Source organism: Schistocerca cancellata, chromosome 1 (genome assembly GCF_023864275.1).
Source record: "Schistocerca cancellata isolate TAMUIC-IGC-003103 chromosome 1, iqSchCanc2.1, whole genome shotgun sequence".
Taxonomy (NCBI): domain Eukaryota; kingdom Metazoa; phylum Arthropoda; class Insecta; order Orthoptera; family Acrididae; genus Schistocerca; species Schistocerca cancellata.
The window spans coordinates 696,154,629-696,281,493 of NC_064626.1; the positions used below are offsets into that span (position 1 = coordinate 696,154,629).

The following is a 126,865-nucleotide window of genomic DNA, read 5'->3' on the forward strand; positions in this document are numbered from 1 at the left end:
CCATTTACCTTGAAAGATGTGACGAGGATAACCGAATTGATATAAACGATAAAATTCTCGTAGGCACGTGGAATGAAAGAGGACTGAGAAATATCGAGTAAGATATCTCGATAGGGTGCTGAGAAAAAGAAAAATTGCAGAGTCGTAACTGGTGTATGTTGTTTTCGCCAAATATCGGTACGTGGTTTGCGGAGCCTAGAGGTGGCCCTAGACTGTCTACGCTGGTTTGAAAGCGAAAGCTGCACGCACGTCTCGCGCGTAACCCGCTTCTTGCGGCACGCGAGGGGAGACCAGTGCAGCGTGTCGCGGTCCTGAGCAGCGTGACGTAAGCAGGCCGCCGGCCAGAGTCGCGGGCTCAGCTGGGAGAGGGCAGTGCCCCGCGCCAGCGGCCGACCGCCGGGCGGCATCCCTTTGTGCCCTTCGGGCCGCGGGCCGCACAAAGGCCCGCCTGATTCCGCCGCGTGCGCACCTCCTTGTTCTCGCCAATGGCCCAACCGACGTTAGCGCAAACTCCAACTGTTGCGAAATGGCGGCGCAAATCAAAAAGCGCATTCCAGGTGATGTTTCCCGCGGCGCGTGGGACGAGTTGCAAGTGAATTAGCTCCTCTGTTAACCTCAATTTACGGCCTATCTTTTGAGCGGAATATTCTTTCACGCCATTAAAAAAAAGGAGCACGGTTTTTACGCAACAGGTAGCATGCCTAACTCGCAGAAGTACCATCCTACACCAGTTATATCCATTTCTGGCAGAATTCTGTAATACACACTGAGATGACAAGTCTTGGGATACGTTTTAACATGGGTTGTAAGGTACAGTGCAGCAAATCGACGCGACATTTACGCAACAATTCGTTGCAAGTCCACTGCAGAAATATTGAGCCATGCCGCTTCTTTAGCTATCCACAATCGAAAGTGTTGCCGGTGCAGGATTTTGTGCACGAACTAACCTCTCGATTGTGCCCCACAGATGTTCGATGCGATTTATGTCGGGCCATCTCGGTAGCCATATCACTTGCTCGAATTGTCCAGAATGTTCCTCAAACCAACCGCAAACTACTAGGCCCGGTGACACGGCGTGTTGTCATCCATGGAAATTCCATTCTTGTTTCGGAACAAGTAGCCGACCATAACCATGTTTGGCTGCCAATGATCGGTTCGGTTGGACCAGAGGACCCAGTCCATTCCATGTCAACAGAGCCCACACCACTTCGGAGCCACCACCATCACCACCAGTTTGCACAGTGTATTGTTGACAACTTGGGCCGAGGCAGGGGCGTAGCTACCGCCGTATAAACCGTATCGGTGATACGGGGTCCTCGGGCTACAGGAGGCCCGACATATGTTAGTAAAAATTCGTAAATAGTTTTCTACAAGAAACTTCCTGGCAGATTAAAACTGTGTGCCGGTCCGAGACTCGAACTCGGGACCTTTGCCTTTCGCGGGCAAGTGCTGTACCAACTGGGTTACCCAAGCACGACTCACGCCCCGTCCTCACAGATTTACTTCTGCCAGTATCTCGTCTCCTACCTTCCAAACTTTACAGAAGCTCTCCTGCGAACCTTGCAGAACTAGCACTCCTGAAAGAAAGGATATTGCGGAGACAAGGCTTAGCCACAACCTGGGGGATGTATCCAGAATGACATTTTCACTCTGCCGCGGAGTGTGCGCTGATATGAAACTTCCTGGCAGATTAAAACTGTGTGCCGGACCGAGACTCGAACTCGGGACCTTTGCCTTTCGCGGGCAATGGCTCTAAGCCATGTCTCCGCAATATCCTTTCTTTCAGGAGTGCTAGTTCTGCAAGGTTCGCAGGAGAGCTTCTGCAAAGTTTGGAAGGTAGGAGACAAGATATTGGCAGAAGTAAAGCTGTGAGGACGGGGCGTGAGTCGTGCTTGGGTGGCTCAATTGATAGAGCACTTGCCCGCGAAAGGCAAAGGTCCCGAGTTCGAGTCTCGGTCCGGCACACAGTTTTAATCTGCCAGGAAGTTTCATATCAGCGCACACTCCGCTGCAGAGTGAAAATCTCATTCTAGTTTTCTACAATCTCACTCAAGGTGAGCGCTTAAGTCTTAGACCGTACCATAAACGTTTAATTAAACGGGTGGCCAAATGTTGGCAACACAGAACTTCTCGAACAACAATAATTACAATTTTCAGTTGAACGAGAACAATCTGAGTTTATTTCAATCTGTGCACGCAGTTCATGACGTTCAAACAGCGTAAATCAAGTGATTATTTGTTCGTTAATAAGTTTAATTGTGAAAGAAATAAGTGAAAGAAAGAGAGATTATCCCAATGGAACTATGAAAAGAAGAACTAAACGGAGGAAGTTATAAGGAAACTGCCCAAAATTTCTTCATTTTTTCAGCAATCAGTTTCTGTGAATGATTTACTTTGCAATGGTAAGTACTAAAAACGTATCTATCACCACGGAAAAAAAATAATTCTTGTTTTTAATTTAGGTCACGTTACGTAGCGTTCCACGGCGTGTAACGTAGGGCTCATAGGTATCATTACATGCCGTCGAGGAAATGTACAACGTACATCATTTTATTAGAATTATGGTAACAAATCATAGGATTAGATTAAGGGTGCGCATGCGATGCATGTCGCTTGAGAACAGCGGCGTGCGAAAAGTTGCATCTAGTTCTATCGTCTAGTCGAACAAATTGCACTAGTAAATACATGCGAGCAGCGCGTTCGCTATATTTGTACATACGCAGTACGCACCTTTATAAGAAAAATACATTCCATGATTTTAGATACACATTTTCCCACATTAGGCGGATATACATAGATGTTTAATTTTACACGCTTCGTGCAGAAAGTACTAATTTAATAAATTTTTTATAGTACACAGTTAACAAGATGGTATACATTAAATTTGTGAACAACAGTGGGGTTATATCAGGAAGGGACCTCTTCCAGCCAACACATGTGGTGCGGAAAGGGCGGTGAAAAATAAAATCAGTCACTGTAGATTTTATTAAGAACACACTTAATAAAATCAAATTTTAATCAGTATAATACGACTTTACTGTTTAACCTCGTTGGCTCGAAAAGGCTCAAGACGAACTCATGGTTAGCGCGAAAAACATTTGGTCCAGGCAGGAATACATTAGTTCTAATAGTAAAATTTATCGGTTAACATGAATTTCGGTTAAGGCGAATTACGAACTCTTTTTCAGTCCCAAGCGCAATTAAATTCCATTTTAACATACTTCCAATGTTACAGCAATTTTATTCCGAAACGAATGCCAGAAATATAACTACAGAGCTAACTACCCGTTGTTCACTCTTTTCTAAAGTATTGTATGTCGGGAGCTGCGATTATCAGTGTGTACGGCACATTTAATCAAGGATTATAAAAGCTCGTTTAGAGATATTTGCGCTTTATGACGCGTAATGAAAACAAAATAAGAGCTGATATCTGCAGTAGCAAAAAAAAAAAAAAAAAAAAGTTCCTTGGGAGAACTGGTCCGATGGAAAATTCGTTATAAGTAAGGACGATAATCGAATTTTTCGAGTAAGATCGATGAGTTTATGGATTATAGTTTAGACGAAAACGTCTGAACCAGCTATATACACTCCTGGAAATGGAAAAAAGAACACATTGACACCGGTGTGTCAGACCCACCATACTTGCTCCGGACACTGCGAGAGGGCTGTACAAGCAATGATCACACGCACGGCACAGCGGACACACCAGGAACCGCGGTGTTGGCCGTCGAATGGCGCTAGCTGCGCAGCATTTGTGCACCGCCACCGTCAGTGTCAGCCAGTTTGCCGTGGCATACGGAGCTCCATCGCAGTCTTTAACACTGTTAGCATGCCGCGACAGCGTGGACGTGAACCGTATGTGCAGTTGACGGACTTTGAGCGCGGGCGTATAGTGGGCATGCGGGAGGCCGGGTGGACGTACCGCCGAATTGCTCAACACGTGAGGCGTGAGGTCTCCACAGTACATCGATGTTGTCGCCAGTGGTCGGCGGAAGGTGCACGTGCCCGTCGACCTGGGACCGGACCGCAGCGACGCACGGATGCACTCCAAGACCGTAGGATCCTACGCAGTGCCGTAGGGGACCGCACCGCCACTTCCCAGCAAATTAGGGACACTGTTGCTCCTGGGGTATCGGCGAGGACCATTCGCAACCGTCTCCATGAAGCTGGGCTACGGTCCCGCACACCGTTAGGCCGTCTTCCGCTCACGCCCCAACATCGTGCAGCCCGCCTCCAGTGGTGTCGCGACAGGCGTGAATGGAGGGACGAATGGAGACGTGTCGTCTTCAGCGATGAGAGTCGCTTCTGCCTTGGTGCCAATGATGGTCGTATGCGTGTTTGGCGCCGTGCAGGTGAGCGCCACAATCAGGACTGCATACGACCGAGGCACACAGGGCCAACACCCGGCATCATGGTGTGGGGAGCGATCTCCTACACTGGCCGTACACCACTGGTGATAGTCGAGGGGACACTGAATAGTGCACGGTACATCCAAACCGTCATCGAACCCATCGTTCTACCATTCCTAGACCGGCAAGGGAACTTGCTGTTCCAACAGGACAATGCACGTCCGCATGTATCCCGTGCCACCCAACATGCTCTAGAAGGTGTAAGTCAACTACCCTGGCCAGCAAGATCTCCGGATCTGTCCCCCATTGAGCATGTTTGGGACTGGATGAAGCGTCGTCTCACGCGGTCTGCACGTCCAGCACGAACGCTGGTCCAACTGAGGCGCCAGGTGGAAATGGCATGGCAAGCCGTTCCACAGGACTACATCCAGCATCTCTACGATTGTCTCCATGGGAGAATAGCAGCCTGCATTGCTGCGAAAGGTGGATATACACTGTACTAGTGCCGACATTGTGCATGCTCTGTTGCCTGTGTCTATGTGCCTGTGGTTCTGTCAATGTGATCATGTGATGTATCTGACCCCAGGAATGTGTCAATAAAGTTTCCCCTTCCTGGGACAATGAATTCACGGTGTTCTTATTTCAATTTCCAGGAGTGTATTTGCAGAATGGTATGTTCGATGCGTTGAGTTTGCTCGTTACATATTCCCCAAGCATTTTTTCGTCCTGGAGCTACTACAAATGTTAGCTTCTAATCTTGATGGCCTTGGAAAATATCATACGTCAATATGCTTGCATAGTATTTTTTGCAGCGTTCGTTTGCCACGAATGCAGAGTACCAAAAAATATCTCGTCAAAGAAAAGAAAGACATATTTTATATCGAAAAAGAACAGGAACACTATAGTGTAGTACATAAGTAACACTTTACAAAAGTGTAACATGAGCGATCAGAAATATCTCTCGTTATACACTAGGCTCACAGAGGATTTCAAATATAGAGAGGTCAATCAATGCACATTGCAGTTTTGCAGCTCTTGCAAATTGGTATTCGTTTGCAATGTTTTTGCAAACAAATCGCTAAGACTCTTTCGAAACACACAGGCCAATCACTGCTACGTTCACCGGTGCCTGCGCAGGGGCGAATTCTATTTTACATTACGTTTTAAAGTAAGTGTACTATTTTTAGTCTCCGGTGCAGACTTGGTCCACTCGGTCCTAAAAAAATGTTCCCTCGGAGGTGCCGAAACGCCGTTCCGGTGTGTTCCGGCCCAAATCAAGCCCTGTACTCCACAATTTTATTCACATTTTGACGATTCCCCTATGTACTGAAGGAATCAAGCCCGTGATGCTTACAATTTTTCGTGCTGCTTCGAATCATCAGCCAATCTATGCAGTGATCATTTGTGTTGCGCTACAGTATCAGTTACGCCGTGTGTTTTATTGCTGTTATTATCGCTTTGTTGAGCGCTAAAAGTTGAATTTCTAATATTACTAGATGTGCAAGGAAAGTTTTCCTGGTACATTATCTATTACTTTTTCAACGCCTCAAGGGCACGTAACAGGATCGTAAAAGTTTAATAAGTACCGTATTTTAAATGTCAGTCTTCTCTTACTCATGAAATATCTGTATCTGAACCGGCTTTACTGTAATATCATATTCTTTGGTAGAAAAATGTACCACATACGAATTGCAAAGACTCCGCAAAGAAAATGTTTTCACGCAGTATCACTTGTATTCGTCGAATCTCCACCATAGCAGCCGTGCAGCACGATAGGAAAATGATGTGTGTGTGTGTGTGTGTGTGTGTGTGTCTGCGTTTTGCTTGCACTGAATGAGATGGCGCAAATTTGGTGTATTTATTTCACTCCTTCCACCGCACCGTTGTTCATCCATCTTCTGCACCTTGCACCCCCCACACTGCAGCGATCTTAAGACTGAACAGCATATAAAATATGACAGGAGGCCTGTGAAACACTTTGGGTTCATCGGATCTGATTTAAAGATTAATTTAAAAATCAAACATTTTTTTACTAACGTTTTTAACCCTATAGTTTTGAATAAGTTCCAAAAATTCTCAATATTAATTTTACTTCATTTTATTTTTGGATTCATCTGTAAAAATTTCAAGGCCTTGGATATGTTTTTCTAATATTTTAAACAAACCGTATTGTCACTTCTGTTGGTTGTTTGCAGGTGGTCAAAGCAAATCACACTCCTCCGCATGGGTTAACGGTGTTTCAGTTAGAAGCACTTTTACACAATGTGTGTCTGACAATGAAAACTCACGGTAGCAGATTAATGCGGGTCTATCTTTCAGTAATTGGTTACAAGGTAATACAATCGATACTTTACTGTAAAGTGAAATGAGTAGTAAAATTACTTCCTGGCGAGATGTATTGCATCGTGTTATTAATGTCATAATTACTTTAGCTTCATGCAATTTACCTTTATGAGGCCATAATTCTGAACCTAGAAATTTCAGGTCAATTTTACGTTTACTATCGGATTATGATCCTATTTTAAAAGAACTTCTTTTAAAGCGATATGCTGAAATAAATTACTTAAGTCCGACGATTCAAAATGAGGTTGTTAATTTACTTGCTACCGCAGTTAGAGAAAATATTATTTTAGAAATTAAAAACGCTCCACTTAAGGCCATTATTTTTGATACAACCTGATACCTGTCAAAAAGTGACCAACTTTCTGTAGTTTTTCGATAATTCTTGATATCAGAAAATGATTATCGTGTGTCTAAAGAAATAAAAATGTGTGAGTCCTTTTTGGGATTTATATCTGTAGCTGATTGTAGTGCAGAAAGGCTTAAAACTGAAATTTTTAATACTTTAAATGAATAAGGATTTGATTTGTCCCAATGTAGAGGGCAGTGTTACGATGGAGCAAATGTTATGTTGGGTGTGTATGGAAGATTACAAGCCCTTATAAAAGAACATGCGCCAATACCGATTATATTCAGCGTGAAGAACACTCAGCAAATTAAATTTTAAGTGATGCCGCAAAAGGTGTTCCTGAAGTGCCAATTTTTTCAAAAAATGTGGAAATATATATACCTTTATAGTCAACACTAAAAAACGCTACTCAATGCGAGTAATGATAAATATTTAAAATATAAAATTACCCTTTAGAAGATATGTCCTACTAGATAGTCTTCAGGACACGACGCTTTATCGGCTGTAAAGAAAAATTATTCATTTATAATGAAAAAATTGTAACAGTTAAATTTAATTTCCACCAAAAAGACAATCGTGACGAATGTAAAACAATAATTAATATTTTAGAGAACTATGAGTTTATAGTGATTGTCACCTTTCTTAATTCATTATTTGAAATTATTAATTCTGTTTCTAAGGCTCTTCAGCGTGTAAACAATGATATACAGAAAGCTAGTATTTTACTAAGTAATGTTTTGAACAGATTGAGCGAAATAATAAATCAAAGTTCATTCCATGGTTTGCTAAACGAGTTCAGAGACCTAGCAAAAGAGTGGGGGGTTACAACTGTTTTCAAAAATAAGCGACGGAAGATGACGAAGTGATATTTTGTTGAGTTGTGAGAAGATGAGAGATTTCAGACCCGGAATCGTACTTCAAAGCCAATGTGTGCTATTGCCGTTTAGGTATATTAATTTCTCAAACTAAGCAAAGTTTTCATAGCCTGTGTTATCTGAGTAATACATTAGAAGTGTTGCAACCGGAGAAGCTCTTTTCATTTTCAAATGAAATAATAAAAAGGAAGTGGGAAAACTGACTGCTAAATACAGTAAAGACATGTCATTTGATCTGTCTGAACAATTAATTTCTTTGAAAATGTGCTTAAAACCTGAAATTCAGAAAACCCATTCCATTAAAGAACTCACTGAATTATTACTGATTAAATTCAATAGCCTTGCCTCCAATTTTCCGGAGGTAATAACAGCATGTTTCCTATTTTCGACCCTTCCTGTAACAACTGCAACAGCTGAAAGAAAATTCTCGAAATTAAAACTGATTAAAAACTATCTTAGGATTCTACGAACCAAGAACGGATTTCAGACTTGTCAGTGCTGTCTATAGAGGCAGAACAATCCGAAAACCTAAAACCGTCTTCAGCTATGTGTGGTGTGCGTACTGCGAGACCTTCGGTACACACACCATCAGATTATTTGACTTGTCGCTCTAACAAAGTAGGCGAGTGTCAGCAAAGTAGGCGTGGTCTTATCGCGGCGTGTTTATCTTCTGCCGTTAGGTCAGACGACAGAACGCCACTTGCATGCTTAGAGTAGCTGATTGTCGGTGACCAACTTTAAACAGAACTTGATTAATTTTCATACACATTTATTAAAGTAATAACAAGCATAAAAATTACTTACCTTGGTTCTGGATGCTATTTACAATTGACAATCTGAAATTCCTTTGGTATTGGTACGTTAATCTTATTCTCACATATATCTCTGATACTTGACAAAAGTGTCTATACATTTATGTTCATGGCTATGTACAGGAATATGGTAATCTTATTGGGCGCAGACTGAAACTTGACTATAGACTGGTACAGGCAAATGTAGAACTCGTACAGACTGTTGCAGACAAATGGAGATTGACCAATCGGAGATCTGTATACTCATTATAGTACCTCGCACATTCATGTATCACTGCGTGAGTGTGATCCGCGAGGAGAAAAGGTTCTATGTTAGCAGCAATTTCATTGGCTGCGTTACACATTAATATGCGGATCGGAGGAAGCAGAATTTGGTCTGTCTCTAAGACAGCGCCATCTCGTAGTGCGGAGACGGACGAGCGCTGCGCCTGCGCTGTTGTGCTTGGCGGGGCGCACTCTATTGGGAAAGTTGTGTACGCGCTGACTACGCGGAACTATGTACACAACACTATGGATGAGTTAATAAGTAAGTTCGCCGAAAATAATTCGAGAAAAGTTTATATTTGAAATGTTTGGTTAGCTTGGTTCCTAGGAGACTTAATTGTAAGTAATTACTTACGTATGTAAACTATACTTAATCAAAAAATATTTATTTTATTCAAAATGAGACTTTTTGTTTTTTTGTGAAAACTCTTTACCCTCCATTTGAGCTTCGCTGCAGTCGGGTAAAAGGGCCCCGCGACAAATTTCAATACAGGGCCTCTTTAAGGCAAGCTACGGCACTGGCCTAGGGCTTTGTCGGGTCTGCGCCACACTCAAACCCTACTAGCTGCTCTTACCACCTGAAATCGGGAGTCATCTGATCAGACCACCCGATATAATCACGAGCCAAGAAGAGGTGCTGCAGGCGATGTAGCGCTGTTAGCCAAGGCTCTCGCGTCGGTCGTCTGCTGCCACAGCCATTTAACGCCACATGTCGCCGCACTGTCCTAACGGATACGTTCATCGTACGTCCCGCATTGATTTCTGCGGTTTCACTCACGCAGTGTTGCTTGTCAGTAGTGACCGCTCTACGCAGACGCCGCTGCTCTCGTTACTGAAGGCTGTCGGCCCCTGTTTGTCAGTGGTGAGAGGTAATGCCTGAAATTTGGTACTCTCGGCACACACTTGGCGCTGTGGATCTCGGAATATTGAACTCCCTGACTATTTCCGAAATGGAGTGGCCCATGCCGTCTAGGTCCAACAACCGTTCCGCGTTCAAAGTTTGTTAATTTCCGTCGTGCGACCATCATCACGTCGGAAACCTCTTCACATGAATGAACGAAGTACAAATGACAGCTCTGTCAATGCACTGCCGTATCATACCGTGTGTATGCGATACTACCGTCATCTGTATATGTGCCTATCGCTACCTCAAGACTTTTGTCACCTCAGTGTATTCCAGTTCGAATGCAATGACCTAACTGATGCGAAGTTATCTTCCGTATGACAAACAGTGCGGATCACGGAAACGCCTACCACACGAATTACAATTCGACTCTATATTGCACAGAAACTGCAACGGGTAGAGGTAACCAAGTGGAGTTTTTGCAATTCCCAGGATCTTTCGCCTCAGTGCCAACCGACGCCTGAACAATATAATATGTACTTTTCATACATGTTTCTCCTTACCCAAAAATAGAAATCATTTAAACGTGTAAAAATTTCGCAACCAGGATGAATAAATGTACCTGTTTTCTGCAGTCTCGACGTCCCCAAATTTATTAACTAAGTTGTTCCATTACATCGAACAATATATACTTTAGCTTATCCGGTGCTGTGCCAGTGTTTGTCTTTGGGCACTATGCTTGGAAAATAACTTCATTTCCCGAATTCGGTAATGGGAGTCGAAATCGGTGAATTGTTTCTAAATCAGTAAGTTTTGTATCCTCAACTTTTTGTATTTTTTGTTTTCAAAAATAGGTAATGTGAATTTATTTTTCACGCGCAACGGCAGAGAAATATGCAGAGTTTCCACCTTACTAGAGTGTTCTAAGGTACCACTGGATGGCCGGCCGCGGTGGCCGTGCGGTTCTAGGCACTTCAGTCCGGAACCGCCTGACTGCTAAGGTCGCAGGTTCGAATCCTGCCTCGGGCATGGATGTGTGTGATGTTCTTAGGTTAGTTAGGTTTAAGTAGTTCTAAGTTCTAGGGGACTGATTACCTCAGATGTTGAGTCCCATAGTGCTCACAGCCATTTGAGCCAGTACCACTGGATGAATTTGTGGTATTCAATGTTTACGTATGTACAATGCTGATTGTGACAGACGAAGATGTTTTGGAGATTCGTTCAAAGTTCAAAAGATCGCATCGATGTAGAGGACGACGGCGGTGAATGTTATAACGAAATTAACATTATATTTCGTATCCCCACTATGTCGGAAACGTACGCACAGCTATTTAGATGCGTATTTGAACAGTAAAACAAATAAAACAAAGGATGACATCGAAAAAATTGTCGCAAAGATGATGAAAACGACAATTCAAAATACAATAACACATTTTATTTTCAAAAACCAGTAATCTACTGAATACACACTTTCATAAGTAGTTATCTACAAGAGTAAATCTTAGCATGAAATCGTTTTTCTGTACTGTAATGAAATGTGGCCAGGTCGAATGTAAAAGTTCTTTTCAGTCACATTCGTTACGTGTTAATTCTGTTCCTTGTAAGCTGGTGGAAGATATCGTTCTACGTCCCCAGCTGGACTGGAAGCTCCTTGACAGGACAAAGGCAGCGCTTTATGTTGGATAGAGTATCATTCACAAAAACACAAGTAATATCTGTAGTATCTTTCCACCCGAACTCAAAACCACACGGTCGTGCAGGTTCGATTTTTATTTTATTCTGCCGGACTGAATATCTAGCCCTGCTCCCAGCTAACCTGCAACGATTCTGCACGTCCTGCGCTGCGTATTTCTCTTCACTAATGCTGCCACTCGGTGCTAACTAATCGCGGCTTATGTTGAAAGCGAGGCTTTCCAATCTCTTTTAAGACTGCTTTCCAAATACAAACCGAGCAAGAGACCGATACAAGAACTGGAAGTGGAACGGTAGTAAGGATCGAACTCTTTGATATAGGCTGAGCAATCTCTTGCGCTACTATCCACGCTAGAAACACAACAGACACTAATACACTGCTCTACAAAATTAAAGAGTAACTTTTTTTCAAAACTCCGTGAATATCTATTATTGCAACGTGTAAGTATGAATTTTGACTCTAAGGAGCCTTCAACGTTCCTCTGTAATGATGCAAAAGAGTGGCACCTTGCGACTTCATCCTCAGGTTCGCGCTGAAGGAAGGGGCTTGGGAGGCACTGAGGGTGTTGTCGAACTAGGTGGTCTTAAAGGGGCACTTTGCAATTTTATTCATGCATGTGTCAATGCCACATCCTCCCGTTATCACGCCACAGAAGAGCGCGAAAAATGAGGGATGGCAAATCAGAAAAACACTTTTCTGCTTCGTATCACGTTCAAATTTCGTCGAATTATTTTGAACAGTCGCCAGTGGTTCCACCCTGTACGGCGCCATAGTGTAAATATCTCTGGAGTGAGCATTGCGTTCTGCGCATCTTGTCAACATTAAACCAGGGCTGTCACGTGTTTTCGGGACTTCACTGTGCGTGTGTGCTTTCCTCAGAGTTTGAAGTTTGTTATATCAAGAGTTTTCGTTGTGTTTTCACCGTTTGTTGATAGTGTAATAGCGATGGTGAATTACTGTTGTTGCTACGGATGCAAAGAAAAATATGTGAAAGGAGGGATAGTAACTTTTCATGGGTACTACATTTAAAAACTTCTAGACGAATTATAAATAAGGCTTGATTCTGGAGACCTATTTTTCTACGATTTTATTACTATATAATAGATATTACGGCTCGTACAAAAGCTTACAAACAATCGCGCCCTCTCGTAAATTTGCTAGTGGAACAGGAAAGGGAGTGGTTAGTTGTTCCAGCAAATACTATCTTACATGCATTTATCAGTGATTTGTCGATTATGTATATAGATTTGAAAGATGGGAGACAGATAAATTCAATAGAGTGGGAGTCTGTAATTGTCTTTGTTTAATGTGCGTGTCCAAACCTTTTTGTTTACTGTAAAGTTACAGTAGGAGACCATGTTAAGTGTGTCAAGGACATGGAGAATGATTATGTGTGATTTATATTTTAGTTTCCCGAAGGATGAACAACGGGTAAAGATGTGGCTCCAGAAAATAAGGAGGAGTAATTTTGTCCCCTCAAAATAATCCAAAGTATGTTCAAAACACTATGAAGAGGAATGTTTGGAAAGAGAAAAATTTGGACGTGTGTGGCTGACGCTTCAAACAGCAATGTGTCGACTCACGCTCAGAAGTTCATGTGAGCTGTAAGGTGGCTTACTGATGTCACATTGGCTCAGAATTTCACCACAATTCTGTCAAACGCCCCCTTGGACATGTCAGACGATGAGAAAGTCACCACACTCCCTTTTACCCACATTTCACCCCGTCTTTTGACTCCTCTGCGATGGTCGTCAGAACCGCGACACGTAGCGTTGCAATTACGAGGTTTTCGCGTGGGTGGTCCAGGAAAACATTTCAGACACATCGCCGCTCAGAATCGAAACGGAAGGGCCTCAAGGGGTGGCATAAAGATCGTCGATGAAACCTCTCTTCTCCTGGAGCGTTCATTCCAACACATTTCTGTGTCGAAAACTACATTTCGCAATGCGATGAGCAACAGGATGACGTGCTTGACAAATCTGGCCACTGCTGCCACCACTTCAGCGTTTCAACCCCACTCTAAGGACATCGAGGGGCTGCAACACCACTACACGTGCTCTCGCCCCTCTAAATGTGATCTCGCCCCTTTTGGAGTGTGGTGTGACAGAAATTTATGCTGTGCCATACAAAGAGATTTCAATTTACCAGATATAGACTGGGACACTCAGATGTTTAGGACGGGTGGTAGGGAAAGAGCATAGAGTGACATTATACTGAGTGCACTATCCGAAAATTACCTCGAGCAATTAAACAGAGAACCGACTCGTGGAGATAACATCTTGGACCTACTGATAACAGACCCAACTTTTCGACTCTGTAAGCGCAGAACAGGGAATCAGTGATCATAAGGCCGTTGCAGCATCCCTGAATATGGAAGTAAATAGGAATATTAAAAAAAGGGAGGAAGATTTTTCTGTTTAGCAAGAGTAATAGAAGGCAGATTTCAGACTACCTAACAGATCAAAACGAAAATTTCTGTTCCGACACTGACAATGTTGAGTGTTTATGGAAAAAGTTCAAGGCAATCGTAAAATGCGTTGTAGACAGATAAGTGCCGAGTAAAACTGTGAGGGACAGGAAAAACCCACCGTGGCTCAACAACAAAGTAAGGAAACTACTGCGAAAGCAAAGAGAGCTTCACTCCAAGTTTAAACGCAGTCAAAACCTCTCAGACAAACAGAAGCTAAAGGATGTAAAAGTTAGCGTAAGGAGGGCTATGCGTGAAGCGTTCAGTGAATTCGAAAGTAAAATTCTATGTACCGACTGGACAGAAAATCCTAGGAAGTTTTGGTCTTACGTTAAATCAGCAAGTGGCTCGAAACAGCATATCCAGACACTCCGGGATGATGATGGCATTGAAACAGAGACGCGTAAAGCTGAAATACTAAACACCTTTCTCCAAAGCTGTTTCACAGAGGAAGACCGCACTGCAGTTCCTTCTCTAAATCCTCGCACAAACGAAAAAATGGCTGACATCGAAATAAGTGTCGAAGGAATAGAAAACCAACTGGAATCACTCAACAGAGGAAAGTCCACTGGACCTGACGGGATACCAATTCGATTCTACACAGAGTACGGGAAAGAACTTGCCCCCTTCTAACAGCCGTGTACCGCAACTCTCTAGAGGAACGGAAAGTCTTCAAGAAGGGTCGTCAAGCAGAAGCGCAAAACTATAGGCCTATATCTCTGACATCGATCTGTTGTAGAATTTTAGAACATGTTTTCTGTTCGCGTATCATGTCATTTCTGGAAACCCAGAATATACTTTGTAGGAATCAACATGGATTCCGGAAACAGCGATCGTGTGAGACCCAACTCGCTTTATTTGTTCATGAGACCCAGAAAATATTAGATACAGGCTCCCAGATAGATGCCATTTTCCTTGACTTCCGGAAGGCGTTCGATACAGTTCCGCACTGTCGCCTGATAAACAAAGTAAGAGCCTACGGAGTATCAGACCTGCTGTGTGGCTGGATTGAAGAGTTTTTAGCAAACAGAGCACAGCATGTTGTTCTCAATGGAGAGACGTCTACAGGCGTTAAAGTAACCTCTGGCGTACCACAGGGGAGTGTTATGGGACCATTGCTTTTCACAATATATATAAATGACCTAGTAGATAGTGTCGGAAGTTCCATGCGGCTTTTCGCGGATGATGCTGTAGTATACAGAGAAGTTGCAGCATTAGAAAATTGCAGCTAAATGCAGGAAGATCTGCAGCGGATAGGCACTTGGTGCAGGGAGTGGCAACTGACCGTTAAAATAGACAAATGAAATGTATTGCGAATACATAGAAAGAAGGATCCTTTATTGTATGATTTTATGATAGCGAAACAATCACTGGTAGCAGTTACTTCTGTAAAATATCTGGGAGTATGCGTACGGAACGATTTGAAGTGGAATGATCATATAAAATTAATTGTTGATAAGGCGGGTGCCAGGTTGAAATTCATTGGGAGAGTCCTTAGAAAATGTAATCCATCAACAAAGGAGGTGGCTTACAAAACGCTCGTTCGGCCCACACTTGAGTATTGCTCATCAGTGTGGGATTCGTACCAGGTCGGGTTGACAGAGGAGATAGAGAAGATCCAAAGAAGAGCGGCGCGTTTCGTCACAGGGTTATTTGGTAAGCGTGATAGCGTTACGGAGATGTTTAGCAAACTCAAGTGGCAGACTCTTCAAGAGAGGCGTTCTGCATCGTGGTGTAGCTTGCTGTCCAGGTTTCGAGAGGGTGCGTTTCTGGATGAGGTATCGAATATATTGCTTCCCCCTACTTATACCTCCCGAGGAGATCACGAATGTAAAATTAGAAAGATTCGAGCGCACACGGAGGCTTTCCGGTAGTCGTTCTTCCCGCGAACCATACGCGAGTGGAACAGGAAAGGGAGGTAATGACAGTGGCACGTAAAGTGCCCTCCGCCACACACCGTTGGATGGCTTGCGGAGTATAAATGTAGATGTAGATGTAGATTGCAACCATTAGGGAAGAGTGTTTTTATGTTTTTGTCATCACTCCTTTTTCTGGTCCTTCTGTGACGTGATGACGGGAGGACTCTACATGCGTGAATAAAATGGCAAAGTGTGCTTCCAGTGCTAAAGTTTGGCAACATTTTCGTCGCCACCCACGCACCATTCTTCAGCACGTTACTAATGTAACTGACAGAAACTTCGAAAGCAATTCAGCCGCGAAGATGCAGTAGCGCCTGAGGGGTGGACAACCCTTTCGATACTCTTAGGTGGAGTTTGCCTACCTTCAGGGTCTAGATCAGCCTCGAGGCTGAATTGGTGTGTAAGTTTCAGACAGGTACGTTTGTAACACGCTGAAGGAAGGTGCGTGGGAGGTACTGAGTGTGTTGTCGAACTAGGTGGTCTTAAAGGGGCACTTTGCAATTTTATTCATGCATATGTCAATGCCACATCCTCCCATTATCACGCCACAGGAGAGCGCGTAAAATGAGGGATGGCAAAGCATAAAAACACTTTTCTGCTTCCTATCACGTTTAGATTTCGTCGAATTGTTTTGAACAGTTGCTAGTGGTTCCACCCTGTACGGCGCCATAGAGTAAATATCTCTGGAGTGAGCATTGCGTTCTGCGCATGTTGTCAACTTTAAACCAGGGCTGTCACGTGTTTTCGGGACTTCGCTGTGCTTGTGTGCTTTCCTCAGAGTTTGAAGTTTGTAATATCAAGGGTTTTTGTTGTGTTTTCACCGTTTGTTGATAGTGTAATAGCGATGGTGAATTACTGTTGTTGCTACGGATGCAAAGAAAAATATGTGAAAGGAGGGATAGTAACTTTTCATGGGTACTACGTTTAAAAATTTCGAGACGTATTTTAATTAAGTCTTGATTCTGGAGATCTATTTTTCTACGATTTTATGACTATATAATAGATATTACGGCTCGTACAAAAGCTTACAAACAATCGCTTCCTCTCGTAAATTTGCTAGTGGAACAGGAAAGGGAATGGTTAGTTGTTTCAGCAAATACTATCCTCCATGCATTTATCAGTGGCTTGTCGATTATGCATATAGATTTGAAAGATGGGAGACAGATAAATTCAATAGAGTGGGAGTCTGTAATTGTCTTTGTATAATGTGTGTGTCCAAACCTTTTTGTTTACTGTAAAGTTACAGTAGGAGACCATGTTAAGTGTGTCAAGGACATGGAGAATGATTATGTGTGACTTATATTTTAGTTTCCCGAAGGATGAATAACGAGTAAAGATGTGGCTCCAGAAAATAGGGAGGAGTAATTTTTTCCCCACAAAATAATCCAAAGTATGTTCAAAATACTATGAAGAGGAATGTTATAAATAGAACAATTTGGTCATGTGTGGCTGAAGGTAGATGCCATACCAACTATTTTTAATTTTCCACAGCACCTACTTCCAATTTCTGCATTCAGCTTAAATACATTTTCTGCACAAATGAAATAAAAAACACAGTAGTGTAGCTAATCAAAGTACACAATTATCTCCTTTGGTGTATTTTGCCTTCAATTTATTTTCTTTACCATTTGATTAAGAAGCGTAAAATATTAGTAAACATGTCCCCAAACTCTTTCATTTGTGTCACTTTCCACTTCCCTTAATGGTGTTATATGGGTTGACTGTTACATGACCAACTATATTTGCTTTACAGTACATTTATTCTCCGATCGCCTTTTTTCCCCCTTCGTACTCAGTGTACTATTTATTTAATAAACTGGGAGCAAGTACGTAAAATGCGTTAAATAAACACTTCAAAGTGTCACCAGTAAGAAAAATTGTGCTTTAGGTCGCAAAAACGAGAAAATAAATACGCAAAAATAGCAGAATACAGGACGAATTAGCAGGGATATAATCAATAATGTGAGGCAAATTCGGTATTTTTCGGACACTTGCAAAAGCACTAGCGTACTGTCAAGTCGTTTTGCAGGACTATCACTGCAAAAATGTACGCCAGGCCCTGTAATACTATAAAGTGCCGTATCATACCGAAAACTACCAAAGATCGAGTGCATCTGAACTGTGACACCTACCGCAAAGAAGCAGAATGCAGTATCACTTGCACTTAAAAGTTACGTAGCTGGTTTATACCCGGTATCAAATGGATACTGTTAAAATGCCCGGCAACATATATAAATAATCCACGACACGTACGCAAAGAGTCCGTCTGTACTAGGGATGTAGTGACATTCGAAATATACAGGGTGCTATACGGACAAACACACGACGTCCCGAAAACACGTGACCAGGCCGGCAATATATGTTGACAACACAAAACCTGTTCTGCGCATGTGAATGCTCACTCCAGAGATATTTACTCAATGTACGGCGCAGCAAAAATTGCTGCCACTATACACTCCAAAGGGATGAGATCACATTCAGCGGGATTGTAGACTCGCAAAGCCCGTAGAGCAGAACTGAGATGGCAAAGCGGTGGAAGCAGTGGCCAGGTTTGTCAAGGACGTCCTATTGTTGTTCACCGCACTGCGAACTGTTATTTTCAACTGCGAAATGTGTGAGAATCAACGCCCCAAGGGAAAGGGTGGTTTCACTGTTCACTGGCGCCATTTGTGCCACCCCCCCCCCCCCCCCCTCCGTGGGGCCTTTTCGTGGCGATTCTGAGCGGCGGTGTGTTTTGAAATGTTTTCCTCTGCCACCCATGAGAACACCGCGTGATTTCAACGGTAGGTGACGCGGCTCTGACCGACATCACAGAGGCGTCAAAGAAAGCTGTGAAACATGGGTAAGATGGCTGTGGCGACGTTCTGAGTGTGTGACTTGTCCACGGTGAAATTTTGTGTCAATCTGACATTATTAACCCATCTTATAGCTCATATGAACTTCTGAGCTGTGGCCTTCTTTTCGCGAGAGTCAACAGCTTGCTGTTTGAAGCGCCGCCGAACTGAAGGGTGTTGTCGCACTGCGCCTCGCTTTTGCACCCTTAAAGAGGAAGGTTACATGCTTCTTTGAGCCAAATTTCAAACAGATTCGTCGCAATGAGAGACAAAGCTTAGAAAAATTGGTCCTTTAATTTTGTTGCACAGTGTTGTTCGCATTCATGATCGAGCGTCTGCCAGCTCAGGTTTCTCATAACCTCCTTCACGCTTTCCGATGGGTCAAACAAACATGCGACCGTTAAGTCCTGCACTTGTCTGTATACAGACATTTAATGTCTCGGCTTTATTCTGTTTGATATAGATACGACACATTCAAGCAATAGTCGAGGATGGATCACGCTAATATTTTGTAAGCAATCTCCTTTGTAGACTGGTTACATTTTTCCAGTCTTCACCAACGAATTGAAACCTGCCACATTATTTACACATGACTGTACTTATGTGATCATCCCATTTCATATCACCAGAAATTGTAACACGCAGGCTGACTGACGCCAATTTTATCTCACTGACTTTATGGGCATACGATACCATGTTTCTTCGTTTTGTATAGTTCACTGTTTTACACTTCGGAACATTTAAAATAGCTGCTGATCTCTGCACCACTTTGAAATCTTATCAACATATGACTGCCGCGCTGGGTAGCCACGCGGTCTAGGGCGTCTTGCCACGGTTCGGGCGGCTCCCCCTATCAGAGGTTCGAGTCCTCCCTCGGGCGTGTGTGTGTGTGTGTGTGTGTGTGTGTGTGTGTGTGTGTGTGTGTGTTATCCTTAGCCCCCCCTCCCCCCCCCCACCTTTAGTTTAACTTAGATTAAGTAGTGTGTAAGCCTAGGGACCGATTACCTCAGCAGTTTGGTCGCATAGCCACTTACCACAAATTAAAAAGAAAAAGTGACTGAATGATATTTTCTTCATAAAAGGTTCTTTACTAAATACTCGTACGGACTGCAGCGTTTAATTTCGTCCTACGTATGCCGCCACCTCGTGCTGCCAGGCACGCAAATAGAACTTGTATGCCCTTAGCGACCCGCTGCACATGAGGTAAATTATACCACGTATTGCGTCACCTATTAGGAAATATACTTTTAACAGCGGACCTGGATAGGGTCTCAACACTTCTACGCTAGTAAACAGTCTTTAAAAGGCTAGAAAGCCTCGCTTTCAACTGCGAAGCAAGGTTATAATAATCACCACACCAATGCTAAAGACGAATGCAGCAGTGTAACTAGTGTCACGGAGGTCCCAAGATCGACCAGTAGAATTGACCAGTAGACCGTCAATTTCTAACCTACCAGGATACAGCGTGGAACTTTCGTCCGTCTGCATACCGGGTGGTCAAAAAGTCGGTATAAATTTGAAAACTTAATAAACCACGCAATAATGTAGATAGAGAGGTAAAAATTGACTCACATGCTTGGAATGACATGAGGTTTTATTAGAACAAAAGAAAACCAAGTTCACAAAATGTCCGACAGATCTCTTGCGCGCGTCGTTTGGTGATGATCGTGTGCTCAGCCGCCACTTTCGTCATGCTTGGCCTCCCAGGTCCTCAGACCCGTGCGATTACTGACTTTGGGGTTACCTGAAGTCGCAAGTGCATCGTGATCGACCGACATCTCTAGGGATGCTGAAAGACAACATCCGACGCCAATGCCTCACCATAACTCCGGACATGCTTTACAGTGCTGTTCACAACATTATTCCTCGATTACAGCTATTGTTGAGGAATGATGGTGGACATATTGAGCATTTCCTGTGAAGAACATCATCTTTGCTTTGTCTTACTTTGTTATGCTAATTATTGCTCTTCTGATCAGATGAAGCGCTTTTTTGAACTTTTGTATTTTTTTGGTTCTAATAAAACCCCGTGTCCTTCCAAGCATGTGTGTCAATTTGTATCTCTCTATCTACATTATTCCGTGATTTATTCAGTTTTCAAATTTATACTGACTTTTTAATCACCCGGTACATTATCTGATCAAAAGTATCCGGATACCTGCTAATGGACTTTAATATGGGGTCCACATCAAATGAATTCGCAATTGCGAAAAGTACTACTATGAGCTGTAAAATGGAATGACGACAATGAAAATTTGTGCTGGACCGGGACTCGAACCAGGATTTTTCGCTTATCGCAAGCGGTCGCCTTACCATTTGGCTATCCGTGCACGCACGCATGCATGTCCATAGGAACTTTGCAACGTAATCAGAATAACACAAGCACCGCAATACCGTATTAATGCGGACTGTGTCCACCTTTCCCGTCATGACCGCTTCAACTCTCCTGAGGACAATTTCAATGAGGTGTCTGATGTCTGTGGGGGAGAGAGCCGAAACCAGAGAAGGTAGTGATGAGTGATGTTGGGCGCTGGGGTCTAGAGTGAAGTCGACGTTCCAACTCGTCCCAAAGGTGTTAGATTGTGATACTCCGGGACTCTAGGCTGACAATTCCATTTCAGGAATGCTATTATCCACAAACAATTGCCTCACAGACGCTGCTTTATGACAGGGTGCATTGTTATACCGCACTGTTCTTCTACTGTAAGCAGTACACAATACTGTAAAATGTCTTCATATACTTCCGCATTTAGGGTTCTCTTGAGCGCAAAAAGAAGACCACACCTTAGTCACGAAAAACATCCATATACTGTAACACCACTCACCTTTGTACTTCAATGTACGCTGAAGAGCCAAAGAAACTGGTACACCTGCCCATCATCGTGTAGGCCCCCGCGAGTACGCAGAAGTGCCACAACGCGACGTGGCATGGACTCGACTGATGTCTGAAGTAGTGCTGGAGGGAATTGACACCATTGATCCTGAAGGGTTGTCTAAAATCCGTATGAGTACCAGGGGGTGGAGATCTCTTCTGAACAGCACGTTGCAAGGCATCCCAGATATGCTCTATAATGTTCATGTCTGGGGAGTTTTGTGGCCAGCGGAAATGTTTAAACTCAGAAGAGTTTTCCTGGAGCCACTCTATAGCCATTCTGGACGTGTGGGGTGTCGCACTGTCCTGCTGGAATTGCTCAGATCCGTCGGACATGAATGGATGCAGGTGGTCAGACAGGATTCTTACGTACTTGTCACCTGTCTGTGTCACATCCCTGCAGTATCAGGGGTCCCTTATTACTCCAACTGCACACGCCCCGAACCATTACAGAGCCTCTACAAGCTTGAACAGTCCCCTGATAACACGCAGGGTCCGTGGGTTCATGAGGTAGTATCCATATCCGTACACGTCCATCTGCTCGATACAATTTGAAACGATACACGTCCGAACAGGCGACATGTTCCCAGTCATCAACAGTCCAATGTCGGTACTGGCGGGCTCAGGCGAGGCGTAAAGCTATGTGTCGTGCAGTCATCAAGTGTACACGAGTGCGCCCTCGGATCCGAAAGCCCATATCGTTTCGTTGAATAGTTCGCACGCTAACACTTGTTGATGGCCCAGCATTGAAATCTGCAGCAATTTGCAGAAGGATTGCATTTCTGTCACGTTGAACAATTCTCTTCAGTCGACTTTGGTCCCGTTCTTGCAGAATCTTTTTCCGGCCGCAGCGATGTCGGAGATTTGCAGTTTTGCCGGATTCCTGATATTCACGGTACAATCGTGGAAACGGTCGGACGGGAAAATCCCCATTTCATCATTACCTCAGACATGCTGTGTCCCATCGCTCCTGCGCCTACTGTAACACCACGTTCAAACTTACTTAAATCTTGATAACCTGCTATTGTAGCAGCAGTAACCGACCTAACAACTGCGCCAGACACCTGTTGTCTTATAAAGGCATTGCCGACCGCAGCGCCGTATTTTGCCTTTTTACAAATCTCTGTATTTTAATACGCATGCCTATACTAGTTTCTTTCAGTGTAGGTTTTACATACGATTGCAGGTAAACTTCTCCAGGCATTTGTCAAACGCAAACCCTTCCACCGGATTACACAGTGTATACTGTGATCCATCATTCGATATCAGTCGTTTCCAATCGTCCACTGTGTAGGTGTCCCCTTTGTACCGCATCAAGCGTCACTCAGCACTGATTACAAAAATGTGTGATTTTTGAGGAGCTCCTCGATCATTGTACCCCAACACTCTACCCGAAGTCATTGTGCCAGGTGGATTGCTAATAGCACTTTTCAGTCAGGGGTGTTTCCTACCACCGATGTTTACAATACCCCCAAAATGCTTGACAGGCCCTTTCTGTCACTACATGGGGTCTGCCTGCTTGGTCTTGGTTTAGGCGGGTCACTCCTTCACCTTTACTCTTCATAACTTCACATTCAAATCACCGTCTACTTTAGCAACTTTAGAAGAGTCGAAATGCCCCTGCTGGATTCGTTACTCAGCTGACATCTAATGACTAGTCCATATGGAAACTCACTGAGTTTCCTGACCGAAACTTTCTGCTGTTACTGGCCACACAGTACTCTCCACCTCCTTTTATGCTCATGCTCTCTCTCTCTCTCTCTCTCTCTCTCTCTCTCTCTCTCTCCCTCCCCCTCCAGTGTATTCGATTGTCTGCTTCGTACGCCACGTTGCAATTGGCAACGACTTTCGGTTTGTACGTAGTTGTTACTTATGTCACTGACTATAAGTGCCTGACGCAGAGAACTAGCGGATCAGCACAAGATTGTAATGTTTCATTACACGAAGCCCACACAACTATAATAATAATTCCTTCCTTCATAAAAGCTACGAATTTTACAACCACTCTTGCTTTGTTTCTACAGATGGTAACTGAAAATTTAGTTATCCATAATTACACCGCCTGCCAAAGAAAGTGAAGCAGTCAGAAGACATAGTGGGATGTCAATGTAACTTCGTGCACATTCACTCAATCGGAGGATATGCATAGACTGGAGCTGTAATTGCCTCTGATATATAGAACAGTCGCCAGAGTGCATTAGCATTGTTCCTGTTTAATATTGTTACCAGGCCTGATAGGGAATATAAGAGGCGTGAGTGGCATCAGATGTGAAGGACATGGAGATGCCGCGTACTCATGCGAGACACAATAATCAGCACCTGATCTCAGTTTGGCCGGCTGGTCGAATCATGCACTATCCAGATTTTTAGGCCATTCGGATATGACAGTGGGCCGATATTTGACAGCATGGGAACGTGAGGGGAGGCATACTTGTCTTCAAGGTTTCGGCCACCCGCTTCTGACCACCACAAGGTAAGAAACTGACAAGCATTTACAACAGTATATCCGAAATCCACATATGTCACCTTGTACAAGTACCTCTGTTATTAAAATACTCCACATATAGTGTTCATAAGTGCAGGTAATCTTCCTGAAAATTCAATATTTAACTACCTGTTAGACTCAGAAGTAGGTGTTCTTGCAGATTTTAATATCAGTTTATGTCGAAGGAGTAGGCCTATTTACTTAGTCCATCCTTAATTTTTACCTTCAGTAGTATCATCTCAGAGAAAATAATGTCAGCTTCATTCAATTGGCATCCGCATTGCTTATAACACTCGATTTTTCGAACAACACATACCTATAGGTTTGGTTACTATGGTACCTGATTTACCTCATGCATTTCACTGGGGAGTTTTGCACGAGACTGGGATGTACCCCAACAATGGCATCGTTTTTTGCGCTAATTCTGAAACAGTTAGCTTTGTCTTCTGTAGAAATTTGGAACATCCAATGTACATCTACGTCTAAATCCGCATGATTACTCTTTAGTTCCAAGTTTAGCGCCAGGCAGGGGGTTCCTCGAACCACCTTTAAGCTATTTCTCTACCGCTCCGCTCTACAACAGCGCGCTGGAGAAACGAACACTTAATATTTTTCCGTGTGAGCTATGATTTCTCTTATTTTATTATGATGATCGTTTCTCTCTATGCAGGTCGACACCGACAAAATATTTTCATACTCTGATTGAAATTTCATGAGAAGATCCTGCCGCACCGAAAAATACATTTGTTTTAGTGACTGTCACCTCAATTCGTATATCATATGCGTGACACTCTCTCCCATATTTCGCAATAGTAAAGAAACGTGCTGCCCTTCTTTGAACTTTACGATGTCCTCTCAATCCTATTCGCTGCGGATCCCACACCGCACAGCAATACTCCAGAAGAGGGCGGACAAGCGTGCGTAGTGTAAGCACTAAGCAGTCTGTTCAGTGAACCTGTTAGATTTTTTAAAGTGTTCTGCCAATAAATTATAGTCTTTTGTCTGTTTTCCCCCACAACATTATCTACGTGTTTGTTTCAATTTAAGTTATTCGTAATTGTAATCCCTAAGTATTTAGCTGAATTCACAGCCTTCAGATTTGTGTATTTTATCCTGCAACCGAAATTTAGCGTATTTTTTTCAGTATTCATGTGTCTGACTTCATACTTTTCATTATTTAGAGTCAATTTCCACTTTTCGCACCATATAGATGTCATGTCTGAATCATTTTCAATTCGTTTTGATGATCTGATGACATTACATGGCGGCAAACGACAACATTATCTGCAAGCGATCCAAGAGTACTGGTCAGAGTGTCTCCCAAATCGTCTATGTAGATCTCCTAAACCGTTTATGTAGATCTGGAACAACGGAGGGCCTATAACTCTTCCTTGGTGAACGCCAGGTATTACTTCGGTTTTACTCGATGACTTCCGTCAGTTATTACGAACTGTGACCTTCCTGACAGGAAATCACGAATCCAGTCACACAACTGAGACGATACTCCATAGGACGCAATTTAATTAGAAGTGACTTGTAAGGAACGGTGTCGAAAGACTTCTGGAAATCTAAATATATGGAATCAATTTGACACCCCATGTCGATACATTCATTTCACAAGTACGATGTTTTGTAAATCCGTGTTCGTTATTTGTCAATAAATCATTTTCTTCGAGGTGATTCATAATGTTTGAGCACAGTATATGTCCCAAAATTCTACTGCAAGTCGATGTTAGTGATATGGGTCTGTAATTCAGCGGATTACTCCTGTTTCCTTTCTTGGGTATTGGCGCGACTTATGCTCATATGGGCACAGAAGCAGAAAGTGTTTCATTCTATTTTCTGGCGAGACTTCGTGGCCGCTATGTGATAGTTCGGCAAGAAATGAAGTACGAGAGTCCTCAGCTACCCTTCGATATCGAGTTTAGGTAGGAATCATCCCTGAACACGTACACTGCTATCAGTCTATATACTGTTTTAATTTTTTTCCTTGCACTTCCCACTGGACTCTTCATAAACACAAAACATAACTAATCAAAGTTAAATAGGTTGAGAGTCACAACAAAATCAAAACAGATTTCTATGAAAACAAATTCAGTTTTTTGAACTTCGCCAAGACCGTCTCTTCCATCAAACATTTCCTCTAGACAGCGAATAACTTTGCACTCTAATACGAACCGTTGGCCTACCAATCACGTCCACGTTTGCCAACAAAATTCGGAAGAAGTGACCAGAATTCGAAGCCTGTGCGCAGGAATGCACTCCAGAACACTTGTGTCCTCTTTGTATTAGGAGGACAACTTTGTCGATCGCTGTGAACCACTTACTTTCAGCATCAGAAAAAAGTAACGTGACCAACAGCACTTCCGCCCTGGAGGATCTAGAACTTGTCCTGCATACCCACTACGTCTGCCGACCGACTCCCAGATTACCACAATCAATCCAAATCAGATAAGCGCTTTTCTGAAAAGACATCCCTTCAGTCTCGAAAACGATACGTTATAGTCGGCACGCTGCCGAAGACGGACTATACTGAAATCCTGCTCAGATGCGTTGTATCAGTATCAGATTATATTAACAAAGAAAGATAGCGTGATTCTCATACGTTGCTGAATTGTGAGAGGGTGTAACCAAATTGTGAAAAATTTTGACGTAGATATTCGAAAAAGAAGGCTAACAGATGGTGATGACCTACAAAGAAATTTTCAAGGGCTAGTTTTTAGGTTGAAATCTGCAAGTTTTGTTTAATTCTATAGTTATCGCTCCCATAGAAACAGTTAACACGGGTATAAATAGTGTGTACAAAGACGTATATACATATTCACAATGCTACATATGTGAATCCAACTGAAACAAACTCCAATATATGGCACATAAAATACTCTTTACAATGACTTTTACAGTTTTTTGCGAAGCACTGATGTGGATGTAGATGCAGATGATTGAACAAGATGAAAGTTGTTCGATAGCAGTACCAAACAGTGTGTCATTTCGAAATTTAATACAGCCGTCAGTGTAACTGTCAAATAAAGGGGGACACTCTTCTTCGTTTATCATACACTCCTGGAAATGGAAAAAAGAACACATTGACACCGGTGTGTCAGACCCACCATACTTGCTCCGGACACTGCGAGAGGGCTGTACAAGCAATGATCACACGCACGGCACAGCGGACACACCAGGAACCGCGGTGTTGGCCGTCGAATGGCGCTAGCTGCGCAGCATTTGTGCACCGCCGCCGTCAGTGTCAGCCAGTTTGCCGTGGCATACGGAGCTCCATCGCAGTCTTTAACACTGGTAGCATGCCGCGACAGCGTGGACGTGAACCGTATGTGCAGTTGACGGACTTTGAGCGAGGGCGTATAGTGGGCATGCGGGAGGCCGGGTGGACGTACCGCCGAATTGCTCAACACGTGGGGCGTGAGGTCTCCACAGTACATCGATGTTGTCGCCAGTGGTCGGCGGAAGGTGCACGTGCCCGTCGACCTGGGACCGGACCGCAGCGACGCACGGATGCACGCCAAGACCGTAGGATCCTACGCAGTGCCGTAGGGGAGCGCACCGCCACTTCCCAGCAAATTAGGGACACTGTTGCTCCTGGGGTATCGGCGAGGACCATTCGCAACCGTCTCATGAAGCTGGGCTACGGTCCCGCACACCGTTAGGCCGTCTTCCGCTCACGCCCCAACATCGTGCAGCCCGCCTCCAGTGGTGTCGCGACACGCGTGATTGGAGGGACGAATGGAGACGTGTCGTCTTCAGCGATGAGAGTCGCTTCTGCCTTGGTGCCAATGATGGTCGTATGCGTGTTTGGTGCCGTGCAGGTGAGCGCCACAATCAGGACTGCATACGACCGAGGCACACAGGGCCAACACCCGGCATCATGGTGTGGGGAGCGATCTGCTACACTGGCCGTACACCACTGGTGATCGTCGAGGGGACACTGAATAGTGCACGGTACATCCAAACCGTCATCGAACCCATCGTTCTACCATTCCTAGACCGGCAAGGGAACTTGTTGTTCCAACAGGACAATGCACGTCCGCATGTATCCCGTGCCACCCAACGTGCTCTAGAAGGTGTAAGTCAACTACCCTGGCCAGCAAGATCTCCGGATCTGTCCCCCATTGAGCATGTTTGGGACTGGATGAAGCGTCGTCTCACGCGGTCTGCACGTCCAGCACGAACGCTGGTCCAACTGAGGCGCCAGGTGGAAATGGCATGGCAAGCCGTTCCACAGGACTACATCCAGCATCTCTACGATCGTCTCCATGGGAGAATAGCTGCCTGCATTGCTGCGAAAGGTGGATATACACTGTACTAGTGCCGACATTGTGCATGCTCTGTTGCCTGTGTCTATGTGCCTGTGGTTCTGTCAGTGTGATCACGTGATGTATCTGACCCCAGGAATGTGTCAATAAAGTTTCCCCTTCCTGGGACAATGAATTCACGGTGTTCTTATTTCAATTTCCAGGAGTGTATTTGGGTAGGTAGTTTTTTATGTTTTCCTGTCGAGCCATTCTGACGATTTCTCAAGTAATCCATTTGTTAGTGGCGCTTATTTATATCAACAGTGGGCGCCATTATTTACTTCGCGTTTTGAAACAAGGAAATTCTAAGTATACTCATATGCGTATTCACTTTGGCTTATAGAACTCTAGCATTATTATAAAGGGATTATTCATTTTCTGTTAATCTGCTCCTGCAGCCTTTTATTACAAAGACAGCTGAACGCATTGAGAGGGAAAATCAGCGCGAAACGCTGACAGTCCTCCTCTTTTCCTCTTTTTCCCTAAGTCGTCAGTATTCCTACTGATCTGATGTCGTTCTCCAGCTTTTCCTACCTTGTGCTGATCTTTTAATCCTTACATTCCTCCCACATGCAGTAACCTTTACAATCAGTTTTACAGTCTAGTCTTTGTCTGGTGCTACTGTTTCTTCCCTCTACTTTTCATTTCAACACCATTTTAACTATTCATGGATGCCGTATCAGATGTCTCAGTAACTTGTCCTTTCTTCTGGTAAAGATCTTCGTTAGACTTCTTTTTCCATTTGTTCTTTGTAGTACCTCCCCATTTCCTACTATGTCTGTCCACTTAATTTGTAACAGTTTCAATTGCGCCATATTAAATATGTTTCCAGTTTCCTCTAATCTGGATTTCCGATGGTCCTTGTTCCACATCCATGCAATGTTGAGCTCCAGGCGCACACTTTCAGGAACTTCTTCCTCTTTTCCGTATGACTACCTGATATCAGCAGAACTCTTTCATTGAGGAAATCTTTCTTCCCCTCTGGTGATATGCGTCTGATTAATTTCGTGCTTCCATTACCCCTGTAACCTTCCTTCCGATTGGAAAATTCATTCACTTGTTCTACCACTGTATTGTTTCCAATTTTGCTGTTATGCAAGTCATTATTCGGTATTCATCATTATGCAGTATTCATAACCTGTGTCTAGCCTCTGCTAAATATTTGGTCCAATTCTACAAACCTATGGATCCTGAAAAGGATCCTCTAATATCTCGTATGTTCATTGACCGAGAGGTTTTTCATTGTTGTTTTGTTAGCACCACCCGTAGGCTTCGCGTGAGGTAATTAAATGATGTACTCACATAAGAACATGTTGAGGCATAGATAATTTCAGATCTATTCTGACAATAACAGAAACCCAGTGTTTGAACTAAATGGTGGTTTACCTCAAGAACACGTTCTGATTACCTTCCTTTTCAGTCTGTACATGTAGGAATCACCGGAAACGTCTTCAAAAAAATTCATTTTCGCTAACGACATTCCTTTGGTGACGCACAGTTCCAACGTTTCTGATGCTGAATCCACTTTATCCACTGATATGAAAGCCTTGGTATATCAATTGAAGTCCGTAAATGAGTCCGCGATCATAATGAGGCACTTTATTTGTGAAGGTCCGTCTTGATCACAAAAATGTTACATTCCAGTATTACCTGCTTCGGCTAATGTCATCTTCAAATCGTTACAAATAAAAAACATTGGTACAATGAACTAAATTCAACTATCTGAAGCAAAATATGTAACAGGCCTGGTGATACATAAGAAAAATAAAAAAAATATGATTAACGGCCCTCATTACAAATACATCTAAGTGCTTAGTAAGTACTGAGGATGGTCTGGATACGTCTGGTATTTATACAAATAACTGAAGCCAGCAGAGGGCACTATAGCTATGGTACATGAGTAACCAGTATCGTAAATTTAATGGTTAACACGCGGTACGTCTTGTTATTAATTAAAATTACTTCACATAGCAAACTGAGAGTCTGAGAATAAAACATGAACTGACATATAATGTGTGGAATTAGAAAAACATGCGGTAGGAAGTGTTGCATAAGGCACCGAAGCGACTATTACTGAATCTTCTCGAAGAAATGGAAATTTATGTACACAGAAAACACCAGCCGGAATTACTGCTGAACGAACACAACGAGTTTAAGCTGAACGCTATTTTGATGTATCCGGAAATCTGATAATTTGAGCAGCGTCGAGCGCCGCAGCAGCCTGGCGTAAGGTCATGTGTGCGCCGGTCACAGCGTCGAGGAGGCAGGGCCTTCTTCCGCAGGCTCTGCCACAGGAAAACAAGAACTTCATACACAGCAGCCACGCGGTAGCGCCATGCAGACCCCACTCCGAATGTCCTATCGACTATCGAGGTTTTAATTAGTAGTCACTGTTTTGTTAATTGCCTTACACTTACGTTTATGTTTCAACTGCTTTGTTATGATGGAACGTTTCGATTTATATAAGTGATATTGTTTTTATACTTTTATTCTGGATTTTATACAGTTGCGTGTTATTTACTTTGCCAGATTAGGAACTTCCCCTTATTACTCTTTACATCTGTAATGTGGAATTCCATACATTTTATGTCACTTCATGTTTTATTGTCAGACGCTCATTTTGCCATGTGAAGAAATTTTAATTAATGACCACACATACTGCATTTTAACTATTAAATATACGATACTAGTCACTCATGTACCATAGCTATAGTGCCCTGTGCTAGCCTCAATTATTTGTATGAATACCAAACGCAATCACCAGCATTTGCTGTGTACAGATGACTGTACAAGTATAGATTTTGACGTTGGTACCTACATCAGAATATATTATAGTATGTATGGCTGGTATCCGTGGCTGTTAACCATGTAAATATTTTTTTTTGTTATGTATCACTAGGCCTGTTATACAGATTTTACCACCTAACAGAATGTAGTCAGCTACACCATGGTTTTTTATTTGTAACAGATCTGAAGATGGCAGTAGCTGACACCCCTAGTAGTGAATTGTAAAATTTGTGTGATCGAGACAGATCTTTACAAATAAAAGCCTCGGAAGTATACCACAAGAAACTATTTCTCCATCTAAGTCCACAGAAAACAATTATGCTTGTGTTTCGCTTAAACAACAGAAAGGCAGATTACAAAACAGAAGTCAGATTAATAGGCTGAGACCTGCAGCACTGCAGTACATCAATATGCCTCGGAATAAGACTAGACAGAAATCAATTTTCCAGTTGCATCTCTCAAATGTAGCTGCTATACAAAAAACGAGAAATAATGTCCTTCAAAAACTTGCTAGCACCTCATGGGAGGCTACTGCTCATGTTTAAGTACCCACACCCTTATCCATATCATACTCTGTTGCTACGTACTGCTGTACAACCTTGATCAATAGCGTTTACACTAAAAAGATAGACGCGGTACTCGTCAGACTGTGCGAATAATTACTGGATAGGGAGTACAAACAGACTATGGCTTCCTGTTCTCATAAATACCCGACCTCCAGCTCTAAGAAGATCAGAAGCTCTCCTCAAAGTCTGGGAAACATTAAGAAGAATCCTCAGGTAGCCATTCATCGAGATATATCATATGCAGAACAGTAACGCTTGAAATCAAAGAAACCGTCGTTGCGCACAGCAAAAAATCTTCTTGAGTCCACTTTATCAACCATACATGGAAAATCCGGTGGGAGCAGTCATCAGTAGTCAACAAACTTCTACGTGAAAACCTTTCCGCGCGGGTGCAAGAATTAGACACCCCTGGACGTCAGTGGGAGCTCATGAATCGGATTCGAGCCAGACGAGACAGATGGGGTTATCTACTGCACAACTGAGGATGGGTTCGTTCTGCAAACTGTGACTGTGGTGTCTCCTTGCAGTCCATCCAGCATTCGTTGTTGACTGTCCTTTTCGAGCGCACAAAGAAACAATAATGGATATGTACCACGCATCTGATAAAGTGATCGGATGGATCATTCAGCTAGATCTGGAGACGTGAAAGTGTACGAGCTTGTGATTGTGCACGCTTGTCCAGTAATTGTGTGTATCTGTTTCTATTTTCATCATACGATAAATAAAGAAATAAGTATCCCGTCTGTTTCTTTCAAAATGCCACTCATACGGTTCATGGCACCTGCAAAACTTCGCATTGGTGTCTGTTCGTTTCCACTTTTATTCCTTTTCTGAAATTTTCTCATACTTTCTTCATTATGTCTTTGACGTACAAGTTGCACAGTTGCGTCACTTGAACCTTACACTTTTGTTAGGTCTGCATCTATTCTTCTGCCGCTTTTTCCGAAGTTCGAGGCTTTGTTGTGAAAAACTTAGAAAAACTTTACGACTCAAAGTATTAGGCGTCGCTGGCCACTACTTTCTCCCATCTTGCGGGCAGCGGAAGAACTGGGAGCCTTTTGAGGAGTTCCATGAATCGATCCAAAATTGCACCTATTCATATAACCGGAAGTGTTGATTAGCCTGGCCGTGAGTTGGACTTCCCATTTCGACGTTTGCAATTGTATTCTGATGGGTTTTGTGGGACGGGTTCGAGCATTGTCACATTGCAAAGTCACATTTTGATGTCTATCGCTGACTGCGGCCGTTTGTCTCTCAATACTTGGCTCAAACGCATGAATTGCTTTCGATAACGATCTCTTGTGATTGTTTCCGACTGTATCAGTAGATTCGAAAAACCTCTCTCTTCCGTCGGCATGCCGGTCTCAGACGTCAAAATCACCGTTCTTGAAGCGTTGAAACCATTCTCTGCAGTTTGTTTCACTAATAGTTGCGTCACAATAGGTCATGCCCAGCGTTTTACGAGCCTGGGTTGCAGAGTTTTTCATGTTAAAGCAGAAAATCAAAACTTCCCGCAAAAGTTGACATATTCAATCAAGAATAACTTTTTGATACTATTACAAATCGACCAATATTTTGATGGCGTTATGTTTACAAATAGCTTAGTTTATTGTATGACACTTACGACCTAGCACCTGCACCACCACTTGCCGATACTGCCATCTATTGCGAAACGGTTGAAGCAAAGTCGTAGACCTAAAATTATGGCACTAGGGTTTTGTAGATGTTGTATGTTAATTGAGTGTCTCTATTTTTAGCTTCAAAAGGATGCTGTTTATCTTGACTTACAACGACGAAAGGTTTCTCCACGCTTACAAACTCTCCTTCACTCCGCCTTCCATTACTGCACGAAACGTAAGAATTGTTTCTTTGGTACCCCATCCTTTCCTGTAAAACACCTCATCTGCTGCGAGTATATCTTCATACTTCTGTGTGTTATCCTAGTCACCAGTTTGCAGGGGTGACTTCTGAGATCAGTCACCCAATAGCTTCCACATACATCCGCTGTGACTTCTTTGACGAATTGACGATAATGTATATACACTATCCGATTAAAAGTACCAAGCATTCCCATGTAACGCGAAATTGGCCACTAGATTCCACGAGAGACGAACCAGTATAAAAGGAGGCGGGGAGTACTGCGTTGTCGGTAGAGAAGCAGCAACAATAGAATGGATCGGTCAGCAGGACTCAGCGACTTCGAACGTGCCGCGCGGAGTGGCAGTGCGGTTTGGGCGCCATGTCACGGATTACGCGGTCCCTCCCCCGGAGGTTCGATTCCTCCCTCGGGCATAGTTGTGCGTGTTGTTCTTAGCATAAATTACTTTAAGCAGTGTGTAAGTCTACGGACAGATCAGCTTAGCAGTTTGGTCCCTTAGGAATTCACACACATTTGAACATTTGAACTTCGAATGTGGACCAGTCATCGGATATCACCTGAGCACCAAATCCGTCAGGCACGTTTTGATCCTTCTAAAGCTGCCCAAATTTACTGTTGGTGATGTGACTGTGGTGTGGAAACGCGAAGAAACAACCATACCTAAGCCAATACCAGGTAGACCTCGTGCACTGACGGAGAGGAACCAGCGAGCATAGCGGAGGGTGGATGTAAAAATAATCGTATAAAATTAGGGAAAGGAATCACTCGTGAGTTCCAGACTGCTAGCAGCAATCCAGCTAGCACAATGACTGTAGGTAGGGAGTTAAAAAGTTAGGGTTGCAGTGCTCCAGCAGCTCCTGGTGACCCACGCTTTTCTGCAGTCAGAGCTAGGCGAATGGTGTAAAGAGAGACGCCACTGGACCGTCAATGACTGGAAACGAGTGTTCTGGAGTGATGAATCACGCTGTACACCGTGGGAATCCGATGCGATGGTTTGGGTTTGGCTAATGTCTGGAGACCATTACCTGCCATCATGTGTAGTGCCGAGACTGAAGTACGGTGGTGGCTGCCTTAAGTTGGGGGTGGGGGTGGGGGTTGTGGTCCTCGTATTGTGTTTCAGATAACTGTAAATGTGAAACGATATAAGCATATTTTACAGCATTATGTACTGCGGATAGTAGTGGAACAGTTTGGAGACGATTATTGTTTGTATCAGCATGGCAGTATACCTTGTAATGAATTAGCATCTGTCAGACAGTGGTTTGTGGACAATAAAATCCCTAAAATGGACTGGCCTGTCTTGAGTTCCTGCCTAAATCCAGTGGAACACTTTTGGCATGAGTTACAACGTCAACTTCAGATCGCAACATCCAACATCGCTACAGTCTCTGGTTGAGGCTCTTGAGGAAGAACGGGCTGCCATTCCTCCATAGACATTCAGACAAACGGTTCAAATGGCTCTAAGCACTATGGGACTTAACATCCGAGGTCATCAGTCCCCTAGACTTAGAGCTACTTAAACCTAACTAACCTAAGGACATCACACACATCCATGCCCGAGACAGGATTCGAACCTGCTACCGTAGCAGCCACGTGGTTCCAGACTGAAGCGCCTAGAACCACTCGACCAGACATTCAGACACCTTATTGAAAGTGCACCAACAGAGTTCATGTCGTCATTAAGGAGAAGGGTCAACATACCCCACGTTAATGTCCACTGATAGGTGCCCAGATACTTCTGGTAAGAGTGTACTAGGCATCCTCCCCTCTTATTACATTATAACTGCTATGCTTGCGAAACCTTGGTTATGTATTTATTTAGTATATTCCACTCTTCTCCTATGGAACTGTTCTCGTTTACTTTGGCTATTCGTTACTGTGTCAGACAATTTTTACTTCACCTCAACCTGTGCTAAATTTTCGGTATTACATTTCAAAGCAGACTTTTTTTTTTACCATCCGCTTGAATTTCAACATCATGATCATAACTACTAGGTTATAATCTGTATCTACTTCCGCACCTGGGTATGCTTTGTCGTCCAGAAGTTGTTTTCTGAATCTCTAACTACAATGTATTCCAGCTGATGACTTCCTGTATTTCGTGGTCTTATCCAAATATACATTTTTCCATCGTGATTCTGGAAGAGGGTCTTCGCTATAACCAATTAAAACCTTTGGCAGAACGCTGGAAGCCTCTTCTTCTCATTTCTTTCCTCTATTCCATATTCTCCAGTTCTCCTACAACACACAATATGCTAGATCTATGGAATTTTATATCTCCTGAAATGTTCTACCAGTTCCTCAATTTACTCACACGTTCCCTCTGTCTCGTCGTCATCAGATTGTGATATGAGCATGTAAACTTGTACAACTTTTTGGTGCTGAGTTACTGTTTCTCATAGTATCTGTGTTCATAACTATGCTTACACCTGTTATACCAATCATTAATGATGTCGTTATTACCCTACAATCATTTTCTAACAAATCTCTGTTCTCTTTTCATTACTCTTCACTAATCTCTATCAAGTCTAACATCAACCAGTTCATTCCTCATTTCAAATTCTCTGTTTTACCTACGACATGCAGACTTCTGGCATTCTGCGCTCAGATTTAAACAACATTATACTGCGCTTTTCTGACAACACCGTCCTGAGAAGTCGCCAGACGGAGATCCGAAGAGAAGACTAGTTTACTTCCGAAAGTGTTTTACAAAAGAAATGATAACCAAGAGAATCTTGCAGCAGATTGCATTTTTGTGGATACTTTGAATGTTTTTAATGCAGTAGTTTCCATTGCCTTCTGAGTCCTCCATTGTCATGGATTATTGCTGATGCGTCCGCCACAAGACTGCCATCCGATGTGAATCGAGTTTCTGAACGCTACAGCAACTTCACATTGCTCAAATTAATGACAATGGTGTCGGAATCAATGTTCCTGTGCTTCCTTCCAGTTTGTCTACTCTGGGTTCTTCTTCATAGTGTTCATCGTCGGGACCTCGAACAAAAATGCGAATGTAGCCACATGAGTTCAAGCTCAGGAGAAACTTTCATATGACAATAGGGACACTGACACACAAGTCGCTGACGTGGCGTCAGATCGAAAGACTTGCACAGTGCTGAGAGCCACATCAGGCTTGTTTATGATCTCCTCGGGTTTCCGCTTGTACGTGCTGTCAAACGTGTACAGTATTCCGCCAGAATGTTTTCCCGGAAGCGCCAGTGCTGCGAGAATACTGCCGCCTGCTACTGTCTATCTACAACAGGGATCCGACCTTAACTAACCGATTACAGAAGTGAGTGCTGCTGTATAATTTTCAGCGACAAACCATTTTGGTAAGCTATTGGAACAACTGGAACAGAACTGAAAATAAATGAAAGGCCGGCAATATTAGCAAGCAAGATGCAGCTACAGTTTTTCAAATCACAAACAATTATTAATGATCTACCTTGATCAGTCGGGTACTCAAATCAAACTTCGCAGAGGAAAGATGACAAAGGAAGTTGAGTAATTTCTTCTAAGTTAGTCGACTGAACTGTCGTTTAGCTCTCCCAGTCAGCAATGCTATGTTATCCGTTCATTTCAGGGGCAGATATTTAGTATTATTACAGCCAACATGGAGTACACGACGTAGGTGGAAAACGTGAGCTTTTATGAAGGCTGCACTCACGTTTAATTGCCAGCGTCACTTAAACATTGCACGATTCTCATCACGAATCTTTCTTGCCGTTGACTCCCTGTCGTAAGATACCGCCGCGAGATCACCATGTCTCTTATTTCAATGTGATGCAGTCATACGAACAGTCCATTTCCCTCTCGCAGGATTGCTTAACGCCGGTACTGAAAGTGTACTCAATTTCAGCCTTTGACTAGTCTTCTTCCTTTTTGCTAGATACTTAACTAACCTAATGTCAAACTCATTGCCATAAACAATAAAACTTTGCCCATGAACAGTAATTACAAGATTTACGAAATACTACCAGTTGTTTAAGGATGACATTATCTCTTGTTGATGAAAAAGGAGATTAGCTACAAGAGTAAACTAGGTTGTTTCGACAGAACGGCTTTCCGAAGTATGCAGCTGCCAAATTTCAGTTCATTACAAAACTTTCGATCGAGGGAGCATATAAGAGATAACATATCATCAGTGAATTCCTCTACAGCCTCCATATTTATAGTTTCACAATCATGTTCGTCATAGACTCAACGGACATGGGAGGTGTATGTATACTTCTGGCCATGAAAACTGAAGCACAGTGAAGGCGACATGCAACAAACACAAGACAGGCATGAAGTATACTACATGTTTGGCTGTGCAAATGATTAGCATTTCAGTGCAAACCCAAAGCGAGGGTAGGAGTACCGCCATATAAGTCCTGTACATAAGGAAAGGTTACGCAGCGGATTGTTTGTGAGAATATCATGTTATGCCTCTTAAGAACACGAAAAGCTTACCATATCCTGTTGTAATTTGACAACAGCAGGATCGTAGCTCTTCTAGGCACTAGTTTATCGGTCCGATTCTTCGTGTGAATAGAAGTATGCACACGAACAGTGCGATGGCGTCTCGAGCACGGTTTTCTGTCAGCACGGTGGCTCTTATTTCTGATACTCTTGATACGGTTTGTTTTCATAAAGTTTTTATGGCTGCCACAACAGAAATATACTTTCCGTACGAAAAAGCTATCGGGAAAGCAAGGAGAGTATTTGTGTTTGCTCGACAAGATAGTTACAGTACTTACAACCTACGTGGAAGATAAAATGAGAACCTGAAGTTCAAATAAGATACAGGAAACAATTGTGATTAAAGCTCAAAGTCATTATCGACCTCAGTCAAAAAAAAAAAATGGTTCAAATGGCTCTGAGCACTATGGGACTTAACATTTGAGGTCATCAGTCCCCTAGAACTTGGAACTACTTAAACGCAACTAACCTAAGAACATCACACACATCCATGCCCGAGGCAGGATTCGAACCTGCGACCGTAGCAGCAGCGCGGTTCCGGACTGAAGCGCCTAGAACTGCGACCTCAGTCAAGACAAATACGTAGTAAGTAATGTAATAATATACAGCAAAGGCCCACCCTGGATGAATTGTGCCATTTACAGAATATTTCAAAAATAGAGATTGATGTTCCCTCACTGAAAAAGAGAATACAGCGAAACTGACAGAGGAAACTCAATGGCAACTAGTGCATATCCTTGAAGATATCGACGAAGTCTACGACAATTTCCACTTCAGATCCTGGCGAAAGATATATCAGAAAATCTTAGGAAATGCTGTTAGGTCAACGGATCCTTTCTCCCATATAATCTCTCGTGGATGATTCTTTGTTGAAATTGAATACCGGAGACGGAAAGTCGAAATATTAATTTTCTCACCAAAAAATGTATTCACGGGTTAAAATCAATTTTCTCACTGAAAAATGTATTCACGGGTTAAAATCAATGTCTGGCTCACCAATGAGATATACCCAAATAAGCATTGTCGATATTGAAAAACAACGGAGACTATTCAGAACGATTAAGGCAGCTCCAAAAAGATGGAAAACCCGCACAGATAACAGTTCCACGTGATGGTGGAGCAGAGTAGACCACTCCACTTTACAAAAAGAGCAAAAGATCAGTGACAGAGTCGCTCGGACATATCTTTGGGAGAAAGGCGGTATAGTTCTTAAGGAACCCTGTTGGGTAAATTTAGAAAACCTGTGCCCGAACAAGTCCTTGCAACCATTACACTACCCCTGTCGTATATCTCGATTAGGGATCGTGAAAATGAGATAAGAGCCTTAGAGATAGTCATTTTTTCCTAGGCCAATACGCGAAATTAATTAACTCCTCCCGCACAGGCCATGAAGGCCCAGAGGTACCGACTGGCCACCGTGTCATCCTCAGCCCACAGGCGTCACTGGATGCGGATATGGAGGGGCATGTGGTCAGCACACCGCTCTCGCGGCCGTATGTCAGTTTCCGAGACCGGAGCCGCCACATCTGAATCAAGTAGCTCTTCAGTTTGCCTCACAAGGGCTGAGTGAACCCCGCTTGGCATCAGCGCTCGGGAGACCGGATGGTTACCCATCCAAGTGCTAGCCCAGCCCGACAGCGCTTAACTTCGGTGATCTGACGGGAACCAGTGTTACCACTGCGGCAAGGCCGTTGGCGAAATTAACATACTGCCAGACAAAAAAATTCAAGCACCCGGAGAAGGAGGACGATACGAATTGAAGCTTTACCGATTGACAGTATATGTGATGTCATTTCAGTGATTAAAAATTGGAGGCAAATTTACAAAGAACTTGGAAGTATGAGCGCACTTAGTAGTATGACGCTGCACCCCCTCCAGTCTGGGTGCACGCACCGATTCCGTTGGAAAAGACGTCATAAAGTCGTTGTATCCTCTCCTGAGGCAGCTGGCCCATAACTGTTGTAACTGGTCCTTGATATCTTGGATATCGGCACTCAGAGAGGGTTCACATCCGACCTGGTCCCACACAGTGACAGATCTGGGGATCTTGCTGGCAACAGGAATACCTCAACACCACGCACGCAGTTCATAGAGACAGGTGCAATTTCTGGACGAGCATTGTCCAGTTGAAAAATAGCATCACGATATCGCCGCATGAGAGATTTTCCGCGATCTCCATAAATCACTCAAGGCAAATGTTGGGATGGTTCCTTTGAAAGGGCACGACCGATTTCCTTGCCCATCTTTCAAGCATTCTGAGATTGTGCTCTGTCTCTAATGACTCAATATCGACGGAACGTTAAACCCTAATCCTCCTTCCTTCAGTCACTACCAGCGGTGATTTGAAGTTATACCCGATGGCTCCCCACACCATAATGCCAGGAGAAATTCCGCAGTGCATTTCCGAAACGAGGAAGTGACTTCCTTGTCTGCTGTCGGTTCGGGCGCCCTGGTTGCTGGTCCTATACTCCCATGGGTTTGTTTGGCGTGCCTGTGACCCGTATTGACTGACTGGCCCAACTGCCACACATCCATGTTTTATTAATTATTTGTTGGCATCTGAAGATGGAGCTTTAGGTTCCGAAATCGATCGTGTATTGAATAAGAAATTAGTAGCGACTGAAGCGGATTTTTATTCTATTGAACAGATAGTGGTCTGGACATCTGACATATGCTCAAGCTCGAGTGATTTCCCTAGGACGACCGGTGTTTCCAACACCCATTGGAGACAACTTGTAAAGACTCTGCAGGAAACAGCACACTGCAGAAGTGCTAAAAGCGGGAGCGGGAAGTGGCCAATGAAAATGCCTACATTCTGCTCCTGATTCGGACTGAGTAGAATGTTTAAACGTAAAGTAATTTCATGCACCGCTGTGGAGCTTGCTAAGGAGAGGATTTACCCGCAACCTTCGTGGAGTGCAGAAGTCGCGTGTCACTTGGGTGTTGGTGGAGTCTTACTTTCACATTTCAGAAGTTGGGAGTAGGTTGTTTTTCGTCGTCAATCGAGTTACTTATTGCATTACGGCAGACAGAGAGAATCAGAAGTGCGCGGAATTTTGTTTAGACAGTTTCGCGTTTTTCTCGGCGAATGTTGCGGATTGTTGAGCGTGAACTTGTTTGGTAAAGAGAGAGACCTCAGAGCGGGTCTTGGAGCCATTAACTATACGACGATGGTGTTAGCTAAAAGTGGGCCACTTGGTGAGGTTTTCAATTAAATCTGCGGCATAGTACGTCGCTTAATCTGTCTCACACACCGTACGTTGTTAAAGGGTGCGTGACTTCCTACCGTGATCGGGAGTGGTACTTCGGACCACGTAGCGCACGAAAGGAACGTTTTAGAATCAGGACAGAGTCAAAATAATGCCTTGCACTAATTCTCCCGGCAAACATAAAATCCCTCTTCTGCTAATCTCTTTATCCTACAAATATGTTCAACCTGTCCTCCCAAACTACTGGACCGATTTCAACCAAACTTGGTACATATATTACTTGGCATCCGGGAAGAAGTACTGTCGGGTAGGGACCACCTAACTCTCAGACCAGCGCAGGTGGAAGTGACAAAGAAGCGTAATGCACTGTCTTGACTGTAGTAATCCAGTGTTCGACAGTTAGAGCACCTAGTGACTTCCAACAAACTTTCGGGTTATTTGCTGCCTGGAAAGAAGCGCTGGCGGATTAAGAGCCACCTACATCCCTCAGGGTTGGGAATGAAAAGGAAGTGACACTGAAACGTGTCTCAGGAACCCCAGGAGAAATTTCATCCAAATTTGTTAGGTCTGTGACTCATTACTTGAATAAAAATACTGTGGGATTTAGACTACCTGCTACCACAAAGGGTACGGTGTGAATGAGAAAGGGTGACGTACAATTGTTCGTAAACGGCCACTTCGTGTTTATTTCTTGTATTTAGTTGGCTTGGAATACTTTTAGAAGTACGAAGTGCAATTTGTCTCTGATTTGTGTTGTTCAGGGTGTGAAGCCGGTCTCGATAATGAGTACTGCAGCAATCCAATAATTTGTCAACGTATTTCAGGACCTTAGACTAACACAGTCAGCACTGAATGACTTAAGTCGAAACAAGGCCACGGGAGTAAACAATCCGTCAGAGCTGCTGATATTATTGGGAGAGCCAGCCATGACAAAAATTCTTCCATCTGGTGAGCAGGACGTATGAGACAGGCGAAATACCCGCAAACATCAAGAAGAATGTAATAATTCCAATTCCACAGAAAGTAGGTGCTTACAGGTGTGAAAATTACCGAACTATCATTTTAATAATTCACTGATGCAAAATACTAACACGAATCCATAACAGAGGAATGGAAAAACTGGCAGTAGTCGGCCTCGGGGAAGATCAGATTGTATTGGAGCAATGTAGTAAAAAGCGAGGCAACTTCTTATAGAAGATAGGTTAAGGAAAAATAAACCTACGTTGATAACATTTGTAGACTTACTGAAAGCTTTTGACAATGTTGACTGGAAAACTCTCTTTCAAATTCTAAAGGTGGCGAGGGTGAAATACAGGGAGCAAAAGACTACACTACTGGCCATTAAAATTTCTACACCACGAAGATGACGTGCTAAAGACGCGAAATTTAACCGACAGGAAGAAGATGCTGTGATATGCAAATGATTAGCTTTTCAGAGCATTCACACAAGGATGGCGCCGGTGGCGACGCCTACAACGTGCTGACATGAGGAAAGTTTCCAACCGATTTCTCATACACAAACAGCAGTTGACCGGCGTTGCCTGGTGAAACGTTGTTGTGATGCCTCGTGTAAGGAAGAGAAATGCGTACCATCATGTTTCCGACTTTGGTAAAGGTCGGATTGTAGCCTATCGCCTTTGCGGTTTATCGTATCGCGACATTGCTACTCGCGTTAGTCGAGATCCAATGACTGTTAGCAGAATATGGAATCAGTGGGTTCAGGAGGGTAATACGGAACGCCGTGCAGGATCCCAACGGCCTCGTATCACTAGCAGTCGAGATGACAGGCATCTTATCCGCATGGCTGCAACGGATCGTGCAGCCACGTCTCGATCCCTGAGTCAACAGATGGGGACGTTTGCAAGACAAAAACCATCTGGACGAACAGTTCGCGACGTTTTCATCAGCATGGACTATCAGCTCGGAGACCATGGCTGCGGTTACCCTTGACGCTGCATCACAGATAGCAGCGCCTGCGATGGTGTACGCAACGAGGAACCTGGGTGCACGTATGGCAAAACGTCATTTTTCCGGATGAATCCAGGTTCTGTTTACAGCATTATGATGGTCGCATCCGTGTTTGGCGACATCGCGGTGAACGCACGTTGGAAGCGTGTATTAGTCATCGCCATACTGGCGTATCACCCGGCGTGATGGTATGGGGTGCCATTGATTACACGTCTCGGTCACCGCATGTTCGCATTTGCGGCACTTTGAACAGTAGACGTTACATTTCAGATATGTTACGACTCGTGGCTGTACCCTTCATTCGATCCTTCCGAAAGCCTACATTTCAGCAGGATAATGCACGACCGCATGTTGCAGGTCCTGTACGGGTCTTTCTGGATACAGAAAATGTTCCACTGCTGCCCTGGCCAGCACATTCTCTCACCAACTGAAAACGTCTGGTCGATGGTGGCCGAGCAAAGGGCTCATCACAATACGGCAGTCACTACTCTTGATGAACTGTGGTATCGTGTTGAAGCTGCATGGGCAGCTGTACCTGTACACGCCATCCAAGCTCTGACTCAATGCCCAGGCGTATCAAGGGCGTTATTAGGTCAGAGGTGGTTGTTCTGGGGTACTGATTTCTCAGGATGTATGCACCCAAATTGGGTGAAAATGTAATGACATGTCAGTTCTAGTATAAAATATTTGTCCAATGAATACCCTTTTATCATCTGCATTTCTTCTTGGTGTAGCAATTTTAATGGCCAGTAGTGTATAATTTGAAGTAGGAATTGAAACCCAGGGAGAAGAAATTAAAACTTTGATGATATCTTGGGTTGTCGGGTGTTCTGCCAGATATCAGCGTCGTACTTGCACGATATTTCGGTCACGTAGCTCGTGATCTTCATCAGGTGCGACCTGAGACTGCTCCTCGAGTGGACGTGGTCCAGTATTTATGCCTATGGCCTTCCCCCTCCAGCAACGGCTGCAGGCGCTTCCTCTGTGGTCCGCGCCCATTCCCTGCGACCTGCTGGAGCGTTGCTACTCCGTTTTCCGTCCGCTGCGGTTCTAGGTATTCCCTCTGCGGTCCGCGCCCACCAAACCCGCTCCTGGGGGTGTCATCTACGGCCTGGGGTACCAAGCGTTGCCCCTGCGGTCCTCGCCCGCTCACCACGACCTGTTGGAGCGTTGCCGATCCGTTTTTCGTCCGCTGCGGCTCTGGATGTTCCCTCTGCGGTCCGCGCCCACCAGTCCCACTTCTGGGCGTTCCCTCTTCGGTCTGGTGCACCTGGCAGTCCGTCAGGGGCTCGTTTTCCATCTCCATGTCTCTGGTTCTTCTGTTTGTGTAGTGTTGCAGCTGCCCCCGTTGCTCCTTTAACAATTCCAGAGCCGGATCTCAGGCTCTGCTTAGCTGGTACCCTGTGTCACGGTTCATAAGATCGTCAGCCATTTTAATTTCTATCGATTCTCTTATAACACTGTCCCAAAATCTGGGTGTTTGTGCTAGAATCTTGGTATCCTCATACTTCATGGCATGATCTAGTTCTATACAGTGTTTAGCAATGGCTGACTTAGTCACCTGTCTTAATCTAGTGTGCCTCTGATGTTCTTTGCACCTTATCTCCACAGTTCTTGCCGTCTGGCCAATGTAGGACATGCCACATTGACAAGGTATATTGTAAATCCCTGGTTTTCGTAACCCCAGGTCGTCTTTGACACTCCCCAGCAGTCCCCCCATCAAGATGGGGGGACTGCCGATCAACCAGTTTCGGCAATTCATTTTGCCATCTTCAGTCCCCATACGCTTTTTTTCAAATCAACGAACTTACCGTATAGCGCCATAAAACTGGATATCGTGAATTCCAGTCATTGTGCCGCTGATTCATACGAAAGCGTGAAATGCAAGGGAGGAGAACGAGGTGAAGAGGACAGTGAGCAGCGCCAAGTCTGAGTGCCTGATTGTCTTCCCGGTTTCAGATGACGCGCTTAGTTGTGGCCGTGTTGTGCGCCACAGCCGCAGCCGCGCTGGTCGCCGCCGCCCAGCCCCCGGCGCCGCAGCCGCCCCGCTACAAGGACTTCTACCACTCGTACACGTTGCGCCAGCAGCTCGAGAGCCAGGAGACTTTCAGCGGCCGTGGTGCAGGCGGTCAGCGCGGTCTGCCCACGGGGCCCGGCGCGCCCTCCGCCCCCGGCACCGCCCCCGGCGCCGCTTCTGCCGCCGCAGCCGCCGCCATGTCCGCCCCCGGCACCGCGCCTGCCGCCGTCGCGTCCGTGCCCGCAGTCACAGAAGCGCCGGCGCCCACGGCCACACGTGCGCCGTCGCTGAAACCGGCGGGTGGGGCGCTGTCCCCTATGCAGATAGCGGATGCCCAGCAGCGGGCCTCCAGCTACAGGGAACTCCCCGTCTACTACCACGCCTATCCATACTACGGTTACGGAGGTGAGTTGCGTTTCAGATGTCCCTGTGTTTCTCCTGCACTATGCCATTCTGTACAAATAGATCCAGAACAATGGCCGGCCGCAGTGACCGAGCGGTTCTAGGCGCTACAGTCTGGAACGGCGCGACCGCTATGGTCGCAAGTTCGAATCCTGCCTCGGGCATGGATCTGTGTGATGTCCTTAGGTTAGTTAGGTTTAAGTAGTTCTAAGTTCTAGAGGACTGATGACCTCAGAAGTTGAGTCCCATAGTGCTCAGAGCCCTTTTAGCCAGAAAAATGTAGACACTATTTGATGGTTAACATTGCGAGGTGCCGGGGTGGAGAAGAGTTTGTACCTCTTTAATTCAGACGAATTGTGCATGAGAACGAGACATGCACTCGACCCCCTCCTTATCTACCAGCTAATTAATTATGTGCACAACAGTAACGGAAGGAAATGATGGTGGACCCTGCTAGTTGGCAAAATAAGGAGTGCACACTCACAATAATTTAATAAAAATCGTAATCTACTCAAAAAAAGATAACTATCATAGTAAACAACAGGAAATGGGATTCTGCCTATATCTACGAAATGATATACGGATGGAATATTACAATGAAATTTATTATATATCATAACATAAATGCACGTGATTGTCGACACACACACAGTAGGTTAAAGGATAGGGTATACTGAAATATTACGAGAATAAGTGTTGGCTCGAGAACAAGGGGCTCCTACTCTCTGTGATGAAATAAATTGATGATAATGATAATGACTGGAGGTCCTAATGAATCAAATATTAATCTTCCGACTATATAGCAGTATCGCAATTAGTAGTGAGAGCTCAAATGGGATCACATGGAGAAACAAGCAAGGTGGACCTGTAGCAAAGCGAACGCGCGTGCTGCTGAGGGATTCAGTATAAAGTTGATAAGGTCCTACAATGCCGGAGCCGCAAAATACTGCACCAGTACTGAAATCTGCAGCACGTCGTCGGTAGGCAGTGTTCTGACGATGTAGGCGCCGACTTCTGCCGTGCAGCAACTCTGTGTCAACCCCTGGCCTCGAAGTCTGTCCGACAATTCTAAGTTCTTCCGAAAAAGTGCGACCAAGTCGCAAGACTTTCCGACTCCGACGAAGATCAGATCACGAATCTTCTCTGTGATGCGATGTAAGAGCAAAGCCAGCATTACTCAACTCGCTGCTCTCCTCGGAAACCGCGAATCAGCATTCAGTGCTGATTCCAAAATTCCCCCACACTGTCTCGGAACATCATTTGCTCCAATTTAGAGCAGCGCTTTATGACGTCAACTAGCATCATTTGAAGTTGACCAATCAAGCCTCTGCTATTCAGCTGAGGGCTTTGAGCTTGACATTTGACCGGCTTCAAAAACAACCTGCCTAGACCACCGGCCATCCGGCGCCAGACAGTCGCACCCAGCAGGGCGCAGTCCACAAGTATTCTGAGAATCAAGAGGACAATGCAGTCAGTCGGTGTCAGGAATCTTCGTTCCGGACGCGCCGGAACGGTAAACACATAAACTACGGCGACACTCAGACGTCTTGCAGGTCGTTTCGCCCTGCATACAATAGGCGAAACACGACCGACGTCAGTCGTTCCGTCAGGTGCTTAAGCCTATTGTACGAACCCCTCAGAATTCAGGGAATTGCAGCCCCCAACCAGAAACACAGTGTGCTGCATCCTCCGAAGCTCGTCTCATACAGGCCACCCAAGGAAGTAAAACGACATGTTTAGGAATCAAGTCAAAAGTATTTTTTTGAGCTCTCAGTACAAATACTCTGGAACCTCTCAACATCTTTGAACAAAATGACAGATACCTTGCAGTTTTGAGCGGTAGTGTAGTCCTTTGTTGTCTCAAAAGTTCTCGGCGCACGTTTTCCAGCAGAAGACAGTACAGCAATGACTGAAGTAAGTTTGTCGTTTGATTAACACAAGGTCATATTGAAGTGGTACTGGAAGTACGAAGACATGATGGAGGAACAATGGCAGTGGCGTAATGTGTACAGAACTCAGCCATCAACACATACAACAATTTATCGTATTCGCGAAAAGTTTTAAGCTGATAGTGCTGTTCAGGATGTGCGTAAGGATAGATCTGGTCGACCAAAAACATCAAGTCCAACTTCTAGCGCTGCCGTGTTGCAACATCTTACTAACAAGGGAACCTCGCCATCGCACCCCCCTCAGATTTAGTTATAAGTTGGCACAGTGGATAGGCCTTGAAAAACTGAACGCAGATCAATCGAGAAAACAGGAAGAAGTTGTCTGGAACTATGAAAAAAATAAGCAAAATATACAAACTGAGTAGTCCATGCTCAAGATAGGCGACATCAAGGACAGTACGGGCTCAGGAGCGCCGTGGTCCCGTGGTCAGCGTGAGCAGCTGTGGAACGAGAAGTCCTTGGTTCAAGTCTTCCCTCGAGTGAAAAGTTAAATTTTTTATTTTCAGACAATTATTATCTGTCCGTCCGTCCGTCCGATGCGAGGTAACTGCGCCGTAGTATGGGGACGCTACACCTAAACGAACATCGAAACACACGATGTCAGTCGACTACAGCGCACGGAAGAGAGAGTATTCCTGCTAACGAGGCTCCGTGGCTGGCTGGCTGGCAGTTTAGACGAGAGTGCATTAAATACGTGAGATATATTCCGTGGTCAATCCAGCAAATATAGCTCGCGACTTCAATAACAAGGTTCCCATTGGAGAGGCACGTCTTTTCGTCTACTAATCGCACGGTTTTGCGGTGCGGTCGCAACAAACAGACACTAAACTTATAACAGGGAACAGAGACGTCTATGAACGAACGGACAGATCATAGCTTTGCGAAAATGAAGAAAATAAACTTTTCACTCGAGGGAAGATTTGAACCGTGAACCTCTCGCTCCGCAGCTGCTCACGCTAACCACGGGACCACGGCGCTCCTTGGCTCACATTCTCCTTTATGTTGTCTATGTTGCGCATGGACTACTCAGGTTGTATATTTTGCTTATTTTTTCATAGCTCCACACAACTTCTTCCTGTTTTCTCGATTGACCTGTGTTCAGTTTTTCAAGGCCTATCCACTGTGCCAACATATAACGAAATGTGAGGGGGTGCGATGGGGAGGTTCCCTTGTAAGTCACCACAGAAACCTGTGAAGCAGGGTGCACGTGAAAGCGAGGTAAGCCGATCAAGTATACAACGAATTCGGAAGGCTGCAAAGTGGAAAGTGTATGTTCCAAGATAGCTACACGCTATGGACGAGGATGATCCGGATCGCAGGATGGAGCACTGAGAGTGGTTTGAAGGCATGTTTTGCGAGGATGCACGGTTTTCAGGGATGGTCATCTAGTCTAACGAAGCGCAATTCAAACTGCCACAACTGCGTGTACCGGGCTCCTGAAAATCCTCAGGTTCATGTCTTTAACATGTTAATCTACCGGGTGTTAATGTGTGGTGCAGTCTGTCATTGCGCGCTTTGATTAGCCCATTCTTCTGTGAAGGTACCGTCACTGATGAGGTGTATCTTTATGCAGCAAACATCGATTTAACTGCCATCCGAGACGTGTATGGAAATGAAAGATTTTATCGACAACAAGATGGCGCTTCACTTCACTACATCAGAGATGATAGCGCCTACTTGAATGAAAATCTACCTGGACAATGGATAGGTCGAAGGAGAGCTGTTGAGTGTCCGTCACGGCCTCAAGTCTTTACACCTCTTGCTTCTATCTGTGGGGCTCTTGAAAAATGTTTATCAAGAGAAGCCAGTGACACTGAATGAGCTATGAGAAACCATGGAGGCGTCCTGTGCGGCTATCACACTGGCAACACTGACAGGCGTGGTTCGGTCGATAGTTCAGCGGCATCGACGTTATTTGGCTGCAAATGGTGATCACTTTGAACACATAAATTAACATTTCCTCCATGCAAGTATTGTAACGATACGTCATCTTGTTCCATTAATACTGAATATCAAAGAGTGTCTACATTTTTCCGGACCGCTCTGTATTTGCTGAAAACAAGCGCCATGGCACAGTGGTAGTATCCTGGACCTGTTGAAACGTTTTACGATTTCCTACGCAAATACCTTTTGTTGACATTCACATTGCACTAGACTTAATGTGACTGTGTGTGGGGGAGGGGGGGGAGAAGGAAGGAGGGGTGGATGTGGTTGTGTGCCGCTGAGTGGATGAATGTCTCAGCTGCAAGGCCATTACCGTCCTTGCTAAAATAATCCTAGAAGAATGTGGTTAAAAAGTAAAACTGAAAAGGTTTGAATTTCATACTCACAAGGAGAACACGGCTAGTGCCACTACCCGATTTCCCAGAAACTTCTTCGCCCAGTCGGAGAGGAGCCAAAATAAGCGATCAAGTGTCTCGGCGTAGCCCTACGTACTCGACAGTTTATGAGAAAACGGTCGTCAAAGTTTTCAACGTAATTTAAATGCCTTTTAGTGCATGATAAGTTCAGCCATACTGGTGGCATAGTGGCTACCGTCGCGGCATTTCACTTTTTCGTCCTGAATTCGAAACCCAATTACTGCTTTTTTGTTTTATTTTTTTATTTATCTAGTCATGTTTCTTATTAAGTTTGGGGATACAAAAGCGTTATATTAATTGTAAAATTAAAGCTGGATTTGACAATAAGCGTTATATATTTATTATATAATACAAGTGTGTACGGTTTTTTCGGGGGCTGTAGTCTTTTTATTTCTCAAATTCTTTTGTATCCTGATCCTAAGGGGACATTGTACGTGAAATTCGTTGAAATTTGACATTTTCTGTTTTCTACTCCATAAAGACAATTGTGGGACGTTCAAAATATTTTGAATGTTGACGTGTGACTGTCAAATTTTGTGGTTATGCATATTCTGCCACAGTTGAGAATTCATTTCTTGGGAACTACACAGTCTAGAAGGCTGTGAATTGCTTTGTTTTGTGCCTACGTCTACGTCTCAGAAGTTGGCATTACGAATAATCAAATCAGTCCTTTGTTTCTGATATCAATTTTTTTGAAAGAAGTGTGATTATCGGCTATTTTTGTAGTAAGCTAACGGATAAAGTCATTGATGAATTACAGGAACATTATGGGAAGGCCATCAGGGATAACTGTGACACTTTAGAGACGATTAAATGAGCTGATGAAAAGCGATGTCATGCTTTGTGTATACCTCCACCAAACACTTGGTGTAAATATACGTAAACTGAATTTTCTGGCACCCTACTTGAATTTAATCATAAACATCATCTTCCTTTGACAGTAATGGAGACAATCAAATCTATTTACAGAGACTTGGGAAAATGAAATTATTGTATGGTATTTATTGGCCGGGATATCCCCTTCGGGGTTCGGCCGCCGTATTGCAAGTCTTTTTAGTTGACGCCACTTTGGCGACTTGTGTGGCAATGATGACGAAAATGATGACACACACCACCCAGTCCTCTAAGGGGAATCGAACCTGGGCCCCCTTGCGTGGTAGGAGGTAATGCTACTGCTGCGCTACAGAGGCGGTCAGAGATTTGGGAAATCCTGAGCTACTAAAGAAGTGTTTACATGGGAAGACCCAGAATGTGAATGAGTCCTTCAATGATGTTGTGTGGTGCCGTGTGCCTAAAAATGTATTTGTTAGCCTTAAGACTCTAAAGTTAGCAGTGTCTGGTGGCGTAATAACTTTTAATGGTGGGGACTATGAAAGACTTAAGGTTCTGGAGAAGTTAGAGGTAGTATTTGGACAGAACACAACTAAATGACTGCGGGAACTGGATGAGCTTCGTGTACGTGAAGCAGAGTTAGCTGCTCAGCAAATGACAAAAGAAGCAAGAAAGAAAAAGAGGAGGCAAACACTGGGCTGTTGTGACACTGAAGAAGACACAGACTATGGGCCTGGGTAATTATGGTGCATAAAAGACGCAGAAATGTAAGTCTGTATAAGAATTTATAATAAAAAAGGTTTAAACCTCAATATCTCTGAACTACATTTTTTGCAATAAATGACCCGTTTTCTAAAAGAGTACTGATGGTAGAGACATGAGATTTTCACAGCATGCCAAGTGTGAGATTCAACACATATGGAACTAGAGTAATTAAAATATCTTTAGTTGTTTTGTTTTTATGTTCGTTTATTTACAAAATTCTGTCAAAAAATTGAGTGTTTGAGAAAAAAAAGATAACATGCCCCACAATACAATTTTAGTAATAATTCTAGTTCAGTGTATCTAGAAAGGTGCATTCAATAATTATGGAAAATTGTAAGTTGGTGTCTTAAAAAGTTTCCAAGATAATGGGTCACAAAATTCGATAATTTAACATTGGCGGCATAGGACATACAATGTCCCCTTAATGTCTCTATTTTATTAAATTAAAAGGAAGGTCAGCATTGGCCGTAATATTGATGGTTTATTGATAGCAAAATCGATTTTCAATCACATAGTGATCACCTTCAGTGCTGTGGTGTACAAATTAAACTCATAGACACTGGTTTCAAGTTATCAGTAACCAAAACTGAGAAGCGATCACAATAACTGAAGCCGCTGTTTACTGCACGGAGTCGCCAACCTATATTTTATTCTTTTGTTTACTCTTCAGGAAGATTTGGTGCATTCCCTTGGATGACATAGATTGCAGAAACATGCAAAACATGGACATTCCGAATACCACAAGCATCCCGCAAAGACAGCTTAGGCAGTGTGACATTTCTTCGTATGAATCTCACTCGTGAGAAAAACTGCGTTAATACTGCTAAAGATTTCACACGTCGGCAATAATTTCGTGACAAACCACGTTTAACAGATCAGTTTTACGAAAACTGGCGCTTTCAATTGATTATGAATCATAATACACTGCAGGAATTTCACCAGAAACAATTTTAACTAATTTTTACGTTAATGTATCGTTATTTTTTAAATTCATTCACTAGACACACAATTTTTAAACGAATAACGACAACGTCATTTCAACACACATGAGAGAACATTCGCATAGTAATCTTTTGCGGACATAGGGAGATAAAAGGAAAACAAAAACAAAAATAATAATCGGGTTTCGAACGCGGATCGAAAATGTATGAAACAGCGATGCTAGTCACTCTGCCACCGCTCTCGAAAAGGTACAGGAAGTACCTCGAAAACTTTGATCGTCGTTTTCTCAGAGACGGTCAAATATCTACGGATAAGCCGACACACGTGTTCGCTGATTTTGACTCCTCTTCCACCGAGAGAAGTTTCTCGGAAATCGTATTATAGCTCTTGCCGTGCTCTCCTCGTCAGTTAAAATCGTTTTCTCTCTTCCCATTTTCACTCACATGGATCTACAGAGTGTATTCCTAATTAACAGCGAAAACTGCCACATGGCTCAAAAATACTTTGAACAGTAAACCTCCGTCCGCAAATGAACGTTTGGATGTAATAATGATTCGATGATTACAAGTCACCGCTGACATCAGTGTGAAATACTATGGTAGTTAGTACAAATTTGTTAGAAATGTAAACTTTTTGATTAAGTTATCATCTAACTGAGATTGTATTCCGTTCCAAATTTGCTCTCGTCATTACCACCGGAAATGTGGTGATGTGGGCTTCTTGTGACATCCAAACATTTCACGAGAGCATTGCAGGACTTCAGGTACACGTCAAGAACGTTCTTCCCACCAGCACTGTGTCTTCCATGGATGCCTCCAGTACATAGAAGATATTACACGGTCGTAGGTCGTTAATAGCACTCACATTGAGAGCAATGAGGATCGCTACAAAGGATTAATAGGCAGATTGGCTATTGGCAATGTGAAGTCATATTTTAGTATTGCCAACACACTTATTATTTGTTACAATAATACTCTTGGAATATGTAGCACTCGTATTCACAGTAATTATCAAACACAACTGAAGTACAATGAGGAGACAGTCATGGGTTCCACATATACAAATGGAGGTAGTATCAGTACACAAGGTACAAAAGGGAGTGCATTGGCGGAGCTGTCACTAGTACTCAGGTGATTCCCGTGCAAAGGTTTACTATGCAATTATGGTCGGACGACGGGAATTAACGGACGCTGAACGCGGAATGGGAATTGAAGCTAGAAGCATGGCACATTCCATTTCGGAAGTCGTTAGGGAATTCAGCATTACAAGAACCACATTGTCAAGAGTGTGCCTAGAATAACAAAATTACACGCATTACCTTTCACCACGAACAACGCAGTGGGCGACGGCCTTCGCTTGACTACCGTCAGCGCGAGGTTTACGTAGAGTTGTCAGTGCTAACAGACAAGCAACACTGAGTGAAATAACCGCAAAAATCAATATGGGACGTACGCCGAACGTATCCGTTAGGACAGTGATACGAAATTTGACGTTAATGGGCTATAGCAGCAGACGTCCGACGCGAGTGCCTTTGAGACCCGATGACAGGTGGTAAGAGCTGATAGCAGGATTTGAATGTGGAGCACACCCTACGAACCATGGACCCAAATTGTCAGCAAGGCGTTGTGCAAGCTGATGGTAGCTCCATAATGGTGTGGGCTATGTTTATATAGAATGGAGTGGGTCCTCTGGTCTAACTGAACCGATCATTGTTTGTAAATAGTTATGTTCAAAAATAGTTCAAATGGCTGTAAGCACTATGGGACTTAACATCTGAGGTCATCAGTCCCCTAGACTTAGAACCACTTAAACCTAACTGACCTAAAGATATCACACACATCCATACCCGAGGCAGGATTCGAACCTGCGACCGTAGCCGCAGCGCGGTTGCGGACTGAAGCGCCTAGAACCGCTCGGTCACAACAGCCGGCGGTTGTTTTTGGCTACTTGGAGACCGTCTGCAGCCACTCATGGACTTCATGCCCCCAAACAACGGTCAATTTTTTATAGACGACAATGCGTCATGCCACTGGTTTGAAGAACGTTCTGGAATATTTAAGCGAATTATTTGGCCACCCAGATCACTTGACAAAGTCTAGAGGTCAGGTCGTGCACAAAATTCTGCGCCGGCAACACTTACGCAATTATGGACGGCAGGAGAGGCTCAATATTTCTGGTTGGTTCAAATGGCTCTGAGCACTATGGGACTCAACTTCTGAGCTCATCAGTCCCCTAGAACTTAGAACTACTTAAACCTACCTAACCTAAGGACATCACACACATCCATGCCCGAAGTAGGATTCGAACCTGCGACCGTAGCGGTCTCGCGGTTCCAGTCTGTAGCGTCTAGAACCGCACGGCCACTCCGGCCGGCCAATATTTCTGGAGGGAGCTTCCAATGACATGTTGAGTCCACGCCACGTCGAGTCATCTCACTGCGCCGGGCAAAAGAAGGTCCGACGCGATATTAGGACCTACCCCACTACTTATCTCCTTAGTGTACTTCATCCATGGCTCAGATCTGCTCTCTTCATTAGTGGCGGAAACGCGATAGTGTGAGCCAAACATTCCACGAAAGCGTTACAGCTGAGCACGAACACTTCAGGTGCACGTCGCGAACATCGTATCCACTAACCTCATGTCTTCTGTAGACGTGTGCCTTACACAGAATGTGTCATGCGGTCGTAGATCGTTAATAGCAATTAGGATCGCTATAAGTGATTAATAGGCCGATTGGCCAGCGGCAATGTGTATTCAAACATATTTTAGTGATTGCAAAATGCTTCTTTTTATTAGTTATACTTGCGGAATGCGCATCATGTGTATTCACAGTAGCTGTGAATAACAGTCATTCACAACTGGAGTAAAACTTAATTAAAATCAATACTGTTTACAGCACGCGCCCACACTGTGCGTCTTTCTTCATCAATGTTCACCCTCAGACTGCCTGACCACCCGTTCACATTAGGTTGTTCTGAAGTCTCTGTTCTCGAATGATAGCCATTAAGAGGTAGAAAATGCAACGATTCTTTATAAGGGAGTGTTCTTCATAAGCAACAAGAAACCTATTTCGCAGTCTTTTCAAGTGTTGACCACATACACACACTTCAAAGTGCGTGATCAGGACGCATTAGGTATCGCATGGTTGAGTTTCTCCCGTATTGCACAATATTACTGTTTCCACACAACGCACTATTCGGCTAGAATGATTGTTTACCAATAATTCAAAAATGGCTCTGAGCACTATGGGACTCAACTGCTGAGGTCATTAGTCTCCTAGAACTTAGAACTAGTTAAACCTAACTAACCTAAGGACATCACACACATCCATGCCCGAGGCAGGATTCGAACCTGCGACCGTAGCGGTCTTGCGGTTCCAGACTGCAGCGCCTTTAACCGCACGGCCACTTCTGCCGGCTACTATATGTTTCAGCCTTAGCAGGTCTCAAGATTAGGCCAGATAGCCAAAAATATTATAGGAGGGTAATACCAAAAGTAAGGTCTCCTATTTTTTTTATAAGTATAGAACTTTGTTCGTGTGGCAGTTGGTCACACTGTTATGAAGAGTGTAAACATGCGCACGCCGCGCTGAGGCGCTGTCTTGGCTTGGCAGTTGTTGAGAATGGAGCTCCCGTTGGATGTTACCGCCAAGTGCAAACTGTGCGCAGTTATTCGGTTTTTCAATTGAAATCCATCGCCAATTGACGGAAGTGTATGGTGAGTCGCGCATGGATGTCAAAAATGTTCGTAAGTGGTGTAGAGAGTTTGCAGCTTGTCGTACCGAAATTCACGTCGAACAGAGGAGCGGGAGACCAATTTATGAGGAGATAGTGTTGAAGGTTGAGCAAAGCATGCGTGAAGATCGATGGATCACCCTGGATGATCTCTGCATGTTGGTTCCTGAGGTTTCCCGAAGCACCACTCACAGAATTTTAACGGAAACATTGCACTACCGGAAGGTGTGCGCAAGATGGGTGCCACGCACGCTGACTGAGGACCTAAATGCGGCAACGAGTTTATGCTTCCCGCGCATTTCTTCACCGCCTTGCAGCCGAAGAGGACAACTTTCTGGACTCAATTGACCAAACCTGGGCATACCATTTTACAGCTGAGACCAAGCAACAATCACGCCAGTGGCGGCATCCTTCTTCAGCATGGCGGCGAGCTGGTATGACATGGGCATGCAAAAACCGCCACAGCGTCTACAAAAATGCTTCGACAGAAATGGTGATTATGTCGAAAAATAGCTAAACGTTCAAGCTGTAAACTGATGTAAATCATTGCAGAAATAAACAGGTGTATGTACTTATAAAAAATAGGAGACCTTACTTTTGGGATTACCCTCGTAAAGGCCTATCTTAACTCATTCGCCGCTTCGCGCGGTTATACACTATGTGACCAAAAGTATCCGGACACTCCCAAAAACATACTTTTTCATATTAAGTGCATTGTGCTGCCAGGTACTCCATATCAATGACCTCAGCAGTCATTAAACATTGTGAGAGACAGAATGGGCCCTCCGCGGAACTCAACGGACTTCGAACATGCTCAGGTGATTGGGTGTCACTTCTGTCATACGTCTCTACGTGAGATTTCCACACTCCTTAGCATCCCTGGGTCCTCTGTTTCCGATGACAGTGAAATGGAAAAGTGTAGGGACACGTACAGCACAAAAGCGTACAGACCAACCTCCTCTGTTGACTAACAGAGACCGCCGACAGTTGAAGAGGGTCGTAATGTATAATAGGCAGACATGTATCCAGACCAACACACAGGAATTCCAAACTGCATCAGGATCCACTGCAAGTACTGCAACAGTTAGGCGGGAGGTGAGAAAACTTGCAGTTCATGGTCGAGCGGCTGCTCATAAGCCACACATCACGTCGGATGGGACTATTGAACAGTGGAAAAACATTGCGTGGAGTGACGAATCACGGTGCACAAGGTGGCGATCTGATCGGAGGGTGTGGGTATGGCGAATTCCAGGTGAACGCCATCTGCGAGGGTGTGTAGTGCCAACAGTAAAATTCGGAGGCGGTGGTGTTATCATGTGGTCGTGCTTTTCGTGGAGAGGGCTTGCACCTCTTTTTGTTTTGCGTGGCAATATCACAGCACAGGCCTGCATTGATGTTTTAAGCACCTTCTTGCTTGCCACTGTTGAAGAGCAATTCGGGGATGGCGAATGCATCTTTCAACACGATCGAGCACCTGTTCATATTGCACGGCCTATGGCGGAGTGGTTACACGACAATGTTGTTGTTGTTGTTGTCGTGGTCTTCAGTCCTGAGACTGGTTTGATGCAGCTCTCCATGCTACCCTATCCTGTGCAAGTTTCTTCATCTCCCAGTACCTACTGCAACCTACATCCTTCTGAATCTGCTTAGTGTATTCATCTCTTGGTCTCCCTCTACGATTTTTACCCTCCACGCTGCCCTCCAATGCTAAATTTGTGATCCCTTGATGCCTCAGAACATGTCCTACCAACCGAACCCTTCTTCTTGTCAAGTTGTGCCACAAACTCCTCTTCTCCCCAATTCTATTCAATACCTCCTCATTAGTTATGTGATCTACCCATCTAATCTTCAGCATTCTTCTGTAGCACCACATTTCAAAAGCTTCTACTCTCTTCCTGTCCAAACTATTTATTGTCCATGTTTCACTTCCATACATGGCTACAGTCCATACAAATACTTTCAGAAACGACTTCCTGACACTTAAATCTATACTCGATGTTAACAAATTTCTCTTCTTCAGAAGCGCTTTCCTTGCCATTGCCAGTGTACATTTTATATCCTCTCTACTTTGACCATCATCAGTTATTTTGCTCCCCAAACAGCAAAACTCCTTTACTACTTTAAGTGTCTCATTTCCTAATCTAATTCCCTCAGCACCAACCGACTTAATTCGACTACATTCCATTATCCTTGTTTTGCTTTTGTTGATGTTCATCTTATATCCTTCTTTCAAGACACTGTCCATTCCGTTCAACTGCTCTTCCAAGTCCTTTGCTGTCTCTGACAGAATTACAATGTCATCGGTGAACCTCAAAGTTTTTGTTTCTTCTCCATGGATTTTAATACTTACTCCGAATTTTTCTTTTGTTTCCTTTACTGCTTGCTCAATATACAGATTGAATAACATCGGGGATAGGCTACAACCCTTCCCAACCACTGCTTCCCTTTCATGTCCCTCGACTCTTATAACTGCCATCTGGTTTATGCACAAATTGTAAATAGCGTTTCGCTCCATGTATTTTACCCCTGCCACCTTTAGAATTTGAAAGAGTTTTCCAGTCAACATTGTTGAAAGCTTTCTCCAAGTCTACAAATGCTAGAAACGTAGGTTTGCCTTTCCGTAATCTTTCTTCTAAGATAAGTCGTAAGGTGGGTATTGCCTCACGTGTTCCAATATTTCTACGGAATCCAAACTGATCTTCCCCGAGGTCGGCTTCTACCAGTTTTTCCATTCGTCTGTAAAGAATTCGCGTTAGTATTTTGCAGCTGTGACTTATTAAACTGATAGTACGTACACGACAATAACATCCATGTAATGGACTGGCCTGCACAGAGTCCTGACCTGAATTCTATAGCACACCTTTGGAATGTTTTGGGACGCCGATTTCGTGCCAGGCCTCACCGACCGACATCGATACCTCTCCTCAGTGCAGCACTTCGTGAAGAATGGGCTCTCATTCCGCAAGAAACCTTCCAGCACCTGACTGAACGTATGCCTGCGGGAGTGGAAGCTGTCATCAAGGGTAGGGGGGGGGGGCAACACCATATTGAATTCCCGCATTACCGATGGAGGTCACCACGAACTTGTAAGTCATTTACAGCCAGGTGACCAGATACTATTGATCACGTAGTGTATGTTCTGAGTTAGTCACTATGATAACAATTGTTCCTGAAAATTAAGTACTAGATGACGCTTAATTTGGGGCTAACATGAGTATGAGAACAACGTTGTCAACATTCAGCCATTGAAAATGTATATTTATTAAGGAAATTATTTGCCTGTAACTCACAAGGGGAGTCAACCTAATTGTCTGAATGTACGGCGTCATTTAAATGTAGCAGACGAGATAGCTAATAGGCAATGACAATGACTCAATATTCGCAAGTGCAGCAGCGAGTTTGGCACGTTTAATTTATCTGCACCACTTCGTGAAGAAAGTGTGTGCAGTGGCCGTTGACAAAGCCTCTCCTCCCACAGGAAAGGAGTTGTAGCCACTTTTGGATCCCACTTGTAGTCTCTTCAAGCCTCTTGATTATCGGAAGACGAACGCTATGTGCTACCGCCGAGTTTAATCATCTCACATTCTCTGACTGCCATAATCAACTATAACAATAAAATTACTCCACTGCACAAGCATTGACCATGGTCATATATAGGAAACAGAGACACACTTCACACACTCTGCTGAGGAGAGGACAGAAAGCCTCGCTCGGTGTTACGGAGATCCCACCAGTACCCATTAAAATGGCCACAATGTTCGAGTCTGAGCTAAAGCTGGGTGCAAATAGATGAAAATTGAGAATCCGTTAGATGTATACAAATTTTACTTTAAGAAAGGTAAAGGCACCAGGGAGACACTTCTGACATTGATTTGGTAATGGAAGCAAGACTTAAGAAAAATCAAGATACTTTCAAAGGACATGTCTACCTAGAAAAAGCGTTCGACTATGTAAAATGGCATAAAAAGTCCAAAATTCTGAGAGAAATAGGTATAAGCTATAGATAAAGAAGAATAATACACAATAAACAAGGGAGAATATGGAAGATCAACAACGAAGTGCTTGGATTAAAAAGGATGTAAGACAGGTATGCAGACTTTCTCCTCTATTGCTCAATGCATACATCAAAGAAGCAATGACGAAAAGAAAAGAAAGATTAAAGAGTGGTATTAAAATTCCAGGTGAAGTGATGTAAAAGACAAGATTCGCCGATGACATTGCTATCCTCTGTGAAACTAGTGATTTACAGGGCTTGCTGAGTTTAATGAACAGTCGGAGTAGAGAGCATGGACTGAGAATAAACAGACGAAAGTAATGAGGAGCAGTAGATATGAGAGAAACGAAAAACTTAACTTTTAAATCAGTGAATGCAAAGTAGACGAATTTAAGGACGTCTGCTACCTTGGAAGCAAGATAAACAGGACGGATGAAACAAGGAGGACATAAAAAGGATACTACCTCAGGCGATGGGGCACTCTTGGCCAAAAGAAGTCAACTAGTATCAAACGTAAGTCTTAATCTGAGGACGAAAAAATTTGAGAATGTAATTTTGCAGGACAGCATTGAATGGTAGTATCTCGGACTGTGGAGAAATCCGAATAGAAGAGAATCGAAACATTATGTGCTGCTGTAGAATGATGTTGAAAATTAGGTAGGCTGTTAAGATAAGGAAAGCGGAGGTTCTCGGCAGAATTGGCGAAGAAAGCAATATGTGGAGAACACTGACTAGAAGAAGGGACAGGATGGTAGGCATGTGTTGAGACATCAGGTAGTAACTTCCATCGTAGTAAAGGGAGCTGTAGAGAGTAAAGACGGTAAGGGAATATAGAGATTGGAATACATCTAACAAACAACTGAGGATGTGGGGTACAAGTGCTACTCTGAGATGAAGAGGTGGGCACAGGAAGAGAAATTTGTGGCCCCTGCGTCAAACCAGCATGATGACTGACGGCTTGGAAAAATGTGTTAAGAGTAGAGAAATTATGAATAAACCCTCTACGTATTATATTTCACTTTGAGAAAAATAAACTTGCTTTTGAATTGAAAAATTAATTAACTCCAATGTGTTTTTATAATTTAAGGAAAACACTTGGTTTTGCCGGCCCCTGTGGCCGAGCGGTTCTAGGATCTTCAATCTGGAACCGCGCTGCTGCTGCGGTCGCAGGTTCGAATCCTGTCTCGGGCATGGATGTGTGTGATGTTCTTAGGTTAGTTAGGTTTAAGTAGTTCTAAGTCTAGGGGACTCATGACCTCAGATGTTAAGTCCCGTAGTGTTTAGAGCCAAAACACTTGTTTTTACTTGTAGCAAAACTAAACAGCAACCATTTACTGAAACTTCCTGGCAGATTAAAACTGTATGCCCGACCGAGACTCGAACTCGTGACCTTTGCCTTTCGCGGGCAAGTGCTCTACCATATCTACCATATCAGCGCACACTCCGCTGCAGAGTGAAAATCTCATTCTGGAAACATCCCCCAGGCTGTGGCTAAGCCATGTCTCCGCAGTATCCTTTCTTTCAGGAGTGCTAGTTCTGCAAGTTTCGCAGGAGAGCTTCTGTAGAGTTTGGAAGGTAGGAGACGAGATAATGGCAGAAGTAAAGCTGTGAGTACCGGGCGTGAGTCGTGCTTCGGCAGCTCAGACGGTAGAGCACTTGCCCGCGAAAGGCAAAGGTCCCGAGTTCGAGTCTCCGTCGGGCATACAGTTTTAATCTGCCAGGAAGTTTCATATCAGCGCACACTCCGCTGCAGAGTGAAAATCTCATTCTGGAACCATTTACTTACAGCCTGATTTGTGTATCACTGTTGTTTTCAACCTTTTTGAATACGCGCCCCCCTTTCAGAGTACCCCTTTCGAAGTAAAAAAAAATCTTGCGATCCTCCCCCCCCCCCCCCCCCCGCCCCTCTCCGACCAATAATAAACCTATGTCAGAGATTTCAAAGGCCACGAATTTTGATACTATACTGATCGGGAAATCAAGTGCACTTGTGCAAAGCATTCGCAGTGCAGCGGTGAAGTGGTCCGTGGTCGCATAGGCACGCGTTTTCATTCACTTTAATCTGTCGTCCGAGCCGTCAGCGATTAGGGACGTGGTTATTGTGTCTTTGCGCTTCGTTCCGAGATAGCATAAGATGGAGACGTTTTGCAAAATATCTGTGCAGCCCTCAGTTAGTGGCACAAGCGGCAGTGGCGAAAGAAAATCAAAATATAAAGAAATAGACTTTATGACGACAATTACTTGAAGTATGGTTTCATCTGTCATGAATAATAAACCACAGCGTATAATTTGCGGCAAAATATTGTCACGTCAGTGTATGAAACCATCAAAGCTTATCCTTCAGCTCTCAACTAAACGTCGTTAAGGTAGCTGATAAACCTTTGAATTTCATCGAAAGAGAACTAAAAATTCTTTACCAGCAGCGAACTGCTGTGATTCAGGTAATAAAATAGTATTGTTATTTCTTAATTTAAAATAGTATTATGTTACTGATTATTTACTTGTCTTTCTGATTTAACAGTATTTTCAACTAATCTTAGGCACCCAGTGTCAACGAGATAGCGTTACTAGCTAGCTACCGAGTCACGTATTGAGTAGCTAAAAGAGGGAAGCTGTATGAAGATACCGAAAATCTTATTTTGTCAGCAGGTCTGGAAAAATGGTTCAGATGTCTCTGAGCGCTATGGGACTTAACATCTGAGGTCATCAGTCCTCTAGAACTTACAACTACTTAAACCTAACTAACTTAAGGACATCATATACATCCATGCCCGAGGCAGGATTGGAACCTGCGACCGCAGCGGTCGCGCGGCCCCAGACTGAAGCGCTGGTCTGTATACGGTTGAAATTATGTTAGGTGAACAGGAGGCAAACAAGCTAAAAAGCATACCACCTTTTGATACCCTGCGCAAAACAATTAGAGAATCACTTTTTCGAAACGCCATAATTATGCCCCATTGCGACACACAAGCTCAAAGGTGCCTGCAACGTTCCTCTGTGACGGTCGTAAAAGCGTGGCGCTCTGCGACGTCACCCGCGGCCTTGACAACGCTTCAAAAAGCAAGGTAGCGACGCATGCGAAAAAAAGCCACACCTCAGAAGTTCATGTGACGTATGAGACGGGTTAATGATGTCACCTTGGCAACAAATTTCACCATAATTCTGTCGAGCATTACTGTGGACAGGTCACGCAATGGGAAGGTTGTAACAAGACGTCTCACCTGAATTTCACCCCTTCTTTTCATGGCTGTACGACGGAGGTCAGGACCGTGGCACCCAGCAATGGAGTCACGCGATTTTCTTATGCGTGGAAGAGGAAAGCATTTCAGAGCACTGCCATTCAGAATTGACACGAATATCCCTCAGAATGTGGCATAAATGACGTGAAGAAACTACCCTTTCCTTTGGGACGGTGGTTCAGACATATTTCGCGGTCGGTAACGACAGTCCTCAGTGCGACGAGCAACAGGACGACGTTCTTGACAACCTTTGAAACTGCTGACATCCCCCAGACGTTTCAACCCTTCCCTAAGGACTGCATCCCCACTGAACAAGATCGCACCCCTTTGTAGTACAAAGCGACTGCATTTTTTGCTCTCGTGTCAGGTTGGAACCACTAATTACCATTCAAAACTATTGGACGAAGTCTGAAAGTGACCCGCAGCAGCGAAGGGTACTTATATTTTGAGGCTTTCTGTTTCCCACCCTCCTTTGACACATGCGTGAATAAAACGACAATCGATCCCTCTGAGCCCCTCTCACCTACCTCCCTCCCTCCCCCACCCCTCCCCAGCATGGCAAAATCTTCGGCGGCACGCTCGCCCCTTTATTGAGAATTTTAAAAATGTGCCTTCATAGAGACAACCTGTGAAGTCGTCATAGGTGTCTGCAGCCAGGCTAATCCTTGACATCACTCCGATTGCTCTAGATGAGTGCTTAACACTCAATTTGAAGAGTGGGCAAGAATTTATTTTATAAATTGTTTTAGTATTTTCTCTGGGAATAGGACACATATCCTATTTTTACGTTGGAAATAGAACAAATATCTTATTTTTACGTCTATTTGCTTAAAAGTAGATCTTTTTTCGAATTTCTCAAAGTTACTTACTGGATTTTGTTTATCTAGTTATCGATCGGTTCCTGAAAATAGCTTTCAGGTTTTGGATTTATCCATCATTAACACAGTGTATTTATTATTAAAAAAATATTTACGTTCAGTTCACAATTAATGTTAACAAGAAACTGTGTAATTTAATAAACAATTAATTTAACTTCTCTTAGGATTATTTTTTATTACAGAACCCCTAGTATTCAGACCTGGACTGGGCTTGTTGTTTCATTTACTTTCAATCAGTTTCAAAACAAGACATTTCTTTTTAATTAATTGCGAGAATGTTTCGTAAATTCTGTCAAAATCATTGTATTAGGTTTCCGAAGATATTTTTCAATTCTTTTATAAATCACGATCAAAATAAGAATGGTTCACTTCACGGCAACCACAATCAACAACACTAAAGAAATGAACCAGTCGATAAGCAATGACGATTTTGTGAGAATCCCGATCAAGCCATAGAATGAAGGAAAAAGAAACAACACACAGTGTGTCAAATACTGTGCAATGTGCAGTGAGCTAAACCGTTCTGGAGCCACTCGGTAGAAATTTCTGTGCTTCGTGCCTTCTCTCACTGCTGACAATGCTAGCGATCTATTGTCCATTTCGAAGTAAGGATACTGAAATGCATTGTAGTAACCGTGTTGCGAAGTCTTTGACAAGAGATGCGTGTGTCTCTGGCAGCAACCATTTTGTATTACATTTCAACGTGAGCAACTTTTAAATGCGCTTTTAAGAATTCCTTGTGTTGTCGTTCGACCTGAAAGCTAAGAAGGTCCTTCCCCCCCTCCACGCAAACCATACAGAGATGAATTCCTTAATACAGTCTGTACAGGACTTTGTGACCCTGTCGCCGCTCTAGTTCCTTCCGCAGACATCGTATCATTTCTCACTGCTGCAAATCTTGGCGTATTTGAAGTTTTCAACAGTTTTAAATTCATATTCATTACTATAAATAAGTACGACCTCTGAACGTTAGCGATTTTACAGTGTGGTTTCACGAAACCTTGTCACTTCTGTGTGACATTTCCATGAAGGCAGACGCTCGACACGAAGCATACGTCATCGGCCATACTGCAACTGCTTCCTCCTGCGACCGCGGTTTCCCAAGAAAGACACTGAGACCTACCCCCCCCCCCCCCCCCGGGGGGTTGCGACTCATAGGATGAAGGACAACGATATTTCACGCAACCGCTACACAACTACATAATTAAAAATGACACATTATAAAACGTTGCTACATAATCTTCTCGTTTGAGCATACTAATGTAACAGTAATGAGTTCAGTTGGTGAACCACTTGCCAGCAGTCCGAGCAGGGGCGTAACTAACAACAGCATCGTTAGTAACAGGAGACGACATGTGCATAGGATGCCTGCACCTGTCCTTCAGCATCGAAGAAACACTTAGGTGCATTCTCACAGCAGGCCAACGTACTGATTCCAGAAGACGCAGCGACCCACGGTGTTGCCGCTCGCTCCCTAATGTGACACTAGCACGCCAGCAGCTGGGCTTGCTGGTAGCCGCCTCGATGAGTAGCAGTCCGTATTCCATACAACTGCCCTCTGTCTAGGGCTCACAGGAGGCGCTGTCAGCTCCTCCAGTTCCGTGTCGCCATCTCGCGGCTTCTCGTGAGGTGATGGCTGTGCCGCCCTCTTCACAGCACAGCATCGCTCAGAGACATGGTTCACAGGGACCTCGACAGGCACGTGGTGTCCTCCCCCTAGAGTTAAATTAAAAGTCGTCTTGAACTGTTGGCTAGGATATCCCAAGCGCCTGTCGGAAAGAGTGGTCTTCCTCCGCACACACTGGCCTCTTTCCTTGCGGATATGCCACATCTGTGTCGTATGTGTGTTTGTTGCGTGTGCATGAGTGAGATGGTTTTTTGTGTGTATAGTGTAGTGTTATATCTGCGTTGTGTGTTGATGATGTGAAAAGGGAGAAGGCGAAATCCGGTGTCGACAAATAGCCTACTCTCGAAGAGAACGTTCCGGATCGCCATCAATATGTTCTTTCTCCATGAGACACTGCGGCGAGGTTTGCAATTTCATTCAGGACAGCGACGCAAAGACTGGTGACCAGGAACTATACCTCACCACCTGTCCCCCCTTGCTGGCCAAATACTGGCAGCGAAAATTTCATCCGTCACCAGGCTTCGAAGCGGCTTACCTTCAAGTCGAACACTATCGCACAGGTTGCGATAGTCACAGGCGTGCGACAGTGGCCTCTGCCACGGAGTTCCCTTCCGCTGATCACCACAGACTTTTATGGGTCCCAAGCCGCACGAGCCTTTTATTAGATCAGTCGCCGTGACTGACCAGTATCTAGTGATACACAATTTTCTCGCCAATTTTAAGTATATGTTTGGCCATTTAAAATGCTTAGCGGTTAAATTAACTGTTGATAAAATCCCGAATGAATAAAATCCCGAATGATGAGCGTTCTGTTTCCGGTGCAAAACGGCGTGCTTGCCTCTGATCATTAAGCTTCTTGCCGTAAAGCACAAGTATGGCTTTGTAATAGAAACGGTAGTTTGAAAGCCATGCTTGAACCCAAGAACATCACAGTTTGTTGATTATCAAACTCGGCAAATACACTCCTGGAAATTGAAATAAGAACACCGTGAATTCATTGTCCCAGGAAGGGGAAACTTTATTGACACATTCCTGGGGTCAGATACATCACATGATCACACTGACAGAACCACAGGCACATAGACACAGGCAACAGAGCATGCACAATGTCGGCACTAGTACAGTGTATATCCACCTTTCGCAGCAATGCAGGCTGCTATTCTCCCATGGAGACGATCGTAGAGATGCTGGATGTAGTCCTGTGGAACGGCTTGCCATGCCATTTCCACCTGGCGCCTCAGTTGGACCAGCGTTCGTGCTGGACGTGCAGACCGCGTGAGACGACGCTTCATCCAGTCCCAAACATGCTCAATGGGGGACAGATCCGGAGATCTTGCTGGCCAGGGTAGTTGACTTACACCTTCTAGAGCACGTTGGGTGGCACGGGATACATGCGGACGTGCATTGTCCTGTTGGAACAGCAAGTTCCCTTGCCGGTCTAGGAATGGTAGAACGATGGGTCCCCTCGACGATCCCCAGTGGTGTACGGCCAGTGTAGGAGATCGCTCCCCACACCATGATGCCGGGTGTTGGCCCTGCGTGCCTCGGTCGTATGCAGTCCTGATTGTGGCGCTCACCTGCACGGCGCCAAACACGCATACGACCATCATTGGCACCAAGGCAGAAGCGACTCTCATCGCTGAAGACGACACGTCTCCATTCGTCCCTCCATTCACGCCTGTCGCGACACCACTGGAGGCGGGCTGCACGATGTTGGGGCGTGAGCGGAAGACGGCCTAACGGTGTGCGGGACCGTAGCCCAGCTTCATGGAGACGGTTGCGAATGGTCCTCGCCGATACCCCAGGAGCAACAGTGTCCCTAATTTGCTGGGAAGTGGCGGTGCGGTCCCCTACGGCACTGCGTAGGATCCTACGGTCTTGGCGTGCATCCGTGCGTCGCTGCGGTCCGGTCCCAGGTCGACGGGCACGTGCACCTTCCGCCGACCACTGGCAACAACATCGATGTACTGTGGAGACCTCACGCCCCACGTGTTGAGCAATTCGGCGGTACGTCCACCCGGCCTCCCGCATGCCCACTATACGCCCTCGCTCAAAGTCCGTCAACTGCACATACGGTTCACGTCCACGCTGTCGCGGCATGCTACCAGTGTTAAAGACTGCGATGGAGCTCCGTATGCCACGGCAAACTGGCTGACACTGACGGCGGCGGTGCACAAATGCTGCGCAGCTAGCGCCATTCGACGGCCAACACCGCGGTTCCTGGTGTGTCCGCTGTGCCGTGCGTGTGATCATTGCTTGTACAGCCCTCTCGCAGTTTCCAGGAGTGTATAAAATTTTATAAACTTGGACAACGACTATAAATAGTTATACGAGGCTCGTTCAGTAAACAGTGCCACAGTTTTTCGTTAATATATGCGAGAAAACATCCTTTTAGGTGATTTAAATCTGGTGTTTTTTCTGCGGGTGCCTCAAGTCCCGCGCTACGAGCAACGAACTGTAAATGAATTCGTAACTGCGGAAAAAGAAACCATAAACGTTTGTGTGCCGTATATTGTAATGATGCAGTCGATAGGAGTACTGTTGGCCGATAGTTAAAGATAGGAGCAGGAGATTAGTGTTTAACGACTCGTCGATAACGAGGTCATTAGGGACGAAGCACAAGCTCGGATTAAGGAACCATCCCGGAATTTGCCTGAAGCGATTTAGGGAAATCACGGAAAACTTAAATCAGGATGGCCGGTCACTGGCTTGAACCGTCGTCCTCCAGAATGCAAGTCCAGTGTGCTAAGCATTACGCCACCTCGCTCGGTGGGTTAAAGAGAGTTAAAGTGACAGGAAGTTCAGAAACTGAGCATCGTGTCAGCCACTGCTCGCGACACGGTGAATATCGCGGATTCCGTTATTTGTGCAGACCGGCGCATCACAACTCGACATTTGGCTCCCGAGCTATCGGCGAGTATTGGAGGTGCGTACGCAGTGATTGAGACTCTTGGATATGCAATGGTTCGCTCAGGACAGATTCCACTAATGCTCACAACCGACCACAGATTTCGAAAAAAGCTGTTTCACCTGAAATGTTGAAGCCGTTTGAAACCAATGGAGAGGTCTTTCTGTCAGTGGAGTGGAACCACCCGAAATCACCAAGAAAGAAAAAATTTAAGGCAGCTCCTTCTGCTGGCAATGTCATGATGACTGTTTTTTGGGATAGTATTGGTGTCATTCTCGTGAATTTGTTGCCAAAAGAGTCAACAGTTCAAAAGCATATTTGAAGACTCTGAAAAATTCACAATTTCTGACCTGTTCTATCTGACAAGACTCCAAAAGAAACCTTACTCCGACAATGCACGCCCACACACAAGTCTCAGAATACGGGATCACAACGCCAATGGGGTTGGACATCGTTTCCTCATCCACACTGTAGCCCAGACCTGTCGACGTCGGGCGTGAGTGTACGAAGGCTATTAGAAAAGGAAAATCTGATCGGGCTCTAAACTGAAACTGCAGAGAAAATCCGATGAAGCTTAGCGCCGATGTTTTGGGCAGTGTCTATAGTATACCCGTTGACCGTGTCATATCGCTCTTTTCACTTCTGAGCTCACAGTGAGCACGTAAAGCCGTCGCATAAGTCATGCTTTTTCTTCGTCATGAAAAGTCTCAGCCGCACTGTGCACAGGCAATGAAGATCCTTCCGCAGCGTTGTCGATGGGAAGTGTTTGATCACCCAAGATACAGTCCACAATCGGCTCCCCCTTTCGTCTCTGCCCACATGTAGCTGCTGTCTGAAGATAACATTTTGGCACAGATATCCAACTGTTGACCAGTGTAGAGAATTGGTACCGAGCGAGATGACGCAGTAGTTAACAAGCTGGACTCGCATTTGGAATGACGACGGTTCAAACCTTCGTCCGGCTATCCTGATTTAAGTTTTCCGTGATTTCCCAAAATCGCTTAAGGCAAATGCTGGAATGGTTTCTTCGGAAGGGCACAGCCGCTTTCCTTCTCTATCCTTCCCTAATCCGACCTTATGCTCCGTCTCAAAAATGGTTCAAATGGCTCTGAGCTCTATGGGACTCAACATCTTAGGTCATAAGTCCCCTAGAACTTAGAACTACTTAAACCTAACTAACCTAAGGACATCACACACACCCATGCCCGAGGCAGGATTCGAACCTGCGACCGTAGCAGTCCCGCGGTTCCGGACTGCAGCGCCAGAACCGCTAGACCACCGCGGCCGGCGCGCTCCGTCTCAAATGACCTCTTTGTCGACAAGACGTTCAACGCTAATCTACTCCTCCTCCTCTTCCTCCTCGTCAGAAAATTGGCAGAAAGCAGAGGAGGCTGGCTTCCGTGACGAGGGTTTGAAAAGATGATACAACGGTACGACAAATATCTAAGCCGGAGCGGCGACTATGTGAAGAAGTAGTTGGAAAGTGCAGTTAACTGTTGCAAATAAAACATTCTCGATTTTCACAGTGGTTTCCATTTCGCGACAGATCGAACCTTACTTTCCGAATAGCCCTCGTAATTTGACCACTTAGGAATTCTCTACGTGGGACGCACTTTGAAGATGATTAAAGTGTGATTCATGCAGTGGAAACATTGCTGTGAGTACGGGACAAAAGCTTTTACCAGCAGGCAACATCTGCTCTCACACAACGCTAGCGTAAGGCCATAGAACGTCATGGAGACTGTTGTGAATTGGCAGGAGAGCCAACCCCGTGTTATTAGAGGAAGCCGAAAGGCACGCGTTTTAGCTCACGCAGGCTGGCGTGAGGTCTGGAACAGGTCAAGGAAATTAGACTAGCAACAAAGGACGTAGCTGTGGAATACTTAACTTTAATCCATAAATGGTGAACATCGCTCGTGACGGTACATGTTTTACAGCATCAATAGTAACTGGTAATGGCGCCTTGCTAGGTCGTAGCAAATGACATAGCTGAAGGCTATGCTAACTATCGTCTCGGCAAATGAGAGCGTATTTTGTCAGTGAAACATCGCTAGCAAAGTCGGCTGTACAACTGGGCGAGTGCTAGGAAGTCTCTCTAGACCTGCCGTGTGGCGGCGCTCGGTCTGCAATCACTGATAGTGGCGACACGCGGGTCCGACGTATACTAACGGACCGCGGCCGATTTAAAGGCTACCACCTAGCAAGTGTGGTGTCTGGCGGTGACACCACAGAGACCATGTAGAAAAATACTGTACTAATGTAAACAAAAGTTGATTGATATTGTCGCCAAATTGTAATTCTTACGGATATGTTCTGGAAAACAATATAGGGAATTACTTATTGAAAGACGCTCGTAAATGTGTATTTATTTCGTTGAAATTGTAGGTGTTCTGAATCTGGTGCTGTCTTTGTACTGTTCAGTGAAGTCGTTAAAATCACGTTGAGTGATCGTGTCAGTTAAAAAATAAAATGGTCTCATTACAGCGACTGGTATTTCATGAGTGGTAAAGCGCTCTCTGCAATTTGATTCAAATTTCCTGAAGCAGCAACTGCAGAAAAATAGGACCAATACAGCTGTTTGTATTCTTATGCAATTAATATCAATCTACTGTATGTTTATCCTAGAACCGCTAAGGAGCCGCAGAGTCTCATTCGGACTGAATTCCGCCAAATGCATACCACTGACCCAGGCTACGCGCAATGTTATGCTACCGCATAATCCGAAGAAACAGAATTCAAACTTCTTAAACATTAACAGCGGGGAGCAACAGATACGTGTATCTGTTAAGATTCGGCCAGCTGTACACCGCTGTGTCGGAGTGCTGAGTGTTCCTCATGGTGATAGTTCAGCCATAACTAGGGAAACTTTGTCTCAAGTCCCAAATTTACTTTCCCTCACTTGAGTTAAAACCGCCTCTGGTAACAACACCAGCACTGGTACTCGGAAGATAATGGAAAAGAAAGGACCTGGCGCTGCCGGCCCTTCACCAGCTTAATTAACCAGCTACCAGCTGCCGGAGCCGGAAATAGGTCTTCAGAAATTTTATTGCTGGTCCTTTGTAGGATATGATTACTGGACGAATAGATGACTTAGCGTAGAGATTTTAATTATACACCTAAAGCTGCCCGATTCGTTACCGTTGCACGTATATGCAACCGGTCGCTGGACTGCCAATGTAATGTTACGATTCTTTATTCCTTCGTGTGTATGTATGTTTGAACTGTATCCAGAATGGCAGACTACGGTACCATATTCGGCTCTCTTTGAAGTATAGATAACATTCAGGTCCAAACGAGAAAGTCAACGAGAGAGCTCTGAAGGGCCATATATCACACAAAATGTTGTCAAACTTATAGAGAGTGCTAGGAACTTCTGTTCAGGCGATGATGTGTCATTATTAACACGGGAAGTCCACAGCATTACGCTCTTTATAAATTTTGCACAGCACTTTATGATATAACGAACCAGTTTGATATTTTCTACGTCACATTCAGGTTGCAGTTGACAAATCGATGTATGAAAGTTATTTAAGACAGCACGCCGCTGTATACTCTCAATGGTACTGGAAACTTGTATTTTGTAACGTACTGTCATTGGCTGTCTGGAAGAAGCTAAGAAATTTTAAAAGGGCGAGATGTATGATAAAGTGTTCTACAATATGAAAACGACCATCTTTCTTTTAAGAATAGGCATATTCTAGGAAGAACGATAGAAAATTGCATTAATATAATGTAATTTTCATCTCACTACGTGTCTCTTACATGATAACATGAGCGTCAGATAGAACGTTCAGACATTCAGTGGTTCATTAACTTTTGGTACGTGAAGGAGGAGTTTTAGATCTGTACCTTTGCCTCACAAAGAACTGTGCTACAGTAGCATAAATTTGTTTTACATTTTTATGTTACCATCATATTAAAAATTTGATATCTACTTCCACGAAAGATTCAAGCTGTAAAAGGAAGAGGTTAGTGGAGGGCGAACTAGTCTAGACGTTCGTTACCAAGCCCGATCACCAGTCAAAGCCTTAAAATGTTTAAGGATCTAACAATAGATTCTAAGCGATTTTGAAAATCTTCTAATCTATTTCTGAGTGCAAAGTAGCTGTGAGTTGAATGATGTTATAAAAAAAAAACCACACATGCATGTTGCATATACAGAAACGATGTGTCGTTTACGGATAATGGAAATTCAATACTTACGACTTTTAGCCGAATGTTTCGCTATATTACTTGCGATCGTCTCCTTGGGCTAGCGACAACCGGTCACAAAAACTGATTTGAAGGCACCGGTCGTTGATACGCGTGCCATAAGAGTGTCCTCAGAGCGAAAGATTTAACCCTTCCTCCAGAGGGTGACTTACTGGGTGTTTTACTCGCTGGCAGGAACTTCTTGGTGATGTATCATTTGAAGGCACCGGTCGTTGATACGCGTGCCATAAGAGTGTCCTCAGAGCGAAAGATTTAAGCCTCCCTCCAGAGGGTGACTTACTGGGTGTTTTACTCGCTGGCAGGAACTTCTTGGTGATGTATCATAGCTGTCACTCGTTTGCGCATAACCATGTCATATACCATAGATACAGGCTCCAAGCTACTTTCTGTCTAGGCCGTGCTTCCCCAAGACCAATGAAAGAGCATGGTTGTGTTGGTAGTGATGCGGGAGCGGAGACGTTTAACCACCATCTGATCCAGTTACGTGCAGACCGAGATGGCCCAGACACTGGACCCGTATTCGGGGGCAACAAGACTAAATTCACGTTTTGTTGTGTCCGTAAATCACTTAAGGTGAATCCAGCTATGGAACTTTCATCAGGTACGGAATGTTTCCTTTATCATCGTTGTCCAACTAAGCTGAAGCGCAACGAGAGGAGTGTCACATGATATTTTATAGTATTAAAATTCAACCTTTCTTCCTTCCTGTGACAGAGCTACTTTAGACGTAAACGAGATAAGGCCGTGACTGATAGTGATTTGCAAGTCTGATGTTGAACGTTCTGTACGCCTCGTAGAGCGATGTGACGTCTAAAGTTCGGTCCCACCGGACCTAATGTACCAGGTGGTTACGATTGCTATGCAGCTACTCGTACAGGTTCAGTTAGGGCGGTAATTATCGTATGGCAGCGAAACTTGGTAGATATTCTGATGCGTTAATGCGGAACGGAATTATGCTAGAAAAAAATTAGTTCCAATTTTGGTTACCAGGGACGTATCTGATGCTGTGAATGCAAGAAAGACATGTAGAAACTTTCCCATACGTAATAGATTAGCAACGGGACGTGGACAGAAAAGGTCAAACAAATGAGGAAGGCATAATGTCGATATTATTAACCGCCAGTTACACAATGAATTAAATATGAGCACCATAGACATAGACGAGATGCTCTACAGTGCCAGATTTGCACATCGTGGCTAAAACTGGAACTAATTTTTTTCCAAGGTATATCAGTTTTACGTAAACGCATTGGAATATATATATACCATGTTTCAGTGCCGTACGATTATTACAGCGCCGGCCGCTGTGACCGAGCGGTTCAGTCTGCAACCACGCGACCGCTACGGTCGCAGGTTCGAATCCTGCCTCGGACATGGGTGTATGTGATGTCCTTAGGTTAGTTAGGTTTAAGTAGTTCTAAGTTATAGGGGACTGATGACCTCAGATGTTAAGTCCCATAGTGCTCAGAGCCAATTGAAGCATTTTTTACAATTACAGCAGACAGTCGACCTCTGTTTGTAGCTATACTTTGATTACAACCACGCAGCACTTCCTGTCGTGCTTCAGTTCGTGAAGGTTGTTAGCCAACTGACTTCTACATCATGTAATGCACCGTAACCATATTGCTCTTTGCTTTTTCCGTTATTCTGTACTACGAGTCTTCTGCTTAGACCCTACTGGAGGAACAAGCTTCCCTGTTGGAGTAATGAAAATTGAACGTCTACCTATACATTGGACGTGGCCTGCATTTTTAAAGCTATTTTATACGTCTGGCATGGTTGATTGATCCTATTTGTCCACTAGCTGAATTCGACTTGAGAAAAGGCAAGCAGTGGTTCAGTGACTCTCTGCTATACTTCACTTCTATTCTAAAGGTTCCGTTCTTTGGATGAACTAGAGAAGCAGCAAAAAAAGTGAACCTCACTACCCTGCACTGAAGTGTGCCGTGGCTGCCGTACTGTTTCAGGGTGGCCAGCGATGGCGCCAGCGGTGGTGGCGCCAGCTATGATGCCGCATCCTGCCTGGGGGCGGCAAGTCGGTCCATCCCCCAGGGTTGCCGGCGTCGTCGCGGGACACCATGGAGGGTAAGACAACCGCAGTCACTGCTACACTGAGCTTCGTTTTCCCGTCTTGGCTTTCCATATCACAAGAGTTTCCCCATTTTGCAGTAATAAAAATTGTTCTCGATCAGAATTTATACTACCGTATTTCAAGACTGAAAAAATTTTGTGATGTGGAGAGAGACATTCAGGCAGATGCAAAAGAATGCAGTGCCGAAATAGGATCGTCCACTAGCCCAACCCAACGAGATAGACTAATAGCAGGTTGCTACATTTATTCAAAGACTGGCAGCAAATTTTACCAAATTTCATTTGGGTTAATTGTGATTCCACACTCTGAGGCATAAAGGACGACGGACAACAAAGGAATTATCCGAGTGGGACGAAAATCGGTAGATGTGATTGTGCATGTACAGGCAAACAAGTGATTACAATTTCAGAAAAAAATACATGATGTACTCAAAACAAAGAGCTTCAGTATCTCTCAGCAGGACATCCAACACCTCCGTCAATCAACGCCAAGCCGAATTAACTGCTTGGACCAACGCGTTATTGACTTGTTCAATATGTGAAGCTCTTTCTCTTGAATAAATTGTCCAATTAATCTGAAATTGTAATCATCTTTCGGTAACTACCAGGATTGGAACTTTAATAGTGGCAACTATTTATTGCCCGCATCTCGTGGTCGTGCGGTAGCGTTCTCGCTTCCCACGCCCGGGTTACCGGGTTCGATTCCCGGCGGGGTCAGGGATTTTCTCTGCCTCGTGATGGCTGGGTGTTGTGTGCTGTCCTTAGGTTAGTTAGGTTTAAGTAGTTCTAAGTTCTAGGGGACTGATGACCATAGATGTTAAGTCCCATAGTGCTCAGAGCCATTTGAACCATTTGAACTATTTATTTATAGCTCGTACAAAATAGATACGTGTTTCAAAGTTTTACTGACCTTCGAAGTAGTCACCAGCATTGTGTATAACCCGTTTCCTGCGATGTGGAAGTTGTAGGATACTCTTAGCAGTGTCAGCTGTGTTGACAGTTCGAGCGGCGCAGTCTATTGCCCGACGAATTTGTAGCAGTTCTGAAGCGAATGCCGTGAAGTGTTTCCTTCAGTTTAAAAATCGAGTTGAACTCACGAGGGCTTAAATCAGGGGAGTGCAGTAGGTGTTATAGCACTTATCATCCCCATCAGTCAAAAAATCAGTAACAGCTTTCACTGTACGTGCTTGAGCATTGTCCTGCAAAATGATGGTCAGGTCATGCAGAAAGTGTCAACACTTCCGTCTCTATGTTGTTCATTGTTGGAATACAACCTATGACCAGCTCTACATAACAGTGGAGAAACTGATAGAAACCGATCTGGGGGAAGATCAATTTGTGTTTCGGAGAAATGAAGGAACACGCAATGCAGTGCTGACCATACTACTTATCTCAGAAGATAGGATAAAGAAAGATAAACCTACGTTTATAGCATTCGTAGATACAGAGAAAGCTTTGAATGTAATACGCTTTTAGACATTGTGAAGGTAACGACGATAAAAAATAGGGAACGAAAGATTATTAACAATCTGTAGAGAAACCAGACTCCAGTTGTAAGAGTCGAAGGATATGAAAGGGAAGCACTGGTTGAACAGAGTGCGAGACACTGTAGTAGCCTATCTCTCTCATTTTTTACAATGAGCAAACAATAATGGAAACCAAGGAGAAAGTCGGGAAGGGGATTAGTCACGGGGAAGAATTAAAAAATCTGAGGTTGACGTTTTTCTGTCAGAGACGTCACAGGATTTGGAAGAGATTGATCGGATTGCATTGTGTCTTTAAAATGAATTAGAAGATGACTATCAACAAAAGTAAAACAAAGGTAATATAATGCAGCCGAATTAAATCGGGCAGGAATTAGACTAGGAAAAGAGATACTAAAATCAGTGGATCAGTTTTGCCATTTGGGCAGCAGAATGATTGATGATGGTCAAAGTAGAGACAATGTAAAACGCTGACTGGCAATAGCACGAAAAGCCGCCCTGAAAGAGACGAATTTGTTAACATCAAATAGAAATTTAAATGTTAGAGAATATTTTATGAATGTATTTGTCTGGAGTGTAACGTTGTACGGAAGTGGAACATGGGCGATAACCATTAAAGACAAGAACAGAACAGACGCTTTTGAAGTGTTGTGCTATACAAGAATGCTGAAGATCAGGTGGGTATATCCAGTAACTAATGTGGAGGTACTGAGTCGAAAAGGGAAAAAACGGAATTTATGCACAACTGAATTGGTAATGGAGGAAATTGTGGGGAGGTGCCGGACTACAAAATCAGAAGTTTTTTCTGTCACTGATTACTAATGTCATCTCAGGCAATGCTTAGTGTTCGTGAAAAATACCAAACTTCACAGTTTTTCAGGTTCCACGATAAACTGTATGTCCCAGTAAAACTACCTGGGTAAATTACTGTAGTTACAAGTCAGAGAAAGATTAGGGCATACTCCTTGTAATAGGATGACGCCTAGTAAAGCAAGGTAGTCTTTAAACCCAACTTGAGGTTGAGAACGACTTCACTTTATCTTTATCGAGGGATGCTAACTTGGAGAGTAGTAAGCCCATCATCCTTGCAGTTCTTACTGATTCACGCTGCAGCAATTGAATCTGCTGATATCATCTGTTTGGTACCAGACGTTAGAAGTGCGTCTGTTGATGCCAGTGCCACATATATACCATAGACTTCCTTTCTATATTGGCGTCTGTACACATTGTGGCATATAGGAGAATGCACGGCACATATGACGCCCTCATTTGTTTATAAGACGTACTGTGTTTCGTCATTTGCAAAAACCGTGTTTTACAATTTGCAGTATAGGGTCAGGTTATTAGCAAACAGCTGCCTATACATATACTATAATCAGTTGCGCTCAATTTTTTTGTACATGACCAGCTACAAGCAAAACATTGCTTAAGATGCAGTTGATTACGTATTCTGGTATGTATTACTGTCAATGACGACCGGCTCATGTCATTATTCCCGCTTTAAGGCACCAGTCTTCCCTTGGTTTCGTATCGTCTTCCATCTCTTCATATCTGGTGATAAATTTCCCATACTTGCACTGTCATCACATTCAACATAATAAAATCTCTGTTTTAATTCTAACCTTCGTTTGCCACTATAAAGTATATTGGTGACAGTGTTTTGCCACTATGACTTACTGAACTGATTTTTGGGTGACATTCATATGTGTCAACTGTGTTTCTTGACTTATTGGCCGGCCGCGGTGGCCGTGCGGTTCTAGGCGCTACAGCCTGGAGCCGCGCGACCGCTACGGCCGCAGGTTCGAATCTTGCCTCGGGCATGGATGTGTGTGATGTCCTTAGGTTAGTTAGGTTTAAGTAGTTCTAAGTTCTGGGGGACTGATGACCTCAGAGGAGAGGAGGAGGAGGAGATTAGTGTTTAACGTCCCGTCGACAACGAGGTCATTAGAGACGGAGCGCAAGCTCGGGTGAGGGATGGATGGGGAAGGAAATCGGCCGTGCCCTTTCAAAGGAACCATCCCGGCATTTGCCTCAAGCGATTTAGGGAAATCACGGAAAACCTAAATCAGGATGGCCGGAGACGGGATTGAACCGTCGTCCTCCCGAATGCGAGTCCAGTGTGCTAACCACTGCGCCACCTCGCTCGGTGATGACCTCAGAAGTTAAGTCCCATAGTGCTCAGAGCCATTTGAACCATTTCTTGACTTATTGAACTGATTTTTGGGTGACATTCACGTGTGTCAGCAACTATGTTTCTTGGTACTGCAATTACTACTACATTCTTTTGAGGTCCGAGAGTATTTCGCCTTTCTCATGTATCTTACACACGAGATGGAACAGTTTTGTCAAAGCTGACTCTCCCAGTGGTGTCAATAATTCGTAGGGAATGTCGTCTACTCCTTGGGCTTTGTTTCGAGCTAAGTTTCCGTATCAAGTCTCCCATCTTATCTTCAACTGCTTCGTTTTCTCTTTCTATACCCTCGTGTAGTGCTTCTACAGTTCTTTTATCCAAAGGTCTCTTTAATTTTTCTATAGGCGGCACCTGTTCTTTCCCTAGTTATGCATGCTTCTACAGCCTCGCACTTCTTCTCTAGCCATGCCTTAGCAGCCGTTTTGCACCTTCTGTCAATCTCACTTTTTTGACGTCTGATTTGCCTTTCATTTGCTTCCTTTGTTGTATTTTTATCTTTTCTCATTTTAATTCACTGTTTATTGCGCTATTCAGGGATTTCTACAACACCTTATGATCTTTCTTACCTATTTCATCCTCTTCTGTCTTTACTATAGCATCTCATGAAGCTACTCATTCGTCTTTATTGTATTTCTCTAGCCTGATTCGGTCGATCGTCTCCTAATACTGCCTCTGAAACTCTCAACAAGCTCGATTATTTAAATTTATCCAGTCCCATCTTAATTTCCTACCTTTTTTCAGTTTCTGCATTTTCAATCCGTAGTCCATCAACAATAAATTATGAACAGAATATGCATCTGTCCCTAGAAATATCTTACACTTTAATATTTAGTTTCGAATCTCTGTCTTAGCGCTATGTAATCATTCTGAATCTTTGTGTGCAGGTCTCTTCCACGCACACAGCTTGTTATGTGGTTCTCAAGCAAGTGTTAGAGATGGTTAAATTATGGTCTGTGCAAAATTCTACTAGGTGGATTCCTCTTTCAATCCTTTCCGTAGTGCATATTATCTTCTATTTTGCCTTCCTTTCATTTTCCTGCTATTGAATTACAGCGCATCACAAAAAATTTAGTCTCCCTGAACTGTGCGAATATATTTTCTGTCTTGTCACATATTCTTTTAATCATTTCCGGGGCTAATTCTCATATAAACTTGTGCCAGTACGATGGGACTTCCCTTCATTCTGTCTTCGCTACAACAATGCTTTTACCATACTCTTATAGCAGCTTATCCACATTCCTAATTTCTTAGCCATTATTAGACCTGCTCTTTCATTACTCTATTTGATTTTGTACGGTATGCTCACCTGACCAGAAATATTGTTTTCCGGCCAACGAACTTCCCAAAGTCTCACAATATTTAACTTAGACGCACTTATTTCCCTTTTTAAATTTTCTAACCTTTCTACCCGATTAAGAAATCTAACATTGCAAGCTCCGATCCATAGATCCCAAATTCGGTTTTCCCTGATGATGTCATCCTCTTGAATAGTCATGCCCGGAAACCCGAATGGGAGACTGCTTTACGAACGGAATATTTTACGCGAGATGATGGCATGATCTTTTAATCAAGCAGTAGAAGTGAATGCCCTTATTGTCAGCCGTTGTCAATAGGAGTGCATCGAAGCCATGTCGGCTAGCATTACTAGGCCACATTAGTCTATCATCCAGCCTATTGCCAGTGCAACTACTAAAAAGGCTGCTTCTCTTCAGAAACCACGGGTTTTCTAGCCTCTGCACAGATACAGTCCCGTTGTCTATGCACCTACGTTCCGGCTGTCAGTATCGCTGAGGCACGCAAGACTCTCCACCTCAGCATGGTCTATGGTTCCTGGGGGACAGCCCCTCCTACTGAGATAGTATTACATTGTTGGGCATTAAATTTGCAACAACAGGAAGGGCATAAAATAACGAAATAATAATTACTGTGCATATACAGTACAATAGGAAGAAAACATGGCTAAATTTCTAAGTACACAGGGTGCGAACTTTATATACAGAGCTCCCACCTCAGGCAGCAACAGTGATTCTAGTCAGGCTGGACATCGACATGTTTGTCCTCTTGGGAACTCAAACATGGATATGTCCATCTTGATGCTGTGCTCATAACCGGGACTCGTTTGAAAAGATATTTTGGTGCCACTCATGTGTGCATTGTTGTCGTCATACGCGCCATTGTAGGCGCGCCTCTCTCTACTGTCGCATCAGGGGAAGCCGCAAGCATCGTAGGCTTTCCGACAGTCCAGGCTGTTCCAGACGTCTCCGCACTGCTGATTCTTTTCTTATTCCAAACAAAACCATTCCTAGACTGAAGTTACGTGACGTAGATTTGCAATGCTGGAAGACCGAGCGAACAATATATTTGTCCTGCACCGCGCTAGTCGCGATGCGTATGACCCTTCGGTACTCATCGATTCTACGTTCACATGACGGTCATAGGAAACTGACCAACGCGGGGAACAACATCGTGGAACGGTAATCTGCAGTCTCGGCAGGCGAAAATTCTACTGTTATGGAATTCCGACACGTGCTGGTACAGGTTTCACCATCTCACACGATCTTCTCACAGACAAACAACGTTCAACTTCGATTCCTGAACGAGAAACCCTCTGCGTTTTCTTTCCTTATATATAGATGGCGTAAGTATGGTAGAGGTGCAGTGCAGTGCAGTGCATGGGGACAGTTAAACATCGGGCGACGCATCGCATCCGGTGGGTACCCATTCCAAAAAACAGACATCGAGAAAGATTGCAAGATCTTGGTAGCCAGCAGCCGTGTTATCAGTACAGACCTGTAATATGATACGCAGCAGCTGATAAGCAGTAACTGAGACACCTGAGTGGGAGGGATTCACTCTGGAGCTGGGCAGCATAGGGAGAGGTTGTAGGCGGCGTCTATTTGTTAGTAACAAATTACGTACACTCATGTCACTTGAGGTCTGTTTGTAAATAACAGTTTCTTATTAACAAACAGACACAGGCAATAACATCTCCTATGTTGCCTAGCTCCAGAATGAATCCTCCTCCCCCCCCCTCCCCCCACTAATGTCCCATTTGTAAAAGATAAAGTTGGGGAGGAAGAGAGGGTGCTTCATCCTCAATGGTCCAGGGGAGGGAACGGGTTTCCTGCTTGCCAATTGTATACCACTGTACCACTATAGAGTTACGTCATGACCTTGAATATAACCCACTCAACTGCCGAACACCTTGTGGGCTGAGGGGCTTCCTATGGGTGACTGTTATTAAATCCCAGTGGTTCGCTGAGGGAATAGTGGGGATGACTTTGAATGTAAGTCGTCCAAGTGGGAAACCTGACACCGGAAGTAAGGAACGCCTAGCTGCTTAGAACTCTACTTGCTATTCTACTACTTCTCAGCTGCAGCGTATCATGTCAAAATACTGTACTGAAGACACGGCTACTGGTTAGCGAGATCCTCCAACTTTTCTCCATGTCTGTCAAAGTGCTTTAGAAAGGATGTATCGCCCAATGTTTACCTGTACTAGTTCGAATGGCTCTAAGCACTATGGGACTTAACTTCTGAGGTCATCAGTCCCCTAGACTAACTAACCTAAGGACATCACACACATCCATTCCCGAGGCAGGATTCGTACCTGCGACCGTAGCACCAGCGCGGTTCCGGACTGAAGCGCCTAGAACCGCTCGACCACAGTGGCCGGCCACCTGTACTAGTACCGACACTGCTATTGTACTGGCGTAACTTCTGTCTACTTTGTACTGTTGTGATGAAGTGCTAATCATCTAGTTATCCAATCATTTGGTTGGTATACTTGATGTGAATTTGACATTTGTTGCAGGCCGGCTTTGCAGATGTGTATTCGTGACTCTACTGTGACTGGTTGCGCTGGTCTTCCTCATAAGTATAACATCGCAGTATTTTAGAGCTAGAAATTGTACTTCTGAACGTAGGTACTTCCTTCATCCCGGCCTATATGGCGCTCATCACGGTGGAGCGATTCTCGGGCCCCACGGCTTGGTCGCTCATCACGGAGGGAAAATAAAGGGCCTGCACGGGCTGGCAGCGCACCACGGAGGCATCGTGAAGGGCCTGCACGGCCTGGCCGCCCACCACGGCGGGCTCTACAAGAACTTCCACGGCGGGCTGGTGGAGCACCACGGGGGGCTGCTCAAGGGCCACCACGGGCTGGCCCAGCACCACGGGGGGCTCATCAAGACGCCGCTGGGCCTGCTCAGCAAGCACGGCGGCGGCCTGCTGCTGCACGCCAGGGACGCCGCAGCCTCCCAGCCGACGCCGACGGGCGGGCAGCCGGCCGCGCAGGAGCCGCTCCACAGTGCGCGGTAGGTACCGCAGCCCGGCGCCACTCCCACTTTGACATACTACACTGCAAATGTCGGGCAGCTCATACACCTTCCTCTGACTACACACACACAAATATCCTTTCACGTAAACTAGACTTACAATTTATTTTGTTGACGTACTGTTCGAGAATTAAATTCTGACCCAATTTTCTGAAGGTTTCTCTCGGTTGTAAATTTTTTAACTGGAGATCCCTTCCCAAATATTCCCAACTGGGACACCATTTACACCGCTAATACGTTGCCTGTTATTTGGCTGAAAAGTCAGTGACTGTACAACACTTCATTATTAGAATGATAGAATGATAGAATGTCAAAAGGATATAAAAAATTTTGGCCAGGTGCGAGTAAGACTCAAGCTCTAAATGTTGCGCACAACTGAATTATGTATGTAGACAGTTCATCCATCCTGGGAGTCGAGAATTCCGACGATTTTTGCCTGTTATCGTCATTGATACTGGCAAGATATCGGTGCCAGGGATTCCAAGACTTTCGAAAATACGAGGGTTATTCGGAAAGTATGGAGCGATCGGTCGTGAAATGGAAAATACAGTGAAAATCTGATGAAGCTTTGCACAGATGTATTGGGCAATGCGTCTAGTATGCCCATCGACCGCATCATGTCACTCTTTTCAGTTCTGAGCTCACAGTGAGAACGTAAAGATGGCTAGAAATTAGCGTCTCCCGCCAAGTAAGAGGGCCTGGCGAGAGATTTAGCCTGAAGTTATGCAATCCACATAACATAACTATCATGCGGTTCGTTCTACACGACATTTCTCAGCCGCACTCTGCAGGGGCAATGAAGATGCTGTTGCAGCGTTTTCGATGGGAAGTGTTTAATCACCCACAATACAGCCCGTAATTGGCTACCCCTGAGGTTCAAATGAAGCGCGCTGGCTATGAAGACAATATTTTGACACAAACAACGAGCTGCAGTCCAGAGTAGAAAATTGTCGAAAAGCACTGGTGGCTGTCTTCTATAACGAGGGAATTGAAAGGTTGGTACAAAACTGTGACAGATGTCTAAGTCTGAGCGGCGACTGTGTAGAGAAGTAGCTGGAAGGTGTAGCTAACTGTTGCAAATAAAACAGTTTTGATTTTCACTGTGGTTTCCATTTAGCGACTTTCCGAATGGCCCTCGTATTTGAAGTCGAATGACAAATGACAAAACGTTTTCGTGTAATGTAATTACAAATTCACAGTTTTGGATTTTGCCCTTCATTTGTACAGTCAAACCGTGTTTCTTGCGAAATTTCATGATTCTAGGCCAACGGGAAATATCCTATAGCTTTTGATGACTGAGATTGCGAGTATCAAAATATGTAACACAAATGGCTGTATCTTTTGTTTGCATTGACTTAAAAGCCTACATTTATCACACCGCCAAAGTACCATACACCTTAGTATTTAACTCTCGTTCCTGAGAAAATATGGTCTTAGCACACAGAGTGACGGTCGGATATTAACTGGCAAAAAACTTTTTCGGGTCATACAACTGCAAATTAGCACTTTTCGGATTTTTTTCTGTAGTGCCCTGACTTCGTCGCGCCGTATGACGGGCGACAGTCAGGTTGGTATACCACGGCTGTCCAGGCCGTCTCTAGATACGTCTTCACTGGATACTGAGGCTCAGTTCGAAGCGGGACTCATCACTGGAGGCAGTTTTACTCCAGTCAATGAGATTCCAGATCAAAGACATGTCTGGAGACGCCCCGGAGAGCGCTGGAATACCAACCTGACTGTCGCCTGCCATATGACTCGACAACCAGGAATGATGGTCTGGGGAGCCATTTCTTTTCATAGCAGAGACGTCGACGATATTCTACGTTCCGTTTTGTTCCTCTTCATTGAAAGCCATCCTAGGCTTATGTTTCAGCAAGATAATGTCCACTCGCACACGACGAGAGTCCACTGGCTGTCTTCGTGTTTCACAAATCTTGCCTTAGCCAACAAGGTCGCCGGATCTCTCACCAACTGTGAACGTTTGGAGCATTATGTACTGCGTTATCCAACCAGCTACCGATTTTGGTGTTATAATTCACCAATTGGACAGAATATGGCACTACACCCCGCAGGAGAGTCTTCAACAACTCTATCAATAAATGCCAAGCCGAAAAATAGTTTCAGTTACGTCTTGTCGCGGTTTTCCATCTATCTCGGCGAGTGCAGGTTGGTTCCCCTTATTCCGCCTCAGTTACACTGCGTCGGTGACTGCTGCGCAAATACCGTTTCTATGTACTCGTACACCATAATTATGCAACCACGCAAACATTTGGGGTTACACTCATCAGGTATGAGACGTTCCTGGGGGGAGGGGCGGGGGTGTAAATTGTGGGGCCGAGCCCCACGATAACCCTAGGTTCGGTGTTGGGCGGCGGTGGCGTGAGTGGACTGCTGTGGCCTTTTGTGGAGTTGTGGACCACTGAGGACTACGGCGGGACGAAGGCTCTCCGTCGCTCCTAGATCCCCAGTTTAATGCATACATACATACAAGCGAAATTCAACACTATTGCATGGCACCGGAGTTGCGAAGTCTTTGAAGCTTCCTGAACGAGCAGATCAGTCACTCACTCCGAACGCGATATTCGCAACACACTTAAAAAGTCTTTTCCGCTCCAGAGGGCCACCAACATGACTCCCACACCCAGGAGGGCAATCGGCTGACTCCGCAGTTTCGCTAACTCCGAACAGCTAAACAAAATTGTTTTAACATTCATGCCTTTCGCCGAATGAAACTTAGGAGCAGAATGTTCTTTCGGAATCAAGAAAAAAGGAATTAAAGACTTTAGATGCCAGTCGCCACCGATTTATATCAATGATACAAGTTGAAAATTTGTGCCGAAGTTGCGATTCGAGCCGGTGTTTCCTGCTTACTACGCAGATGCGCTGACAGCTACTCCAGCTAGTCACACTGATCACCACAAACTGTACAGGTTACCCTAGCAGGTTTCTCATCAAATCCAGATTATCCACACACTACAGACGTAGCGCCCCTTGCCCATTACCCTCATTACTCGCACATTTCGCAGAATCCCATAAGAGTTCGAGCTTGGTGTACATGCACTGAAGGGATCATTGGCCATCATCGCCTGAATTACATATATGGTGTCTGTCTGAAAGACTGGCTTCAGTGCAGATGTACACAAACTCGAAGTCTTATGGAAATTGGCGAGATGCCGTGAGTTATGAGGGGTGAGGTGTAAGTTGAGAATTTGGGTCTGACAGGAAGCGCCCTAGGGCGGTCCGTGCGATTGTGGTGACTAATGTGTCCATATGGGGTAGTGGTCAGCGCATCTGCCTAGTATGTATGAGATCTGTGTTAGAATCTCAGTCCTGCACGAATTTTCAATTGACCCATTGATATAAATCAATGCCCAGTGGCAGGTAATGTCTTTAAATCCTTTGTATCTTGAATTACAAAAAGCACAGGATCTGGTGATCTAGAGATAAAGTGCGTGCTTGAAAATTGAGAGTTCACGGGACTATTGAAATTTGCACTCTGCGTTTAATCTAGTCTTCAGTTCATAAGCATGTGAGGATTCGCCACGAACGACACGTGGTTCGGATTTTGCGCTAAACTGTGGGGCCTCTTTGCCCGGTTGAATGACTGGGGCAGATTATATGACCGCAACTCGCCGAGTAGCGGCAGTTGAAAGACTTGCGCCTGGCCATTGAGCCACACGAAATTTTTGCAATTATTACAGAAGCAAGCTCGATAAGGGCAGGACCCAGATTTAGCTTCAGTAATGATATGTAACATTTTCCCCTTTGCAGTGACCCATATATCGTTTCCACTGTGAATATAGTCGTAGTGCTACGTCGATAAAAATGTCGCTGTATTGATTGTGATGAAATAAACAATCACTTAATAGATAGTGTGGAGTATCATAGCATATTACATAATGTTCTAAACACATTTTGGTCCAAAATTACTAAATAACGAACAGACATTACCTTTATTTCTCGAAGACTTGCTGACAGTGCAGTAAATATCTTTCTTTAAATTTTGTGATAAGTTCCTTTGTGACCAAACTGCTGCGGTCATCGGTCCCTAGGATTACATACTACTTAATTTAACTTACGCTAAGAACAACACACACACACACACACACACACACACACACACACACGCACACCCATGCCCGAGAGAGGACTCGAACCTCCGACGGCGGGAGCCGCGCGAACCGTGGCGCCTAGACTGCGCGGCTACCCAGCGCGACTATCTTTCTTCAACCGGGTGCCGTCACTTAATGGAAACATGCAGAAACGAAAAGAAGTGATGCACTGAAAGCACATGGTTTATAGTACGAGTGTATGATTCAATCAGGCATAGCGATTTTAGTTTGTTCACTGAGCTAAAAAAAATGGAGAGGTAGCATGTATGCTGTAGGACTGAAGAGATTCTTAAACGTATTTTAAAGTTAGCCTTTGCAAATATTAAAAATGCGTGTTTATATTACCATAAGCGTTTCGTTTTATTCATTTAAAATATCGTTAGTTACTCTTGCGTTACCTGAAATACGACAAAATATAGCACCACGTTCTCATTACAGAGAGACATGTTTAGCCATGATGTAAATCATCGCCAATGGCGCTACTAGATCTTGTCATATTTCACACCAAAAAATGTATAGTGTTCCAAACCAACGCGAAATTACGTCAAAAACATGAGAGCCAAACGCAGACATGTCCGAAAGAACAGATACCATCTTTATATATATATATAGTTAAGGCTCACCGGCCATTTGACCTTCTTCTGTGCGGATGCACAGACAGTACCAGAACTCTTACGGGAATCGGCAACAAGGCGCGAGCAATGAGTATAATGGGCAGGGGCACTATGAATATAGTGCGCGACAATAAGTTGGGAATGTGGGTCTCAGGGGAGGTGTGTCAAAGATAAGTCCCTGCAGTGGCACTATCCTCTGTGTCCTCGGTGGTTCAGATGGGTAGAGCGCCTTACATGTAAGCTGGAGATCCGGGGTTCGAGTCCCGGGCGGGACACACATTTTCAACTGTCCCCGTTGACTTATATCAACGCCTGTATGCAGCTAGGGGTGTTCATTTCATTGTAATTATTACTGAGTATTCTGAATTTTTGTAGCTTTCCTGATTTCCTCAGTATCAACCTTCAGTCTTCCATGAAATGTATTCGCAGCTGCGAATATGGATAACCATCATCTGTATAATGGAATGACAGTAGTGAAACTTTCTGCCGCACTGGGTCTCGAACCTGGTTTTCTCGCTTTTCGTGAGCGGTCACCTTACCATTTGTTATCGATTTTTTTACAGATTCTCTGACCACTTTTTTAAAAAAAAGTATTCAACTAGAAACGCGGTCAGCTTTAGGCTGTTGGAGACAGGGAGGGTAAGGACCGAAGCCTGACGCTTGATCACAATGTCTCCTCCTTTGTCCGTGAATGCGCCCTCCAATTTTATTTTCATTTATTTATTTTTATATTGTTTATTTTTATTTATTTATTTATTTATTTATCTATTTATTCACTTACTTTCTTTGTTCTTCAACTCCAAAATTTGGAATATAATTTTAATACATATTGTTTCTGTTAACAGAAAGGCACTATAACAACTTAAATAACATGAACCATCTCAACATGAAATAATTTTAAAAAATCACATTTACTTCCTGCGTCCATCTTCCACCAAACGAGTGAACTCGAACCATCCAATAACAAATAAGAGAATAGTAACTACTACAACTATATTTCTTAAACAACGACCACACTGTCAACAAAAAAGAAATCAAAATATGATGAAAAATAAATCCTGCACGCTATCCCACCCGCGCTTCCCATCTGTGGACAATGTTCATTGGTACCATGTCATAACCATTTCACCTCGTGTCAAGGTCCACTACGTGGGTCGTCTTCTGTCCGGTACACCCCAAGTGGTAGGGGGTTTTATGAAGTCACTGCGCAAGTAATTTGCGAAGAATTGTTGATAGCGAGGATTGTGCTCAAGCGTTCTACGATTATCTTGGGGATATCGCCAACAGTCAAGAACGATATTCTCATCACGGTAGAATAAATAGCAAATGGGCATGCCTTCAAACCATGTGAGGGCGTCAGTCTTCGCAGTGAGGAAATAAGTACCCTCCGCCATTAGGCTTTCCAAGTACTACTCAAGGCTCCACCCAAACATCCATATGTTGTCAACTATGTGTCTACGACCTGCACTCGTTCATTCATTATGTATGTTCTCTTACAGGGAAGACTTTTCAATTGAAAGTCGCTTGTCCGGCGTTCGCGGATAAATGCGATATTGCAGTGCTTGTGTTGTTCAGATGTACGATGAAATGCTTTCTGGACGTGCACGCATGTCCGAAGGATCTGAGCATCGTACTTCTGAACAACACAGGCACTGCAGTATCGTATTCAGTGATTCAGGTCCCATAAGCAGCAACTAATTATAGCAGACTTGTGTGTCGGTTGCAGGTCGGCAGTACCGCAGCAGTACCCGGCCTACGGCATGTACCAGCCGCACTACTTCGGGTGGAAGTCCGGCCAAGGCAAGAAGGGCGGCGGGGCGGCGCCGGCCCCGCTGCCGGCCATGCCGGGCAAGATCAAGGGCGGCGCCGATGTGGCGCTCTTCAACGCGCACGGCCACGGCTCGCAGAAGGGCCTGCAGGGCTCCACGGCGCACAAGTACAAGCACTACAACCTGGACGTGGGCTACGGCTGCCCGCCACGCGCCCGCCCGCTGCACTTGATGCACACCGACGCCGGATATGACGTCAGCCACTACACGGTGGGCGGCGCCGCCAGCGCAGGGGCCGGCGTCGCCCATGGCCTGGGCGGCACCTTCGGCCTGCTCTGAGGGCACCGTGTCGTTCTGCGCAGTCCGAGCACAAGTCTTTTACCTAAACACAGAAACTCGAGCAGTTCCGTAAGGAATGCACTAGTGGTATGAAATTTGGGGGGGGGGGGGGGAGAGGGGGGTATTTTCTTCTTCGTCAGTATTCAAATGTTTTTATTCATTGAAATCTTTAATTAAAAAAAGAACCCTAAGTCCTTCCTAATGCCATCGATATAAAGAAGAGTGTGACGATATGAGCCGTTTGCTTTGATTGCTTTTGGTCGGACAGGTACCACAGTTCCACAAAATTTCTGAAATGACGATATTTACGCTTTCTACTGCAATTATTGCTTATTTTCCACTATTGGCCAATTTCCACTATTAAGGCATTTTCAATTGGTGCTTAACGTGGCAAGATCAAAGGCACCAAACCGTCGATACACTAGCATATGGCGAGGAAACTTAGAATTTACAATTGCACACCTAACTACGTGTAAGTTCTATATTTGCCCGCCATATGCTAGTGTCTCGACAGCTTGGTGAATTGTCGTCACGCACACCACCTACCTCTCGATAATGATGTAATAGCAGAAATGGCCAACAGTGGAAAATAAACAGTAATTGAAGAAGAAGGCGTAAATGTCGTCATTTCAGACGTTCGTATCGGTTTGCAATCAAATTACGTAACAAGAAGGAGAGGGACGAGGCAGTGTTCAAAAAATTAAAGCGTAGATTGCTGTGTACCGCAATTTCGCACCGCTTTGCAGCTTAAACATCGAGTAAGAGGATGCAGAATGTACAGTCTTGGTCTTTGTAGCTGTCACAACCAATATGACACGACACCACTAAAGCCTGCCTGAATGCCGTTAAAAAGTGCTTAGTTCGACAGAAAAACGCGTTTTTGTTTCAGTATCTTAGTAGACAAAATACTCCTCCCTTCAAGTTTTATCATTTGCCTCGGAACTTATTTCCATGTTTTCAACACTTTCAGAAATATTGGAAGTGAGAAATATCAATGAGTGTACTACTAGAAGAACTACGGTGCTGTGACCTTCATAGTATCTGTATCTACTGGGCAACCGTGTGACAACTGAAAACTACTTTCCCCCATTCCCTAGATTTGTGGTCTGCCTGGAGGAATTCGCAATCGAATAATTTGGAGGGACCACTGACGATTGTGAGTGACAACATTATTACTTTCATATACTATTTGTTCTTATAAGATACACTGCCGACCTTTATGATCCTGTGTTGTCGTTGTTGTTCTGTTATTTCACGCGTCTCCAGTAGCTGCTTCGTAATAGGCCTTAGTATCTCAGACATACTTGAATGTCACGCCACAAGTTCAGTTTTATTGTTCTTCATTTAAATGTATGAAATCGCAGTATCTTCCACAGTAAATCAGCTTTACTTGCAGCGACCGTAAATATTAATTAAAATAACATGAACACGTATATTCTCATAGATCGAGTATACTTATTTTCTGATATTACAATATTTCCCAACACCTTAGCGATTTTCAGGGTTACCAACACAAGAGGGGTGCGTGCATCACCTCAAGGGAGATCTATCATTAAGTCGACGTGAAAACAACTGTTAAAATATATCTGCTACAGCGACTGTGTTAGTGATTGATAGTGTGGCCCTCAATAACACTGGGGCCGATAAGCTAGTCAGTAAAATGAGTTTTAGAAACATGTTAAACTAATGCAATAACTGCAACCAGAAAAATAAAAGAAATGTAAATATTTAATTTATTTGAATATAGCAGTATTTGTCGTAGTGTAAAAATGTGAAAATTTTAAAATAATCCTGTAAATTACAATTAAATAAAGTAAGTGAAGAAATAATTAGTACGCATATTTTGCTTTTGTGCAGCCTCTGTGTTTAACAGTTCTTTGTTACTCTTTATCTGTATTTATTTAGTATTTTGGCTAGTCGTTTTGCAGTATGGCAATATTTCTAAAGCTGTGCTTCAAAACTGATAAAAATGTAATTACAACGGAGATAAACTTTTACGTGTGCTATATTGTTTGGATCCCTGTTGTCTCTGTAGACTGATGATGAATTATCTTGCTTTCCTGTGAGATTTTTCTTAAATAGACATAAGTTTTGTTTCTTACCTGGATTTGTCCAAAATGCTGAGGTTACTGTTTTTTATTCATTCACACGCAACTTTTGTGTCTAAGTCGTATATATTTAGAAGTAATAATAGGTCGAAGTGATAAACCAAGATAAAGCAAACTGCTTGCTCTCTCTACATAGTAAGTTTAAGATACTTTTGGGTACACCTATCTTGCGAAGGTTTGTAATTTTTTCCTGAATCGTACCTCCATATCGAACTGTCTGTCTTGCAGTATTTGCTTATCAGCTCCCTTCATTTTTCTCGTCCGGGCTGAGACTTCATAGATGGTGAAAGTTTTTTTCTACGAAGTGCCATACATTATCAACTCCAATGGTAACACTCTTCGCTGATAAATGCTGATGTATCAGCCACTTCTCCGCGGTGAGCAGAAATCTGTAATGGCACGAGTGCAAGACAGTGGCAGTCTCAAAACAACAAGTCATAAACAGAGTAAAGAACAGAGATGAAAAAATCGAAAGTGAATGCAGTACTCCTAATTCAGCCAGTTTCTTTGAACTGTTATTGAGAGCTGCTTTCTGTGTGTTTTCCTTCTAACTGTACGGCCTAAAGTATAATACCCGTAATGCCACTTTTCAAAGTAAATAAGTTTGCTCAAATGTAGTACGGTTCAAATAATGTTGTCTTTGTTATAAGTGTGTTTTTCTTGCTAACAAGACAGCCTCCGATTTTCTGACAAAAATAACTCAAAACTTTACTACTTAACTTTTAGGCCCTGTCAATACTATTGTTAATTATAACACTAGAATGAACAATAATTATGTGATTAATAGTTTACTGTACTTTGAATAACTTCATGCACTTTTGAATTACACAGTAATGGTACAGATATCTCAAATTAGCTGTTCCTGATTCTCAATGCCAATTCATTTGCATCAATAAATAAGTATTGCACCTGTGAATTTTGAAGAAACATGCAGAGTGTGGGAACAGAACTATTAATTAAATAATCATTTCTCCTTGATCATTCTTTGGCTGTGTTACCTTTGAAGTTTTTTAACTTCAAATTCCAGAAAAATTCATTGAAATTAGCAAAAAGCGTCAATTACTAGTTTCGTCCACAATAATATGCGTTTTACCCACAACTAGCTTAGCGCACACTGCTTCACTCGAGTTTCTGCAGTAATTACAACAAAAATAATTTTGTAAGGACCTTGTATTAGGGTTATCGAAAAATTGATGTATTAAAGAGCCGTTTCTATTTCTATGCAATTTTAACGAAGCCGATTAGACGTGGGGACTATCAAATAGCTTTGTTTGATTTAGTTCACAAGTTGCAACAATTTCTAAACTTTTCACGCGAATTAAGGCCATGGAAGCTTGATCTTTTCCGAATGTACTTCTGACAAAACAGTAAAGTAGCTGGAGTCGGACGTTTTTGTAAATACTGCCTTTTGCGTTCTTGTGTGATATTTCCGTAGAAACTTTAATCCCCTTGTAAATATTTCTTTATTTCTCACAGAGAAGTAAAATACCAATTCCACTGTTTTAGCATTAAAAATGTTTTAATATTACGAAATATCCTCATAAAAATTTTCATTTTATTTCACCCCCATTGGAGGGTGAATTTCCAAACATTTTGAAAACGTATTCTTTTATTTCTGACCGAGAAACCAAATACCGATTATGTAGTTTTAGCTTCAAAATTTTCTTAGTAGTGATAATTTTCAAAGTAGAAAGGAAACCAGGAAATTATCATTAACTTTATCTCAATTAAAGTACTTGCGAAAGAGGATCGTTAACAGAGTTTTCCTTCTTGAAAGAACACATTGACTGTTCGTTTTATTCCAGATACGCCTCATCACAGTTATTGCATCATCAGCGAGAGTTTATTTAAATCTTAAACATAAATATAGAAGATGTATGAATCTACTTACAAAAGGCAATGTCCTAACTGACTGTCTGATCACCACTCAACCCAAACCGACAAAGGATAGAAACTTGAAATTTGGAGAGGGTGTTGATCTTGTTGTAAGCAGCGTATAAGAAGGGACTTTTCAAAATTCAACCCCTGAGGGAGTGAAGAAAAGAATGAAAAGTTATTTGAAAATATGTCACTATTAAGTCAGTTTTGAAGCTAGAGCTGCGAAAATTGGAATTCGGTTTCTCGGTCAGAAATAAAGAAATATGTGTTTCAGCATTTTGGAAATTTAATCCCTAGGGGGTGAAATGGTAAAAATTTTTTAAATAAATTATTACAAAAGAACTAATAAAGTACGTTTAAAGCAATGTCTATGAAAACTAGTATCTGAGTCCTCGGTTAACAATAAGAAAATTCTTGTTTCAGTATTTTAGGTCGTTCAATCCTAAGGGGTAAACTAGGGGATGAAAAGTTTTGTGATAATATTTGATTACACTACCGCCCATTAATTTCAATATACCCTGGTATTTCAGATTTTCAACACAAATCAAACGTTATTTCTCACAAAATATAATTATATTAACTACCACATATATAATACAATGACAAGCATTATATTTTACTTTCATCAATGTATTCTCCTTTGTATTTAATGATTGCCCTCACAAACTCGAGGCATGCGATCAATCAGTTTTGTAGGTATCGTGAATCTATACGATTCCACACATCCTTAACAATATTCCCTGATATGTCTGTCCACTTCATCCCAGACCATTCCAATGGCATTACAATCGGGGCTTTGGGTCGGCCATACCATATCATTCAGTACTTTCCGTTTTTCCTTCGATGCAATGTAGTTCGTACAGTATGCCGACGGATGTTTTGGGTCATTATCCTGTTGTAAGGGAACCGTTTCCCTATTAAATGCAATCCACTTCGTATTGCTTTATACTGAAGTATGCGGTGGTACTGCTTCTGATCCATAAATCCTTCTGTTTTCACAATGTCGTCAACTCTATCTCCAGCAAAACATCCCCAAACCACATAGAACCTCCACCGTGTTTAACTGTAGGTAGAACACACTGATGGGCTACCATTTCCTCTACAAATCGGCGTACAAATATTCTCCTTCTGGTTCCAAAAATCTCTAACTTCGATTCATCGGTGAATAACCTCTTCGTCCACTCTTTCGATGTCCAATTATGATGTTTTCTAGCACATTCAAGTCTCTTCCGTTTATTTATGGGCCTTAGAAGGGGTTTTCTTGCTGTGACACATCCTTTCAAGCCGGCTTCAGTTAGTCTCCTTTTTACTATTGTACCAGATATTGTTGTGTTCTTTACTACCAGTTCTGCACCAATTTGGGGCGCTATTTCGAATCTGTTTCTCTTACTGGTAATTCTGATATATTTATCATAACTTTTAGTTATTTTACGAGGTCGTCCTCGTCATGGTATGTCCTTATTGCTACCTGTTGTCTTCTGGCAGTGCAAGGCGTATTGCACTCCCGATATAGACACACTACACTGTTCGTAATTTGGTGAACAGATAAACCTGCTTGGCTAAGTGATACAATTGCAGCACGTTTTTCTATGGATATCTCCATTCGTGGAGCCATACTAGCGATGTACACACTTCAGTGTCACGAAGGAAGCGGCGTGCAGGAACCACATCTTATGTATTGTAGCAATGCTTGCCATTCGCTGCGAACATCACATCAGGGAATAACACAGGAGCACCAAACGCGACGTCTGTTGACAAATAGGTAAAAAAACATATGAGCTAGGTTAACGTTTATACACACAACATTGTTTGTTGGATACTATTGTATCTCGATGATGACAACAAAAATCATGACGTGTGTACAACTGTTGTACTATTCCTTAGCTTCCTCAACCGTACCCAATAAATGACATCTAGTTCTCTGTAGATAAGGTATTAGACCTTATCCTACAGAGAACTAGATGTCATTTATTGGGTGTATTGAAATTAATGAGCGGTAGTGTATGTCAGTATTTTTAAAGTAAGTCTAAGAAAATTTGTATTCGGTTTCTCGGTTGGAAATAAAATTGTTTCATTGTTCTTGAAAATTCAACCCCTAATAGGGTAAAATAGGAGATGAAAGTTTTTACGGTAATATTTCATTACGAAAACGTTTTTAAACTAAATCTTTGAGAATTTGTATTTGGTTTCTCGATTCGAAATAAAAAATACGTTTTTTTTTTCTTTTAAATCAGAACTTAAGGGAATGAAAATTTTTATGAAAATGTTTCGTTATGTCAAAACATTTTAAAGTTAAATCTATGAAAACTGATATTTGACTTAAAGAATCAAATATGTGTTAGGGGATGAAGTTTCTGTGGAAATATCACCTTAAGAGCTCAAAATGCATCTCTCAGAATCGCTCTTTGGTCAGAAGTACATTCGCAAACGGTTGTGTTTCTATGACCTTAATTGGAATGGAACGTTTAGAAGATGTTGCAATATTTGAACAACATAAAAATTCGATTAAAGAAAAATATCTATGCAGACCATACAGTCTACACGAGCGAATCAGCGGGTGCTAAACGTATGTGTAATATGTTGACGCTAAATTCATCAATATTGTTTACGTTAACTTGATTATTGGATATTATTTCAGGTTCAGTTTTGTGTCAGCTGTGACTGTTTACCCACTTCAGCCACAAATCTAAAAGCAGTACAGCATTTACAGCACAGATGTTCTTATATAATGCCTACATAGCAATTTCAGGTGTAAATTCTAATATACATAATACTCTCTTTGAATTGAGAAACAAATTTGTGAAGTTTTGGGATAGCATACTGTGTAAACATGGAACGTGGACATTGAAAACAGTGTTAAATAGAACATTAAAGTCATCTGGAACATGAGTTCCAAAGATGAATTTTAAAATTTTAATGGGGAATTTGAAGCGTTGCTTCCCGTCTCTCGCTTCGCGGCCTACGCACCGTCGGACAAAGGCGCCAGTGTTCACGCACTCTTACCCAGATTACTTGTGCGTATACCTCTACACACACACTGTCCAGTCACATTAATGTGACCACCTGCGAAAAGCGCGAATACCCAACTTTTACGGTGCGGACGTGCAGGAACAGAGTCAGTGAGGTTCTGGAAGGTACTGACTGGGTTTTTGACCACGCCGACCCCATTGCCGTGGCCGGCTGCGCTGTGTCTCGGTTGGGGATCCATGGCACGTACAGCCTCATCCAGGCGGTCCTATAGATCCTCGAACGGGTTTTAATTCTGGGAGTCTGGTGGCCAGAGGATTTCGGTAACCTCATCTCGGTGTTCTTCGTAACACGCACGTACACTGCGAGCTGTGTGACACGTTGCTTTGTCCTGCTGGTAGGTACCATCATGCCGAGGAAAAACAAACTCCATCTAGGGGTGCTCATGGTCCCCAGGGGTAGATGCATACTTGTATTGATCCACTGTGCCTTCCAGAATCACGAGATGACCCAGATAATGTCATGAAAACACTACCCAGACCATAAAGCTCCAAATGGTTCAAATGGCTCTGAGCACTATGAGACTCAACATCTGTGGTCATCAGTCCCCTAGAACTTAGAACTACTTAAACCTAACTAATCTAAGGACATCACACACATCCATTCCCGAGGCAGGTTTCGAACCTGCGACCGTAGAAGTCGCGCGGTTCCGGACTGAAGCGCCTAGAACCGCTCGCCACCGCGGCCTGGACTTTTGCGACGATGGTTTGCAGGGCCATACACGACAACGACCGTCTGTCCGACGAAGTATAAAACGTATTCACCTGGAAAGGCTAGCTCTCGCCACACAGTGGATGTCCAGTAGCATTATTGGCGTGCAGGTCCCAGCCCTCATCGCCCGTGAACAGCTTTCAGCGTGGGTGCGGAGGCCCATAAACAGCAAATTTCGCTAACGTTCGTTGACGAGAGACTGTTGGTAGCCGCTTGGTTCATCTGGGGGTTCAGTAGCTAAACAGTTGCACGTCTATTCACCCGTACACTTGACCGTAGCCGTCTTTCACCACTGTCGTCTACCGCCCGTGGTGCAACATAGCTTCCGCGGAGCCGGTTTTTAGTAGAGTGACATGCGTGATATACCGGGTGATGAAAAACTCAGTATAAATTTGAAAACTTAATAAACCAAGGAATAATGTAGATAGAGAGGTAAAAATTGACACACATGCTTGGAATGACATGGGGTTTTATTAGAACCAAAAAAAAGCAAAGTTCACAAAATGTCCGGCAGTTGCTCGTCGTTTGGTGATGATCGTGTGCTCAGCCGCCACTTTCGTCATGCTTGGCCTCACAGGTCCCCAGACCTCAGTCCGTGCGATTATTGGCTTTGGGGTTACCTGAAGTTGCACGTGTATCGTGATCGACCGACATCTCTAGGGATGCTGAAAGACAACATCCGACGCCAGTGCCTCACCATAACTCCGGACATGCTTTACAGTGCTGTTCACAACATTATTCCTCGACTATAGCTGTTGTTGGGGAATGATGGTGGACATATTGAGTATTTCCTGTAAAGAACATCATCTTTGTTTTGTCTTACTTTGTTATGCTAATTATTGCTATTCTGATCAGATGAATCGCCATCTGTCGGACATTTTTGAACTTTTGTATTTTTTGTTTCTAATAAAACCCCATGTCATTCCAAGCATGTGTGTCAATTTGTACTTCTCTATCTACATTATTCCGTGATTTATTCAGTTTTCAAATTTATACTGACTTTTTGATCACCCTGTACTTCAATCACGGTGGCACGCAACAGTTTATAAACTTAGCCGCTTCGGAAATGCTTCCACCCTTGGTCCTAAAGCCAGTGACCATACCCTTTTGGATGAAACCGTTTCCGCCGTACGACAACTATTGCACTGTTTTTTTCTGCGTTCCCCCCAACATGCTGTATATACCGTCCACTGCTAGTGCTGCCACCTTTCGTCTGTGAGTTGACATCGAACATAGGCCGTGGTCATGTTAATGTGACTGGACCGTGGAAACACTACCATTGTCAATGACAGTCGCCAGCTTCAGTTTGACTTGCGAGAAAGATTAGAACAGTCACTACTTCTGTACTAGCCTCGTAGCAACGTAACTACTTTGGGATGTCTCGCGTCCGTCGGCCGTCGTAATTTAATTTATTATTTACTACAGAAATTGATTGGTAATGGTGATCGTTGCCGACTTACGTGGTGGGCCTTAATCAAAATGATATTTCATTCAATTTTTCGATTTACAATTAAATGCTTTTGTGAAGTTGTCTCTTTTTTAACAATATTAATCTTTAAAATTAATTATTTGTTACGTTAATGACGTAAGATTCGCTGAATCTTAAAACATGAGCATATAAATTGAAAAATGGAATAAACTTTTCATATTAATTTTCTCGGCTTGTCAATTCAGTTTAAAGCAAAAAATCTTTAGTTATTAATTACAATTGTGGCCCACACACGCGTAAGAGTATTTTTTCTTACCTCCGTTAATCATTGCATTGTAGTCGGAGACCTGGCTCTGGCTCTCGGCTGTTGTACTGAAAATAAGAATCTTAAAGCTGCGTAGTTTCTGCAACGTAGGCGGCTGTGGAGAAAAATGTATCTTATATTAATAGCTGGCGAGTTTTTCGCTTCTGCTAATTTTTATAAGTTAATGTCGCCACGTAATGGCGTCGTTGGCTGCATCGGCCGCTGCGATTGTTGCGCTGTAAATTCCTCTAATGCAGGTTAATTCAAGGAAGGCGGACATGAAGTCGGGATCATCTCTTACAAATTAAAAGTTAACAATAATGTTAAATCAATATATTATCTGCTTAATTAGTACAAATATGCTTACATTTGCCAGCACGCGCAAGATGTCCGTCTACACGCAACCAAGACAAGAGAAGAAGTGAAGACGACAAAAAAATTAACAAAAGAGCGCATCTTGTCGTCTCTTTAGATCATTTTGTTTCGAGTGCATCTTTATATTTCTTTGCCCTCGAAACTTACACATAGAAATTATTATAATACAGATACATGAGAAAAGTGCATGTCCGCCTGAGCGGCTAGCGTCCACTTATTATTCAGTTTTTAAATGTCTCTTCTTTATAAATACTGTTTTTAAGTCTTTTCTTAGTATTTCATTGGGGACGGTATAGATGGCTGGCAAAACATTTGACGCACGGTAGAAAGAGCACATCAGAACATGGAAATACCGTACCAAATCACTCAACATTTGCAGACCGCCTTAAACAAGAATGCAATAGGCTTGCTGAATAGGAAAAGATATGAATATTAGAAATACGAGTAAAGACAGACACCTCTTCCCTTCCCAAGGAACTTTCTATACATACAAAGCATTAACACAAAATAAACATTCTGGCAGATTAAAACTGTGTGCCCGACCGAGACTCGAACTCGGTCGGGCACACAGTTTTAATCTGCCAGGAAGTTTCATATCAGCGCACACTCCGCTGCAGAGTGAAAATCTCATTCTGGACAAAATAAACAGTTACTAATGGCCAGATAAATGTTGGAAACGAGATGCTACACCAATCTAACTCAGTTTCTATTCCACTACTTTACATTCACTATTCTTTCATCTCTTTTTTCCTCACCACTCTCCCCACCCCCTCCCCCCAACCAACCCCCTCACCATTTAAATCTTCATCACCACACCTAGATTTCTCTTACGCATTAAATAAATATAGAATTGTATAATTAAATGACATAACACAGATCCGCTGAATCAATAAGAAGAGAACATTACGAGATAAAAAAAAAAAAAAAAAAACTAGCGGTGAAGTTGGCAGTACTACACAAAACACAGGAGGCATATGTAGCCAGAAAGATACATACAGTAGTGTTGCTATGTTGTGGTGTGTTTCACAACAAGAACTGCAGCGCCCTTCTTCATAGTATCGTTTAATCGACGCAAGAGCGTTAGCTAGATGCTCAGCAAACTCCATTGGAAGGTTGTAAATCACGGAGAAGTTTACTATTGAAATTTCGAGACAGCAGTCTCCGAGAAGAGTCGAACCTCATATTATTTCCTCCCGCATACATTTCTCGTCATGTCCACGACGAGAAAATTCGAGAAATTAGAACCAATACAGTGGCCGACAATCATTCTTCCACGCACCATACGCGAGTAGAACAAGGAAGTCAGTGGTAGTTAGTGGAAGTTAGTGGTACCAGATGTACCCTCCGCCACGCCCCGTAGCGGGCTTGTGGAGTATGATGTGCATGTAGATAATTCTGCCCAAACCGAAGTGAGATTCGGACAGAACCAGCAGTGTCAGACGAAGGAATAACTCAGAAACGAACAAACACAAGGTGGTTCCTGATGTACTCAAAATCAGCATCATATGTAAAGAACTGTTTTTCGATCTAGAAAGAAAGCCAATTTGTAAATGTCTTTCATTATAAATAACTTTCATTACATACAACTGATTATGCTTTTCTTCAACAACGCGAAACTCGTTTGGTGACGAAAAGACGCAGTTTCTTGTAGTTGCGAAGATGTAATTAAAATACCTCCAACAATTGTAAAGCAATTACAGACAGTATGAGAAACCAAATGAACAATGTACTTTCAAATACGGCCAAATCCGACCATTGGATTGAAATATAAGCACGGCGATCACTATACCATCTGGAACCGGTTCAAAGTATCTCGTTCATTCACAAAACGGGATAATAATCTTAAAGTTAAAAGAGAGAAGCACACACTAACATCACAAGTTTCCACTGGAACAACCCGATTTTATTCTCTTCTGCAAGTGTGGAAGTCTCTCTCTTTGTGAACAAACAATCCCTCCAGCTAGTTGATGTCTGCACGTTCTACTATGAGACCTCAGTTCAAAAAAAATGGTTCAAATGGCTCTGAGCACTATGGGACTTAACATCTATGGTCATCAGTCCCCTAGAACTTAGAACTACTTAAACCTAACTAACCTAAGGACATCACACACATCCATGCCCGAGGCAGGATTCGAACCTGCGACCGTGGCGGTCACGCGGTTCCAGACTGAAGCGCCTAGAAACGCTCGGCCACTTCGGCCGGCTATGAGACCTCCGTCAACCTAGCAAATGACTGCTCATGAAGTCGCTTCATTTATCATAAAAACCGGAAAATAACTCTCTTTATCATTGAGGATCACTCGCTCATGACTTCTTATACGCTCTTCCCCTCCCCCCCCCCCCCCGGTCCCCCAATCTCCCCTCCGCCCGTCCCTCCCCCCCCCCCCCACACACACACACATACAGTCCACGACTCTAGTCCTAACCTCACAGAGGCTACCCACCGACCCCCCTTCCGCGAACTCCACGAAATTGTTTTAAAATGCAGGTCTTCCAATCGGCCTCCCGAGGGAAACGTGGACACTTCGACTGGACCATTGGAACTAACGTAGCCCCAATGTTGATACTGCTCCATTGCTTGTCGGTATTCCAACCAAACATCAAAGAACGTTGGGCCAATATCAATTACCCGACCACACACTGGCGCCAATGTTGTTTATTTTCTATCTTTACAGTTTCGAAACCGAGTTTGTTTTTCTCGTTCGTCGTCGTCATCATACTTCCAAGTTGAGTTTTTCTAAATGTCTCAGGAACAGTGGAGCAATAGAATTTACGCTGAAAACTGCAAATGTACTGGCCACAATCTGTACGTCAGACGTGTTTACGTTGGCTGTATACGAAATCAACGGAATGTTAGCTCCAGTGTGTGGGCCATGTTCCACAATTATTGGGCAGTGTTGGCGCTAGTGTTGGCACCAATCTCTGGACGAAGGGTTGTAGTCGTGCTGTATGGCTATCTCCCGACACTTCCAGAAGCTTGTTCGGAAAGGCGAAATACCAGCCATACTGTCGATAACACTCCCATTTAAACACAACCACAATGGGCCAGGTCACCACCACTTAGCCGGGTTAAGGAACCACCCCTTAACCTCCAGGCTGGAGAACAGCCACATCCTGTGGAAACCGGGGATAAAACGCACTTAAAATGCCGCAGTTTATACGTGTGGTGCAGCAGCGCGATGAATCACGGGAAATCAAGGCGACTAACCATGAGAAATTGTCGACAGCCTATTAGAATGTCGTTCTACATTTATTTCGTTACGTAAATAAAGTTAGCTGATATTTTCCAAGGCGTGGCTAGGCAGGGACCTAAGACACAGGTTAAATTGCTGCGGGTGGATCGAGTAGCAATATTTACGTAAAGATGCACTTGCGATGTCGAAAAATATCATGCCGCGAAAAAGGCGCACACACTGCAGCTGTACTTTTACGACTGCCAACAATTGACTTACGATTCTTTGTACTTGGTTTGTTGTTTCTCAGATATATTTGGCTATCGTTCCTAAAAATGTCACGATTTTTGAGGCTTTCGTTAATGTTCACACTAATAACATCATAACTTAAATTTTAAATCACTATGAGCGAAACAGAACATCAGCAAACTTTATTTACGAACCTAAAGAAATTAAGGACGACATTCTCACTGCCTGTAAATATCAGATGGATGAGTGGTCGTCTTCATTTCCCATTATTCTTCGAGCCATTACCAGCAAATGCACTTTATGCCAAAGCTGATGATACCGTAGGTGCACTTACAGTGAAACCGGAAAATCGGCACTGCCGTTTACAAAAGGGATGAGCACTAATCGTCGGGCACGGCTCGGAATTGATATGCTATAAGTTAAATTACTGAATGAATAGATTAACTTAAAAGGTCATTAAACAAAACTTTCTACAGGACATTAGATGAGATCAAAGAGTAAACGTGTGACAGTGATACATGGAGGAGAATGGAAAATTTGATGTTACAGAATTTGCAACATTATTGAAAAAATGAGCATGTGATGTAGGTTAAGAAAATTGACACTTTGTATAAACCGAAGGATGGGGACACAAATTCCCCAGAAAGATTTTTGTTTAAAAAGCATTTCCTTTATGAATAAGACATGCAAAAAGTAGATACAGTTGTTAAACGTAGGCTCACCGTTTTAACTGCTCTCGTCCTGCGATAACTATACCACCTTGCACTTACAAAAGAGCAAAGAATATTCCAGCGAAACATTTGTTAAAAATTTAAGTACAACATCTAAAGGTACGTTGACACTGGGATACATGTATCGCGACATGTATGAGCGACATGTCAATTTGACATGTCGCGATACATCACCTCATACAAAAATTCACGGAACTTGTATGCGGACCCTCGAGCTCATACATGTCGCGTATACATTTTGTATATCGCTTTTTGGCCATATACGCGACATGTATGAGCGACATTTGAACTCGCGCATGCGCAGTACTATCATTTCCTGTCGTCTTGTCGTGGAGGTGCCGACTATCGTTTCGACGTTATTGTATCTGCATAGAACATCAAAAAGTGCCATATGCAACATTATTCTTCGTGTTTGCGAGGCTATTGTGCAAGTTTTATATATATCAGAGTATGTAATACATTCTATAATTTTTTCATGCATCTGGCACGTATATCAATTTTTTGCTATTATTCCGGCGGCCTCGCGTGATAATGTTGACAACGGATGCCGACAATCGTGTGTGAGACGTTGGCATTAGCAATCGCGCGACAATGCAAATGTTTTGTAATGAAATCTTCGTTTCAAGAGGAATCCCCAGTGGCCAAAAAACGGAGTGTTACTGCCAATTGATCCTCTGGTGGAATCGCTTCCCGAAAGTTTGTGTTGGTTTTGGACACAAGAGGAGCCACAAGTGATAATAAACCGCGGAAATCCTCCAAACTCATCCTAACATAATTTCTAAAATATGCGCCATCCTTTAGCGTTAATTCGCGAGAAACTCTCTCTGCCACCATCTACGCTTCCTCCGCCTTTTCTTCCTATCATCTTCCAAAAGAGCAAGTGTACCAGCACATAAAAATGTTAAATCTTCGAAATCGTCGTCGAAAGCTATCGCACAGTGATACATATCAACCAGTGTAAACGCACGCTCATACATGTATGAGGTTGATACTTGTCAATTCATACAAGTCGCGATATATGTTGCAAAGTCGCATATACATGTATCTCATACATGTGCCGATACAAATGGCAGTGTAAACGCACCTTAACAGCGATATCATAACTTGACATATCACTTGAGTTAAATCTCGGAAGCTCGCGGATAATAATAATCTATGCAGTAGCGACCGTAATAGTCCAAAGACGCTACGTGCGCGGATTTTTAGCATGAAAATAAAAAAAGAAGACAGGTGGCATTATGTAACAAACTTGAAGTTGATGTCCCTCCATAGTTCACCGCGGTGACACTTCCCCTTGACATCACTCTGTCTCGCATTACTAGAGCAAATGCAGATTCAAGAACAGAAAAACGTTCGAAATTGCCTTCCTGACAATATGTTATTCATGTAAGGTCTATAATTTTTATTATTTAAGACAGTTGTTGCTCGCACACGACAGAAATAATGAACAAGGAGCACTGGTAAACCGTAGTCTGGTAATGTTTTGGGCTACTTAAAATGGCGGCAGGGCCCCACCTACTCTGGCTTCAAAACAACGCACAGCGTAAATCTGTAGTGCCACCTCCCTTGTTTCTTACCTCCATGGTTTTTAGTCTCTCTCAGCCTTTTTTCTTTTTCTTCAGTTCTTCGCATTATGAAATATATGAAACTAAATTACTTATAGAAACACCACCATTTTGTTTTCGAGAGTAAATGTGCACGGATGTATGTGTGAGGCGCTTATAGACGCCATACTGTAATCTGCATCACACCAATGAATTACTCTTCTTAGTCAGTATGCTAGATTTGCTTAGCATACTTATTATTTGAATGGCCTGATTTAGAAAGCCATAGGTATTTTGCAAGTACTACGTATAGCATTTGTAGACTTAGGGAAAGCTTTTGACAATGTTGACTGTAATACACATTTTGAAATTCTAAAGATGGCAGGGGTAAAATGCGGGGAGCGAAAGGCTGTATACAATATGTACAGAAGCCAGATGGCAGTTATAAGAGTCGAGGGGTATGAAAGCGAAGCATTAGTTGAGAAGGGAGTGAGACAGGGTCGTAGCCTACCCCCGACGTTATCCAATCTGTACACTGAGCAAGCAGTAACGGAAGCAAACGAAAAATTTGGGATAGGAATTAAAGTCCAGGGAAAAGAATTAAAATTTTTTTTAAGTTTCCCGACAACATTGTAATTCTGTCAGAACAGCAAAGAACTTGGAAGAGCAGTTTAACAGAATGGACAAGGCCTTGGAAGGAGAATATAAAATGAACATCAGCAAAAACAAAACGAAGATAATAGTATATAGTCGAATTAAATCATGTAATACTGAGGGAATTTGGGCAGCAAAATAAATGATGATAGTAGAAGTACAGGAGATATAAAATGTAAAAAAACGGTTCTGAAGAAGAGAAATTTATTAACATCGAGTATAAATTCTGAAAGAACTTGTATGGCTTGTAGACATGTGTGGAAGTGAAACGTGAACAATAAACAGTTTAGACGAGAATAGAAGCTTTCGAAATGTGATGCTACAGAAGAATACTGAAGATTAGATGGGTAGATAACTTAATTAATGGGGAGGTACTTAATAGAATTGGGGACACAACCTGACTAGAAGAAGGGGTCGGTTGCTAGGACACATTCTGGAACATCAAGGGACCGCCAATTTAGTACTGGAGGGAAGCGTGGGGAGTAAAAATCCTAGAGGGAGACCAAGAGATGAATACGATAAGCAGATTTAGTAGGATCTATGTTGCAGTAGTTACCCGGAGGTGAAGAGGCTTGGACAGGATAGAGTAGCATGGAGAGCTTCATCAAACCAATCTCTGGACTGAAGACCAAATAAGCAACAACAACAACAGCAGTCTAGTATGATTGTTGTATCTGACACTAAAACATTCGGGACGTTGAACATAGAGGTACAGTGCCCTAAAAGATGACCAAAAGCCCACTTTTCAAATGCGAATGATTTATGGAATGCATAACTTCCTGCGGTAGCCTGATAGCTGGGGCATTGCTGAGGCAGTATGTTATTTGCTTATTGCGAACTGATATTCGGTAGAGCTAGTTTGTATTTAAATCTCGCTTACAGTGGATCTGAAGCTTCTCTACTGGCTTGAAATCACTCTACGTTTGTGAATATGTTAAACTATGTTTTTACTTGAAGTGTGGTCAAAAGCAATATAGATTCCCAAGATCCAGACATGTAGCGTTATTTACAATTATTTTCATTCATTTTATTTACTAGTTTTATTGTTAATAATAATTTTAGTTATAGTTCAGGGTGTTTCCCTGCATATTTATGAATATAGAGTAAAAAAAAAAATTCCTCTACTGGAAATTTAAGAAAGTAGCTGCTGAATACCGCACATTGATTTTGTACCATTGTTTTATGTTACTGTCTTGCCAGCTACAAACAATGTCATCTCCACAATAAATTCTGAAAGCATTTTTTCTTTATCCTAGATCCTTGCAAAGTCAAAATAATGATAAGAAAAGGCCTTTATGACCTTATGAAGAGATGTTCTGAAGAAGAGTTTGTAAAAAGATTGTGTGTTAGGAAAATTATGTATCATCAGAGCCTATATTCCCTGATAAAGAAAAGAAATGTTTTAAACTTAGACTGTCTTATATAAAGTCGCAATTAAGATAACGATTGCTTGCTCTTCACAAAGTTGAACGTAACTTTTTTTTTTAAAAAAAAAAAAAACATAATTGGCTGCAAAGTACCATCAAAATTCTGTGTTGCAAAACTAGAGTTGGTAGGTTATCAAAGTCGTTTGTAGAGTTAAGCGAACGCAATAAAAGGCAAAAGAGTTATTTAGAAAGAATTTTGGAGCTACTCCCTCCCGAAGTAACGTATGGCAGTCAAATTAAGCTCTGAGAATCTGGAAGTGTTGAAGGGTCTCAAGTGTTGAAAGATATCACTTCATCTCCTACACGAGGACGTAAATGCAGACGAGTGTTAGGGCGGAGTCGTAGAGACTTACAAGCACAGAAACTGCTTTCATACATCCAAGCTTCGTCAATCTTTTTGGAAGCCTCGCTGACAAGGAAAAGTATGGAATAATCTGAACAGCTGATAAGAAGGTCTATCCCTTTTATAGTAGCCTTCAAGAGGCTAAAGGGCAGTGCTACCCTGTGACTGAATCGTACAAGGTGGCTGCCACATGTGCGGATATTTAACTTCTAGCCTTGATTAATCACACATGTGAGCGATTAATATTAAGCTTGGAAGAGGTTTTAAATGATCTTCCAAATGATGACCTAAATGCATTGGAACTTTTCTATAAATGGTGTTGTGGCGGTTCACATCGAATTCTGTTTAAACCAAAATCTGCAAATAACCATGATTCCGATGCAAACATGTTTCAGTTATCTTTAGTGCTTCTCCAACTTATTAGTCGCATGAATAAAGGCTTGACTGTTTAGAAAAATCCTGCACCATCATCTCATCGCTGTTACAGGCCCATAAGAATTAGATTTATTCATGAAACAGATCATTTTACTAGTGAAGAAATTGGTTATATCAGCAGGCAAACTTAAACATTACGAGAAACAAAAATTCCAAGAGCAGTGGGATATTTATCTATGAAACACATATTGCTGATAACTATGGTAGATGCAAAGGTCTGCAATACAGGAACAGAGACAGCACAGACAGTGAAATGCTACATTTGCAAGGCCGCCTGAAAAGACTTCAGTAGATTGTCAAAAACCAAGTAGTAAATACAGAAACTGTTCAGCTCGCCTTGTCTGCGCTCCATGCACGAATTAGATGCTTCGAATTTTTGTTGCGTTTGTCCTATATAATAAATATCAAGAAGTGGCAGATCTGTTCAAAAGAGAAAAAGGAATTTGTTCAAGAGAGGAACAAAGTTACACAAGAAATGTTTAGAAACCGACGGGGTTAATTGTAGAAGTTTCCAAGCAAAACTATGGAAATAGAAATGATATGTAGAAATACCAGTCGAAGATTTTTTGCAGACCCTGAAACATCAGAAAATATAACAGTTGTACATCTGCTACTTATCTGTTCACGGCTATTCTAGAAGCAATTTCCAGTGGACATAAAATAAACATAAATAAATTTGCTGCTTATACTGTTGAATCGGCAAGACTACGAGTATATATTGATTTATATCAAGGGCATCGTATGTCTCCCACTCCACACAAGATTTTGAGGCATGTCCCAACTGTCACTGAAACATGTCCTCTTACCAATAGGCAATTTATCAGAAGAAGCAGCCGAGGCTCGCAATAAGACTTTTCGTCTGCACAGACAAACGTTTGCTAGGAAATTTTCACGAGAAGTCTGGACATAAGAAACAGGCTACTACCGACATCCGATCCATTAATAAGAGGTATGAGACCGAAGCCAAATAAAATCAGCAGACTTTTCCTAAAAGAGACATAACATGTATTGCTGTCAAGCGAAAGATGGATTAGACAAGTCACTCAAGCTGAAAACGATGACACAGATACAGAAAACAGCAAAGTTTTTTTATTTTTCTTTTAAATGTCTATATTTTCTACGGCTAACCGGGGGCATAGACCCAGTTGCAGTTTGCCTATCTAACGGACTCCAGGGAAACAAAAATATGATTTTCAGTGTTTCATACAGTCACTGATCGAATTAAAAAATTTAAAACTCTTCCTTAATCTACTTATTAAGAGCTAAATGTTTAACACAATAAGTCAAGTATTATAGTCAGAAACTGTGTATGTCACTTAGGCAGCGCAATTCACAGCACACAAATTACCCAAACCATATTCATCTATTATTTGAGAGTAAGGGTACTTAGCAATTTCCAACAAGCTTCACATATAATTTCTAACTCTCTCGAAACTTTTTCTCGCTGAGAACCTCCACTAAATGAAGAAAGGAAAAAAAGCTTATTGCTTTCTCCATTTTCATTGTTCATGGAGTAAAACTGTAGCATCAGGCATGACGTATTAATATATTACTTCTTACCACTAACTCTGTTCACAACAAATTTCGCAGACGTATCCACGTACAACGCTGAATGCACCTGCAAAATTGTATCATTATACGACACACAGTTCGGTAGATATGACGTTTTATAGGAGGGAGTTCGATTCTTTAAAGAATAGGGAGTGGGGATTTACTGATACTTAAGAGCCTGCTTCCTTGTGAGAGTTTTTCCAATGATTATTTTAATTTTAATTTACAACGCAATCATTTATATTTCATTTTTAGCACTTGTCAGGTTGCACAGACAAATATTTACACTACTTGAAAGGTACTATTTGAAAGGTATTAAACGGTGTCGACACAGTTCTGCAAATAATTCGAATGCACTGCACTACGGTATTTCTGTGACGCGTTGCGGCGGGACCGACTGCAGGGCGGTGCCCCGTGCTTAGAGCGCGTATCACCTACATGAGGCAAACACCGCTCCGTGCTTATGAAACGCGACACGGTACGCCAGCGGATTGTAACGAAGCGACAGCCAGTGTACGGACTTCCCTGCACGCCGGACGGAAATTAACGTGTCAACACAGGGAAAACACTAGCATCGCTTTCTCTGCGAGCTTGAACTACGAGTAGACGCCGCTATATCTACGATGCGGTGCATTCCTCTCGTCTTTTGCGGAACTAATTATAAACTGCTAAGAATTCTCATGTTAGTACGAGGGTTGCGTACAAAGTAATGCAGCGCATTTTTTTCCTCACAATGCTACGAATGCGAAACGTTACTTACGTATTATTTTGAAATCTCCTGAGTGAGCGCGCCAAGTTTCTGTCACTTCCGACAGATAGCGTAGCTGCAGAATACTATCAAAATGGCGTCTGTAGGTGATGTACATTACAAGCAACGTGCCGTCATTGAATTTCGCACTGCAGAGAAAGAAACTGTGGGGAACATTCACACACGCTTGTGCAAAGTCAGTGGAGCATCTGCTGTCGACAGAAGCGCAGTTAGTCGCTGGGCACGAAGGGTGAGGTCATCAAAAGGCGGTTCGGCGGAGCTCCACGATTTGCAGCGGTCGGGGAGATCATCCACGGCTGTCACACCTGACATGTTGCAGCGAGCTGATGTTGTCATTCATTAAATGATGACATTCGTGGAAGACATTTTGAGGACGATGAGGAGATGATTCATCCAGTGAAGCACTGGCTCCGCCACCAGGACAAGGATTGATACCGACAGAGCATAAACAACCTTGTTTCGCACAGGAGGTAGGCCATAAAACGAGACAGAGATTACGTGGAAAAATAGGGTGTGTGGATAAAACACCATTCTTTCGTGTGTGTAATTCTCATTATGTTCAATAAAAATTGTTGAAGAAAAAGAGGCTGTGCATTACTTTCTGGGCAACCTCGTATTTTCGTGTAACCGCTCCAGAGTATTGGGCTTTTTAATCAAATTTTTGACGTAAAACTCCAAATACTGAGTTCATTCTTTGAGCTAGTATATTTTCTTTTTGTAATTATGTAGAGCGGACGTTTTTTTTTCATTACGCGTCACCGTTTTAGCAGACTACAGTTTTTTCCAAAATTTCTGCGTCGAACATCCACTATTGCCATTTAATCCAACATGGCACGAGTGGTGAAAGCTTCAGCAATGCATCCACCACATCCGTCTTTGTGACCTTGTCAGTGCCTCATAAGCTCATTTAGGACGGTCTTGATGAAAAAAAAAATGTCCAAATGTGTGTGAAATCTTATGGGACTTAACTGCTAAGGTCATCAGTCCCTAAGCTTACACACTACTAAACTAAATTATCCTAAGGACAAACACGCACACCCATGTCCGAGGGAGCACTCGAACCTCCGCCGGGACCAGCAGCACAATCCATGACTGCAGCGCCCCTGACCGCTCGGCTAATCCCGCGCGGCGGTCTTGATGAGACAAGTTACATAATCACCATATGATATATTTCAACGACTCCTTAGTGTACGTGCACCCAAGTACCTCGCATCAGAGATTAACTACCTGTCATCGCAACATAATCGCAACACTCTCACCTACCCAGTATTCCAGCTGTGCCCATCAATTAAACAAACAACTTCTCTGTCGCTGTCGGCTCCTGGGACAAGCTACCCTGCAATCTGGGCATACTTCAGTGCTCCGTTCCAATTAAGAATAATCTGAAACACTCTTGATGTCAAGTCATAAATTTTCCCTGAAATTTAACAGGTAAGGTCCGTTTTCTCTGAGTAGAACAGTACAACAAATGTGTCCATATTCTCCCAGTTTCGCATGCTTCTCTCTTTGTTTCTCAGACAGAATTCTCATGTCAGTATTTTCATGTAACCCCTCCAGAGTGACGCCACCTTCTTTCCCCCTCCGTCCATTACTTTTTATGTCACGTTGCTCTTACTCTTCCACTCCTTCCGTCACGCCCATTTCTGGCAGTATCCTCAGTTCAAATCTACCCAACTACAACATGTCTTCGTAGTTCTACTTTCAATGAACTATTATAAATATTGCTTTTTTGTACAACGGATACTTCTGCGTTCCGCTATTTACCTTATAGTTACTTCTAAATGTTGTATGCCATATTAAACGTAAGTCTTTTTACATCTGTGCCGTTAGGTGAGCATAAAGTAGGATATGTAGAACGTATGGTTAGATGTACTGTTGTAAAGATTGGGCAAAAACACGGAAACACCGCGAGAAATGTATGCTTCATGATAAATGCAGGTGGTAGCCAAGCATACAGGATGCGCTGTTGTATTTGACTACTAACGGCACCTGTGCAATGGCCTCAACAGGTTCAAGTGTCAATCATAATCAGAACAGTGTTCCGTGCAGCTGCGAGTGCGTTATGACGGAGCTGAGTGAAGCCGAACGTGGGCAAATCGTTGGTGCTCGTATTGTGGGTGCTTCGGTAAACAACGCAGAAGTGGTTGGCGTTTCAAGAGGCAACGTATCTAAGTTCTATGCCGCATACAGAGAATAAGGAAAAACATCATCCGCTAAGTCGCAACACGGATGAATGGTTGTGTTCAGCGACTACGACTGACGGTATCTAGAAATAAAGGACATAACTGCATAAGTCACTGCAGAAGTGAATGTCACACCCGGGATACATATCACCGCCGAAACAACAGGAAGAGAGCTCTATAAATAGGGAATTGCCGGACGGCCGCGCGGGTTTAGCTGAGCGGTCTGAGGCGCTACAGTCATGGACTGTGCGGCTGGTCCCGGCGGAGGTTCGAGTCCTCCCTCGGGCATGGGTGTGTGTGTTTGTCCTTAGCATAATTTAGGTTAAGTAGTTTGTAAGTTTAGGGACTGATGACCTTAGCAGTTAAGTCCCATAAGATTTCACGCACAATTACCGGACGAGCTAGAATTCCAATGTTACTGTGTCATGAGATTGACCTGATCAGCCAAAATGCTCGCATAATCCTTGACAGTAATGCTACCATACAGAGTACCCATGGAGCGCATGGAACGCCTCGACGCGGCTGCCGAAATCGTCACCGAACCCTTGCTATGTTTCAGTCTCCAGACGTAAACTCGCCAGAAGTTGGAAACAGTGTGCAACAAAACCCATCCGACCAAAAGACTTTCTTCTACTGTTCCATAATCCAAGTATTATGACTTCGGCACCACGTTCCCCTGTTACGGGCCATTTTCGCTGATCAGGTCAATCTCATGGCGCCGTGTTTGTTCCTCAATGTGATTCTGCGTTCCAGGCCGACAGTGCCTAACAGCTCGCATCGTCCACGGCTAGTTTTGAACGTTTGTGGTCAACTTTGAAGAGAAGGGGCCGTATTCGTTATCCATCTCTATCATTGTTACCAGAACTTGCTACTACAATATTTTGCAGCAACAACAGTGTAAGATTCGCCTGAAACCTTAAAGGACCTGTATTTATCCATTCCGAGATGACTAAAACCTATTGCCAAAGGCTTTCATACACCGTATTAGAGATGGTGGGAAGACTGTTCGACACATAAAAAAAAGCCGCCAACACTTAGATGTGTTTACATTTTAGGGTACCACATATACAAATATCTGCACTTGTAAAACCAATTACACTATGTATAAGCACTTGTCTTTGTTGGCTAGAAACAAACAGAGTTGCTTGTGCCAGAAGGACGTGAAAGTGCGAATGGCTCCAGGTAGTGGGTACCAAATGGCTAAGACGTTTAGCTGCTGAAGCTTTTCGCAGATTCATCACTTCTCTGTTAACATACACGACAAGAATTCGAACACCGCGGTTAATTAACATCCCCGTCCTAATTCACAGTTTCAGACGGGCAGATAATGCAGAAGAGAAGCGTCCGTAGTTTGAAGCTGTGCGCTGGGGAGGCAGATGGGAAGCAAGGGTGGTGTATAACGTGCCATCGATGTCGATGTTAGTAGAGGATGGAGCACAAGATCGGATTGGATAACTGAGGTCGAGAAAAGGGCTGCGGCACTGTTTAAGGAATCATTTGAGCAAATGAGTCACTCAGAATCAATAGCACCTAATGAGGTTGGTAAGACGTTGATTTGGAAACCATCCCTTCCGAATGTGAGCCCACTTTCTTAATGGTTTCGTTTCCTCATCTCATTAGACAACAGAGGTGCTTGTGGGTTTGGTCTATGGAGCATTAACTGGAAAAGCATATTTCTATTTTTTAATCACGTTCTACCTCCAAATTTCTGGAACATCGAGGGTAAGGAGTCTAACGATATACAAGTGTTGGAAAATCTGATAAATATACACTCCTGGAAATGGAAAAAAGAACACATTGACACCGGTGTGTCAGACCCACCATACTTGCTCCGGACACTGCGAGAGGGCTGTACAAGCAATGATCACACGCACGGCACAGCGGACACACCAGGAACCGCGGTGTTGGCCGTCGAATGGCGCTAGCTGCGCAGCATTTGTGCACCGCCGCCGTCAGTGTCAGCCAGTTTGCCGTGGCATACGGAGCTCCATCGCAGTCTTTAACACTGGTAGCATGCCGCGACAGCGTGGACGTGAACCGTATGTGCAGTTGACGGACTTTGAGCGAGGGCGTATAGTGGGCATGCGGGAGGCCGGGTGGACGTACCGCCGAATTGCTCAACACGTGGGGCGTGAGGTCTCCACAGTACATCGATGTTGTCGCCAGTGGTCGGCGGAAGGTGCACGTGCCCGTCGACCTGGGACCGGACCGCAGCGACGCACGGATGCACGCCAAGACCGTAGGATCCCACGCAGTGCCGTAGGGGACCGTACCGCCACTTCCCAGCAAATTAGGGACACTGTTGCTCCTGGGGTATCGGCGAGGACCATTCGCAACCGTCTCCATGACGCTGGGCTACGGTCCCGCACACCGTTAGGCCGTCTTCCGCTCACGCCCCAACATCGTGCAGCCCGCCTCCAGTGGTGTCGCGACAGGCGTGAATGGAGGGACGAATGGAGACGTGTCGTCTTCAGCGATGAGAGTCGCTTCTGCCTTGGTGCCAATGATGGTCGTATGCGTGTTTGGCGCCGTGCAGGTGAGCGCCACAATCAGGACTGCATACGACGGAGGCACACAGGGCCAACACCCGGCATCATGGTGTGGGGAGCGATCTCCTACACTGGCCGTACACCACTGGTGATCGTCGAGGGGACACTGAATAGTACACGGTACATCCAAACCGTCATCGAACCCATCGTTCTACCATTCCTAGACCGGCAAGGGAACTTGCTGTTCCAACAGGACAGTGCACGTCCGCATGTATCCCGTGCCACCCAACGTGCTCTAGAAGGTGTAAGTCAACTACCCTGGCCAGCAAAATCTCCGGATCTGTCCCCCATTGAGCATGTTTGGGACTGGATGAAGCGTCGTCTCACGCGGTCTGCACGTCCAGCACGAACGCTGGTCCAGCTGAGGCGCCAGGTGGAAATGGCATGGCAAGCCGTTCCACAGGACTACATCCAGCATCTCTACGATCGTCTCCATGGGAGAATAGCAGCCTGCATTGCTGCGAAAGGTGGATATACACTGTACTAGTGCCGACATTGTGCATGCTCTGTTGCCTGTGTCTATGTGCCTGTGGTTCTGTCAGTGTGATCATGTGATGTATCTGACCCCAAGAATGTGTCAATAAAGTTTCCCCTTCCTGGGACAATGAATTCACGGTGTTCTTATTTCAATTTCCAGGAGTGTAGATGAAGAGTTTAAGAGAAACATGGGAAGAAATACTCGATTCAGAACAGAAAGTGGGATGAACTGCGTAGCTTCACTATCAGTGCTGGGAACTGAGTGCAAATACAAAGTTTCACCTGATGATGACACATATTTTCAGGTGTGACAGAGAAGGACAAATATATCAATTTGAAATAGGGAACCTTGGTCCCGGAAAGATTGTGTCGGAATTTATATGCGAAAACGAAACACACTATTTGAAGAGAAGTACCTGGCCACTGTTATGTAATGCGGAATTGACAACCATATGTCACGAAAGGCGGACCCATCACTACACAACGAAGTGGGGACTATCGTCTTGTCAGTAGACAAGCATTAACTGCCGAATGTGTCGGTTAAGAGAGCGCGGTGACTTTGAACGTAGATACGTCATTGGACATCACCTGTGCTCACTGACATTTCACCCCTTCTAAAGCTGTCCTAGTCGGCTGCTGGACAAAGACCAGCCAGACCTCATGTACTGACGGACAGGGACCGTCGAGCATTTCGGAGGTTGGGTGTAAACAATCACATGAAATGAGTGGAAGGAATCACTCTTGAGTTCAAGAGTGCTACCAGAAGTCTGACTAGATCAAGACTTGCGTTGGGTGTTACAGAGAATGGCGGACAATAGTCGAGCAGCTCCTCCTAAGACAAACGTTTCTTTAGTAAATGATAAGCAACGCTTGAGGTGGTGTAAGAATCGACACCACTAGACAGTGGATACTGAAAACGAGTGGTTTGGAGTAATGGATTATGCTGTACGTTATGGCAGTCCAATGGAAATTGTTTCCCCCCAGATGACCGCTCTCCTATCCTTTCTTTTTACCTCAACGGATGATATACGGGAAGAACAAGTGTTGTTACATCTCAGTATAAGCGCGAGAGTCGATAATTTTAGTAATTTTTCATTATTGCGAGTATCCTAAGATATTTGGTGGTGGTCGCCGATTCCAGTTGATGGGTAATCGTGCAATCAAAAAACATCAAGTATTATCGCTTAATTACGCTCATGACACCACATTTATTTTCTTGTGTTGTCAAATACCAGTCTTCCCATCTACCATTATTCAGCTGCGTATCTTCCTGAATTTCGCAGAAATTTTATTATCAGCAGAATATGCTTACATACTACGTCAAAATTTATTAGAGTCAGACAAAAATTGAAAAAAAAGAGAGATAATCATGGCGCTGTTGAGGATTAGAGGTCCGGGGAAATCAACATTGTTCACAGTACTGTGAAACTTGTCTTAAAACGGATGTATTCAAGAATTATTTTAAAAAAAAAAGACTTAGATTATTTTATCTAAAGCTGACGACAGAGAACTCTGTTCCTTAAAGATGTGACGGCTGTGAAAACTACAACACCATGAATGATATCTGTGACTAAAGTGGACTTTATGCAATAGATTATGTGCACATTAGCACACAAATGACCATGATTTCAGAACTGTTGTATGTTCTTTGATACATGCAATCAAAGGGAGTCTGGGATTGATACGAGTGCATCTCACCCAGGGTGGTTTTTACGTGACTCTCCTAACCACGATGAAAATGTTACCAACAATAAAATCCCAAATACGGTCCTTGGGCGACGCCTAGATCTGTGGCCAGCGAATTAGTGGCGCTCACATTCCTCGCCATATACGCCACAAACAGCTGCGGATAGTACTGCTGATTTGGCATTGGGGTTGTTTGAAAGAAAGGCTGAACCTTAGGCTTTATTTCATACCTGATGTTAACTAATTGTTCTAAATGCGTGGAAGTTGAGAGTGCGTGTTCTGCCCAGTCGCTCAGCGTCTAACATGAGTTCCCCATCATTGAAACGTAACATTATACACTGTCCAGTCAGATAAATGTGACTACCACCTATGTTATACGTAAACGTACAATACCACTCACAGACGGCCAGTGGCAGCACTAGCAGTATAGGTTATATAAAGTGTGTCGGGGGTACATATTGTCGAAATGGCTAAGTCTGCCGGCCGCTGTGGCAGAGCGGTTCTAGGCGCTTTAGTCCGGAACCGCGCTGCTGCTACGGTTGCAGGTTCGAATCCTGCCTCGGGCATGGATGTGTGTGATGTCCTTAGGTGAGTTAGGTTTAAGTAGTTCTAAGCCTAGGGGACTGACAACCTCAGATGTACATAGTGCTTACAGCCATTTGAACCATTTTTTTGGCTAAGTCTGTAAACTTTTCGCGTGCCGCAGTGGTTAAAGTAGATCGTGCATGGCAACATGGCGCTATCCTAATCCAGTTTCGAGGTAACTGCAGTGTTCCACGGACCATAGATGCTAATGGTGAACGACGGCTGCCGAGACGTGTATGGGCGAATACAAGCGTACCTGTTCAGCAACGGACTGCCCAGATGAATCAAGGGGCTACCAACAGCGTCTCCCCAACGATCGTTCAGCGAAAGTTGCTGCGTATGAGCCTCCACAGCAGGTACCTAGTTCATGCAGCCATGCTGACTGCTGTTAATGGGCGACGAAAGCTGGAATTCGCACAGCAATACTGCTACTGGACTTTCGCTGAGCGGCTGCAGACGGCCTTTTCAGATGAATCATGTTGTTTTATGCTCCATCAGACAGAAGGCCGTTGGCGTAGGGGGGGGGGGGGGGAGGGGGGCTTGTCTGAAAAAAATAGTCAGCAACCATTGTAAGAAGCAACAAATATAACATAAATTTGTACAGCCGTCTGAGGACGAACGAGTCCGTCCGAAATCGGAAAAGACGCTATTTGGGTAAATAAATATTATTGTTACCAGTGGCTGGTTCAGTTTCTTTCTTCAAGATACAGCTTGTAAAAAGTTTGTTATCGGCACCTATAACCTATCAGTTTCTTGGTACGGCACTTAGAATATTCTTAATAACGTGTTTATTATCTAATGACCGCCCCCGGTAGCAGAGTGGTCAGCGCGACGGACTGTCAATCCTAAGGGCCCGGGTTCGATTCCCGGCTGGGTGGGGATTTTCTCCCCTCAGGGACTGGGTGTTGTGTTGTGCTAGTCATCATCATTTCATCCCCATCCCCATCGACGCGCAAGTCGCCGAAGTGGTGTCAAATCGAAAGACTTGCACCCGGTGAACGGTCTACCCGATGGGAGGCCCTAGTCATGACATTTTTTAATTTTTTATTCTCTAATTTGTTCAAATTCAAATGGCTCTGAGCACTGTGGGACTTAACATCTGAGGTCATCAGTCCCCTACAACTTAGAACTACTTAAACCTAACTAACCTAAGGACATCACACACATCCATGGCCGAGGCAGGATTCTAACCTGCGACCGTAGCAGTCGCGCGGTTCCGGACTGATGCTTCTAGAACCGATCGGTCACAGTTGCCGGCATCTAATTTGTCTCGTTCTTTTTTGCTGCGATGCGGAGCGGAGCATACTTCTGTGGTATCAGAATACCTTCACAGTTCTTTAGATACAAATCAGTTATGTACAGAGAGGAGTACAATGTTTTCCATTCTCTCGACATTTCCACTTACAATCTTTTCACGTACCACTCCTCACATGACAATTCGTCACAATTTGGACGAAGCCAGACTGACACATCATGGTTTTCGCCAGGAAAGCAGAACACAATTTCTTCTGCATCGATTCCTTAGCGTTAGATTAATTTTTAGTTATTCTTTTTGTACATATTTCAGGACTAAATGTTGCTTATTTCAACATAATGGAAGGCAGTTGTGATTTGGGCAATGACTTTGTCTTTGAAATCCTTGTTGGACAGCCGAAAATTTACTGGCAGTGCATGTTTTTGTACTATATTTTCCAAGAACCTTTTGTAAAACAGTTGTGATTAAAAATTCGGAACGAGAATAGAGTCAACACATCGATTATCTCGAAATTTGTCGTCGTTAAGCGAAGCAGTACATTGTTCGCTTTTGTCTGAATTGAAGCAGTCGTATGAGGTAATCAAAAAATGGCTCTGAGCACTATGGGACTCAACTGCTGAGGTCATTAGTCCCCTAGAACTTAGAACTAGTTAAACCTAACTAACCTAAGGACATCACAAACATCCATGCCCGAGGCAGGATTCGAACCTGCGACCGTAGCGGCTTGCGGTTCCAGACTGCAGCGCCTTTAACCGCACGGCCACTTCGGCCGGCATGAGGTAATCCAGTGAACTATAGGCATAACCTTTATTAGAGTTGAACTATCTTCGTTACAGCGCTACCTATATCCACGCTAAGGGGATAAGACAGTGTGTGTGTGCCGGGGCCGGGGGGGGGGGGGGGGAGGGGGGTAATCTACATTAAAAAACCTACTGGGTGTGTGTGCGATCTCCCTTCTCCATTGAGAATGATAAATACTTTGTTCTGACTTCTAAGTGTGTGAAAAGTCACGAGATGGGGGGAGGGGGGGTGCTCCAGGCCGGATGAGAGAGCGTTATGGTCTGGGGTATGTTTTTGTGGCATTCCCTGGGTGATCTTGTCATTGTGGAAGGCACAACTGATCAACAGAAATATGCCTCTGTCCATGGGGACTATGTCCACCCTTGCATGCAGTTCGTTTTACCTCAGCTTGATGGCATCTTCCACCAGGACAATCCAATGTGTCACACAGTTCGCAGTGTACGTGCGCGATTTGAAGAGCTCCAGAAACCAATCGAGAACCTGTAGGATCACTTTGATAGGGCTGTTCGCGCCATGGATCGTCGACCGAGGAACCAAACGCAACTGGCCATGGCACTTGAGTCAGCATAGCCCCACATACCTGACTGTACCTCCCAGAACCTCCCTGACTCTCTTCCTGCACGTCTCGCAGCTGTCCACGGTGCGAAAAGTGGTTATTAAGGTTTTGACAGGTGGCCGCAGTAACGTGACTGGCCAGTTTTTGTTTCATGACGACTCTCTGGCGTCCATTGCAGCCTCAGGAGGTTTCGATTTGCGGAGACTCTGGAGAGAACGAGAGTTGCCAAACTGCATTTGTCATCTTATACGGGTACAAGGCCTGCTGTGGTAGTATGCGGTGCCTTCGAGTTCACAACACGATCACATCTGTTTCGCATAGCCAGTAATTTGTACATCAGGCGATACATTTCTGACATATTAAGGCCGTTGTCTGTGCCCTTTCTACGAGGTCACTGTGACATTGTCTTACAACAAGATAACGTGAAACTGCATGTTGCCCATTCTGTCCCGGTCTGTCTCGATACAGATGGTGTTCGACTGTTGCCTGGTCTGTACGATGTCCACATCTCTCACACATTATAAACATGTGGTCACGAGGCGCCGAGAGATTGGCAGGCCACCACTCGCCAGAAACTACAACTGATGAACTTTAGCATGGAGTAGGAACAGAACAGGATGACGCCCCCGTATCTGTCATCAAAGCTGAGTTTGGATAATGAGCTAGGCGAGTTAGAGCCGTGGTCTCAGCTCTGTATACTGAATTTCGCTCCGTGTATACATCTCCCCCCCCCCCAACCCCCGTTTCCAATCACACAAATTGAATCGTGGATTTTTCCCATGTAATGTATTAGGACAATAAGTAAAATTTCGCCATTAATTGTTCTTCCTGGTGTTGGGATTTTAGGGCTGGTCACCAGTGTGTTACCAGCGCCACGGGTGGCAGAATACGAATACGGGAACGGCCTCTACAGCGCCCACAGGGAGACCAAACACCTTCCAGGGCCGCGCTTTACGGTGGGCCGGCACGCAGCTTCCTGGAATTGTTGTCGTGCGAGTTCTGCCGCCACTGCCTGGCTAATGACTCCACTTAGGATGCAGAAATGTCCGCTCACTTACGCAGCACTGCTGTACTCGGCTTCATTTTCACGCAGGCTGCACATCTGACAATGCCCGACGGGATGCTTCTGCGTACATATTCAACGCCGCAACTGGCTTTAAGTGCCCCACGCTATTTGCCATCGCATGAAGACCTTGGATCTCACAGTGGATACGAGAAAACCACTTGGTTGTTAAAGTGACCTTCTGCTCTGTAGCACTGGGAACGTTCGTAGATAACTGTTCCAGTGCGCCTGATACTAAGCTTCTCCATTTATAATTTTTGTTCATACCTGTAGCTCAGCGGCTACAGAATATTTCAACAAAGATAAAACGTCAGTCGTTAGCTGTGCAAGAAAACCTTTATCTTGTTCGCTTTACCAGTTTCGACAGTTTAAACAGTCATTTCAGAAGTGAAATTGTCACAGATAATTGGTACGCCAACGTGAAAATAGGAATCGGACGGTAGTGTCCAACAAAGCATTGGCAAAAAACACGTATAAAAGCAAACATGTTAAAACAACTGTATAAAGATCAAACAGCAAAAGAAAACAGGTTTGTTAAAACAAATGTAAAATAGTCAAGCTTAAAAGTCACAACATATCTTTGCTACAGAAAGTATAAAATAGAGTGACATATATTTTTAGCGACGCCACCCTATTTTATTGATTCTGAAGAAAAGGTATGTTTTGACTCTATTCTTTTAATCAGTTCATTTTCAGCAAGATAGACGCAACGGGCCTTGACAACGATGTCACGAATGCATGAGGTTTTCGATGAGTTGAGGACAATAAGCAGAATGTAAAGTCTTGAGTTCTCTCAATAGTTCGTAATAATTGTAACTCATGCAGTTAAATGCATCCACGTATTAAAACATATATTTTTAAAAATACGTTTCACTCACTGGCGATATCTGTGGCCGTGCGACATAGAGGTTGTGAAGTTAGGAGTAATAAGAATGTCGCTCGTGCACGTGTTTTGGGACCACGTGTGTGAGGAACTGAGTAGGAAGTGGTTGATAGGAACGATCGCTTCACTGCACTACGTAAAATGCGTGTCGAGTGAAATATATTATCCATGAAACAACGTTTGCGGTGTGACTAGTACGTTATCCCAGCGGTGGATAAGTCTTGAGTTGCAGTCGAGAATAAACGCAGCTAAGAAATGCAGGGTGTCGGTACTGTACATTCAAAGATTGACTAACCTGAACGAGAAGCGGAAACCTGCAGCAGCGACGCTGAAAAAGACGGAAAGGGTAACAAGTCGTTACATATGGTACTCACTGGGCGTGACTGTCGGTTAGCACGTGAGTTCACAAAACCGTGGTTCGGAAAAGATACTTAAAGGTTTTCGTTGATGTTGCTTTTGTTAATATGTTAAATGTGATCATACGACGGTCAACGTTCTTTTTTATATTTAATTGTTAGTAGCTTTCGTTAAGTACACTGGGATTATTTGCTACCTTCGAGAAAGAAGCGTCAAAGTTTGCTTTTTGATATAAAATTTAACATATGTTTGTTATTTTGTGGCATTATGTTTGTGAATGGTAACATGATTACTCGCCGGTGCAAGCTTATTGCTGTGTTATTTAAATTTCGCGGGAATAAAATCTGATACGGTGGCAATAAACCTCATGAGGAAACTGCGAGCTCTTGGTTTCAGGAGAATGAACTTCGGTAGAAGTAGGAAAAATGAATTACTTTCATAGTGGTTATTTTTAATTCTCGTCCATGTCGCGTGTGTTAATGGCCACATACAACATTTTGGTTTTGTGGTTATGCTCGGGTTCAATTTACAATTGAGCAATATTTTATATAGATGCATATGTGAAACTTGGGTCGGTGACTAATGTGCCTGTATTGTTTTGTGGATTGGAAGGCGTCTGTTATCTGGAGTCGAAATAGATTTCGAGAGCACTGTAACTGTGATAAAGAGAACCTTGTGGCTAGACCAGAGCCCCACCTGCGGGGAGCCCGGCCGTCTGGTGCAAGTATTTTTAATCGACCCCTGAGCTGTGGAGGCGGACACTGTAATTGTATATAGAATGGTTAGGGCAGGGGAAAATCCTAATTTAAGCCACGAAAATGATCTTTCTGATCTATATAGTGGTGATAATGGAATCTTCAATGAAAATACGGTAGGAAACGAAGAAGACAATAGAATGGAGATGGGAAACCAACAGATCACGCAATTTTTAATGAATGTGGAGAAGGCATTAACTGATAACACGGAAAAATTGTGGGAAGCATTTGGTAAGAGGATCAGGAGGTTTTTGACATATTGAGTAGAAAGTCCGAAGGTTTGAACGTGGAGAGAGACAAAAGATATTGTGAATTAAATAAGAAATTGGGGAAAGTGGAAGAAAAATTTGTCACCAAGAAGTATTATAAAGGGAATTAAAAGAGAAAAAGTTCAAATGGCTCTGAGCACTATGGGACTCAACATCTTAGGTCATAAGTCCCCTAGAACTTAGAACTACTTAAACCTAACTAACCTAAGGACATCACACACACCCATGCCCGAGGCAGGATTCGAACCTGCGACCGTAGCAGTCCCGCGGTTCCGGACTGCAGCGCCAGAACCGCTAGACCACCGCGGCCGGCAGAGAAAAAGTGATACGAATTGTAAAATAGAGTGCTTTAAGGCATAAATAGACAATAAAGTCGCCAAAGTGGAAAATATAAAGTGTAGGGTTGTGGAGTCCAAGATTAATTCAATTGAATCTATTTTGGGGTAGGAGGTATCTGGGCTTGTGAAGAAGGTGGTAGAAAACAATCAGTCACTAGAAAGAGACGTGGCAAACATACTTACAAACTTGGACGTGAATAAGAAAAATACGAGAGTAGTTGAGAAACAAAATAAATTAAACCAGTGTTCTATACTTCAGTTGGAATGAGAACTGAAATGTGCTAGGGATGAAATGAGTGGGTACAAAGACGAGATAAACAGTGGCGCTAAAGAAATGGGGAATTTAGAGAAGCAGGAGTTACGAGAGATCATTAAAGGATCAAAGAGACTGGAGAGATTGCCTACTTGGATGAGTGGATAGGGGCTATGACTCATAAATACAAGCAAGGTGGGGATGTTGAAGTGAAATAAAAGGGTCTTTGTTACAGGTTGTAACCAAGACCTCACATCTCGATTAATCTATCATTCTGATGCTTCGCGTGGCCACCTTTACCTTATTAGAACTTGACTCTCACCTTCTTGTAGCTTTCTTGATGCAGTGGACCTGCTATGCAGAGCCATTACTTCTGGCCATACGACTTTCTCTCCATCTGCTGAGTGTCGAGGGCTGTAAGAGATATCAGATCTACGCCAACTGTTAACAAAATGACATAAACAGTGTATCGAAAAATCTTCCGTATTTTACGTTCACTTTTTCTCTATATACAACTTCAATGACAATTTAGAATGGCCAAATCTCAGACAATACCAACATGCGTACATCTTGCTTTGACATTAACCACCGACTGAGACATTCTAGTAACTATTCATCATTTGTTTCCTTCATTGACATTCTTGCGCGAATCTTTTTGGTCCCTGTCCTCCAAGGCACCGCCAAGTCACGACGTCCCAAAAACCAAATACTCCGCCAGAGCAGGTAGAGCGTTTTATTCGCCTGGCACCTTGCCAACGTCCTGAGTTGACGTTACTAGAGTTCATCTGCACAGATTTAAAACAACAGTGCGTACAGAGGAACATTCTCCACTTAATAACTAACCGAAATACGTTCCCACTTTCACGGACACCTTACGTCGATCTAAGAGGAATGTAGTGGAACATGTTACTTTGAGAAATCTCATATTGCACTACAGATTCCTCCCACTTAGGTGAAAGATACCGTGAAACACGACATACATAACTAATTGCAACCGTTTTATAATCTACGAGTTTAATTAAATGTTAATGTCTCACAAGATCAGACATAATTTTCTAACTTTATCAAATAAAATAAAAGTGTTCAATTGGTTCAATTGGCTCTAAGTACTATGGGACTTAACATCTGAGGTCATCAGTCCCCTAGACTTAGAATTATTTAAACCTAACTGACCTAAGGACAACACACATATCCATGCCCGCGGTAGGATTCGAACCTGCGACCGTAGCAGCAGCGCGGATCCGGACTGAAGCGATTAGAACCGCTCGGCCACAGCGGCCGGCTAGAAAAAAAGTGTCTGATTACATTTATGGTAGCAGTTATTTCAGATGACAGATATTTTATTTACAATAGTACACTTCATAGTATTCATTTCCGTGTTAAATTACTAGTATCATCTAATTCAGTTTCCCTGAGGAAAAGTTATCATGTCTTTCTATATTCTCTCTTAAGATTACTGGTTCAGCTTGCTAGCGCAGATTCATGTAAGCCTGAGTTTTTATCATTGCTAAAAAAGAAAAAAAAAACCTCATGAAAGATATTTCTCCTGTTTGATCAGGCTCAATCATTATTTCTTTACTTCTGTTCAAAATACCTTTTTTCAATGCTTTGAAATCGTTGTGTATAACACCACAAGGGCCCTCAAATTTATTGACTTAGAAAAGGAACAAGTTGCTGAAGAGTGCAATCTCCTGGCCACCTCTCTCTGGGATTTTCACCTGTGGGTAAACTGAGGACTCGGTGCGCTTAAATTATCCTCGTAACTTGAAGAGCTAAGAAGAACAATGAAAACGCTATTTGTTGCTGTCCCTCAGGCAGAGCTGCTAAACATGTCTGACTGTCAGATAAATTGAGCATAGAGTTGCATCGACGTCAACGGCATCCGCAGCTCGTAGTCGTGCGGTAGCGTTCTCGCTTCCCGCGCCCGGGTTTCCGGGTTCGATTCCCGGCGGGGTCCGGGATTTTCTCTGCCTCGTGATGACTGGGTGTTGTGTGATGTCCTTAGGTTAGTTAGGTTGAAGTAGTTCTAAGTTCTATGGGACTGATGACCACAGATGTTAAGTCCCATA

The 126,865-nt window shown here is 43.6% G+C and overlaps 1 protein-coding gene and 1 pseudogene across 1 annotated transcript; one reads left to right on the plus strand and one right to left on the minus strand.

The window, feature by feature from the left end:
- Positions 1–526: 526 nt before the first annotated feature.
- LOC126095156 (uncharacterized) lies at positions 527–90,078 on the plus strand. Its single transcript, XM_049909916.1, has 5 exons — positions 527–592; positions 45,309–45,705; positions 75,109–75,226; positions 82,834–83,223; positions 89,697–90,078. Exons 1-5 carry the CDS (start codon positions 527–529, stop codon positions 90,076–90,078), a joined length of 1,353 nt encoding a protein of 450 aa, XP_049765873.1.
- Positions 39,685–39,802, minus strand: LOC126100332 (5S ribosomal RNA; annotated as a pseudogene).
- Positions 90,079–126,865: the final 36,787 nt, after the last annotated feature.

Excerpts from the sequence above, each read along its gene's own strand:
- LOC126095156 (XM_049909916.1), top strand. The coding sequence starts at position 527 with ATGGCGGCGCAAATCAAAAAGCGCATTCCAGGTGATGTTTCCCGCGGC. Across the intron at positions 593-45,308 it reads GCGCGTGGGACGAGTTGCAA|CCCCCGGCGCCGCAGCCGCC; the intron begins GTGAATTAGCTC and ends GCCGCCGCCCAG. Across the intron at positions 83,224-89,696 it reads GAGCCGCTCCACAGTGCGCG|GTCGGCAGTACCGCAGCAGT; the intron begins GTAGGTACCGCA and ends TGTCGGTTGCAG.